General features: G+C 33.2%; 5 protein-coding genes across 8 annotated transcripts; 4 read left to right on the forward strand and 1 right to left on the reverse strand.

Moving 5' to 3' along the window:
* Positions 1-11,204: 11,204 nt before the first annotated feature.
* LOC100264560 (CBS domain-containing protein CBSCBSPB3) lies at positions 11,205-33,989 on the forward strand. Of its 2 annotated transcripts, none has more exons than XM_059738749.1 (15): positions 11,205-11,312; positions 11,976-12,249; positions 12,961-13,129; positions 13,226-13,358; positions 15,507-15,677; positions 18,811-18,889; positions 18,995-19,108; positions 19,266-19,332; positions 20,471-20,576; positions 20,646-20,704; positions 28,623-28,729; positions 28,813-28,943; positions 31,446-31,528; positions 31,598-31,687; positions 33,465-33,989. In XM_059738749.1, the coding sequence occupies exons 2-15, from the start codon at positions 12,116-12,118 to the stop codon at positions 33,639-33,641; spliced, it is 1,620 nt and encodes a 539-aa protein (XP_059594732.1). In that variant the 5' UTR covers positions 11,205-11,312; positions 11,976-12,115; the 3' UTR covers positions 33,642-33,989. The 2 variants fall into 2 exon arrangements, with proteins under 2 accessions (XP_059594732.1, XP_010652950.1); XM_010654648.3 differs by lacking the exon at positions 11,205-11,312 and adding an exon at positions 11,369-11,664.
* An 11,932-nt stretch (positions 33,990-45,921) lies between these two features.
* On the forward strand, positions 45,922-51,686 carry LOC104879937 (uncharacterized). The gene is made up of 4 exons (XM_019220924.1): positions 45,922-45,998; positions 47,722-47,840; positions 48,934-49,011; positions 49,201-51,686. Exons 2-4 carry the CDS (start codon positions 47,739-47,741, stop codon positions 51,649-51,651), a joined length of 2,631 nt encoding a protein of 876 aa, XP_019076469.1. The 5' UTR covers positions 45,922-45,998; positions 47,722-47,738; the 3' UTR covers positions 51,652-51,686.
* A 4,762-nt stretch (positions 51,687-56,448) lies between these two features.
* LOC109122903 (ethylene-responsive transcription factor ERF109) lies at positions 56,449-57,399 on the forward strand. Its single transcript, XM_019221033.2, has 2 exons — positions 56,449-56,601; positions 56,859-57,399. Exons 1-2 carry the CDS (start codon positions 56,487-56,489, stop codon positions 57,056-57,058), a joined length of 315 nt encoding a protein of 104 aa, XP_019076578.1. The 5' UTR covers positions 56,449-56,486; the 3' UTR covers positions 57,059-57,399.
* Positions 57,400-60,451: 3,052 nt separating this feature from the next.
* LOC100242275 (uncharacterized protein At4g08330, chloroplastic) lies at positions 60,452-80,498 on the forward strand. Its single transcript, XM_002272430.4, has 2 exons — positions 60,452-60,650; positions 79,960-80,498. Exons 1-2 carry the CDS (start codon positions 60,565-60,567, stop codon positions 80,336-80,338), a joined length of 465 nt encoding a protein of 154 aa, XP_002272466.1. The 5' UTR covers positions 60,452-60,564; the 3' UTR covers positions 80,339-80,498.
* Positions 80,499-81,467: 969 nt separating this feature from the next.
* On the reverse strand, positions 81,468-102,290 carry LOC100262883 (uncharacterized). Of its 3 annotated transcripts, XM_002273328.4 has the most exons (10): positions 101,625-102,284; positions 100,671-100,791; positions 99,405-99,490; positions 90,283-90,697; positions 90,083-90,183; positions 86,788-86,854; positions 85,876-86,103; positions 84,853-85,317; positions 83,716-83,788; positions 81,468-81,856 (listed from the first exon to the last, which is right to left on the reverse strand). In XM_002273328.4, the coding sequence occupies exons 1-10, from the start codon at positions 102,026-102,028 to the stop codon at positions 81,609-81,611; spliced, it is 2,208 nt and encodes a 735-aa protein (XP_002273364.1). In that variant the 5' UTR covers positions 102,029-102,284; the 3' UTR covers positions 81,468-81,608. The 3 variants fall into 3 exon arrangements, with proteins under 3 accessions (XP_002273364.1, XP_019076853.1, XP_019076854.1); XM_019221308.2 differs by lacking the exon at positions 83,716-83,788 and having other exon boundaries at positions 101,625-102,290; XM_019221309.2 differs by lacking the exons at positions 99,405-99,490; positions 100,671-100,791 and having other exon boundaries at positions 101,625-102,290.
* Between the last annotated feature and the right edge of the window lie 10,819 nt (positions 102,291-113,109).

The following is a 113,109-nucleotide window of genomic DNA, read 5'->3' on the forward strand; positions in this document are numbered from 1 at the left end:
ATTTTAAAACCTTTGAAAGATGCATACCGAATGAAATATGTTGTATTATCTTTTGGAAAATTGAATTTTCTTTACCTAATTGATCTAAGATAAATTTAAATACAGAATTTAAGGATTCATTTTATTTTAGGAACAAATAAAAACATTTTTAACATCATTAAAACACATGGAAATAAATTATTTATTTAAGGATTCAGCTGCGAACCAACCTTTACCGCACTAATCCATTTCATACCTTGCAACCGTTTGGATCCATTACACGACTACCACTTTCAGCTATTAAATTCCACACAATTCAACTATAGAAAGCACTATTAATTATTTATTTTCTACTAGCGGCAGCTGCAACTTTCTTCTAAGTACTAAACAATGACACAACTACAATTTCTCCACTTAAAAGCTTCCATTAACACACAAAAGGGGCTGTCATTTCCTCATTAAAAAAAGTCCCCATGAATTCATGTTTCTTCACGGATCAAAGTGGTTAAAAGTGTGTTTGAGAGTGATTCTAAAAAACGTTTCTACTATTTCTAACACTTGAATGATAAAAATTTTCAAGTATTAGAAAAATTAAAAGCGTTTTCTAAAATCATTGCCAAACATGTTATAAATATTCTTAACTTTAAAGTTCACTGAGGATGGTTAAAATTTTCATAAAAAATATGGCTGCATCTTTCATGAATTATTTTCCATTAACATGACACCAAAGTGGATGCAATTCTCCATTTGAATCTGCATAATATTCAACCACTACATTCAACAAACATAACCATTAAAATTTAGCATTTCTCCACTTGAATCTACATAATATTCAACCATTATATTCAGCAAACATAGCCATTAAAATTCAGCCATGAAAATCCATTAATAGGGCCACTTTTCTCCATGATTTCTCTACAAAATTCAGCCATAAAAAGGAAAAAAAAAAAAATCCATTACCAGGCTACTTTTCTTTATGATATCTCTTGCATTTTCGGCCATGAAAAACTCCATTCACGACTTTCTATTAAAGCTCATCCACAACCAGCCACCATCCATGAATTTCTCCTTTGTCATTGTAAAGAAAAATCAACCACCACAAAATCACAACACAACCATGGAAATTTCAATTAAAATATTCAAATCTTAACTCCACAAACCAGTTGCCATATTAGAACCATTCATGGATGCCACTAGAATTCATTTCTTACTCAAATATAGAATGCATTCTTACCAATGTTCACGGATCTCCACACTACTGAAACTTTTCTCCATTAAAACACACCTGCTGCCACTTTATAAAATTGAGCACCAATAGATCTCAAGTTGCCGAAATTCTCTCCATGAATCAAATACTATATGGCATTAAAGTGGCTGCGAATTCGTTCTTTTCTTCACTCATATTTATCTCTCTTGAGAACTTTCTCACTAGCCAAACAAGTCTTCCACTATCTAGTCTCTCTCAACTCTCTCCAAAAATTCTAGAGAATTCTTTTCTCACAAACTCCTTCAATGGCCAAGACAAGTTCTAGAGAAATCTTATAGTTTCCCATTTTAGCTTCTTAAATCTTCTAAAAAAAAAAAATTCTAGAGACTTTTAAACTATCTCATTTAACTTAAAATTTTCTCCAAAAATTATTCTATTACTTCCCTCAAAATACTCAAAATTCCTTCCAAAAAAGACCAAGATCTCTTAATTTTTTTAAAAAATGTCCCTTCTAGAATATTCTCTCAAGTTGCCTTCAAGCTCATATGATCTCACATTAAAAAAAAAACAAGCACTAATAATAAAAATATAAATTACACATTAAAAAAAATTTAAGCTAATCACATGCAAAAAATAAAATCAAGGTTGATTCTCATGCATTTCAAAACTAAAAATCAATCTCATGCAACTTTAAAAAAATCTAAAACTCAATCTCATGCACACACAAAATAAATAAATAAATAAAATAAAAATCAAAACTCATGAAATTATAAATTAAAATGTCAATCACATGCATATCTAAAAAATTAAATAAATAAAAAAAAACAATCACATGTATCAAAAAATCAAAATAACAATCACATACAATCAAATATCGAAATATGTCAATTCATGCAATCAAGATCAAAATATCAATCCAATACTCATCCAATCCAACAATCATGCAATGGGAAAACAAAGGTCAAACGTAAATGCACAAAAGTCAACAAAACTAACAAAATAAGGCCTCACCAAAACAAAACAAAATCCTAAACTTAAAAAAAAAATAAAAAAAAAATAGAGGTGACTAATTATCACACTAGGGATCCACATAATCCCTGCAAGATATATTTCCAAAAGAGATCCAAAAATAGTGATCGGGTGAGTTATAGTGGACCACCAATGGAGACTTAATAACAACTCGAAAAATGATACTAAGTGTACAATGAGATAACAAAGGACAAATAAGAGCACACTCTAAATAGCGTGTTCCAAGAAGACAAAATTGAGAGTTTATAAATATGCCAACCAAGACTTCAAACCTAAAAAGTAAACAGTTCAAGACATGATATGTCAACTATTAGAATAAAAATATCATCATAAATACATTGACAATCTAACAAGCTTTACTATCATGGAAGATGTTGAACCTAAAGTCTAAAAAGCATATGAAAACTTGACCAAAAAACCCGGGACTAGTCTACATCATCCTCTAATAAAAAAAAAGTAGGATAAGGTCAATGTGTAATAGTGAAATGGGATAGGCTTAATATTGATCAGGCTTTGACATGATGGACATAAGGGAAAAGAATTCAAGGTATGAATGTCTGTGTGTGTAACATTAGGTAAATGGGTATCCAAATCGAACTAGATATGTTGAAAAACCTAAACCTAAAGTATCATCATCTCTATAATCTATCGAAAGCAACAATCATAAACAAAAGGTCTAGTCTCAATGTAAAAAATCATCAAGGTGATTATGTCCCAGTATGAATACAACCTCTCAAAATGGGTGGGCTTCGAATAGAACAAACACCTCCAGAATTAATCACGGATGAGAGAATCATAACCCAACATAGGTGAAAATGTAGAATGACCATACCCCATCTAAGATAACCTCTGGAAAGTATATGTCTGGTATAACTTGTCATCTCAAAAATCCATCATTGATGAGTGAACTATATTTCAATATAAGTATCTCCAGATCAAGCACAAGTGAGAAGTGTATCACCCATCAAACGTCATGTGATCAAAATAAATCTCCACTCCTCAAAGTCACCATTGTAACATGAAAGTAGTATCTGATCTTGTCTAAAGAATGAGCATGCCTTAGTGTGAGGAATCAAACAAAATGGCATGTCTCAACAAAAAATGCTCTCTGGCATGGTCATGCCCCAATGTAAACTAGTACTTCCAAGGTCAACCATTTATGAGAGGGTTTTGCCTTAGTATAGGGCAATCTCTTAATTGACTAAAATCCACTATAAGCTTCCACAAGTGTCTATGCCATGATCCAATCATCTCAAAAAATCAATCAATACCGATGAGAGGGTTATACTCCTGTATAATCATATCAAAGGAAATCACCTAATCATATCTCATACTCCAATGTGAAATGCAAATCTGATCACCTTTAAGGAATAGTTATGCCCCAAAAATCCATTATTGACCAAGAGGAAAAGGAATATGCTCCTATGTAGAGTATATCAAATGAAATATGTCAATCATGTCTCATACTCCAATGTGAAAAAGATTGTCCAATCTCCTCTAAGGAATGGTTATGCCTAAAAAATCCATCATTGACTGAGAAGGGAATATGCCCATGTATAAGCACATCAAATGAAATCACCCATTCATGTCTCATACTCCAATATAAAAGGAAATATGATCACCTTCAAAAAATGATTATGACTCAATATCCATCATCGTCTAAGAGAGGTATGCCTTTGTGTAAACACATTGAATGAAATCTCTCATCCATGTCGCATACTTCAAAGTGAAAGGAATGTTTGATCACCTCCAAAGAATGGCTATGAATTAAAATCCATCATTGTCTGAGAGAAATATGCCCTTGTGTAAAGTTGACCAAATCAAACTATCCAACCACACCTCATACTCCAATGTGAAAGAAACATTTGATCACCTCTGGAGAATGGCTATGACTCAAAATCCATCATTCTCTAAGGAGGTTATATCCCAATATAAGTAATCAAGAATGAATCAACACCAATGAGGGGTATGTTCCAACATAGTCATATCAAATGAAATCACCCAAACATCTCACACTCCAATATGAAGGTAGTGTCTAATCTCTTCTAAAGAATGATCACGTCTCAATGCAAACTATCATCTCAAGAATCTATCAATGGTTGAAAAATGTATGCCCTAGTGTAATACATCAAATAGAGTCACTGCATATCCAACAAAACTCTCTAAGGTGGCTATGCCCTAGTATGGAGTCATACCACAACTTCCGATCCATCATAATCAAAATGTTCTTTGACCAATCTCAAGTATTGCCCACATGAGAGCTATTAAACACAATCTGTGATGTCGTGGCCTTAGGGTAGACTTAAGACACTGGACAAAATGTAGGCTAGGGTAATAAGGTGAAGAAACAAAGGGAAACTAAGCTCAAATACCCAATGATAAGATCTCACACCCTTGTGCATAAAATACCATATATATGTGCAGAAAATATCATGAGTCATGGACCTAAGGATATCTAATATGGATGTATTAGTGAGGAAAAAAAATATGAATATATTAGTGATGAAAGAAAAAAAAAAAAAAAAGAATAGTATCTAATTGACAATGGGGTGTAAGAATAATATGAGGGAATATCAAACATAGAACGTGAAAATATATGAACAAAGAATAATGTAGATAAGGCGACTTAAATATCATAAGAAAAACAATGAAATCAAAGGAAAGAAAATGAGCATTGATCCACTCAAATCATGATATGGAGAACAGTCAAATCAATAATGGATAAAATGATGGAGAAGATAATAATCCGGAGTCCCTAGGAAAAGGTCATCTATCTCTCACATACAAAAAATATACAAGATAGACCTAAGAAGGTGAGAGACTAGAAAGCTTACATATGAACTCTCATTAATAATTGAACTCAACGAAATAACCCTCAATGGAGTAATACACTACATAAACACACACATGTGCACTCTTTTTATTTTTATTTTTTTGTTTTTTTTCTTAACTGCGCATACTTTGAATATTGATTGTTTCTAAAGAGACTAAATCCAAATATACAATATTCCCAATTAAACTTATGGTATGTTGGTTTCGAAATGTAGATATTTTAGAATTTTAAACTAACTGTTTTTTGTAAGGTGTTACTTCCTTTACTATTCTTTTTAATTTTTCTTCTACAAATTGTTTTACATTATCTTTAGTGTTAATAGCTTCTACTATTTCCATGGTTTTATTGCTAAATTTTTTGGTTCAAAATGATTTATTTTTCGTTTTGTCTTAATTATTGGTTTTTCTCCTATACTAAAATTTTCAAATTGTTTTAAAAGGTTATTTAATTTTAGTTCTTTTGATGGTCCTGTCTTTCTTTGTTCTAGAAGTTTATCTACTTTTTGATTAACTTTTTCTAGTATTTCCTTTAAGTTTTGTTGTTCTGCCTTTATTTGTTGGGAAAATTGTGTTTTGGGCCCAATTAGGCTCAAAAATTAACATTTGGTCCATATATCATGCATATTTAAGCCCAAGACCCAAACAAAGTATGAAAATTAAGATGAAGGATATTGTCTTTCATTAATCCTTAAAATACCCTTAACCCTTACATAGGCACAAGTGAGTGTGAATTTCAATTTTTTTTGTGTTTTTTTTTCCATTTTCTATTCCCTATTAAGTATTACTCATTTCTAATTTTTTTTTTCTTTTTCTTCCAATCTATATTTCTATTTTATGTCAAATAAAAAGTAATAATGTTTTTTTGTTTTTCATTTTTAAAGATATTGAATCTTTTTGCTCTTATTATAAGCAATGATAAAATTTTTAGGATTTTTCATCCAAATATTTTTTATCTTTTTGTATTTATCTTTTAGTTTAATTTTCATTTTTTATTTTAAATTTATATTACCCTTTCATTTATATTTTTCTTTTATTTTTAATTATTTTTTATATTTTCTACATTAACCATATTTTAAAAAATTTAAAAATTGACTATCACTTCACTTTATTATATCTATATATATCCTTTTAGCTTTTTAATTTTTAATGTTTTTATTTTAAATTTTTTTAAAAGATAAATTTATTAAAAAAAATAACTAAGATATGAAGTTCTAATATTATATTAATAATTTTTCTTATTTAGATAGACTATTGCAAAGTATTTTGACTCACAATAAGAAAATTGTAAATACAATTTTTTAGTTAAACTTTAGAAATTAAATCTCAAATAAAATATATTATATAAAATTTTATCTAAAAATTATTAAAAGTGGTATTTAATTTTTTTTATTGACTTTCAAACTTATCTAATTTTTTACTTGAAAGGTAATAAAACATGTTTACAAAAAAATAATAATAATTAGTTTTTTATTTTTTAAATAAATGAGTATAAATATATTAAAAGAATTAAAGATAATCTTAGTAAAAAATTTGATAAATATGATTATAATTTTAAATATGATTCTTTATTTCAAACTTATATTATTTTTCATATATATTAAATAATTTTTAAACACATCTTAAATATTAGTATTATTTATTTGTTCTAACTTGTAAATTAGGTATCATCAAATATTATATTTTTTCAAATTTATAGAACATATAATAAATACTTTTTAAATACCTCATAATATTATTAATTTTTTTTGCTAACTTGCAAATTAGACACATGGTGTTTATTATTTCGAAAATAATGGAAACACTCACATGCATATATATATAATATTAATCAAGAAGACAATTTTTTTAATACTAATTTAACCTAATTGCTCTCCACACTAATCCTAAATATTTTTTAATAAAGATTTAAATATTTAAAATCATTAAAATAAATATTTTCTTATTAAAGCAATTTTTTCAAAGTAATAAGATAAAAATCATGAAATCTTCAAAACTATAATTACAACAAATATTTTTAATTTTAAAACTAATTTCATAATTTAAATTAATGATTTAAAAAAATAAAATGTTATAAAAATAATTTTTGTTTATTTTTAATTCCATTTAAATATGATTTTTTTTAATCTCTATTGATAACAATGAACAAAATAGTAAAAATATATATTTCATTTAGTTTACTTATAATGAACAATTCAAACATGATTGATTTTAATTTTATTTCCTATGTGTTAATATTTGTAGGAAATGTCTTAATGACATAGTTTGGTAAAAAAAGAAAAAAAAAATTATCAATAATCGTCTTAATGTCAAATTCAAGTTGTTTAAAAATTGTACAAAACCTATTAGGAGCTTTGTACACCCTTGTACACTTAGCACATTTTCCTTGTACAGTTAGTGTAATACCATTATACAATGACACAAATTTAATATTTCTCATAAGTTATATGTTCATGTAGGTGTATTAATCATATTTTCAATGGTTTGGTTAAGAAAATGGTGGATGACTTAGGATCAATTTTTTTCTCCCAAATATCATTCTTGGGGAAAATATTAGAATTTCCATGTAAAAGTTAAATAAAATGCATGACATAGGCGTACAATCCTTGGGTGACAAGGAAAATAAAAAAAGTGGTTTAGAATTGATTAAAATAATTCACAAAGAGTAATCTTGTACACCTTTGTACAATTAGTACATTTCCCTTGTACAATTAGTGTAATACCTTTGTACAATGACACAAATTTCATATCCCTCCTAAATTATGTGTCCATGTCCACGTAGGAGTGTTTAACCATATTTCCAATGGTTTAGTTGAGAAGATGGTGGATGACTTAATGTCAAATTTTTTTTCCCCAAATATAATTATTGGAGAAAGTATTGGAATTTCCACGCGGGAATTAAATAAAGTGTATGACACATATGCACAATTTGTGAGTGATAAAAAAAAATAAAGGAATGACTCATAGTCTATTATAATCTTTCACAAATGGTAGTCTTGTACGCCTTTGTACACTTAGTACATTTTTCTTGTATAGTTAGTTTAATAAAATTGTACAGTAGCACAATAAATGAATAAATAATTTTTTTTTCATATAAAAAAAAATAGTACTAAACAAGGTTTTCAATTTTCATTTTTAAAAATAGTTTTTATTTTTTAATTAAACATATTTTCAAAAAGGGACAATATAGAAAATAAAAATTATTTAAAAAAAAAACTAGAAAAATATTTTAAAACCAAACTCAAATATAACCTATATAATCTTAGTTACTTGTTTTCATCTAAAATAAGTAAATATACCTTTCAACCCTTTTATATAAGAAAAATTCAATCTCTACTATATATTGATGTAATTCACTTTTAAAATTAGGTCATATGAAAACATTTTAATTGAGTACTTAAAATAAAAAATCTCCATCCATCATCTTTATTTCTTTTGCTTTTTCTTATTTTAATAAATTTTTAATTAATTCAAATCATTAAAAAAAATCCTTAATAAACAAATTTGTAACATTTTATATAACTTATTACTAAAAGCCATGTTCAAAAAGTTATTAAAATAAGGAATGAATAAGATTAAAAAAAAATTAAACTTTTTATTTTATAATAGTAAAAAAAACTTTAAAATACTTTTTAGTATAAAAAAAATTAAAATAGTGAATATATTTATTTTAAATGGTATTTTAATCATTAAATTATTTACTTCTAAAATGTAAAAGATAAAAATAAATGTAAAAGATAATTTTTATTTATTTAAATTAATATTTTTTTAGAAAGTATTTTCCAAAATAGTCTTTGAATCATTAACATAATTTTTGTTTATTTATAATTTAAAAATAAAAAATAATGTTAATTTTTGAATTATTTATAAAAGAGTTTAAAAAAAATAATGAAAAATCCAAAAATGGTTAAATAAGAAAAAATAATGGCAAGTAGTAGAATAAAGACAAAAATGAGTCAAGTGGATACGGGTTGAAAACACAATTTTCCCTTATTTGTTTGATTTCATTTCTAACAAATTTTGTTTTCTTTGACTAATTGTTTTTTAATGTAATCTAGGTTACTTCTGAATATATTATGGTTTTTAAAGTCTTCTAGCTTCTTTCCTAATTTCTAGGATTGTATTTAATTTTTCTAAGGATTTTCTTTGTCGTTTTTTGGATATTTTTCTAAACAATTTATACTATTTTGGTTTTCTACCTAAATTTGTTCTTTATGTCCTCGTAATACTACATTTGTTATTGTTAGTTGTGTTTCTACCGAATATTTTAATTGTTTTACCTCTTGGGTTTGTAGATGAGGGTTCATGAGTTTTCAATATTTATTATCAGAGGAGCTAGCATACAAATTATCAATATAATATTTTATAATTTCTTTTTTAATTAAGGTCTTTGTAGTAAAAAGTTCATCAAAGGTTTCTTTTATAGCTATTTCGTATTCACACAAATATTTAAAAGAGGTTTAGTTTTTAATATCTCTAGTTAAATCTTTAACAGTAGTCCTTAAAGTATGCAGTCTATCACAGTTTTCTCAAAATTATTTATGTTGAACATACAACCTATTATTAAGTTCTTTTACACGACCATAATCTAAATTATATATACTAGGAGGATAAGGAATAAAAGACATTAATTTATATCAAATTAGTAGGCTAAATAAACAGATCAAGTGAGTGTAATCAAACTTTTAACAGTGTAAGATAAAGTTCGATACTCGGAAAATTAAGTTTAATCAAAATTACTTTTCCTAATTAATACTCTAACAGTACATATAAAGCTCTGATACCAATTTTTTACATTCGAACAACATTACATTCCATTCATAGAATCCATAAGGACATGAAAATGTTGTCCATGGTTTGTTGTCTTCTTCTAATCTAATTTGCCAAAATCCAATTTTGCAATCTAACTAAAAAAAGTATTTACATCATTGAATAGAATTAATTAAAGAATATTTATTCGAAATCTTATAGGCATCATCATATGTATTATCATTTAATAATTTATAATTAATAACCATTCTAAATTTTTCTATTTTTTCTTCATTATGGTTTCTAACTAAAAAGGTTGAGGATCTATAGGGACTAAAGCTTGGTTTAATGAGGTTATTTTGTAATAATTCTTCTATTTGGATTTAGAGTAAAGGGAGTCTTTTAATAATTTTTCTTATGAATAATATTAACTTGATTATGATACATGTTAGAGTGAGTAAGTGACATAGGAGGAGATTCTTATTGTTGATAAATAGGAATAGGAATTTTTGGAGTAAAATCGACACTATTTAAATTTGTATTTGAACTAGAAGGTTTTGTAGAAAGAAAAGCTTGAGTAAATGAATATTTTGAAGCTGGACGAGATTCTATTTGGACAGTACCATCAGTATGTTGTATAATTTTTTAAGGAGTTGTTAGAGGTTTAATTGGTTTTGGATTTGTTAACTCTTATAATTCTCATTGACCTTCTTAAGTAATTTCATTCCATTCAAGTTTTTTAGGTACAAAGACTTAAGTATTATTAGGATTATATTGTAATAATAATGTTTCATCTTTGACAGATTAACATACAACTCTAGGATTTAATTGAGTAGTCGTGACTTTATAATAAATCCTATAAATTATTGTTATTGTATGAACTTCTTCTACAAAATTCATATTTTTTGTTTTAATTTTTAAGGTTGGACTTGACAAAATACTTGGATAATTTATATTCATGGAAAAGTTTGAAAACTATTTCAAATTGTAATAGCACTCGGTTCTTAAGCAAGTTCTTCATATAAGTTAAACATATTTGCAAATACTAAAGAATTATTAGCTACATTATATAATCAAATTTAATTATATTCATATAGGATTGGTTCAAGTAGCAATCAAATTATACCTTGATTACAAGAGAGAGTTGTTGATTAAATCATAATTAACAGCATAACCTTAGTATTACCTCAACTTATCTTATACCTACCATAACATTAGAAAACCTTGAAATACAATATAGTTTTTATTTTAAATATTGAAAAATAATATATATTCAATTTTATTTTTTTATTTATGTTACAAACTAAATATAAACATAATTTAATATATCTAATTAAATATGCTATTTTAAGATATGATATTTATTGAATTTAATATTATGTCCAATTGGAAATCATATCCAACTTGTTGGTGGATGATTGATACGTACGGGCGCCTCCATGTTGCACCGCGCATTAGCAACAAGGCTCATTGTTGATGCCCATTATACAGTCCTAGACATAGGCCTTTCTTTCGAGAGGTCAACTCTATTCTGGCTCTGAGATAGCTATTTCATTCTCTTTTTATTTTTGTCTCGAATGTTCGTTACGCTGTTGAATAGATTGTTTGATTGTCCGAGACCCAGTCAAACTCATGCACTTTACTCTAGCTATGACATGTCTCGAATGTTCGTTACGTTGCATCATCTATGTAAGATATGTGGTAACCGGAAGAGTTGTTACTATGCTAAAGTCAGAATTCTCTCTGTTCCTGACTAACGCCTCTAGAGTATATATCTTTTGAAAATCCTTTTGGATATGGAACATGGAAGTTTGTGGATATGGAGCATGGAAGTTTGTTTTGCTTGCATCATCCCAAACAATATTGATAAGGTTTTGAGTTTCATTCTTGCAAAACCTTAGGAATTTTTTATTTTACCTAAATGCTTTATTTTTAAAATAGTTGTAAACTAAAATAATATTTAGATTTAACAATCAATATTAACTTTCAATGAACGAATTAATTTTGATAAAAGAAAAATTGAAACATGAGGGCTCAAATTTGGGAAAATAAGATGAGTCCTTGAGAAACTTGGGTGAAAGCCATTGATTCCATTCTTAGGAAGGACGTGTAGCTAAATTTTAGCATTTTCGCCCTTTTCCTTTCTAATTTAAATTCAAAGGAGTTTCAAATCTCATCTCAGGTGGGAAACAGTTCGCCGCAGCGAGGAGAGAGAGAGAGAGGGGGAGAGGAGGGGGCCAAAACCCTAATCTCTCTTTGCCTCTATCGTCTACGGTTCCTCAGAACCCTATCCTCCCTGTTTCCAGTTGATTTTGATCCAAGATGAGTAGCCAAGTCGCTGCTCCGCATCCCAGGAGGACCAGCCTCTCCCAGAAACGAGGCCCTTCCACCGCCTCCAAGAAGGCGGTTCTTGCCGAAAATGGAAGCTCCAATGCCAAAGCCTCATCTCCTACCCAGTAAGTTTTTTCGTTTTTCTCTTTGTTTAGTCTTTGGGTAAAATTATAGGTGTGTCCCCGGAAAACAAACAGGGTTTTAATGAGATTATTTGGGTTAGGTTGGGTTTAATTCTTGTGGTTGGCGGGTGCGGGGAATGTTTTTCAGGGAGCTGACGGGGCGTTTATGAGATTGGTTTGGGTCGGGTTCAATTGTTGGGGTTGGTTGTGTACAAACTGTTTTCCCAGGATTTCTTCTGACATTTTCTGGGTTGGGTTGGATTATTTATCTTTTGATGGGTCTGGGTTGGGTTGGATTGTTGTGGTTGCCGATATGGAAATGTTCTCCCGGGAAACGAAAGTGGGTGTTTGTATGGTTTTCTGTGTTGGGGTGGTCATTGTGACTGGTGATGTTTTTTTTTCCTGGAAAATGTTTTACCGGGAAACAAATTGGGCAATTTTGAAATCATTTGGGTTTGATTATTGTGGTTGGTGGTGCGTTTTTGTTTTATGGAAAATGTTTTCCCGAGAAACAAAGGGATTGTTTGCGAGATGTTCTGGTTTGAGTTTGATAACCGCGGCTGGCGGTGAAGGGCTTATATATATAGTAATTTTTGTATTTATTTCTCTCTCTCCTCTATGGAAATGTTTTCCGGGGAGCAAAACGTATTATGATATTGTATGGGTTGGGTTTTGATTGTTGTGGTTATTGGCTTTGTGGTTTCGGATATGCAGTTTGGTTGATGGCGTGAGAACAGTGAAGAAGCTGAGATTGTCCAAAGCCCTCACGATTCCCGAAGGAACCACAGTGTCTGATGCATGCCGAAGGATGGCAGCTCGGAGAGTGGATGCTGTTTTGTTGACAGATTCAAATGCTCTGCTCTCTGGAATTGTTACAGACAAGGTTTGTAGAAAATGCTAGCCTTTTTTGGATGTTCTTGTAAATTCTTGATCATGTGACTTACTGGTTTTTTTTTTTTTTTTCTTTTGTTGTGGACAGGACATTGCCACTAGAGTTATAGCGGAAGAATTGAGGCCAGAACAGACGGTAGTTTCAAAGATTATGACAAGGCATCCAATTTTTGTTAACTCAGATTCGTTGGCTATTGAGGCTCTTGAGAAGATGGTGCAGGGTAAGCTGCATTTATTTCCTGTTGCATGTAACTGTGGAGCTTAGGTGAGCTTGGTAAGACCTTTTGGGTTACTGGTAGGATTTGCCTGACCAAATTCATTAATAGAATTGTGTGCAGATGAAATATCCTATTTTGATCTCGTCCTTTTTGTGCGTTATGTTTGATAATAAGAGAAACCTAAAAATGGAGAGCAATTCCATTTATATAACTTTTTCATAAAAGAGTTTTACAGATGGGTCGTGTATGAAATGAAGTGGAAAATTGTGACCTTCCTTTTTCATGTAGCGAAATAGGATAAAAATTAGCCTAAACTTGTTTATTTTTGCATGAATACTAGATATTTGAGTCTTATTTATTTCATACATGAAAACCAAGTGCAAGGAAAATTAAGCGAAAGTTGGTGCTGTATTATTGGCAAATGACTTGATTGCCATAGTGATGCTGCATTGCCTTTTTAATTGCTGCATGAAGAGAAGATGATGCTTAGGAACTGTGGGAGTTTTGACATGTAGGCTTATTGGTTTTATGACTAGCTCATCTTTTTCAAATAGCATGGTGTAATGTATTCTGATAAATACATCATTAGATGACATAAGCTGATCAGTTCTCTTTCGGCAGATTCTGTCATTAGAGGAATATATTGCTTTTTTATTGCATCTAATTGATGCATCCATTATTCAAATAGCATTTAGGCATCATATGATTAGCGGTCTCTCATCCCTTTAACAAACTAGTTGACTGAGGCCTGATGACAAGAACCAAGGTTCAAAATCTCGGCTGAGTCATATCCACCTTGGCTATGGTTGGTATTGTACCAATAGTTGTGTAAAAAACGGTGGAGAAAATCAAAATCCATGAAGTTAAAGAACTCTAGATGGAAAGTTCAGAGCCTATGTCTTGGGTTGCTTCTTCATCCTTCAAACCTAAGCTTTTGCATCCTTGCACGGCTGATTTATCTCTGGTTTAAAGCCATCAAACCTCTGAGATGATGTAAGAAGTTGTTGGTTGAGAGGTGAAATGGGTATTGTGTGGAGAAGATGAAATGGATATTTTGCATATAATTGTGTATCGTAGAGAGAAAGGTGCTTCTTGATTGGGCATATGGGTTTAAAAAAATGGTGATAGGTATTTGGCTTATTTCCCAACATTTGTATTTAAATAGATAGTTTGGATGATGTGAAATGATAATAAGTATTTAGGTTTATATGCAATAAATAGGATATAAGTATTAGTATAAAAATTTATTTAAAAATATATATTTATTTTTTAAAATTTATTTATTCAAATGAAAATAAAAATTAATAAAAAATCTTGTTTTTTTTATAATGGTTTTATTTAGAATATATTTGATAGGAAAAATGATATTTATATTTTTACTAGTGATTCATGGTTGTATTTTTTATAATTCTCAAAATATTTAATTTAAACAAAATTATTATAAAAATAAATTATTTTTATTTAGTAGGTTTATCTGATATTTAGTATGAGGTGATTAAATAAAGAAAGTTTTAAATCTATTTATGTGTGATTCTATCTTTATATGGATAATGTTCTCTCTCCATATTATTAATTTATTTAGTCTATGTGATTGTATTTATTTTTGTGATAATTTTAGCAATTCTCTTAAAAATTTTGGAGTTTTTAAATTATCATAATTTGCATATTGTTTGATACTGATCCAAGATATAGAGACCGGTGTGCCTCAGGGCCTACTGAGTCATAACCAATACTGTGACTTTGAACCATGACAAGAACTTGTTGCTTAAGAAATTGCAACTAACTTGACAAGTCCTATCCCTGCATTGGCTTCCTAGAATGTATGAAGTCCTGGAAAACCCTATTGCACTACACTTGCATTTAGCTTCATTTGAATCTGCTTTTCAATTTTGGTGGTATTCTGTTGAATACTTTTGGTAGGAAATTCTGTCAGGCTCAGTTACCAGCTGTTTAATATTTCCTTTAATACTTAAATCTGTTTGGAGTTGTACTGGGGCACCAAAATGTCCATATGTTGGTAATTTATCTGATTGAACTTTGTGGTTGCAATTTATTTATTTCATTTCATATATGCACTTCATTTGAATGAATTCTTTATTACTTATTAGCCTAATATTTGTTTTATGGCATCTTGCTTGTGTTGGTCAACAGGCAAGTTTAGGCACCTCCCTGTTGTAGAAAATGGTGAAGTTATTGCCATATTGGATATTACAAAGTGCCTCTATGATGCTATATCTCGAATGGAGAAGGCTGCAGAGCATGGTAGTGCAATTGCGGCTGCTGTTGAAGGGGTGGAACGCCAATGGGGAAGCAATTTCACTGGTCAGTTGATAATTTCCTTTGGACTTAATACCATATAGAATTGCATATTTTTGAATGGATATTTTGTCCCACAGCTGTGCATGCATATATGAAACAACTTACTGAAAACATATTCTATCTATAGATATCAATTAAAATTTCATATTCATAGTAATGCTGAGTATGCTATAAAATAATTATGTTTTAGGAGGTTATCTTGGGAAACTTGACATACATGAACTGGACATAAAATTGGCTATACACCTGTGTGCAGATACAAAATTTACAGGTTGTGAGTTTTCCAAATACAAGCGTTGGCATATGTTTACTGAAAAGGTTTTTAAACTGACCCAGACTGGTAGCTTGACTACGATGAATCAATTTGGTTGGGTTTTCCAGTTTATGAGCCCTTCTTCTTCTTCTTTTTTATTTTTATCCCCCTTTCTTTCCACAATGTAAAAATCTGATCAAAACAAGAGAAGGGACCCCTAAAAAAGAAGCCATACAAGCTGGACAACTGAGGAAGATAACAAAAATCTAACCACAATTTTTCCTTTTTCTTTTTTTACTTAAAAGATCCACTTTAAATGCTCTGATGATACTTCTTTGCTAATAGCATCTGAGTTAAATATGCATAAATATGAAACACTAGTTTATGTACTTTGGTGATACTTCTTAATTATATGATTTTGTTAACTAAGAATAAATATGGAACTTGCAAAAACTTCCTTTTTATGGGTAAATATGGATGGATATAAAAATGATGCATCATGAAGTGGATGAATCTAGTATTCAGGTTGTATACAGGGAAACATGAGAAAATAAATATGAACTAAGCCACTGCTGATAACTTAGGACAAGCACCCCATCCCCATTCACAACATACACCATACAAATAAGGACTCTAAGCAGAAATTTCTGAAATGAACTGCTGATTGTTCTGAACCTTCAAAGGTGGTCCTGTTATGCTTCTTCTAAACATGCTGAAACACCGCCTTCACACCAACCTCTGCTTCTTATAAGCCATGACACAATGCCAACAAACTAGAGCTCCCTTCATAGGAAGAAGCAACACCCATGATTTACCACATATAGAGAAAAGTGAAGCACCAAAGAACCAGCCAACTTCTTAGATGTGCACCTCTAACAATATCTAGAGTAGATAGTTTTTTGCTGCTTTTTGCCAGAGCTACGTAGTTGTGCTTGGGGGAAGGATTTTTCATCCTTCTTTGTACTTAAATCCATGATGATCAAATGTTTGTTTCTGACTAAAAAAAAAAGGAAGAAAAGAACCAGCAACCTTACAGTGTATAGGAGAGCATGAGATGCAAAAGAAGTTCTACTTATCATTCTATTATTATTACCATGGGAAACTCACTCTAATTACTAGAACCTGTTTTCTGGTTTATGTCTCACCCCCACATCCCTAGAGCATGAGACACAAAACACTTCTATTTGGCATCCTATTATTATCACTATTCTGGTGGGAAATATCTAATTACTAAAACTTGACCTCCAGTTAACCGGAGCTTACCATGTTGGGTTACTGACTTTTCTAGAAGGTTAACTTGGCAGGATTTGAACCCCTATAATATATATCATGCTCTAACAGTGTTATCATTTGATGCATACTCCTGTGAAGGAATGTGGGTTGCCTAATGTGTCGAACATGGATACACGATGCATTTGGGAATAATTAGGTTCAATTTTTATTTTTATTTTTTATTTTTATTTTTATTTTTATTTTTTCTGCTGTTAAGAAAAGGTTTGGAAGATTTGTTAGTTGGTGGGGAGAGTTTAGGGAGGTTTTCAATTAATGAATGCATTGGATGTTTAAATTCATATATGTGTGATTATTCATTGCTGACTGTCTACATTGTCTGTTAAGTATTTGGCATATATGCACCTTGTTGCATTAATGTCTGGTATCCTTATCTGTGCTATATAGTTATTCTCTTTTGGCCTAGGTCACATGGATAGTTTACCCAGTGGTATCTTAGACAGATTTAGAGGAAATTCCTACCATCCTAGCGATGTGCACTTTGAGATGATGTTCTAAAACATGGTACACTTATATTTTAGCAATCCTTTGAAAGACGAAGCATCAAAACTTGCAAATATAAGCCTCTGAGTCTCCAGTTGATAACTCAGCCTATATCCACTAAAGAATAGGTCATGTATTTGGATGTAAATTTTCTTTGTTTCTCAGGATCTCCAGCAACTTCTTACTTAAAAAAGGTCTAAATAATTGGGAAATCTAGTTATATGTCAGCTAACTGGTAAATAAACTTATCTGGGGAAGATTGCAACAAAAAATCGGATAGAAAATCTTTTGGCAGGTTGGCAATGAAATTTTGAAAAAGAAAGTTAAGTATTTTGTTTTACTCCCTTTCTATGAACTGTATATGAGGTTGCTTCCCCCACGCTTTATTTTTCATATTATTGCTTACAACTCAAAAGTTGCTGCAGTATTTTGTATTTATATGTGATGTTCTAATTGAAATTTGAAGTATAAGAGCTTTTTTATTTTGGCTGCTTGACGGTTACTAAAGTGGGCAGAACAGTATGTATGCTTCTTTCTATATAGTGTGAAGGTGAAGTAATGTGATGGTTTCTAATTTTCTTCATTTATATGTTATTTTGGAATTGAGCTGAACCTTTGCTCTCTCACCTAACACACTAATATTTAAATATGGTTAGACTATTTCAGAGTTTTGTTGGTTTCCAGAACTTGCCCTTGAACTAGAAAGGGTAATGATCTGCCTTGATAGGTTTATAAAAGTTCAGGACAAATAAACTAGATGATCCCTTGAGTTGCTACTTGTACCTGTATCACTGCCTTTGATTCTAGTTAGTTTTTGTTTATATATTGGCACTCATTATGTTTTGTTTGTTTTGTATGGTTGTGAAGTTGGAATTCTGACATAAGAGGTTCTGCGGATGTAAAATTAAGGCTTGTAAGGCATGGATAAGCCTATTCATCTGATGTTTTTCTGCAGTTCCCCCTTTTTTTTTTCTTTTTTTTTTTTTAATTTTTTATGGTTAATTGCAGCTTATTCTTTTAATCCATATTGTATTTCATCAATTTCACTTTAAGTGCAGTACATAACATAGAATTTCATTCTCTCTTTTCTTCTATGGTCTTGCTTGCCAGCTCCATATAGTTTTATTGAAACGCTTAGGGAGCGGATGTTCAAGCCTGCTTTGTCAACTATCATTGCGGAAAATACCAAGTACTTTTAACCTTGGCTATTGGTCTGCCTTTCCAATGATATGCATTTTACAGTTTTATCAGTTGGTTTTTTGTTACCAAGTTTTGTAGCTTCTTTTGTTTCCAGGGTTGCAATAGTATCACCCTCTGATCCTATCTCTGTTGCTGCTAAAAAGATGCGAGAATATCGGGTTAATTCAGTTATAATCATGACTGGAAGCAAGATTCAGGGGATATTAACGTATTATTCATTTCTCTACTGGCTCCTATCTTTTCTGACTGTAACTTTGTATCAACAAGGTTTTATTTTTGCATTAGCAGCATTTCAGGAGGTGTTTTGATGTCTGTTTATATCTACTGGTGGTTACTTATGTCTGTTTGTTTCAACTAACTTGCAGTTCAAAGGATATTCTTATGCGGGTTGTGGCACAAAACCTTTCTCCTGAGTTGACTCTGGTGGAAAAGGTTGTTGTTGTGAAACTACTGTTGTATAACTGATCATTGTTTATATGTATGTGTTTTGAATGCATATAGCCCATTATTGAGAATATTTCATAATGCCTGACCATAAATTCATTGCAAGTTGCAAAGTTGAATATTCTTGGAATGTTATATTGTTGTATACTGAGCTTTCCACCTTTTTATTTATGTTCTGTTTTGTTGTTAAGTCCACAATGTTTGGTTGGATATGCAATGTTCTTGTAATGGAATTTCATTTTGGCATGAATCAGTCTTCCTGTTTATCATTTTGTCAGGGAAAGTTGTGTTGATGTTTTTCTTGATTTTTAGTCCAGCATGCTGTCTACCTATGCCACCTTTTAATAAACTTTGAGATCCATTTCAACTGAATACAAGCAGATAGAGATTGCAGTGATTGAGATGTGTTATTCTTCTTTCTGCTATACCTTATATGCCTATTGATATGTAGTTAAGTTGTTCTTTGTGGAGGTAAATTGAAAACCCTTCAAGGTTGTCATGGGAGGGCTGTGAATTTTACATGTGGATATATTTTGTGCATAGATGTGAGTGGAATAAGTGATATTTAAAATCTTGTGATTCATGGACTGTTGCAATCGCCTCTTTGCATATGCAAATTTAGTTGGCCTTATAGAACAGTCTTGTAGGTTTGCATTCTGCAAATGACAAAATATGTCTGAATTGGGCTGTAGGGTCCACCACTGACTATGTACGTGGAAATGTTGTAGTGGCTTGGGTACTACATTTATACAAAGATTTTTTGTGCAAGATTTCTATTCTGTCTCATTTTGGTGATTTATTTCACTGATTCTAGTCCTCTTTAATAGCACTTACATAAACTATTTGTTTGTGGCTGGTACTGCTTGATTTCTTTATTTTTATTTATTTTTTCTTTTCTTCTTTTCCAAAGTAAATCTAATAACTAGCACCTTATACGACAGCAATGGTTCAGATGAATTTGATAACTGAACTGTTTTTTCCTTTTAGTTACATCATTTGTGTAATGTATAATTCTCCTTCTCATACCTTGAAACGAGAGACCTAATGGATCTTATAGCTCTCTCTTTGATCATGCAAGTTCTTGTTGTACTTAGCATGATTTCACTTGTGTTTTTTCCTTATCTAGGTGATGACTCCAAACCCTGAATGCGCAACCTTGGAGACAACAATCCTTGATGCGCTACACATAATGCATGACGGGAAGTTTTTACATCTTCCTGTTGTAGACAAAGGTGAGCATTATCTTCTTCATGCAATGCATTTTTTTCATGATGAAATATTTAACATCATCTGTTGGGCAGATGGAGGTATTGCTGCCTGTGTTGATGTTCTGCAGATAACTCATGCAGCAATTTCAATGGTAATACATTTGTTTCTGATGCTACAGTTATTTGGTAACGATATGCACTTCTTTGTTGCTTTTCATAGCTTTTTGTCTCTTTAAAAACTTTTGAAATCTAATATGGCCTCATTTGTATATAATCTAATATTAGGGATTACAATGGGGCGGGTTTTTTCGGGTACCCATCCGTCCTGCCTCTAATGAGATGGATTTGAAATTTAAATAAACGGGTTAGGGGTAGATTTGAGATTTTTTTATATTTTTTTTAAATAAAAAACTTGGGATGGGTTTGGGTATTGCCTTGTCCCACCTTGCCCTGCCTTGATTATATATAAAATTAAAATTTAAAATTAATTTTATTTTATTTTTATTTTCCTACTTTTAATATATCTATCATAATAATAATAAAAAAAATTATTTTCAATAAAATAAGTTATAAAAAATTATAATATTTTAATTATTTATAAAATATATTTATTTTAATGTAATTAAAAAAAATTTAAAATAATTTCTTTAAAAAAAATTTAAAAAATTTTCAAACATATTTTGTTATGAAACTATACTTGTATTTTTTTAAAAAGTAAGGTTGTGTACAAAATGAAGAAGGATGAGAAATCCTTCAAAAAGGGAAAACTAATTGATATAAAGTAAAAAAAAAACAGAAAAACTTTTCGGTGGAAAGCATTTGCTACCCAACTCTAAGAAGGTGGAGGACCAAAACTCAAGGGGGGCATTAGAGCCAATTGAAAATCAACTCGAGAAGAGGCTCCTCTTTTAGTTCTTGATTAGCTAATTTAGGCTTCCATGACAAGGCAAAACTGACACCCTTACCCAAGTCAACCAAACAAATTTTGTCTCTAAAGAAAAACCCAAAATGTTATGTGATAGAATGTCTAGTCCAAGAAGAAAATGTTTTGATTGTAAAATTACCATGACCAAGTTTTATCAAAATGAGGCAATAGTAATTGATTAAGCTTTGAATGTAGAATAAGAGATACCAAGTACTTTTTCATACATAAACTTAATATCCTCTTCTATTAATAATGTTGCTCTAGATATGTTCAATTTTACTTAATATAACCCTTAAAGAAAAATCTCTTTATTATTTTAGCTATACTTGATATTTTCATGTGTGTTTGTTATTTATATATATATATATTAACAACTATGAATTTATTAAGTAAAGCATAAGGAATAAGAAGGCTAGAACAATGGAAGGTCCCTCAAACAATACAAAACTATGAAAAGAACATTGCAAAGAAAGAAAACCCTAAAGCTCACCTTATCGCAAAAATATTTATATGATGCAAAATTCAATGTGACATACTATGTTTCAAAAAAATGGATGAAATGCTTTAGAGACAAGGAAAAGCATAGTAAGAGGAGGTAGGAGTTGGTTTGTCGTGGATTCGTAATCCTTCAAAATTTCTATTCAGGAAGTCAAGGGAATGCCTAAAGGAAAATTTTTGAAATGAGTAGAGACTTTTCTAGTTTGATTTATGTTCGGGAGTTTTAGTTTGTCCTTGTTCTTGGAAGAATGGAGGCTTGTTGTAGGGATGTTGTAGGGAAGAAGATGGGATGATGTGTTTCAAGGTTTGGGATGAAGGGGGAAGGACTGTCAAGCCAGTGCGTTGTTCCAATGTGGTTGGGAGGTTCATTCTTTGTTTGATTAGCTCTATAGAGGTTAAGAGGCATACTTTGATCTTCCTAGTAGGTAGGGGTATTCTTGGGGCCTGGCCCATTCTTGTTGAGAAGCTCCCATGGCTTGGAGTGGTATCCTCCTTTGGTCCAAAGAGTATCCTAACCCTAGTTGCAAAGAGACCTTCGGAGGGCACAACAACATAGTTATTGTCCTTCATAGAGATGGTAAAGAAGGCCTAGGGCATGGAAGTTGAAGCGGTCTACATTTAGCTAGGTGAGAAAGAGGTGTAACTTAGGATGGAACATTTGAAGTGTTGTTGAGTTGGGAGATGGGTGGGGTTCTTAGATTCGACTCCATTTATCTTTGTTAAGGACGTGGGTTGTTTAAATTGGTTTCTAAATGGTGGTGTGAAGATTTCCTTGTTAGAGGTTAGCCCTAAGGAGTGGGTGCTTTGGGCTAGAGGTTAGAGGTGAAGGTGGTTTGTTGTCACGTGCTGGTGAGAAAGTGGGGGATTTTTTCATTTTTATAGCATGGTATAGAACATCGTTGCCTAATGACTTAAGGAGAGAGGGGAAAGTAGTGGTGATCTTTTTAGCCCTGAAGAGGCTAGTTTAAGTGGGCTAGGTGAGTTAGAAGTAGGTGAATGGTGGTGGGCTTGCAACAAATTTTGGTTTTGAATGTTTGGGCAATGTATGTGTAAAAAGAGCCCAAGGTAGTGCAATTAGTGGGCCTAAGGGGTTAGCTAGTGGATTTGATTGAGGCCCATTACAAGAAAGGTGGGTATGTGAAGCGGGTCAAGTCTTTAGGGGCCATTGAAAGGATTAAGCAACCATCATAGAACCCACGTGAATTGTGTATTGGGTCGACGACACCTTAAAGGGGATAGACTTGGATTTGGGCTTGGGTTAGTGAACTGTGTGGATTAGGCCTCTTTGGATTTGAAGGGCTATTTAGCCCCTTTAATAGTAGGTTTAGATTTGTCAAGGGGTTGTATAGTAGGGGAAAAGTAAGCTAATGAAGGTGTCTTTGTCGTTGGTGAGGAGGCATCGTTACAAACCACATCGGTGCCTTCATCGTCTAGGTTCCGTTCCTTGTTCATCAATGAGGCTTGATTGGCCGAGGTGTTTAAATTTTCATGTTCTCCTCCCTTTCTCATCTTTGTGGGGTTAAGGCTTCTTTGTAGTCTTCCTTTTTTAGGAGTGGTCGTTGTATTGATGTCTAAGGGTAGGGTAGTGAACCAAAGGGCTATGGAGGTGTGGTGTGGGCAAGCATCTCAAAGCGTGGTTAGATGTCTATTAAGGATAATTTTGGAATAAAGCCCTTAAGGCCTGGCTCAAGTGGTAAAGGGATGGGGAGGGCTTGTGGGAGGTTCCACATTCAGGTCCTAATAGGGAAAAAAAATTACCTATAAAAAAAAGGATGATTTTGGAATAAAGTAGCTTCGTGGAGTTACTAGAGAAAGTGGAGAAAAAAAATTGTAGCCTCAAATGGGGAACATGCTTGCAGAAAAGTTGGTCTTCAAGCAGTTTGGCTACCTTCAGTAGGTTTTTGGTCATGCCCATGGAGGGTTTCAAGGTATGGATTTTGGCTCTCCTTAGAAGGATGAAGTTAAGGAAAGAGCTGAAGGGTCAAGCACATGAGAGGAGAAAATCTGGCTTCAAAATTTGAAAGTGAGCTAAAGAAATTGGAGTGCTTAGTGAACTACTTTGGAGCAAGAAGAAGGGGTGGAACTGGTAGGTAAGGATGGGATCTTATAACAATATGCAAATGAAGTTAAAAATTTTATCTTGGAATGTGAGGTTATCAAGTCTTTGATTAGATTATCAAAATTGGATTTGGTTAGTTTACAAGAAACAAAAGTCCGAAAGATGTTGTTGGAGTTAGTGAAAAGCTTAGGAGTGGGTGAATGCTATGGTTGTTGCTTGCTAGGTCCTGGTTTTTCGGGTTAATAGGGTGCTGCAAATTATTGGCATGGAAGTGAGCAAGTTCTCAATCTTGTGTCGTTTTAAAAACTATGAGGATGACTTTGGTTGGTTGGGTTTTCATGGGGGTGTACAACCTACTTTAGGGAGGGATAAAGATGGCCTATGGGATGAGTTGGGAGCCATCAGGGGTTTATGGGTTTTCCCTTGGTGCATTGGAGGGGATTGCAACATTGTCAAATTTTCAAGGGAGCGAAGTAGAAGTATTAGGTCATCTTCGACATGAGAAGATTCTTAGATATTATCAAGGAGCTTGATTTGGGAGATCTTCTCTTTCTTTGAGGTCCCTTTACTTGGTTGTGGTGACTTGAATAATTGGTCCCTATCAAGATTATATCACTTCCTAGTGTTTGAGGAATGGAAAAGTCATTTTAGTGGAGTGGTGCAGTGTAATATTTAGAGACCTATGTTAGATCATTCACCTATTCTATTGGATGGGAAGGGATGAGGAGACGCTCTACCCTTTTTAGGTTTGAAAATATGGGTTTAAAAGTGGAGGGCTTCAAAGATCTGCTTAAGAGGTGGTGGATGGGGTATGACTTTAGAGGTGCTTATAGCTTCATCTTGGTTGTGAAATTGAAAGCCTTGAAGTCAAACTGGAAAAAAAGGAACAAAGAGTTGTTTGACAATTTCATAATGAGGAAGTAGATGACCTTCAACAATGTGTTGTTTTGGGACACCAAGGAGAGGGTAGGTGTACTATCTCAAGAAGAGGTGGTAGCTAGAAGGGTGGCAAGGGAGGAGTATAAAAAATGGGCTCTTATGAATAAGTCTTCTAAAGATAGAAATCAAGGGCAGTTTTAGCTGAAGGAGAGTGATAAAAACACTAAATTCTTGCACAAATGACTAATGTGCATAAAAAAAGAAACTTTGTGACCCAGATTAAAGTTAATGGGGCTTACCTAATTGATGGGAATGAGATAAAGGAGTGACCTAGACTTAACTTACTATCTGATTCATGGGATTGGAGACCAAGAATCAATATAATGTCTTTTAACATGCTAGACAAGTAGGAAATAGTAAAATTGGATGTGTTGTTCTTGGAGGAAAAGGTGTTCAATGCTTTATTGGACTTCAATGGGGGACAAAGCCCCAGGCCTAGATGGGTTCTATATAGCCTTCAAGCAGATTAGTATGTATTTTGTAAAGGAAGAGATGATGAGCCTTTTTAAAGAGTTTCATGATTAGTGTAGGTAAGAAAAAAAATCTTAACACCACGTTTCTCAAAAAAAAAAAAAAAAGGGAGAAGAGGCAGGGGAAGTTGGTGATAGTAGAAGATCTAAAGGATTTTAGGCCTATAAGTTTTGGTGGATTCTCTATATAAGGTTCTAGTAATAGTTTTAGTCAATAAACTTAAAAAGGTCGTGGGAAAAGTGGTATCCAAATCCTTGAATGCTTTTGTTGAGGGAAGACAAATTCTAAACGCGACGCTTATAGCCAGTGATGTTATTGACTTCGTGTTGAAAAGTGACGTCTATGGAGTTATGTGTAAGCTAGATATTGAAAAGGCATATGATGATGTTATTTGAGGCTTTTTGCTAGCAATTCTTGGAAATATGGACTTTGGGTAGAGATGGATCAGATGAATTAAATGGTGCATGCCTACAATAAATTTCTTTGTTCGTGTTCATAGCACTTGGTTGTTTTCAAAGCTCTAGAGGCTTGAGACAAAGGGACCCGCTTTTATCATATTTATTTGTATTAGCCATGGAGGTCCTTAGTTGTCTTCTTAAGAGAGCTTGGGAGGGAGGCTACTTGACAAGGTTTAGGGTAAGGGGGTGGAAGTGTCCCATTTGTTGTTTATTGATGATACTATTGTTTTTACGAGGCATTGTGAGATTAGATGATTTATTAAGTTGATTGCTTATGTGGTTTGAAGCCATCTCAGTGAATCATAAACTTAAAGAAAAATGAGTTGATTCCAATAGGAATGATGGGCATAGGGGAATTGACCTCTAAAATTGGTTGCAAGGTGGGAGGGCTTTCCTTTACTTATGTTGGTGATATGGAAACGACAATACATTTTTTAAAGCAAGGAGCCTCACTTTGATGAGGAGCACTTTATTGAGCTTGTCATATACACTTTGTCCTTGTTTAGCATTCCAAGGAAAGTTAGATTTAGGTTAGAGGCTTTGCAAGATTAGATGATTCATTTAAGTTGGTTGCTTTTGTGGTTTGAAGCGATCTTGAGGTTGAAAATAAGCTTGAAGAAAAGTAAATTGATTCCAATAAGTAGGATGGACGTGGTTGGCCTTTGAAATTGGTTTCAAAGTGGGTGGGCTTTCATCTACTTATGTTGGTGATGTAGAAAAGGTAATACATTTTAAAGCGGGGAGCTTCACTTGTTAAGGGGCACTTTACCAAGCAAGCCCATCTACACTATGTCCTTGCTTAGTATTCCAAGAAAAGTTAGATTAGGGTTCAAAGAGATTTCCTTTAGAGAGATGGGGCTTTGGAGAAAAACCCACACTTAGTGAAGTGTTTGATTGTTTGCATAGATAAAAGGAAGGGAGATTTGGGTGTTAAATGTCTCCTTTCGTTTAACAATACCCTTCTTTGTAAGTGGAGTTAGTGATATACATCTAAAGGGAAGCTCTTTGGAAACAGGTCATAGGGCAAAATATAGGGAGGATGACGGGGGGAAGCTATCAAAAAGGATTAGGATCTCTTTAATGGTAGAGACTCTTTTTCTATGGGTAGCAGGAGGAGGATGAAGTTTTGAAAGGATAAATGGTGTGAAAATGAGCCTTTGTGTGTATTGTTTCCCTCTTGGCATGCATTAGCCATATTGAAAAAAGCATGGATAATAGATTTATGGGACCAAACAAGTGAAATAGATCACTAGAATTCTTGTTTTTCTAAGCACTTAACGATTGGGAACTAGACAACATAGAATTTTTCTTTTATAGACTACAAAGAAAGGCAATGATCAGGGAAGAAGAGGATAGGGTAGTTGGATGGATTCATTGAATGAAACTTTTTTGTTAATGATCTATATTTTGTATTAGAGTTGGGGAGATTAGTTCCTTTTCTAATGGGAGTAATGTATAATAAGGTTAGAAATTGATTGTGTGTGTGTGTGAGAGAGAGAGAGAGAGAGGTAAAACAATCCTATATGAAAACATTCTTGTTGTCAAATGTCATAGTGGAAGTTAATTAAATTTATTCTTACAATGAATATTAGAAAATTTTCGTTTGAATAATTTGAATTTTTGACATTAAAAATGATGATAGTTGATGAATAAATTTTTTTACTAAATATATTAGTTTTGAGAATATAAAAAGTTGAAACTTTTGAGACATGTAAAGTCATATATCAACAACACATAAATACAAATGTCTAGTAAAAATTTAGAATTAAAAATTATATCTATAAATTTTAAAAAATCCATTTTATTAATCATGTCATAAACATATACATTAAACTCATATTTTGTGAAATTGAACTTTTTAGAACTCTAGTATTCAATGTTTTTATATAAGCCCTTAAGGTCTAGCTCGAGTGGAAAAGGGATGGGGGGGTTTGTGGGATGTTCTAGGTTCAAGTCTCAATGGGGAAAAAATTTACCTATAAAAAAATGTTTTCATATGGTAGTTTAAAATTTTTGAATTCCACTATCTTTTATGAAATTGGTTATATATTATTGCATAGTTCATGCTTCCAATACATTCGTATATGTATGCATATTTTTTCTATTTAATTTTTTATTATATAAAAAGCTTACGATGCATGATACCAAAAAAAAAAAAAAAAAAGTGAAGAAAAAGAATTATGCATGATACGTTTTAGCAGTTAACAACTATGGCTAAATCAACAGTTATAATATTCCATTCCAACATTGAAGCTATTCTTTCCCAAAGGCCATCCTCTTTTGAGTAGTGAGTAAAGAGCTTAGGAAGATGTCTCCTGAAGACTCCACAAGACCATCAGTCCTTATATCCAGTAATAGAAGACAAATAACTTCTGCCTTGGGTAAAATGACTTTCAAAATCCATTCTGCATTCAATGGGATACAGCTGGAAACTCATAGAACCTAGGTAGCTAACTTTGAAGAGAAATTAAATTATGTGCATATTTGTTTAGTTTCTTTATGCATACTCCAATTCTTTGAAATTCATAAGGTATATATATATAGTTCATACCATTCACATGCTGTTCAGGCCACAGCCCCCTCTCCTATTGTGTTTTCCAAGTTTATACTAATCAGAAGACATGTCGGACACTGTCAACTTGCACACATTAACAAGTGCCAAATCATTTCTGTAGAGGAGTGTCCCACATATTCTAGTAACCAGATATATGGTTTTTCAGGTTGAAAATAGCTCTGGAGCTGTTAATGAGGTCACAAATACGATAATGCAAAAGTTTTGGGATTCAACACTTGCTCTAGAGCCACCAGATGATTATGACACCCAGAGGTATCTCTTTTGCTACCATAATTATTTGTTATATGTTGGTAAACTGGTAGTTCAATAACTAGTCCTGTTGATGTTATGTACAGTGAATTGTCTGCGGTGATGGCAGCAGATGGGGCTGAACCTGGGAGGAACATGTATCCATCTCTTGGTCTTGGGAATTCATTTGCCTTCAAGTTTGAAGATATTAAGGGTCGTGTACATCGATTCAATTGTGGTGAGTACTATCAAAGTCTATACAAAACCCTGGGAACTGAATGTGTCCTCATTTACATTTAATTCTTCTTTCTAACTATGAATTGGTTGAATATGCTTTCTGGGAGAATTAGAAACCTTGGGTGATATCATAAGGAGTTGTTATTTTATATTCATCCATTTTTTCCTTTTCCTTCTTCTATTGGTTTTTTCTTCTTTTTTTCTCTTGTTTTTTGTGGGATTGGGTGGATGGGGTTGGGTTGTCAGTTTGTCATGGTGGCAACAATGATTGTGGCCTGATGGCAATAATGATTGTGGCCATGCGGAGATGTTGTCATTGGAATTTGTATGATGGTTTTTGCGTGTACAAGTAGTAGGTGAAAGTGGACTCTCTAGGTGGTGGTAGTGTGTTTTATGGTGAAGATGTTGGAGGTGGTGCTGATATGGTGATGGGCGAATGTCTTGAGTGTGGAACGACATTTTTGGAGCAATGGAGGTTTTGGTTGCATAGTAATTTGGTGGTGCTGATGGTATTCAGGGTTGATAGCCACATTATAGGTGAATGATGGTGTTTTTAGGTGGTGGAGAATCAATGAAGGTTTCATATTGGTTCAGGGTTTAATGAAGTTACTGTTAAAAATCGCAATAGCCTATGGGCCAGAATTCTGGTAAGATCTAATGGAAGGACAGAGTCGGGCTGGCTGCAAGTTGTTGTAGGTTCTGTTTGCTTCGCTGTGAAGTTATGGTGGGAAGTTCCACCATGGATGTCTCAGGTAGTACCCGAAGGATATGTGCAGGAGGTTAGGGTTGAGGGTGATGTCAGTGCACATGGCATGAAACGAAGGGGAGATTCATCTGGGAAAAGTCAAATTAAAGAGAGTGAAGTGGCTTCCCATGAGTGGAGGCAGAAGGTTGATGTGAGAAAGGGGGCAATGGGTGCTGATGGTGTGCTTTGGGGAAAATCAGAAGTGAACAGACCATTTGGTGGCTGATGGGATGCCTCTAGACGACTCTACAGCAAAAGGAGTGGGCGGGGTGGCTGGTGGTGTAGCCCAAAGTAGGGAGGACAAGTCTTTAAATGGGATTTGGGCCTTTAGTGGCTCTAAAGAGGACCTTGGGCCTTCTTCTTCAACCCAGCCCACTAAGTCTGTGGACGTTTATAAAAGCCCTTGTGTTGGGCTGTCAGGGAATTTATTTAAGGTCTCAAAAGAGCCTCTGGAGCCTTGGGGCCGCTGTGCTTGTGGAGAACGTGTGCTGCGAGATGACGAGAGTAGATGTTGGGAAGTAGCAGAATGTCAAGTTCCTGCCTTGCTGCAGGATGGGGGGCCGCTGTGGCACGACGTTCGCTCAACTGAAGGGCTGTCACTCTCTGATGAAGCGCTATTGGAAGAAGCTGGCAGATTCCCAGGTTGGGAAGCTTTTATTGGGGCGATAGAGAGTCATGTGATGCAGGTGGGGTCCTTTCCAGCAATCTCTTGCCTTGCATTCATTAACGAGACCCTTTTGGCGAAAGTGTCAGGAAAGGAAGCCTCCGGTAAGTTTTCCTCTCCCGTCTGGTTCCTTAGAGGGAGGAGGATGTGGGTCTTCCAACAGAGGGCAGCAGTAACGTTAATAGGCCTCTGTGTGTGATTTCTGGTGAGGGCTTGGTAGTGAAATCCCCAGAGAAGCAACCTAAGGATACTGAGAAGGCGAACCAAGAAGTGTGTAGTGAGGAGGGGAATTCGGGTTGCAGGAGTCCTATTAGGGGCTCATTGGTAGCAGAGAGCCTCTCCAGTCCTTTTCAGAAATTTCTCTCTTTTAGTAAGTTTCTGGGATTGCTAGTGGATGAGAATGAGAAGGAAATTGCTTCCCTGTTGAGAAAGATGGAAAGCAGGAAGGGTCGCACGGTTTCAATTGTGAAGAAGAGGTCATCCTCCACGCCCCGATTTGCTAGGGAGCTGCGAAATTTAAAATGCTCGGTCAATTACTGCAACTCAAATAAAAAAGAGGAGCTGGAGTAGTGGGTGGGAGATGGTTTGTAAGTGATCGAGTCTTGTGATTATAATTCTTGAGGGGTTGAAGGTGGTGGGTTCAGGGAAGGCTAAGAAGAGGGGCTATGGCAGTTTTCACCCAAGGGTTAGCTATATCTGGTGTTTTTTGTTTTGTTAGGCTGTAGGGTGAAACCTTTAGTTAGGGGCGATGGTTTGTTGTTTCTCTTCTTTTTCACTTGCATTAGGCTGCTTCTTGTATATTCTGTGTGTACTCTATGCACCTTTTCCAAGCTCTTTTAATATATTTGCTTTGTTTACCTATCAAATATATATATATATATATATATATATATATATATATATATATTGGTTCAGGGGCTTAATTAGTTATGTGCTTTTCAAGAAACATTTCTTGCTTTTGGGGAGTTTTTTTCCTTTTACCTTTTTCTTCTGTGCATGACTCTCAAGTCAAGTAGTCCTCTGGAATTGCCATCCAAGTCAAGTGAAATAAAATATAATAAAATAAAACGTTCACTATTTTTTTATTTCTTCAGGCACTGAAAGTTTAGATGAGCTGGTATCCGCTGTCATGCAGAGGATAGGTGCCAGTACCGACCAAGATCGTCCACAGATTTTGGTGAGTTTTGAAGATTATTTGAAATTGAGTATTTTCTTTTGGCATAACCCTTTTTCATGTTTCTTGTAGTATGAAGACGATGAAGGGGATAAAGTTCTACTTTCAACTGACAGTGATCTTGTTAGTGCCGTCAGTCATGCTAGAGTAGTGGGACAGAAGGTAAATTTTTTTTCCTTGTGCTGACATTAGGGTTGGATATTCTCTTTCAAACAGTGAAATGCAACTAGAAAAATTCTCTCACAGAGTTTCATCTGCTATATGAATGTACTTTCTTAACTCCATACTGTTGGCTTTTCATGGAGTAGAAAATTTTTGTATAAGTTTGACATAGGTGTAACATTTTCCATTCATGTTTTTCCAATTGTGTGTCAACACTAGTTTAAATTCTCACAACATTTTCCATTCTTGTTTTTTGTCCAATTGTGTTGACACTAGTTTACATTTCCACTTTTGACATGATTAAGTAAGTATTCATGGATACTGAGAAATTGCTCACTATGTTTTGCTATCTTCTATTGTCAATTTAGATTTATTACAAATAGAAATTTGTATCAGAACATACTGACTATAGTGGTGATACAATTCAGGTTTCAGATCAGATATGACATCATATAAGTTAGGCTGCGCCTGGACTAGTTTAAAAAACCCAACCCTCTACCACAAGGAGTTAGATTTGGGATTTGATACAAGTAAGATGGATCAAGGATGAATAGGAACTTATTAGAAAAATGTGTTGAGGATGATTAGAAGTTGATTATTGTGGAAAGGTGTTGGGAATAATATTAGCCTTGTTGAGCTGTTTTAATGGTTTGGGATATCTTTTTGTTCCACATAGTAATCAAATTCTGGTAGCAAAAGTTTTTAAGGGGAAAGTATGAAGCCATAGATGAGAAAGAAGTAGGGAAAGTAGAAAATCTAAAATAACCTTGAGTTACATTTTCAATTGATCTCATTTACAAACTCAAAAAGAGAAATTTACAACCCTTACACAACCCTCTTTAGAATAAAAGGCTGTAAGATGTACCATTGGGATCAAAACTAATTCCAAACCATTAACTGATACAGTAGTGTAATCAATACTTACTCGCTAGGTCTCCTACTGTAAGGTTGTTCACTGCTGCTATGCCACTTGCTACAGCAACTTGGATGTTTTTTTTTGCTATTTTCTGACTTTAAATTCAACCTCAATGATAAACCTTAATTTCCAACATCTATTAAATTAAATACCATCATAACTTTTCTAGACACATCGACAAAATTCTTTTTACTCCTATTTGTTCGTCAAAACCCATGAACTTTGAATCAGAATACTTCTCATTGGCCCATCTCTGGTTCTCATTTCACATTTGCAAACAATCTCAAACAATTTTCATCCTATCCTCAATTTGGTGTACCTCCAGTCTTCCTTTTATGCATTTGTCCCTTGTATGCAGTCATCCATCTTGGAATCTTCATTTAGCTACACTTGTTTCATGAACAAGTTTCTTGAGTTCCCGATGTTGTGGGAATTTGTCCTCTAAAAAAGGAAATGTTGAATGAATTGATCATAAATTATGAGATTTTTCTAGTTCTGTACCTCCTAGGGAAGATCCTAATCATAGGGAAAATAGAATTTCCGCAAGGTCTACAAATCTCATAAGGCAAGATCAATTCTTTGGTTGTCTCCTGATTTTTCTCCCTTTGATTTGATTGAGTATACAATGATCACATAATAATGCATAATCACTTTCCCACACCATCTTTTAGTCAAATGTCCTCTTGAATCTCCTCTTTATAGTGAATGATTGATCTCAAATAACAAAAACAATCACTTTCAGCATCTTCTAGCGTCCTCTTCTGTCCATTCTTCTAATTTTACTTAAGAGTTAATGCCATATGCTCTGTTGGCGTGCCGCTTTCTAAAACTATTCCTTCTAACTTCTTCCATACTTTCCAGGTTTTAAGGTTGCAGTTGGACTATTCTGAGTCCATCCAGGAAACAAGAAGACCCCAGACGGGCACAGACACTGTCCGAGGTACTGGAGGGGTGTTTCTCCACTCTGGGATTTTGGCAAGTGCAGTGATCATAACAGCAGTTGGTTTGATGGTCTACTTAAAGCGTGCCAAGTTATGATGTTCTTTCATTTCTTCAAAGAAAATATTGACTTATGGAGTTGAATATAATCGAATGTTCTATCCACATCTGAAGTGAAAACCAGCTTCACACCTAATAATCAATAGAGGTAGAAAATTGTGGTGAAATGATGAGCACTTAAAGAACTGTGGGGGGGATTTCTGGAGAATATTGTTTACATGTTTTCTCTAATGTAATTTTAAAAAACCGAAACATTGACATAGATGTGGCATATAAACTTGAGTCCAGTGGTGTAATTGCAAAACACCATACTTATCCTCTCGTTACCACAGTTGACGGTGCAATATAATTATTTTGGGGGAGGCATGATCTCCTCATGGGTAAAAATTTTCTGGGAGCTGTGCAAATCATATTTATTTTGCTTCTCACAGAGCTAAGTATTTTTTTATTTTATTTTTCCTTCTAATGATATTAATATTAATCTTTGTTGTGATGACTCCAGTTTTAACCTTCGAAGAAGGATTCTGCTGGCATTTTGTGCACTTGGCTTAGCCCTTGGGCTAAATTGAACCTATATGTGAAGTTTGTTCTACTATACTTGTAGGGCACTTTTGTGATCGACGCATTTGCTTCACTTATTTAAGAGGGTGCTTTAATTTTTTTTTATAAAAAAATTTCTTGACTTATTACTTATTTAAAAGTTTTTTGATTGACTAGAAAAAATTAAAATATTTAACTTTTTTTTTTTTCTTTAAATGCTAAAAAGTAACATTCGAAAAACTCGATCTCACCCCTTACCTTTAATCCTTACCCTCACAATATGAAGATTTAAAGACCTTCACTCTCACGTCACAAGCCGCTGCTGCATTTGCAACATTCTCAGGTGGATTTCTTCATTTTCTTTCTTGATCTAGGTTTTCTCAAGGTAGATTTCTCATCCATTCTTGGTATTTCTCCATCAAATTTGTGGACTTTATTTTGTTTGTGTGTGGGTTTTTTATTTTATTTTTGGTTTACTTGGTTATTTGATTGTTGTGATTTTTGTTTGTTGCTTACATTGTCATTTAATGGCTCATTAGGATGGTTTAATTTTTTATTTTTTTTTATTTTTTTGGATTTGATATCCTAAAGTTTTTGGGTTCTGTTTGTTTTGAAGGAAAATAATTCTTGAAATTTTTTTCTTGCTAATTGCTTGCCTTGTGTCTGGTTAATTGCTTCAATGTCCATTAACAAAAAACTTGATTCTAACATTAGAAATCATGTGCCATTTTCGATTTTTTTTACTCATGTTCTGTTTTTTGGCTCACATTTCAGGATCGATCTTGATTTTCTTTACTTAGGCCATTTTGTGGAGGTGGGGATTTTAGGGTCTTGTAATTTTATTTTATTTTTATAACCAAGACTTCAATAAATAACTACCATAGAATTGACTATTGATAATCTAGCTCTAGAAAATTACCCAAATACTCTTGATGGATTAACTTAGGAGTTAAGATTTCTTTGATTAACTTCTCTTTCTATAATGAGTAAACCTTACAGGTCCAATCCCAATCAGTGTGTCTTAACATTGGAGAAATGGATGATCATACAATAATTATGAAAAGGAAAATATGGGTTTAGAGGACCTAATTTCACATGTTTTGAATTTACATTCATATGGGGACATTTTTATTAAGGACCTAATATTCTTGTATAGGGCATGCCTTTGTGGTTCCAATCCGAACCCTACAATTCAACTCATTCAAACCTTAATTTAACCATTTAGGATCAGATACTAGTATGCTTTTCCTTTGTCTTGCAAAATGACTCCCATCCATACAAATCTCAATGTGGCATGATCTTTGCTTGATGTTGAACAAGAAATTGCAAATATGATATTTTTATAGAAAATATAAATATAATATATGCCATGATGCTTCATTATCTTTGCAATGATAGACAATCATGTTTTCTTTTCCTTTCTTTTTTATGACATAAATACTTTGGTTCTACATTCTACTTTTGCATCCTTGCTTGCCATGGAAAGATGACTTCTTCAAGGATGTCTTTGCCCATGTTAGGACCAATGTAGTTGTTGCTAGTTGGAAAGATCGCTAAGATTGGACTTTTCTTCTCCTAGGATGCCACTAGTGTGTTTGTTAAAATTTCTAGTTGTTTCACACAAATTGTGCAATGGATTTGCCTATTCTAAATTCTTTCTATATTGCTTGTGTATGAAGAAGTTTCAAATTCTTTGTATATAAATTTTGCATGACTAACTTGAGTTTATCATGTAAAATAATTTTTTTTGTGCTTCTCGATTGGACAGTAGCATGTTGGGTTGGATATATATATATATAGTAATGAGTCAAAGTGTTGAAATTAATAGGGTAAATTGGATTAATCCCTCCCAAAGAAAGCACTTTATTGATCTTTATCTTTAAGAGGCAAATAAAGACTTTAGATTAGGTAGAGGTCTAAAGCCTAGTGCTTGACTTTGAATTGCTGAAGAGTTTGAGAAGTTACTTGGAAGACGTTATGCTTCGAAACAACTTAAGAACAAATGGGATTACCTGAAAAGACAATATCTCACTTGGAATAAAATGATGACTATGATAGGACATGGTTACAAATTCGTAACCAAAACTTTTGATTAACCAGCTAAAAGATGGGAGGAATATATCTGCAAGTAGTTTTCTTATCGATTTGAGTGAAACAACTCCAACCTTGATCAAGAGGTGTATGACCTACAGGACGAGGGTCTCATAGGAGGGACATTAGACATACTCCAATTGTTATAGTTGCACCATTGACTGACATTAGTCCATCACCTCATCAACAACCGATCATCCATTGCTCCACCTTTGTAGGATCAAACTCCATTTAGTGTTATTGCTACTTCACAACTCCAATCTTGATTGGGAGGTGTAAGAACTAGAAGAAGAAGGGCTCATAGGAGGGGGACTAAGCATACATTTATTCTTACAAATGCACCATCAACTAACATCAATCTACCACCTAAGGAGGAGACTCCTGTTACACCTATGGAAGTGCCATCCACCCCACCTATAATATCACTTGTTGCATCATCACAAAAATCATTAGAGACTACATTGGTTGATGAGGAGTTAGTTCCTACAACAAATGATGATCAATGAGGACAAGAGGATGATTATGATTGAGAATATGGTCGAGGACATGGTCATCAAGGACTTGGGGAGAGGGGGCACACATGTCAGCCCCATAAAGCCAATAGTGGAATATGCATATCATCAACGTCCACAATGGAAGAGGAAGGCTCCTTCATGCGGTACACATTGAGGATGTTACTATATATGACTTGTATTTTGGATATTGTTAGTATTTTGCATGCCATCATTTTGGACAAATAGTCATGATGTATATTTATATTTGTTATATTTTGGATTTACTAATTGTTAATATAAGTTCTATAGTATTGTACCTATTTCAAAATTATTTTAGACAATAGTATTACTACTATTTTGGAAGGAGTCTACTTAATTGATATTTGGTTTACTCATTTTGATTGATATTGGATTAAAATATTAAAATATTGATTATGATGTATATGCATGATAACATTTAAACATTTGGTTGTATTCAAGATAAAATTAACTAAGAGATAGATTTTAACTTTTTTTTTTTTTAAGTTGTCTTTTCAAGAGAAACCTTTAGTATAAATTCAATATTTTTTAACATGTATAACTGATAAAAAAAAATTGTGGAAAGGTGTATCTTGTGAAATTGTAGGAGACACCTTCGATATAAATTCAATTTTGTAGAATTGTGAAAGGTATTTCTTTAAGAGATACCTTTAGTATAAATTTGATTTTTTTAAATGTGTATGATTGATAAAAAAAAAAAAAAATTGTAGAAATGTGTTTCTTGTGAAATTGTATGAGACATCTTCAATATAAATTCAATTTTGAAGAGACATATTTAGTATAAATTCAAAAATTTTCATTATGTGGTTGATATGAAAAATCGTGGAAGGTGTCTCTTCCAGAGATACTTTTAATATAAATCCAATTTTATAAAATTGTAGGTCTCTTAAAGAAACACCTTTAGTATAAATTCAAAAATTTTCACTGTTTGGCTGATATGAAAATTATAAAAGGTGTCCCTACAACAAACACCTTTAGTATAAATTCGATTTTATGAAATTGTGTAAAGTGTCTTTTCAAGAGACATTTTTAGCATAAATTCATTTTTTTTTACTATGTGACAGATATGAATATTGTAGAAGGTGTCTCTTCAAGAGACATCGAAGAGATATGTTTAGTATAAATTCAATTTTTTGGAATTGTGGAAAGTGCCTCTTGAAAAGACACACAGTATAAATTCAATTTTTATTTTTTTGACCGTGTGATGGATATGAAAATGATGAAAAGTGTCTCTTGAAAATATATTTTTAGCATAAATTCAATTTTATGGAATTCTAGAAGATGTCTCTTAAAGAGACATTTTTAGTATAAACTCGATTTTGTGGAATTTTAGAAGGTGTTTATGGAAGAGACACCTTTAGTATAAATTCATTTTTTTGATGTGCATGATTGATAAAAAAAAAAATATATGAAAATGTGTCCTTTTTTTTTTTTTTTTAACGTGTATCATTGATATGAAAATTATGGAAGGTGTTTCTTTAAGAGACATCTTTCGACATGGCAAAAAGTGTTGTAAATTTGCTAATATTTTTGCAACTATTATTTTTTAAGATTTTTTTTTTAAGTTGCTATAGAAATTAAAAAACCCTAATAGTGAAGAGATAACAAGAGAGTGAGAGAGAAGAGTAAGTGAAAGATGGGAGATGGAGTGAGGCTATGAGATGGTATGAGGTTTTAGGGGTCTTCAATAGGTTGTTTTTATTAAATAACCTAATGCTCTATAAAAGATAGTATAGTGTTTCATCTTTATCAAACTTCTTCCAAAAACAATATTAAAATGTGAAAAATATAAAAAGTACTAAATTTAATATAATGAAAAAAAAAACTAAGGGTATGTTTGGAAAGTGTTCTTGAAAACATTTTTGAAAAAATATTTTTCTTTTTGTTTTTGTTTTTAAGAACAAAATTATGTTTGGAAACTAAATTCTAAAAAATTGTTTTTTATTCTTAAAAAAAATGGTTTTTTATTCTTAAAAAATTTAAAACATGTTTGGTTGAATTAGTAAAAAAAATTATAAATTTTGTTTTGAAAAATTATATATTTTTTTTATAAACTTGATATTTTAACTATAAATAATTTTAGATAAAAAAAATTATATCCATTTTTAAAATTTATATCCATTTTTATATAAAATTTGTTTTTTTTAATATATTTTTTAAAACTTTTTGCATTACCCACCTCACCTTCAAATGTTTTTTTTTCTAGACCTTTTTTCTTTCCTCAGAGATCTCTCTCACGATCTCTTTCCCTTTCTCTTCTCTCCCTACACATTACCACTATTTCCACACTCCTTTCTTCCTCTCTTTTCTTGTCACCTCCATTTCCCCACTCCTACATATTTTCTCATCTAAACATAGTCCATGATCATACCCATCTCTCATTGCCCCATCTATGTGAAGTTCAAATCTCAGCACTACCACCATCCTCCATGACCAATATTGTCGTTGGTCTATTCTCTCATTTGGAAAAGGAAATAGGAAAAAAAGTTTGAGAACATAAATTTGATGGTTTGTGGATTTGTTTTCTATGTATGTATTTAGGATTTGGTTCAATTTCTTTGATTTAAGGGTTTGAGGATTTGTATATCTTTGTGTGTTTTTCTTGTGTTGTCCATGTTTTTTTTGGTGTTTTTTTTTTAGTTAATAGTGTAGGGAAAACAAAGAAAACTTTTGCAAATTGCTCTCCAAAAACATCAATTTGAAGACACGGAGAACAACTTTGAGAACATAGAGAATAATTATCAAATGTTTTTTTTTTTAGTATTTTCTATTTTTAAGAATAGAAAACAATTTTTGAAAACACCTTCCAAACAAGCACTAGTTTTCTTTACAAATAGATTATGATATATTTTTTTATAATTAAATAAATAATTTTAATTTAAAAAAATTATAACATAGTATCCATTTATTTTTATATGCGTCTTGGTTTCTATTTTTGAAATTAAAAAATAGTATAAACTTTTATATAAAACACAACATCTCTTAAAGGTTTAGATTGAAAAAAAATAATTATTTTAAACATTGTTCAAAAAAATTTTATTATCTCAAATTTTTGAAAAATTTTTAACGTGATTTTAAAGATATAAGGAAATCTATACATTTTATACAAAATATTCTACTTCTAATATTAAAAAAAAACACTAATTTTCAAACAAAATATAAAAACTCTTAAACACTTATATTGAAAATGTAAAGAATTTTAAAAACGAGAATAAATGCAATGCAAATAAAATAGAGACAAATATATACATACATATATATATATATATATATATATATATATATATATATATATATAGGAATTAGAAAAGAGAATTAAAAGAGTTAAGAGAATGAAAAAAAAAAATGAGAGAAAGAGTGAGACATAATTCAAGAAGGTTTTCTTTCCTTAGGAATGCTCCTTACATAGGGGATGAGAGACCTTTTTATAAATTTTCTAAATGACTTCCATTAATGTTGAATTAATGGAAGTCATAAATAATGTTCAATTAACATTTATAATAATGTGGTGGCATTCACCACTTCATTTATAATGCTCCTCATTGGATATCCACCACATTAGAAGAATATGTCTCATTAAAACATTGCTAGTAAAAAGGCCTATAGGAAAAATCTAACGAATGAAAAATAGTACAATATTCTCATAATTATTTAAGTTGTTCTTGGTATTTTAGTACTGTCTTGTTAAAAACCTTGTCAGTAAAACCTAATATGACAAAACCCGAATGAAGGGAAAAAAGTACAGTACACTAACATTCTTTTACAAGCATACTCCCTCTCATGTCAATATCCTTGAGTTGACGTATTCCAATTTTGTGTATTAACTTATTGAATGTTGAGGTTGACAATGAATTTGTGAATAGATCTACTAGATTGTCACTTGAGCGTATTTATTGAACATCAATTTCACCACTCTTCTAGAGTTCATTGTATAAAAGAATTTTGGTGAAATGTGTTTAGTTCTATATCCTTTAATATAACCCATTTTTATTTGTACAATGCATGCAACATTATCTTCAAACAACATTGTCGGGTGACCTTTAATAAAGGAGAGTCCATATGATTCTTGAATATGTTGGATCATAGATCTTATCCATATACATTCATGACTTGCTTCATGAATTGCAAATATTTCTAAATGATTTGATGATGTGACCACCATTGTTTGTTTGACAAATCTCCATGAAATAACAATACCATTGCAATTAAATAAATACCCTGTTTGTGACTGAACTTTATGTGGATTTGAAAAGTATCATGTATATGCATATCCAAGCAATTGTTGCTTTGATTCCCTTGAGTAAAATAAACTCATATCAGTAGTTCCATGAAGATAGTGTAATATATGTTTGATACTATTCCAATGTCTTTAGGTTGGAGCGGAACTATATTTTGCTAATAAATTGATAGAAAAAGCAATGTTTGGATGTGTACAATTGACAAAATATATAAGGACCAAGTAATTTTTCACATTTTTTGCAAGGACTAAATGTGTCATTTTTCACATCAAGTGATCAGACAACAATTGGAGAACTTAAAGGATGTGCTTTATCCATATGAAAACGTTTCAATTTTTTCTTAATGTGTGTTGATTGATGTACTAAAACTCCATTTGGAAAATGTTCGATCTATAGGTCAAGACAAAATTTTGTTTTTTCTATATCTTTCATCTCAAATTCCTTTTTCAAATAATTTTTTCTTTTTGTGAGCTCTTTAAGAGTTCCAACAAGATTTAAGTCATCAACATACACTATAATAATTACAAATTTGGTTTCTGATTTCTTAATGAAGATGCATGGACATATAGGATTATTCATATATCATTCTTTTAATTCACTAAGGCAATTGTACCATATGCATCCAAATTGTTTTAATTCATACAAGGATCGTTGTAACTTGATTAAGTACATGCTACAAGGCTTTATATTATTTGTTTTAGGCAATTTAAATTCTTCAAGGATTTTCATGTATATATCATTATCCATGGATCCATATAAATATGTTGTAATAACATTCATGAGATGCATATCGAGTCCTTCTGAGACTGCTAAGCTAATTAAGAAACGAAATGTGATTGCATCCATGACGAGAGAATATGTTTTCTCTCGTAGTTAATACCAAGTCTCTATGAGAAATCTTGTACTACTAATCACACTTTATATCTTGTGATATTATTCTCATTGCACTTTTGTACAAATACCCATTTGCACCCAACGGTCTTTATATCTTCAAGTGTTTGGACTACAGGTCTAAAAACATCTCGTTTTGTTAACAAGTTTAAATCTGCCTACATAGTTTCTTTCCATTTTGGCTAATCATTTCTATGTTGACATTCTTCCATATTTCATAGTTCAAAATCTTCATCATTTCTTATGATATATATCAAAGGTCACTTGGAAAGCAAAAATATTGTTAATAATAATATTATTTCGATCTCATTTTTCTCTTGTGTGCACATAACTTACTGAAATCTCACAATTTTTCAGGTTCTTATACATCTTCAAAGGCTTTTTGTTCAATATGTGCCTTTTCAGAGACTTTTTTGTTTTATTTGTGTCTTTTCGAGGGTTATAGATTTATCAATTTTAGATCGATCAGTCATTTTCATGCCCTCTTCTAGAGTGTCAAGTTTTCCTTGTATTCTCTTGTTCTGGGAAGTTACATCCTTTGAGCCGATAAGTCTACCATGCTTCAAGTGTATCTTAGATATTCATTTGTTAACTGTCCTACATGGACATCAATCTGTGCTGGAGTATTTGCAATCGGGATATGTGACTTTGTCACTTTCTTTGTATCAATGAATGTGTTTTGTAATTGGTTTGCAAGTGAATGATCCTTTGAACTTCTAGTTCACATTGATTTATACAAGAATCAAGATAAGACATAATAGATGCATTCTAAGTAATTTTTTGTTGTTTTTCTATAATTGACTTTTCTTCCCCTAATAACAAGAAAACACTTTCTTAAAATGACAATTCGCAAAGCGGACTGTAAAAACATCACCTATCAAAGATTCAAGATATCTTATGACAGATGGAGAATAAAAAACTACATAAATCCCAAGTCTTCATTAGGAATCCATTTTAGTGCGTTGGTAGGTGCAATTTGTTCATATACTATACAACCAAAAATTTGTAAGAGATATTTGGTTGTTTTCCAAGTACAAGTCGTGAATTCGAGTATTCATGGTAAGTTGTAAGTCAAATACGAATTAAAGCTACAACATGCATAATAGCATGTTCCCAAGTAGAAATAGGTGATTTGGTTTTCATTAGTAATGTCGAGCTATTAATTGGAGACGTTTGATAAAAGGATTTTGCTAAAACATTTTGGATATGGGTATGAGCAACAAGATGCTCAATATTTATCCCTAATGACATGCAATATAGTCAATGAATGTTTGAGAAGTAAATTCATCAACATTATCAAGATATATTGTCTTAATCGGATAATTTGGAAATTATGCTCGTAATTTAATCACTTGTGCAAGGAGCCTAGCAAAGGCAACATTACATGTAGAAGGAGACAAAAATGTGACCACTTAGTAAAGGTTTCTATTAAGATCATAAAATAAAGAAATGGTCCACATGGTGGATGGATAGGCCTACATATGTCCCCATGTATTCTTTCTAAAAAGACTGGTGATTCGGATATGACTTTAGTAAAAGATGATCTAACTATCAATTTACCTTATAAGCAAGCAACACATGAGCATTCATTGAGCAAAAGAATCTCTTGGTTCTTTAGTGGATGCCCATGTGAGTGTTCTATTATTTGACGCATCATTCAAGACCCTAGATGACCTAACCTGTCATGCCAAAGGATAAAAACTTTTTAGTTATTGAACTTTTAGTTCATGACAACATATGATTCAATAGGCTTTATAGTTGTATGATATAACCCAAAGGAGAAAGTCGAGAATTTTTCCACTCTAAGTTTTTGGCCAAATATAAAAGAAGTAATGTAAAGATATTCTACATTACCTTCATTCATAATTTCAATATAATATCCATTTTTGCAAATATTTTTAAAATTGAGCAAATTTCTTCTAGATTTGCTAGAATATAAAGCATCATTTATATGGAATCTAGTTCCATTTGGTAGCAATATGTTTGCTCTTCTAGAACCTTCAACCAAGTTTGTAATAACAAATATGGTACTTACATTAGTTTTTATTAATGTCAATTCGAGGAAGTATCTTTTATCTCGAAGAATTGTATGCCTAGTTGCACAATCTGTGAGACATACACCATCGTCATTCATCTTGTGACTAAATAATACATGGATTTTGATTATAACTAATAAAATAATGCATAATGTAAATAACAAAAGAAAATCAAATGTAACTATACAACATAATAATATATTATTTGATATATAAAGTAACATCAATCAATGTTAGTATTCTTATCATTTATTAAGTGATCAGTTTTTTCACTAGGATCTCCAAAGAAATCGATGTCATAATAGGTTAGGTTCAATCCATCACCATCAGTAAAGTTCATTTCTATCTCTTTTCCCTTTGTTTTTATTGATGTTTGGTAAAGGTCAACCAAATGTTTGGGTGTATGACAGGTATGCGTCCAATGCCCCTTCATATCACATCTATAACAATTATTCTCATGGTTCTTGAAAGGTTTTCCTTGTATATACTTCCTATTTTCTTTGCCTTAGTATTACTCCACTTTTGGTGGTGCAGTGAGACTTTCTTTTTCTAAGAATTTGAGGAATTATTACCATAAGAACCATGGTATCAAGGATTCCTTTCATGACCATGTCCTTGTCCACGAGTTTGGGACAATATTGCATTCACTTCAGGGAATGGTTTAGATCCGGTTGGACAAGACCGGTGATTTCTCATCAAAAGTTTATTATTTTGTTTAGCAACAAGAAAACATGATATTAATTCAGAGTATTTTGTAAATCAATGCTTTGGATATTGTTGTTGTAAGAGCATATCCAAGGCATGAAATGTAGTAAAAGTTTTTTTTAACATGTCTCCTTCTATGATTTTTTTTCTCCACACAGCTTTAATTGAGAGCTAATTTTGAACAATGTGGAGTTATATTCACTAACAATTTTAAAATCTTGCAACTTCAAGTGCACTAGTCATATCAAGCTTTTGGAAGAATCACAGTTTTTTATTGGTTATATCTTTCCTTCAAATCACTCCATAGAGTAAAAAGGTCCTTTATCACAAGATACTCATTTTTTAAACCTTCATGAAGATGATGGCGAAGGAAAATCAACGCTTTTGTGAGATCCTGGAGGGATGCTTAATTTCCTTCTTTGATCGTAGCTTTAAGATTCATTGCATGAAGATGTGTTTCAGCATCAATGATCTAAGATAGATAGTTCTTTCTGAAATGTCGAGTGCCACAATTTCAAGTTTTATGAGATTTGACATTGTCGTAGAACTTCAAATAAATAATATTATTATAATTAGTTACAATAAATTTATAGTATTGGTATAACTTTTGATTATAATCAAAATCACATAATTTGCTTATAGCTTTTAACAATATATAACACATATTAAATGAATAAAATCAATAGTAATATAAATATGTAAAATTTGTTTTATGTAAACAACCTCAAATTTAAGATACAAGAATTACCTTCAAAACAATTCGTGTTGATAACGTGTTAACGTGTTGTAAAACGAGAATAAATGCAATGCAAATAAAATAAAGACAATATATATATTATTTTAAAAATATATAATGGGGAGGAAGGAATTAGATAAGAGAATTAAGAAAGTTAACAGAATAAATAAAATAAAATAAAAATGAGAGAAAGAGTGAGGAAGAATTCAAGAAGGTTTTCTTTTTTTGGAATGCTCCTTAGAGGATGGAAAGCCTTTTTTAAGGTTTTCTAAATGGCTTCCATTAATATTGAATTAATGGAAGTCATAAATAATGTTTAGTTAATATTTATAATAATGTGGTGGCATTCACCACTTCATTTATAACAAATTGAAGAATTTAAAATTTTTTATTATATCAAATTTAAGGAATTTTTTATGTCATTTTTTTTAAATTTGAGTTGAATTTTTAAAATTTTTAAAGGGTCTCACTACAAATAAAAACCAGTTTGGGTCATTTAAGAAATACGAAAACGTATTTCTACATCGGGAAAAACCGTTAAGACAGACTTACAAGTGGGGGAGAAGGGAGTAACCCGGAGAAAGAGAGGGAAAGGACGAAACGACGCCATTTAGCTGGAAGGAAAGGTGAGTTCCCTCTTGACCCCTGTTTGGTTGCTCCGAGAACGAAGGAAAATGCAGAAAAATTGTAATCTTTAATTTCAACAAGCAAAGAAATGAGGAACTTGCTTCAATGAAAGTAGAACAGTTACATCTAGGCAGTGTTCGGTGTGAGATTTTTGTTTCTCTGGTTCTGAATAATGAAAAACGAATTCCTCGCTTAAACCACTGTTTATTTACTTGGGAAATGGAGGAAATTGGAGAATTGTAGATGTGTTTGATTTAAAGAAAAATGACGAACTTACAATATATATATATATATACACTCACGTATGTATATGAGTGGAAGTACTGCAATTTCAAGGCTATGTATGTTGGATTGGGAATTGACATCAGAATAAAAGAAATAGAGGGGAGACAAGTGCATTATGTATAAAAATAGGAAGAACAACGCAAGTTTTTCACTTAGCCACTTGTTTGGTTACTAGGAAAATGGAACATTATAAATGTACTTAATTTAAGAAACTGATGAACTCACTTGAAGGAAAGCCTGAAAAGTTACATTTAGGCTCTTATTTGGTGGATAATTTTGTTTTTTGGGATGCACATGAACTCCCTTCAACGAAAACCCAAAGAGTAACATTTGGGCTCTGTTTGTTGGAGAATTTTGTTTTAGATATACCATTGCAAGGAAATGCATGGGGAAAATTGGAGGAAAGTTGCTAGATGACATGATCAAGTGTACCAAATTGCTTCTCAGAATAGGTACAGTGGTGTAGATGCGATTGTTTGAACAATTGGGGATGATTGGATTTATTCCGAGAAGCAATTGGGTGAACCTGTTTGTGGGATTTAGCATTACTCTAATTGGGATTGGCATGATAAGAAACAAAGGAGACACAAGTGAATTTTCTATCAGATTAGGCATTGCATCAAGATTTGAAATGCAGCCTTTTATCTTGCATCAGTATGGATTACAATCTTGTAAAATAATGTTAAATGATGCTAATAAACTACCTTGTTTGCTTCTTGGATTACACATGATGGCATGAATGTAATTTTTCTTCTAAAAACTTACAGGCAATTGTTATGTGTTTCTAATTGGAAACCCATTCAGAGAGGCCATTTGTGTCATTTTAGCATTACTCAGTCTAGAAGGGACAAAGTTCAGTTATCTAAGTAAGAAGTATTTGAAATCAATAAGCATTAGATAAAGAGAATCAATAGGGTATTGAGAATGTGATTTTAGCTAAAACAAAAATGAGAGAATAAAATCAAAGAGTGCGAAAATGAGTCAGTCGGGTTTAATGGTAAATATTGATGGTTAAAAGATGTGTGGGAACAACTTGCTTCACTGTATGTATTAAGACATTTGCTGGGTTTGCGATATTAGGGGACAGTGAAAATATCCTTAAAATAGAAAAGACTTTAAATAATGCTGCTAAGTACGATGATTAATAGAGAAGTGGGTGATAGCATTTGAAATGCATTCATTAATGGATATGATACAGCTGCAGTTCTGAGGACAGTTGGCTGGTGTGGCCTAGTCATGTTGAGAAAAGTGTAAGTGCTTGATATTGAAGGAAAGGCAAAGCAAATGGAGACATCATAATTCAATTGTGAGTTGAGGTTGGAATGAATGACTGATTTCTAATTCAACAAAAAATATAACTATAGAAATGATCATGACACAACAAATCGAATCTGTAAATTAAGTGGAGTTTGAACTTTATATAATCAGTTTTTTCAGATTGTCAATGCAAAGAAATGGAACTTGAAGATGAACAGTCAGATCTCCACTCACTGAGAAAATTATACGGGCTGCTCCAAACTAGTGGAGATGGGCTGCAGAATGCCAGTTCTGAAAATGTAAGTCTTCTTAGCAACATGACTTCTTTATTTTAGTGGTTTTACCTATGAAAGCTGCATGCATAATTTAATGATTCATATTTGAATATATAATTATAATAAATAACCAAGTGAGGAGTTTGGTGTGTCTGAACTGATGCCTATTAGGCAAAAGGAATGTTTGTCATCTCTCAAGACAAAAGGTATTGTGGAAATTCATCCGTTTTGTCTTTTGAATTGTAGAACTACATTGTGTAATCAATAGGAATTCTCTCTGATTATCCTTTCCCTTTTTGACTTTCCATGCCATGGGATCTGAACTAGTCAGTCCAATTTTCTCATCAGCATGGTTCAGTGGCTCTCAAGCAATTTGAATAATAAAAAAGTTCAATCAAATGTCAAGCTGAAACGAAACAGTTTCCAGAAATGATAAACAAACTACAAGTTGTATGCTTAACTCTTTTATTTGTTTTTCTAAAACTTTTTATAGGCATGACAAGTTTGCCCAAGTTTGTAAACGACCTGGAAATGTATCTGCTCTCTCCTCTTGACAAAAATGTAAATCCTTTTTAATATGTAACGAAAGGACAAAAATACAAATTCTTTTTGGTTTAACATATGCATGCTGGTTTTACCATATACATTTGGACACATTGTAAAATGGTTACAAATATACATTTTTTGAATATCATCATAATATTCATGATTCTGTCAAATTATTTTAAAAGTTTTTGGTTCAAATTCCCTGCGAAACATCATATTTTCCTAAATGATCACTTAATACAGGTAAAACCATTTTGAAGTATTAATAATACGGAATGAGAAATACCTGTATCAGGAATTTCTGTATCTATTTCAAACTATTTTTTTGAATGATGTTTTTAGCACTTATTTCCTCACTTCCTCGTAATATTTTCTTGTTTAATTTCTGCACTTTAAAATGTTCCAACAACAATTTTCCATACCTGACCCAGAAAGAAAAATTGAAAAAAAATATGTGCATTATATTTTGATACAAGGTTTTCCTTTCCACTGACTACTTGAGTTAATGTATATGTTACTATAGAAGCCTTTTTGTGTTGTTTTGTCATCTGACCTTTTCTTTTATAAACAGTTGGATGAGAAAGCACGAGTGCTGCTGAAGAATCTGCTGGATTGTGCTACAGAAAGGGTTTTTGAGACTTGTTCAAAGGTACATGAATTGTCATCAGCTTCAATGGGTTGCCTTTGGTTCTAGATTCAGTTATTTGAGGAGGTTAATTTCAATAACTGTGTTTGGGCATCTAAATTAAGATTCCTGGGTTCCAGCACAATACTAGAATATTCGAATATAACGCTGATTTTAAATTTCTGCATTCTAATATGATTCAATTCTGTTCAGATTATAGCAGCTCAATCAGGTGGATTAAACATGCCTCATTCTATTCAATCAGAACAACCCAGGGGCATCCCAAGGTCAAAACCTCCTGTCTCACCAAACACATTGAATATTTCACAGTGTGCAGTTCTAAACTCCAGCAAAGATTTGAATTGCCCTGAGTCTTCCCAAAAGAAGAAGCGGTCACTGACAAAGCCAATCCCTCATGAGATGGTTTTGGAGCAGTCAAAATTCACCATTTCTGCAGCTGAACCTGAAAACAGAAAGAAATTTTGTGGGTCTCACAATCAAAGCAGCATGAAGCAACAAAATTTAGCTAAGAAGATGCAAATCTCGAACAGGAAAGCTGTGCCTACAAAAGATGTTAATAATCGAGTTCAGTTTACCCACTTTCATGGATCTGATAGAGAGGCAAAAGGATTAGATTTTAAAGAGAAGTCTGCTGAGCCATTAAGAGGTCATGACAAGCCATGGCAGAAAAGAAATCGTGAAGTTCTTCGATGTGATCCAAGGAATATTGAATTGCTGGCAGCTTCATCAAGGACCCTAGCATCAGGAGTTGAATGTAGTCTTGGCACTGAGACTGAGAAAAAACCAGAGGATGTGGATTATATATCCAAGGAAGTTGCTGATACCATCAAACGAATTGACTCTTACATTCGAGTTGTGCAGCCGATTGATGATCCTGTGGACCTAGGTGGGGAAAAAAATACAGCTCAACTAGGACTGTATGAAAAGAAGGCCAATTCAATTCCTATTGCAGATTCAGATAGCCTAAAAGTAATAGAGAGAAAGAAGGGGTTGGTTTCAAGGGCTGAGCTGAGTCAGGCTAGCAAGTTAGGTCTAGCTCAAAATGATTTACCGAGTCAGCAGGGGATTCAAAGGCTTAGGAAGCCTAGTGACTCAAGTATGTTGCATCTAGTGATGAATCCAAGTCAGAAGTCCACTTCAGAAGGAATTGACTCACTCGATCTGAACAAAGACAAGCCTAAATTGCCAGATTGGGGTGGGATTCAGACTTTCAAGCCTCTTCAGAAGAGCAATAGCCAACTCAATCAGTTAGTGAGTCGAAAGGGTGGGCAAAGCAAGGGTTCTAATTTGCCAGCCAATATGCTGAGCCCATTTTGGAGTCCCAGCACAGGAATAACTAACCCACTGAGTCAGAAAATGAGCCTGGTCCCTGGACAGAATGCCAAGGCAGTTGTAGAGAAATTTGAGTTGGTGAATCAATTGGTAAGTCAAAATGATCCTGTGGCAAGTCCAGTTTCTGATACTATTCAGGGCTTCAGGATTTCTCCAAGTCATAAAGACAAGATTGTCAAGGAGGCCCCTTTACCTGTGAAGGTATTGAATCAGATTCAGAAAGAGAATCGAGACCAGAATCTAATGGCTACGAAAGGGACTATCAGAAAAGGGGTGACATCAAGATCATTAGTGACACCTCAGTCTGTTGGGTCTGCCAAAAAAATTCAAGCTGCTCGTACTGATCAGAATCTGAGTCAGACTGGAACCAGAGAAATGATCAGCAAGGAAAAGAATCTTCCACCTCAGATGATTGTGAGGCCAACTCTGCTGGATCATTACCCCAGCCAAAGAAGCCTCCTACCTTCAACCTCATATACAGATCAGGGAAGTGGGAAGCAGAAGCATACTTATGTTAGCCCACATGGAAGGATTATGCAGCCTCATCACCAACAATCTGAGGAAACAACTTCAAGCTCATGCTCTTCCTCAAGCTGGACAACACAGAAAACGAGCAGTACCTGCAGTGAGAGTAAAGGCAAAGAGCCACTGCCTGGTCAAGCACCATTGCAGTTGAGGAGGTTAGGACATGCCACACATAGGAATAGATTGGAGGACTATTCAGGTGGCATTTTGCCCCAGTATGAGCATCAGGATTCTTCACGTAGAATGGCAGGAATCAAAACCTACAGATCAGGGTATCAGGTTAACTCGAAGAAAGCAGTTGGGAGGCTGAGGAGACTCAAAAACAAGCTAGCAATCATCTTCCACCACCACCACCACCACCACCACCACCATCACCATGATGATGAGAGTGAAGATACTGAAGCAGGCCATTCCCGGTCCTTGTGGAAGTATGTACAGATGATGTTTCATCCTACAAGCAAACAAGAGGCATATGAAGAAGCAGTGGAGAAATTCAGAAGATCAGCTGTCATCAACGCCCCGCATAAGCAACAGGGTAGGCATCATCTTCATGCCATGGTGGAGGGTCTGTTGAGGCACATTCGGAACTCAAAGAAATCAAAGGCGGGCAGAGGTGGCATCAGCCTGGTAGGGAATGGGCAGCATGGGAATAAGAAGATGGGGAAGAAGTTGCACTGGTGGCAGAAGATTGGCGGCCATGGAGGGGTGAAGCTGCCTAATAGAGGTCGGATTAAGGTAGCATTTAGGAGTAAAAAACCACAGCTGAGAGCTGGTAAAACGAAGTAGGCTGGAATATGTGGTATCAACGTAACATGACTCCATATTTCTTTATGGCTTAAGCCTTAAACTTTCATTTGGTTGTTGCATATTGTATTACTAGTACAACTTATTTTAAACCAAAATTTTAAATTTCTTTTTCAAAATACAATTCCAATATGCAAACAAAAAAAAAAAAGGTGGTATTTTCTTATGTTTTGTTTGGAAATTTAGGATTTGTTTGACAATATTTTTTAAAACAATTCTTAGAAAATTAGAGTCTATTTAGCCATATGATTTAAAAACCGGTAAAAACAACTCATACTTGTTCTCTAAAAATTGTTCTCTATTTCACTTTGTTTTTTAAAATTGTTTCTAGAGAACAACAATATTAGAAATTTTTAAAAGCAAGTAACTAGGTTCATGAATTATGGTCAACAAATAGTACGAGCTACAAGGTATATTGGTCAAAGTTTCGTGATTACCTTGTCCCACGCAAATCATTTACTTGTAACTATTCAATATCCTTATGAAAATTTGATCACATTGGAGCGCTTCCATGGTTGAATCCACTTTGAATTTGATAAGTGCATTACTTTGTTTTTTAAATTTTCTAACACAATTCAGTCATTGTTCTTTGAAAAAAAAAATTAAAATAAAGTGGAATAGAGAACAACTGTTTTTCAAAATTTTCTAATACTATTTTATTGTTGTTTTTTGGGAATAATTTTTAAAGACAATGTGTAATAAAGAACAATTTTTAGAGAATAAGTAAAAGTTGTTTTCACCGGTTATTAAAAATAAAAGGAAAACACAATCCGTTTGGCCATGTTTTTTAAAACTTATTTTAAAAAACTATTTTTAAGTTAAAGAATAAAAATTAGTTTTTAAAAACAAGTTCAAGAAAATATGGTCAAATAGACCCTTAATTTTTTTAACATAGTCTTTAAGAACAACTTTCAATTATTTTTTAAAACAAAATTTTATTTGAAAACTCAAATATGGAAAATATTTTTTTCATCTTATGTTCGAGGAAAGTACAGTGTATTTATGTGTAATGCAAAAAAATTTAAAGTATTTTTCATATTTTAAAACATTTTATTAAAAAATATTTGAAATGAACATGTGTTTCAAATTCAACTTGTCTTTGGAACAAATTTTTAGAAAGGAAAAAGAAAAGAATTTGTTAAATTTACCTTTTTAAGTTAGACAACAATTTCATTTACCCAATAAACTTTATTCAAAGTTTCAAACAAATTACACCTAATAAAAGAATAATAAGGAAATTGAATTGAAAATTTAAAAGTATAAACATATCAACAATCCATTATAATTGCACACCATAGATTAAAATATATATATATATATATATATATTTAAATAATACTATTATAAACTGCAATAATAAGTTAAGTTGTTATAATCCATGTCAATCATATACTAAATGGTCCATGCCAGTTATAATCCGTGTATGCTATATTAGTTTTATTTTGAGATCCTATTTAATGTGAATAATGTACATTAAATTAATAATACAACCAACAAATATTATATATTATAGGTGTTTAATATAGATTTATTTAAAACTTTTAATTTGATTTAATTAATTATTAATTTGTTAAATTAAAAACACTATATTAAGTACATACTTAATAGATATTGTATATGATCAATGTTTGTAGATAACTTCCTATTTGATTCAATTTGTTATCAATTTTTCAAATGGAAAAACGTGAATGAAATTAGTCTAATTTCATTCTATATTTCAAAGTTATTTTTGTTGGGAATATATCTAGTTTCTCAATTTCCTATCCAACGATTGGTTAGGGTGCATGCAATGCTTTCTAAGGCTTTAGATCTTAGCAATAGAATAATAGATATAAAAAACAACATATGATTTAGAGATCAATGTCATACTTGAGATATGGATATTCGTAAATCAAATCCAATCTTTAAAGCAAATAATCGAAACCATGATAGTCATCATAGATCTTGTGAACCCACGGATCCTTCTGTCATGATGAGTCTCTCCTCAAATCTCAATGCTAGAGGAGTGGAATCCTCTATAGGATTGATAGCTAGATGTCATGGACTTAGTCTTTCCCTAAGCTCATGCGGCACTTAGGCAAGTTAAGACACTTGATCTTGCTAAGTTAGTCTTATTCTCGATGCTTAGCTTGCTAAGTTAACCTATGTACAAGTATTTACAAGATATGTTTAGAAGTCTCTAGAATATCTCATAGGCTTCCCTTGTCTTCCACCCTTGGTGTAGAGATGTATGGGTGTCTCTAGTCATCCCTAGAACCTTCCACACTCTTCCCACCAATGACTAAGTGTAGGTGGTTCTAGGAATCTCCATAAGCTTCCTGCCCCTATATAAGCCCATGGAGGAGGGTCATTTGGAGCATCTTGTGACATAGAGCTCTCTTTCTCTCTCTTTCCCCCTAAATGAATAAGAAGACTATCAAAAGATTAAGGCCCTAACCCTTAAAAAAATGGGTATTTATAGGTTTTCCATAGGCTTATGTGGCTTGAGCCCACCTTGGACTTGGGTCACTTAAATAATTGATCAATTGACCCAATTAGACTCTAATTAATCAATTAGCATAGTCTTAAGAGATCATTCACAAGCTCCTATGTAACTTTGCATATTTATCAAAATGTCCTTATGCACATAAGTGAACTAAAAACTCAATCAACTTTCATAAACAATGTCATCAAGGAATATAAGCTTGAGCAAGAATCATTAGGATCTATAGAAAAATACTAGCTCCCTTAGAACCCAATTTTGAGATTAACTCAACATCCCATTATAAAGATTAACTACATTATAGTATTCTATGTATATTATACAATGAGATATAAGTGTTTAGGTTTATGACTTACTATCCACTGTATGTAAACTCTCTATGAATTGGTATTCATAATCTAACAAGGTATATGTTATCAACCACTGAAGATTACCTCTTTAATCATTGAGTTATATATACTCTTATTATGTAATCAATTGACATATTCTAACATATGTAAATTTTACTCAAGAAATTACTATACCCTAAAATTTATCTAAAGCCTTTTTACATTAATTTTTTACCTACTCATACCATTTTAATCCTAACCCTTTATTTTCTTTTCTTTTCTTTTCTTTTTATTCCTCTTATATTTTTGCTCTTTTATTTCCTTTCTTTTTCGCCCTTCTAATCACAACACCATCCCTTCATATCCACACCTCCCTATACCCACAACATCACTGTCATCATCGACAACACAATCACTGCCAATCATCGTTAGACAACTTCCATTCATTACCCTTCTCCAGCCACCTCCTTCTATCTATGTTTCCCTTTCTTCCCTCTTCTCTTCTCCGTAGTCGCTCATCACACCCACAACTTTCACCTATGCCACTCCTCTTGCAATTGTCATCCTTATCACTACCACAATCTTCATCCATCATCCCTTGACCATGATCTTCATTCTTGGGTTGTTTTAGGGCTTAAAGGGATGTTACCCTCATGGTACATTCCCAATAATTAACTTGACCCTCAAATTTGGACTAGGTTTTTTGTAAACGTGTTTTTCCTTTAAAAAAAGTCATATTGAAGTTTTATTTTTTATTTTTTTTCCTTTTTAAGAATAAATAAAAATAAGTAGTGACTTCAACTTTTCAAAAAATCAATTTTTCATAATAAAAAAATGAATCTTGCCATTGAGTGGGAACACATATGAAAAATATGAGTCCACACCATGGTTACAGATTTTATAATCACATGTCCTTAAAATCACCAAAGGAGACACATTGTTTCAATTCTATGAAATATCATGGTATTAAGAATATCCCTTGTCATCGACTTCTATTAATAGTGACCTAATCCATATGGAATATATGATTATCTTAGGGTCTCATTGATACATTAAAACCACTGAAGACTTTAGTACAAGTTTAGTACCTTGTCAAGGTTGAAAGCTTATACAGTATAATAGCTTGGTGGGGTCATGATTACCTAATAGTCAATATCATAACTCACTATAAGTCTTATCCAATATGTAACTGTATACATTAGTGCACTTATTATGAGAACCTCATTCTAATGACCAATACCAATAATTCTTCTAATTATAAGGTAGTGTAACCTCAAATGAATTGTCTAAATTCATAAACCAATTGTGAACAAATTATTTACTTAAAAAGAACTTATAATTTAGATCTTTGGTATAACTCTTAAAGCACTCAAGTTATATACAATACCGGATATATCAAACTTAAATGCCCAACATGTATAATACATAAATGGGATAGAGAAATGAGAACTAGAACAATCCATTTCTTGTTACATTATGTCATTATTTTAGGTTATTTGGTTCTCGAAAAATAATAAGGAAATAAAAAAAATGTTAAAGAATATGGTTTTCTTATATTTGGTTTTATTATAGAAAATACAAAAGAAAATAAAATATAATTAAAATTAATTAAAAATTTATACATTTTAAAATGATTTTATCTTTATATAATGTAAAAAAATATGTTAAATGAATTTTTAAAAATATATAAAAATAATTTATTGACTTTAAATTTATTTTTTATTTTTCTTAATATTTTCTTTCTTTTCACTTTTCTTTTTTATTTTCCTCTCACATTTTTCTTTAAATTTTTTAGGAACCAAATATAGCCTTAAAAGACCCTATCCCCGACACTTTTCTATTTAAATAAGTGTGGACCCCCTTTACAGTGAAGGGGTTATTTTATCATTTTTTTCTTCTGACCACCCCAAAATTAAGTTGATGGGGCGACCAAATGGGACAATGGGGACAGAGAGTAGGTGAGAGCTGTGAAGGAATGGGCGGGAAAGAAAGACAGGAGAGGGGAGATGATTTTTGGGGTTTTTTTGGAGAAAGAGATCCTTCATCTTGGGGGGCGTTCCAGAGAGGGGGGATTGCGGGAGAAGAAGAGTGAAGTTCGGAGAAGAAAAGAAGCGCCTCTAGGTATGGTTTTTTTATGTTTTATATCTTTTATCTCCTCATTACCCTGTTCTTTGTTCATCCTTTGCCGCTTCTGGATAGATTTTTATTGGTTTTTGAGCATGAATGATAGACGATTGCATATATATTCTCGTTGGTTTCTCGGGTTGTCATGGGTCGGTCGACGTTGCCATTTCTCCCTTATTATTATTTTTTTTTTCCTCTCTCTATGTCCCTCTGTTTTCGTTTCCGTTCACTGCTTCCAAAAACACTCGTACCAGAACACAAAGCGAAGGGCGCCGAGAGGCAAACTTTTCGGTGTAGCCGCCGGGCTATCGGAAACGAGGAGATCCACTATAGAGGCGTGCGCAAGAGGCCGTTTGGCAGGTTTGCCGCCAAGATCCAGGACCCACGGAAGAAAACTCGGGTCTGGTTCAACACTTTCAACTTCGTGGAGGATGCATCTCAAGGCCAAGACTAATTTTCCGTCGACATCTCCGACGTTTCCGTTGAACATGCCGCTTCAGCAATCGAGTCAATATCAGATTCAAAATGAGAATCACAATCACCAGCACCAGCCTTAGAAGCCAACCACGAGCAGTAGCAGCACCATGGAGTCTTCTAGTTGAGAGGCGCCGTCTCCGGGTGTAATCGTCGGTCTTTCGGCCCCAGATCTCAATCTGCCTCACCCCGTCGCCGCCAACCAATTTGATTTTTCTACAGCTCATTACCCCGTTGTCGGTGTCCTTCCTATTACGCTGCCACTATTCTTCTCCAAGCCATTTTCCCGTCCAAAGAAGCCCAAATACCCACTGCCATATGTCTGACTTTTAAAAAATAATAATAATAATAATAATAATAATAATAATAAAATGAAATAAATGAATAAAATATAATAAAATAAACGAGATAAACATCATTTTCGAAACAATCTTCTAAAGTTTAATTTTAAAATTAGTTTGCATAATTCTAATTTTTGAAATTCTATTTTTCCGTAGCTCCAATTTATTTATTTATCTTTATCTTTATATAAAAAAAATTAAATTCTCATGATAATTTTCTAAAGTTTTAATTTTAAATTTAATTATCCGGGATTCAAATTCTTAAAATTAATTTTTCAAAATTTCCACAATTCCAAACTTAATTTTTTAAAAATATCACATTCGAATAAGTTTTCAAAACTCCCATTCCCTTCAAATCCAATTTTCAGAAATTTTATTCCCAAACAATTCTGTAAAATTCCATTTTCTTAAATTTAATTTTCAAGCTTCCTTTTCAAAATTCCGATTTTTAAATTTGATCCCAATTTTCGAAATTCCAATTTTTACATCAAGTTATTCATTATCCTTTTATTCATTTATTGTTTATTTTGAAACTCAATCTTTAAACAACTCTTCAAAATTCCGTTTTCTAAATTTAATCCCAATTTCAGAAATTCTAATTTTTCCATTAATTTATTTAATCATTAGTATTTTATTTATTAATTTCAAAACTCCATTTTAAATTAATTCTTAAAAATCTTTGATTTCCGAATTAAATTCCTAATCTTGAAAGTTTTTATATTCATATTAATTTATTTAATCATTAGTATTTTATTTATTTATTTATTTATTTTTAAAAAAACTCCATTTTAAATCAATTCTTTAAAACCTTTTATTTTCGAATTAAATTCTTAATCCCAAAAATTTCCATATTTACATTAATTTATTTAATCATTAGTATTTTATTTATTTATTTCAAAACTCTATTTTAAATCAATTCTTTAAAACTTCCGATTTTCGAAATAAGTCCCGAAAATTCCCATATTCATATTAATTTATTTAATTATTATTATTTTATTTATTTATTCTAAAATTCCATTTTAAACAATTCATCTAAATTTCCGGTTTTCGATTTTAATTTCTAATTCCAAAAATTCCAATATTCACATTAATCTATTTATTTATTATTATTTTATCTCATTTATTTATTCTAAAATTCCATTTTAAACAATTCATCTAAATTTCCGACTTTCGATTTTAATTTCTAATTCCAAAAATTACAATATTCACATTTATCTATTTAATTATTATTATTTTATTTATTCTAAAATTTCATCTTAAACAATTCATTAAAATTTCCGACTTTCGAATTTAATTTCTAATTCCAAAAATTCCAATATTCACATTAATCTATTTAATTATTATTATTTTATTCGTTTATTCTAGAATTCCATTTTAAACAATTCTTTAAAATTCCAATTTCTGAACTTAATTTTCAATTTTCGAAATTCTAATTTCTTTCTAATTTAATCTCCAAAATTCCAACTCTTAAATTTAATTTCCAAGACCCCCGATTTTCAAACAAATTCCAAGAATCCAGGATATATGATGAAATTTTAAATATATCCGGATTATATGTATTTAATCAAAATCTCAGGGAAATATGATAAAATTAATCCTAAATCATATCAAGTTAAGCTTTTTATAAAAATGACAATGAAATAAATCTTTTAGATATGGATATGAGAAAATCACAAACTAGTTAGAAGCAACTTTAAAAATTTTATTAAAACCCACATCGGGTTCAAAATTGCTTGCCCTCATTGCCAACTCATCTTGGTTATATATATATATATATATATATATATATATATATATATATAATTAAATAAAAATAACTTTATTTTATTTTTTTCATTATGCCTTTTTTTCACTCATATAATAAAAAAATATTTCTTATAAAATTATAATATTTATTTATTTATAACGTATATTTAATTTTAATAGAATTAAAAATTTTAATATTAAGAAAATTTTAAAATAATAAAAAATGATATGGATAAGGTGGGTTGAGAAATTCCTTCACCCCTCCTACTGCCTGCCTTATTTATTTATTTATTTATTGAAATAGGAACAAGGTTATGATGGGGTGACTCAACTCAAACCCCAACCACTGTCATCTATATTCCAATGACAACAAATCTTCACTAAATTCTTCATTTGAGATCAAGCTTCTTCGGCCCCTAAATTAACAACAAGGAAAGTTTTTTTTTTTTTTTTTTAAATCAATACCATTTTAATTTGACCATATAAATTTTTCTTTAAGAGAAATTTATGTATAGTAGAAATTACTCACTAATGTTGCAATTTAGTTCTCAAATACTTTGAAGTAATATTAATTTTAAACTTTAAGACCTAAACCTTAAATCTTAAAATCCAAAACAAATAAATAAATTGTGTTTATTAAAACCTTATTTTAAAAAAATGGTTTTACCTAAAATAAGAAAATAAAAAAAAAATTAAAGAAGTGTGTAAAATCATTTTTCAAGAAAACAATTTTAAAAGTTCCATTTTTTAAATATTTTATAAAATACTATTTTTAAAACTAATATTATTTAAATGAAAAATTTTCAAGCATGTGTTATTAGTCCGAAAAAGGTGTTGTATTTGGAGATACCAAAACGACATCATCAATTAAGTTGTGTCACATAGATACCCTATATCATACCTTCATGTCAATTACAATTTATTGATTTCTCAAATCATCGTATTAGAATGACTTGTTTGACATTTACATATAGTTTATTAAAATTAATTTTTTTTAAAAGAGTTAAATTGAGATATAAATGAAAATAAAAGAATGATTTTATAATTTACCCTTAATAATTAAGAGTAAAAAGCATTTACTCTTTGTTAATTGAAAAGCTCCAAACCTTACCCATTTAATTCCCCTGTTGGATACCTAAAGCCCACCAAAAGCACTATACTTAATGAAGCCCAATCACATGACAATTTTAAAATTTAAAATTTAAATTTAAATTAATTAATTAATTCACTATGGAATGCTTCTACACCCTTTTTAACAGCGAAGAGGTAAAGACAATAAGTACACAATCATTGCCCTTCCTTGTGACCGTTGGGCATTTTTTTCCCGTTAATTACAAAACCAAATCAAGGAGCGCGGACGCGGACTTCATCACTCACTCGCTTCTTGAGTTCATCATCCATGGAGATGTTGGCCGGCGAGGACGACCGGAGCTCCGGCTTTCACCATCTTCACTTATCTTGCTCTCTTAGAGACGTCCACTACAGGTTTTTACTCCGTCTTCACCTTTTCCTGTTATGGGTTTTGCCCTTTTCTTTGATTTTTTTTTGGGAATGAATTATAATATTATTTGTAGAATGATTGTGGGCTTAGCTTACACATGAACCCACGTCTCAAAGAAGCAGTCATTCAGATAAGAATTCAAACATTTCTCAAGTTTTTGGAATATACGTGTTGGGAATTGCAGTGGGAAACCCATGATCAATTTTCACTTTTTCTTTTTTCCTGTTGGGCTCTTTTCAACTTCTATCCCTCTGATGTGGTGGGTATTTGGTGTTATCTAAGCTCCCGCATCATACAAGAAAGGTAGTGGCTTTAGGTGTTCCAATGAAGAGAGGAAGTCTGAGGATTGGGAATTTGGGAGGAGATTCATCCAAGTTGGAGGACTTCTAATTGAAGTCTGTAAGCTGTTTGAGTTGGTTTATGAGCACTTTTGCCCTTGATTTTTCTCTTAAATTGAATTTTCTTTACAGTTTATTCTGCGGCATTTGGTGCGAGCAATACCAAATTGAAGCTTTGTTTGAATAGACAGTGCAGATGAACTTGTCCATGTCCTATAAAACCTATAATTTGATGCTTCGTCCAGTCCTTTTAGCCTTTTGTTAGGGCATAAACTTCCCCTATTCTTTGATTTATGATTGTGATTCTAGGTCATAACCTTGTTACCATATTCCTATTCCAAGTACTGGGCAGACATACTAAGTTGGTATAGGGCCTTCTTCCTAGCCATGTTCCAAAATTGGTGAGCTCACATATAGTTCATTGTCTGAAAGTTATTAGTAGAGATCAAGGTTTCAAAATATGTCGATATTTCGATATTTCGAATATCAGGAGAAATCGACATGAAATTCCACATCGAAAGTTTGACCGTGCGAAAAATCGCTAATATATCAGTGGTATATCAGGATTATCAATTTAATCAGCGATGTTTTCACCAAGTCGCCTCCCACCATAGAAAATTGGGGGAAAATCGGAGAAATATTACCAAATATCGACGATTTTTTGAAAAAATCAACTAAAAATCGATCAGTTTCCTCTTCTCATCCTCCAAATTTGTGATCCAATGGCCAGATTGAAAAGTAAGGTGTCTAATGGCCAAAATTCCACTTGTGTTTTTTAAAAACTATCCAACGGTCATATTTGTGATCCAATGGTGGAAAATGAATCTTGACCTGATCCAATGACTAGTAAATGTTCCCAATGGCTAGATCAAGCTCTAATTACCGGATTTCAACCAAACTTCGATCCAACAGCTATAATTGATTTACAACAGTTATTCGACCATCCAACGGCTAGTTTGACAAAAAAATTGTATAAATAGTCAAAATTCATTCCATTCCATACACAAGTGAATTGAAAACTTCTTGATCTTGTATTGCTCCATTTTTATTTTTTCTTTTTTTTGTGATTTCTATCAAAAATTTCTACCTATGGAATTTTGGTGTTGAAGTTGTGGATTAACTCCAAATCAAGGCTAATTAAGGTATATCATCATAAAATTTATTTTCATATATATGCATAATTCAATTTTATTGCTAATTAGTAATAGTATATTATGAAGCATAGATATGATATAGTTTAATTGATATCACCTAATTAATATATTTTCAATCATTTTAAAGAAATTAAATATTATTATTAGTATTAAAATTAAATAAATATTAGTTCTATATTGAAGTTAATTATAGTGATTTTTATATTAAGCCTTTATTTAAGCCATTTGAGTTCTCTAAAAAATTCCAAGAAAATCCTTTTGTTAACCAAGATTTAATAGAAATGATAAGTCAAAAGGTAAAAGACAGTTTAATTGTCCTTAAAACACCTCAGTCATTTCATAGGAGAATTAATGTTGTTAATGAGGAAATTAGTTTTGAAGCAGACGTTGATGAACTAATCAAGATTTTTAAGGAATCTCAAGATCGAGTTTTAAGGATTTTCCATAACCAAGAAACCCCTAAGACTAGGAATTTTTATCCTAGGCCAATCTTTCCTGATATACAGTATGAGGAAAGAAACCAATACACTCAAGCCTCTTACACTAGTGGTGCCATTTATGAATGGAATATAGATAGTATGACCAAGTATAATATACTCACTAAGCTTCAAGAGATAACCATGGTTAGCACAATTTATAAGTTAAACAATAGACTGTCAAATCATGTTGTAGCTCAGACACTTGTTGCTGGGTTTAACGGTCAGCTAAAAGGATGGTGGAATAACTATCTCACACATGATGATAGGAATGCTATCCTAAAAGCCTATAGGATAAATGCAGACAATGAAGTTGTTAATGATGAAGATGGACGAGGATGCAGTGGCTACTCTAATCTTTTCAATATCAAAACACTTCATTGGAGATCCATAACAAAATTAGGGATAAAACTGCAAATCTCTTAACCAACCTTAAATGTCCCAAGCTTCATGACTTCAGGTGGTATAAGGACACGTTCCTAACCAAAGTCATGCTAAGATCAGACGTAACCAGTCTTTTTGGAAAGAAAAATTTATCTTAGGTTTAACTAGACTTTTCTCAAAAAATATTAGGATTAAGATAAGGGAACAATTCAATAGACAAATCCCTTATGATAACTTATGATAAGTTAACGTATAGAAAAATCATTAGCATAGTAACTGCAAAAGGAATAAGTCTATGTAATGGCTTTAAGCTTAAGCAACAGATGAAATTTGAACAAAAGTAAAATTGAGTGAGGAAGAGTGGAACAATTTTAAGTTAAAAATGTACTTTCATAAGAGAGAACTCTTAAGAATGATGTCCGACTATTGATCCAAGAAAATACTAGAGCCATGGCAGAAGATAAACAAGTTTTTATATCTTCGTATCTTCAAGACCTTCATCTACATGTTTCAGGTTTAAAATTAGTCAAAGGCTTTAAGCTTAAGCAACAGATGAAATTTGAACAAAAGTAAAATTGAGTGAGGAAGAGTGGAACAATTTTAAGTTAAAAATGTACTTTCATAAGAGAGAACTCTTAAGAATGATGTCCGACTATTGATCCAAGAAAAGACTAGAGCCATGGCAGAAGATAAACAAGTTTTTATATCTTCGTATCTTCAAGACCTTCATCTACATGTTCCAGGTTTAAAATTAGTCAAGGATTTTAAATTCGGTGATTCTAAGTTTTGTAGAATTGTTGAGGATCCTCTCCTTTACCAACAAAGTCTTAAGCAAATGTTCTACAAATGCAACATAAATTTCATGATCAGTCGTGTCTGTTTTAATTTTCAGATTTACAAACCAATCTGCCTTCCATACAACCATGAAGAATTGATCCTAACTCCAGAACTACTCTTAGATTATGGTTTAGTCCACCAAGTTGTTTGTTTAGACCCTAGTCAGGCTTTGTGCTTTGGTACCGTTGAGGATCCTCTCCTTTACCAACAAAGTCTTAAGCAAATGTTCTACAAATGCAACATAAATTTCATGATCAGTCGTGTCTGTTTTAATTTTCAGATTTACAAACCAATCTGCCTTCCATACAACCATGAAGAATTGACCCTAACTCCAGAACTACTCTTAGATTATGGTTTAGTCCATCAAGTTGTTTGTTTAGACTAGTCAGGCTTTGTGCTTTGGTATTCTAAAGTCATCATCAATAGCAAAGCTCCATAATGGATTTCTAATGGCAGTCTGTCACTCGCTCAACATATTATCTCTCTCCATTACCATAGCAGAAGCCCATTAAAAATCAAATTAAATTCTGGAGAGCCAGAATCATAAGCCGTGACTTTGAAGCTTTTCCCAAGGGTTCAGGTTATCTTATTGCAACAAATTTCTATCATTAGATTTACTATAGCAAGAGGATTGATCATCTCCTTATCAAGACCATCACCGAAGATGCAATATTGCTTGAAGAGCACCGAAAAGAATGTGAAGTTCACCCTTGATTTTCATCAAGTTAAGACTGTTTAAGCACACTATCAGCATTGGAATTCTCCACTGATAGCTTTAAGTCAATTCTGCACCGAAAGTATTTTGGTCTCCAAGCATGTGAAGTTACAATTAAGTCTCCAGTCAAAAGTAAGCAGAAAACACACAGTAATCCACCGAAAGCAAGATTATGTTGTCAAAGGTCAAAAGTGTTACAGTAAAAGTCATTTTTACTATTCACTATTCACAACAGAACTCAAAAAGTCAATAGTGACTCATCGATTGCTTGTACTGTTTAAGATTCTTATTTTACCTATTTAAAGAGGCTCGGTCCTTAGTTATAAGCATCTTATCTTATCTTATTTTATCCTTTAGTTCTCATTCTCTTATCTTCCATATTAAGCTCTCTATTTTCTCATATTTCTCTCTTAAGATGTAAGTTCTTCAAGCCAAAGCTTTCCTATCTCTTCCATTGTAAGATATCATCTCTCCATATATATGTATGTTTTTCAAGTTATGTAATTTTCAAGTTATGCAATATATAAGTTTTATGTTCCTTTTATTTAAATTTTTTTATTTTATATCTTTGTGTTTATTTTCGATTTCTATTTATTTGTTTTGAGTTTTTGTATAATTTATCATTTCATTACATATTACCTCGTCCTGGGTTTCTATGGTACTGAAATGATAAATTATGCAAAAACTCAAAACCAATAAAGAGAAATCGAAAATAAACACAAAGATATAAAATAAAGAAATTTAAATAAAAGGAACATAAAACTTATATGTTACATAAGCTTGAAAACATACATTATCTTACAAAATAAATAACTTACAATGGAAAGGTAAGGAAATGGAAGAAGTTAGGAAAGAGCTTTCAAGAAATCTTTGGCTTGAAGATCTTATATCTTGAGCGAGAAAAAAAAGAGAATGAAGAGTTTAATATGGAAGATAAGAGAATGAGAACTAAAGGATAAGATAAGATAAGATAAGATGCTTACAACTAAGGACCGAGTCTCCTTAAATAGGCAAAATAAGAATCTTAAACAATACGAGCAATCAATGAGTCACTGTTGACTTTTTGACTCCTGTCATGAATAGTAACCATCCATGATGTGAATAGTGAACAATAAAAATGACTTTTACTGTAGCACTTTTGACTTTTGGCGGCCAAATCTTGCTTTCAGTGGATTACTATGTGTTTTCTGCTTGCTTTTGACTAGAGACTTAACTGTAACTTCACATGCTTGAAGACCAAAATACTTTCGATGCAAAACTGACTTAAAGCTGTCGGTGAGAATTCTAAAGTTGATAGCATGCTCAAACGACTTTGTCTTAAATGAAAATCAAGGAAGAAAATAATCCCTTCGATATTCATCAAGCAACTTAGTATCCTCTGTGATGGACTTAATCAAGAGAGGATCAATCATCTTGTTGCAGAAAATCTAATGAAAAGAGTCTGTTGCAATAAGATGACCCATACCCTTAGGAAAAGCCTCAACGCCTTAGCTGATAATTCTAGCTCTCCAAAACTTGATTTGTTTCTTAATGGGTTCGGCACAAAGATCATTATATTCAAGATTACAAGATAGAAGGGTCAGCCTTCTATTATGGAAATGTAAAGAAATAATATGTTGAGTAGGTAATAAACTATCATTAGAAATCCATTTTGGAGCTTTGCTTATGATAATGGCTTCGGCAAACTTTTTATTCATCTTAAATCATTGTAACAAACCCAAAGCCAGCTTTCTTCCTATACTCAACGTCTGATTGGGATCTTAACAAACAATCTGATGGACCAATCCATAATCCAAGAGTAACTCTGGAGTTAAGATCAAGTTTTCCTGGTTGTATGGAAAGCAAATTGGTTTATAAAATTGCAAATTCAAACAGACGCAATTGATCGTGAAATTTTTGTTGCATATGCAGAACGGTTTCTTAAGACCATGTTGGTAAAGGAAAGAATCCTCAACAATTCTACAAAACTTAGAATCATCGAATTCAATATCCTTGACTAATTTTAAACCTAGAACATGTAGACTAGGGATAGCTGAGACATGCAAATGAAGGTCTTGAAGATATGAAAAGATAAAATTGTCGAACATCATTTTAAAGAGAATATAACATTTCTCTCTTATGAAAGTACATTCTTAACTTAAAACTGTTCCACTCTTCCTCATTCAATTTTACTTCACCTACCAATGGGGCGAACTGCCTATTCTCACATTTTTCCAATGGGAGAAAAGAGATTTGATGCTTAAGAACAACGAGTTGGACCTTGAGAAAGTCAACCATTTCTAGTTTACTTTCCAAAGTCTTACAACTTTCCTACAAATCACAAAGACTCTTGAGATACCAAGGTTCTTTGTAAAAAGGGTTAGTGTCATTAATCAACTTGAGCTTGCTCCACAGAAGGTAAAGAACTTGAGCTTGCTCCTTTATCCCTACTAAGGGATGAGGGACACCTAAGGACTTCTAAAGGTGGTAAATTTGGGGACATGCTGCAAGAACTTGCAACATCAAAGGGTTCATGGTATAACGACATGAATTTTTGTGAAATGACTGAAAGGGTTTTCTCAGATTCTTGGAATTTCTTAATGGGCTTAAAAGATTGTTTCCTTTTGGGGGGTCATGATCCCGTGAATCTTGAAAAAATTCACGAGTTAGGAAATCAAAGATTGAGTTATTTTTTCTTTTAATATACTTAATTTGAAAATCAAAATTACTTAAAATAGATTGCCATCTTGCAAAAATATGCTTAGAAGCTATATTTTTAACATTTTTTTGCAATACTGATTTTGTTGATTTGCTATCAAACTATTAATAAAAACTCTTGATTGAAAAGATCATCTTGAAATTTTGAAATATATAAAACAATGCTTAAAATCTCTTTTTGGATGGTATTGTAGTTGAGTTGGACATTATTCCATGTTCTTGAGGTAAAACTAACCAACCTTTCATGGTTACCATCCATCTGCTTAAAGATCCCACCATAACCTATATTTGAAACATTAGTCTCAACAATCTTAAAAACTTCAAGGTCAGCTAAGGCTAGACATGGTAGAGTCTTGATAGAGACTTAACAATCTATATATATATATGTATATATGGTACTTTGGTCAGTTTTACTATTCACATGTGCTACAGTAAAACTGTCTTAAGACCAAGTCAGTTTATAATATACATAATTGGCTCTTCTAAACGTAATGCCCTTTGGTCTTAAGAATGCACCTTCAGAATTCCAGAATATAATGAATGAAATCTTTAATCAGTTTTCTGATTTCATCATTATCTACATTGATGATGTTTTGGTGTACTCTATTTTTTGTAGAGTGGAAGCATCTCAATAAGTTTGTTAAGACTATTAAGAATAATGGTCTAAGCTTGTCAGCCACCAAGATTAACCTGTTTTAGACTAAGATAATATTCCTAGGTCTTTATATTTACCAATGAACTATTAACCCAATTAAGAGATCAATCCAGTTTGTTGATAAGTTTCCTGATGAGATTAAGGATAAGAGACAATTGCAACGTTTCTTAAGAAGCCTTAATTACGTGTCAGATTTTATTAAGTATCTAAGCCAACTTTGTGCCCCTTTAAGACAAAGACTTAAGAAGAATCTAGTACCTTAAAATGAGGAACACACCAAGATTGTTAAGACTGTTAAGTCTAGAGTCAAGACCCTACCATGTTTAGCCTTAGCTAATCCAGAAGCCTTTAAGATTGTTGAGATTGACGCCTCAGACATAGGCTATGGTGGGATTCTTAAGCAAATATATGGTGACTAAGAAATGTTGGTTAGGTTAGGTATACTTCAGGAACTTGGAATAGTGCCCAACTCAACTACAACACCATTAAAAAAGATATTTTAAGCATTGTTTTATGCATTTCAAAATTTCAAGATGATCTTTTGAACCAAGAGTTTTTATTAAGAGTTGATTGCAAATCTACAAAATCGGTTTTACAAAATGATGTTAAGAATATAACTTCTAAGACTATTTTTGCTAGATGGCAAGCCCTACCATGTTTAGCCTTAGCTAATCCAGAAGCCTTTAAGATTGTTGAGATTGACGCCTCAGACATAGGCTATGGTGGGATTCTTAAGCAAATATATGGTGACTAAGAAATGTTGGTTAGGTTAGGTATACTTCAGGAACTTGGAATAGTGCCCAACTCAACTACAACACCATTAAAAAAGATATTTTAAGCATTGTTTTATGCATTTCAAAATTTCAAGATGATCTTTTGAACCAAGAGTTTTTATTAAGAGTTGATTGCAAATCTACAAAATCGGTTTTACAAAATGATGTTAAGAATATAACTTCTAAGACTATTTTTGCTAGATGGCAAGCCCTACCATGTTTAGCCTTAGCTAATCCAGAAGCCTTTAAGATTGTTGAGATTGACGCCTCAGACATAGGCTATGGTGGGATTCTTAAGCAAATATATGGTGACTAAGAAATGTTGGTTAGGTTAGGTATACTTCAGGAACTTGGAATAGTGCCCAACTCAACTACAACACCATTAAAAAAGATATTTTAAGCATTGTTTTATGCATTTCAAAATTTCAAGATGATCTTTTGAACCAAGAGTTTTTATTAAGAGTTGATTGCAAATCTACAAAATCGGTTTTACAAAATGATGTTAAGAATATAACTTCTAAGACTATTTTTGCTAGATGGCAAGCTATTTTAAGTAATTTTGATTTTCAAATTGAGAATATTAAAGGAGAAAATAACCCAATCCCTGATTTCTTAACTCGTGAATTTTTGCAAGATTCACAAGATCATGGCCCCCAAAAAAGAAAAACAACCTCTTAAGCTCATTAAGAAATCTCCAAACTCTAAGAAATCCCATTCAACTCTTTCTAAAAAATTCATGCCGCTATACTATTAACATTTTGAAGTTATGGGTTCCTGGAGCTTCTTCAAAGATCTTATTCCTTCATAAACCCCTAAGCATTCCTCGCCCCCTATCAGGGATAAAGCAAGTTTGAGTTCTCTACCTTCTGTGGAGGATTCTTTTCCTACACATTCATCCTCTAATGATACTAACCCCTTATCTGTTTATCTCAAAAGTCTTTGTGATTTACAGGAAAGGTGCAAAACTTTGTAAAGGAAACTAGAAATGGTTGACTTTCTCAAAGGTCAACAGGATATGCTTAAGGTTCAAGCCCCATTTTTCCCACTGGAAAATGGTGAGAATAAGCAATCCATCTCACTGGTGGATGAAGTAAAATGGAGTGAGGATGAGTGGAACAACTTTAAATTAAGAATGTACTTTTATAAGAAAGAAATGTTGTATTCTCTTAAGCAAGATATTCGTTTCTTAATCTTTGAAAAGGCCAAGGCCTTCGCAGAAGAAAAACAAGTTTTTTTTTTTATAGGAAAAAACAAGTTTTTATTTCTGCATATCTCCAAGATTTTCACATTTATCTCTTAGCTATTCTTGGTCTTCGGGTCCCAAGTTTAAAATTGGTTAAGGATATGGAATGCCATGATCCTAAGTTTTGTAGAATTGTTGAAGATCCTCTTCTTTACCAGCAAATCAATAAGCAACTATTCTGCAAGTGCAATAGGAATTTTACAATCAGTCGGGTTTGCCTTGACTTGTAGTATTATAAGCCAATCAGCCTCTCATTTAAGAATGAGGAATTAATCATATCTCCATAATTACTTCTGGATTATGGTTTAGTTCATCAAATTGTTTGCTCAGATCCGAATCAAGCAAATAATTTTGGAAAAAAGGTAGTTTTGGGGCTAATACAAGGTTTTAAGATGAGCAAGAAGTTTGTTAATACCATCATCAACAGCAAAGCTCCAGAATGGGTCTCTGATGGTTGTCTTTTGCTTACACAATACAATATTTCTCTTCATTACCAAAATAGAAGGCCAACTTTATTTTCCTGCCCTCTTAAACACTCTGATATTTTTGCTGAGCCATTTATTAATCAGATCAGACACTGGAAATCTAGGATTATCGGCAAAGACTTTGAAGCCTATCTGAAGAACATGAGTTATCTCATTGATGCAGATCTCTTTCGTTAAATTTTCTGCAGCAAGAGAATTGATCACTTACCAAATAAGTCTGCAACTGAAGATGTTAAGTTAGTTGAAGAGCATCGTAGAAATTATATTCTTCCTTAAGCACACTCCACTCAAGCCTTCTCATGACTCCACCGATAAAAAGATTCTCTACCGATAAAGATTAAGCCGTTTCAGCACCGAAAGTATTTTTGTCTCCAGCATGTGATTCCACAATTCAAAAGCAGACTGTCAACCATCGATATTCCGCCAAAAGCAAGATTCGTTTGTTGAAAAGTCAAGAGTGCTATAGTAAAAGTCAGTTTTACTGTTCACTCCCTATATACTATACTCGTGAGTGAATAGTGAATAGTAAAACCGACTTTTATTGTAGCACTTTTGATTTTTCAACGAACGAATCTTGCTTTCGGCGGAATATCGATGGTTGACAGTCTGCTTTTGAATTGTGGAATCACATGCTGGAGACAAAAATACTTCCAGTGTTGAAACAACTTAAACTTTTTTTATGGAGAATCTTCTTGTCGGTGGAATCATGAGAAGGCTTGAGTGGAGTGTGCTTAAGGAAGAATATAATCTCTACAATACTCTTCAAGTAACTTAACATCTTCAGTTTCAGACTTGGTTTGTAAAGGATCAATTCTCTAGCTACAGAAAATTTGATGAAAGAGGTCTGCAACAATGAGATAACCCATGTTCTTTAGATAGGCTTCAAAGTTTCTGTTGATAATCCTAGCTTTCTAGTGTCTAATCTGACTAATAAGTGGCTCAACACAAATATCAGGGTGTTCAAGAGGGCATGATAATAAAGTTGACCTTCTGTTTTGGTAGTGAAGAGAAATATTGTGTTGTGCAAACAGAAGACAACCATCAGAGACCCATTTTGGAGCTTTGCTGATGATGATGGTATCAACAAACTTCTTGTTCATCTTAAAACCTTGTATTAGCCCCAAAACTACCTTTCTTCCAAAATTATTTGCTTGATTCGGATCTGAGCAAACAATTTGATGAACTAAACCATAATCCAAAAGTAATTCTGGAGATAAGATTAATTCCTCATTCTTAAAAGAGATGTTGATTGGCTTATAATACTGCAAGTCAAGGCAAACCCGACTGATTGTAAAATTCATATTGTACTTGCAAAATAGTTGCTTATTGCCTTGCTGGTAAAAAAGATGATCTTCAACAATTCTACAAAACTTAGAATCATGGAATTCCATATCCTTAACCAATTTTAAACATGGGACCCGAAGACTAGGAATAGCTAAGAAATAAATGTGAAGATATGATTAAAATCTAACACATAATTAAGGCTTCCTAAGAAACGTTGCAATTGTATTTTATCCTTAATCTCACCAGGAAACTTATCAGCAAACTGAATTTATCTCTGAATTGGGGCAATAGTTCTTTGGTAAATATGATGACCTAAAATCTTATCTTAGTCTGAAACAGGTTAATCTTGGTGGCTAACAAGCTTAGACCATTACTCTTAACAGTCTGAACAAACTTATTGAGATGCTTCCAATGTACCTTTACAGAAATAGAGTACACCAAAACATCATCAATGTAGACAATGATGAAATCAGAAAACTGGTTAAATATTTCCTTCATTATGTTATGGAATTCTGAAGGTGCATTCTTAAGACCAAAGGGCGTTATGTTTCATTCATAATGTCCAAAGGGAACCACAAAGGTAGTCTTATACCTATTTTTTTCTATAATCTGGATCTACCAAAATCCTGATTTCAAATCGAACTTAGAAAAAACTTTAGACTTAACTAACATTTGAAGGAGGTCTTTCTTATTTGGAATAGGATACCTGGTCCATCTTAATGCATCATTAAGAGGCTTGTAGTTGATGACTAGTCTAGGTGTTCATTTTTCTAATTCAGTTTGTTTCTGAACATAAAAAGTTGAGCAACTCCAAGGGGACTTAGACTTCCTTATCAACTTATTGTCAAGAAGATCTTGGATCTTCTTTTCACAATAGCTTAGTAATTTCTTATTCTTAAATTTTTTTATCGCATCTTGAGTTTTCTTAACTTTTAATTGTTCTTCAATTCTTACAAGATTAATCTCCTGTTTTAAGATATTAACTTGGTTTTCCTTAGCTTGAATCACGTGATCCCTTAAAGTGTTTATACTCCTCTCATCAGGTGGGTTGGAAAATTCAAATAAGATTTCCTTATCTAAGAGCGTTGTCCTTAGACCTTGATCATCAACCTTAACAGGATAGATAGAGTTTAAAAAGGGGATTCTAAGGAGAGCTTTTTCTTTTAAATCTCTAACTAGAATGAAGGTTTACTTAATGCAAATGCCCTAGTTACAGACGTAAGCATTTGACAACTTGTACTTAATGGCAAGTCTTTTACTATTGGCTCCTATAAGAGTTTGTCTAGTTTTCTCATAAAACTGGGTTGGTACTAAACCTTCTTGTAAACAATTCAAAGTTGCTCCTGAATCAATCAAAGTAACGATATTAAGAACAAATTTATCCTTGATTACTATAGTAAGGGAGACTTCCCACCTCTAGAAAATAACCCTACTGACAGTATTCAAGTATGCATCTACCACTTCATCATTTGCTTGTGAAGATTTTGGAACCTCTTCAAGGTTTTCCTGGTTATCTTCAAGATTTCCCTGATTAACAACAATCCTATTGATTTGTTCTTGGAGGTCAATAAAACCTAAGCTTGTGAATTGTCTTAAATCCTTAATTTCCTTCTTATACTGTCTTACTTCTTCTTGAAGATCCTTAATGGTTAAGTCTTTGGGAGACTTCTAATTAAATCTTGTTAAGATTTCATTTAGATTATAAGGATTTACCGTCTTCTTAACTTCTTGCTTACCAACAGATTTCTTAAAGACTTCATAAAGCTCTTGCTTAACCTTTTCATCTTCAACTTTTCTTAAAACATCTAGAACAAGTTCTTGATCCTGGCTTATGACATTTATAGTCTTAGGTTGGCAATCATAATTACCCTTAATGCATTCATCTTGATCACTAGAAGTTTGGCTTGAAATCTCATCACCACTATCTAGTTTATTAATATCATCTTCATTATTTGAATTAGTCCTTAATTCAGATTCTGAGGAGTTTAACATTACTTCATAAAACATCTCTTTTAAGTCTTCTAAGACATTTAAGTTATTAATTTTCTGTCTAACTTTACAATCCTTCTTATAGTGGCCTACCTTACCACACTTAAAACAAACTAGCTTAGATTGTGAAGGGGTTTCTAACTTTTTCTGGGCTTCCTTGTTCATCCGTCTTTGGACGTGCCTTGATCTCTTGGTTTTATTCATCCTATACTTCCCATGAGTACCTTTCTTACTGTGATAAAACTTTTCCTTACTAGGCTTTCTTCCTATTTGTTTTTGCTTACGTTACTTAGAAGGAGGCTTAGTTTCCTTCTGGCTAAATCCAGATTGGCTACAGAATGAACCAAACTCATTCTTGTAGATTTTTTGTTCATTTTTCGTCTGTTGCGTAAGCTTAAAGTCATTACACAATTTAATTCCTTCTACTATGACAATGCTTATGATTTCTCCATAAGTTAGCTTGTCATAAGGGATTTGACCATTATATTGTTCCCTTATCTTAATCCTAATTCTCTTAGAGAAAAGTCAAGGTAGTCTTGAGATGAATTTTTCTTTCCAGAAAGACTGATTACAGTCTGATCTTAGCATGACTTTGGTTAAGAAAACCTCCTTATACCATCTAAAATCTGGGACACTTAAGGTTGGTTAAGAGATCTGCAGTCTTGTCCTTAATCTTTGCAAGATCTCTAATGAAGTGCTTTGATATTGAAAATCCTTTTTTGTCCTTAACCACTTCATTTTCTTCATTAATCCTATAGGCTTTTAGGATACCATTTCTATCCTTCAATGTGAGATAGTTATCCCACCATCCTTTTAGCTGACCTGTAAACCCAACAACAATTGTCTGAGCTACAACATGATCTGATAGTCTATTGTTTAACTTATAGGCTATACAAACCATGGTCATTTCTTGAAGCTTAGTGAGTATATTATACTCAGTCATGCCATCTATGTTCCATTCATAGATAGTACCACTAGTGTAGGAAGCTTGAGTATACTGGTTTCTTTCCTCATACTGCATATCAGGAAAGGTTGGTCTAAGGTAGAAATTCCTAGTCCTAGGGGCTTCTTGGTTATGGATAATTCTTAAAAGTCTCTAGTCTGGGGGTTCTTCAAAGATTTTGATTAGTTCATCAGCCTTTGCTTCAAAACTAATATCCTCCTTAATAACATTGATTCTTTTGTGAGATGGCTGAGGTGTCTCAGGGACAATTAGGCTAACCTTAACTTTTTGGCTAGTTCTATCTATCAATGCTTGATCAATATGAGGATTTTCCTAGAATTTTTTAGAGAATTCAAAGGGCTTAAATAAAGAAAGCTTGAAGGCTTGAGAGCTTACATGATGAGAGAGAAAGAAGAGAGAAGGAGGAGCATATGGAATGGAAAATTACATTCTGCTTACAAATGAGGACCGAGACCCCTTAAATAGGCAAAAAGGAATCTTAAATAGTAATAATGAATAGTAGACCCGTGCTTGAATAGTAAAGAGAATAGTAAAAGGAGTTGTAGCACTTTTGACAATTTGACCCGGAATCTTGCTTTCGGCTGAAAAGAAGGCTTACTGGTCACCCGGAATCTTGCTTTCGGTTGAAAGGACGGCTTACTGGGCTGAAAATTAGTGGTTGATCAATTTATCAGGGAGGAATATATTCTGAGCGATGATCCATTAGGAGCTGAGTATCTTGAATAGTGGATTTGAACGATAAAGGGTCAATCTTTTTACTGCAAAATATCTGATGTAGGGAATCCGCAGCAATGATCTCCCCATGTTTTTAGGGTAGGCTTCAAAGTCTCTGCTGATAACTCTGGCTCTCCAATGCTTGATTTGCTTAATAATTGGCTCTGCGCAAATATCGGTTTGTACTAAGGGACTGGACAGAAGTGTAGGTCTTCTATTCTGATAATCATAATGTTGGGCTGGAAGAATGTTGCCTTTAGAAATCCATTCAGGAGCTTTGCTAATAAAAATAGCGTCAACAAACTTCTTGTTTAACTTAAAACCTTGGGTTAAGCTTAGGTTAACCTTTCTGCCAAAATTGCTAGCTTGACTTGGATCAGAACAGATAAGTTGGTAGACCAACCCATAATCAAGAAGCATTTCAGGAGTTAAGATTAAAACGTCTCCTTTGAAAGCAAGGTTAATTGGCTGGTAATACTACAGATCAATGCAATGCAAAATTGCTTGTTGTCATGTTGATGAAGAAGCGGTTCACTACAATTTCTGCAAATTTTTTAACCATCAAATTCCATTTCCTTAGTTAAATTTAATCCTGGAACACTGAGACCAGGAATGGCTAAGAGATAAATGTGCAGATCCTGAAGATAGGCCGAAATAAAAACTTGCTTTTCTTCTGCACTGGTCTTGGCTTTTTCACAAATTAGCTGATAAATATCATCTTGCTTAAGAGTGTACAAGATCTGATTCCTATGGTGAAACATTCTAAAGAGAATGCACTCCCTCTCATCCTTACTTAATTTCTCATTCACCAGTGGGGTGAATGGTTTTTTCTCACCATTTTCCAGTGGGGAAAAAGGGGCTTGGCTTATATCTTCTTTAGGAAAATTAGCTATTTCTAGCCTTTTTTCAAGGGTCTTGCACCTAGCCTGCAAATCACAAATACTCTTATGAACAGATAAGGGGTTAGTATCAAAAGTAGAGGAGTTTATGGGGATGGACTCTTCTACAAAAGGTAGAGAACCCGAAATATTTCCTTCTTCCACAACAGGGGAGGAAGGATGCTTAAGAACTGGAGGAATAGGATCAGAAGAAGATCCTTGAGATCCCGATGCATAATCATAATACAAAGGTTTGAATTTTTCTGATAAGACTGAATGAGGTTTCATGTAAGATGATGATTTCTTAAAGGATTGCTTTTCTTTTTTGGGAGCCATGATCTTGTGAATCCTGCAAAAATTCACGAGTCAGGAAATCAGGGATTGAGTTATTTTCTCCTTTAATGTATTCAATTTGAAAATCAAAATTGCTTAAAATAGCTTGCCATCTAGCAAAAATATGCTTAAAAGCTATATTTTTAACATCTTTTTGCAAAACTGATTTTGCTGATAAACAATCAACCCTTAATAAGAATTCTTGATTTAAAAGATCATCTTGAAATTTTGAAATGCATAAAACAATGCTTAAAATTTCCTTTTTAATGGTACTATAGTTGAGTTGGGCATTATTCCAAGTTCCTGAAGTATACCTAACCAACTTCTCTTGAGTGTCAATTTTCTGTTTAAGAATACCACCATAACCGTTATCTGAGGCATCAGTCTCTACAATTTTAAAGGTTGTAGGGTCTGATAGGGCAAGACACGGTAAGGTCTTAACTCTAGATTTGACAATCTTGACAATCTTGGTATGATCCTCATTCCAAGGAACTGGATTTTTCTTAAGTCTTTGTCTTAAAGGGGCACACAACTGGCTTAAATCTTGTATGAAATTTGTCACATAATTAAGGCTTCCTAGGAAACGTTGCAACTGTTTCTTATCTTTGATTTCATCAGGAAACTTATCAGCAAATTCTAAAGATCTTTGAATGGGGGTAATAGATCCTTGGTGAATATGATGACCAAGGAATCTTATCCTAGTTTGGAAAAGGTTAATCTTAGTAGCTGATAGGCTTAATCCGTTGCTTTTAACAGTTTCAATAAACTTATTGAGATGCTTCCAATGCTGTTCAACAGAACTAGAATATACTAAAACATCATCAATATAGACTATGATGAAATCAGAAAATTGGTTAAAGATTTCATTCATCATATTCTGGAATTCTGAAAGAGCATTCTTAAGGCCAAAAGGCATAACATTCCATTCATAGTGTCCAAATGGGACAACAAAGGCAGTTTTATACCTATCTTTTTTTGCCACTTGGATTTGCCAAAAACCTGACTTCATGTCAAACTTAGAAAAAATCCTGGAATTAACTAGCCTATATATATATATATATATATATATATATATATATGATATTGAATAGAAAAACACTAAAATTTAATTTCAATATGAAACTAATTTACAATTATTAAAATTAAACATCTAAGTTATTTACTAATTAATTATAATCAAATTATACGTATATATGATATTGAATAGACAAACACTTAACTTTAATTTCAATATGAAACTAATTTACAATTATTAAAGTTAAACATCTAAGTTAATTTATTATTATTCTTAAACTTTACAAGTAACATTAGTAATTAAAATTTGAAATTGAAATTAAATTTGAATTATGCATATATATGATATATTATAGACAAATCCCTATAAGTAACTTCAATATGAAAATAATATTTATTTAATTTTAATATTAATGTCATATTAAAATTAATAAAATTTAATTTTTTTTTAAATTATTGAAAACATATTAATTAGGGAATATCAATTATAATATCTATGCATTTATAAAAATAAATTTTATGATAGCATACCTTAACTTGCCTTGATTTGGAGTTAATCCTCAACTTCAATACCAAATTCCCAAATTAAATTTTTTTTAGAGAAATCACAAAAAAAGGTCAATACAAGATCAAAAAGCTTTCAATTCACTTGTGTATGAAATGGAATGAATTTTGGCTATTTATAGAAATTTTTTTTGCCAAACTAGCCGTTAGATAGTCAAATAACCATTGTAAATTAATGTTAGTTGTTAGATCGAAATGTGGTTAAAATCTAGCCATTAGATCTTAATTTAGTCGTTGGAAACTTTCAGAAGTGTTGGATCAAGTCAAGATTCACTTTCCACTCTTGGATCACAAATCTGATTGTTGGATAGCTTTCCGAAAACACAAGTGGAATTCTAGCCATTGGATCACCTTACTTTTTTATCTAGCTGTTAGTTCACAAATCTAGAGGATGAGTTCTGCCAATCGATTTTTCGCTGATATTTACAAAAAAAATCACCAATATTTCATAAATATTTCTATGATTTTTTTCTCAATTTTCTATGGTAGGAGGCGACATGAAGGAAACATCGCCAATTAAATTGGCAATCCCGATATATCGGCGATTTTCCCCGATTTTTCATACAATCAAGCTTTCAATGTGGAATTTCATGTCAACCTCTCCCGATATTAGAAATATTGCCGATATGTCGATGATATTTTCCAAAATTTTATACCTTGAGAAAGACAAAGGAAGCATCCTTTATTGTGTCAGTGAGCTCCCTTTGCTTGGACCTTATAGGAAATGTTCCAATCCATTATCCTCTTAATCTTGGAGGAGTGAAGGGATTGGATCCTTTCATTAGTGTCTGACTTGTTGCACATCCATACTTTGTGGACGATCAAGAACTCTTGCATTTAGAAAAGGAAGACATCTAAGGCTTTGGGGCCACTCTTCCTTACCATACATGGTGATTGATGCATTTTAAAATCATGAGGACCAATAGGCTCAAAGTAGAATGCTAACATCAACGCATGGTTATCAAGTCTTTACGGTATGCGTGGAAATTGCTAATTGATTTACATGTCAAAATAGAACACTAACAAACACATTGTTTTAACCATGCTTGAATTATTCAATCTATCATGTCATATGGGCACACTTGTGGGGTTTTGTTGTGGTTGCAATTACCATATGCAAATGCATTGTCAAAAAAGTGAGGCAACTCATTCAAGGCAAAACTTTGAATATTGGATAAGAAATCTGGATTCTTTCATCCCAATATTGATATCTATCGAATTATATGTCTTAATATTGGTAGATACTTGAAACCGTGAATGGAGGCGGTCCTTCCTGCTAACGTTTATATAAATTTTTATAACTTTTCTTTTAATATTTGAGTGTTGTCCTTGGAGTTCTGATTTTAGCATTGGCAATGCAGTTATGTGATAAATAGGCATTATGGAAGCTTTGTTGTGTTTGAATTGTGGGGCAATGCTGGACTTACTGTATCATTCATCTGAATATTTTTCTAATTTTTTGGGAGAATTAGTTGTTGGGATGCTTGTTTGCTTCACTACTTTGTAACTGATGGTGGACACATTTTATGGTTATATAAGACCTAATCATAATAGGACCGATCTTGGTTCTGCCTAAGTGCTTTTTTCATCCTGTTGTTACATGCATGAAGGCAATTGAATATGAGATGGTGGCTTTGATCTTGTGATTTTTGGGACATGGGCAAAAGCACTTTGACTCATAAATGGATGTATGCCAGTACTATACATTCTGCCATTGATTATAATGCATGCAATTGGTAGAGGGTGGTAGGTGTATTATTACTGATGAAAAATGAGATTGCCTGTTGATGTTGCAGCTGTGGCTCTTGTGGATACCAGTTAAACCTGAATTCTTGCAATCGCACCTCTGTTTTGGGTTCTAAGTATGAGAAATCCATAAAGAAAGGGATCATCTCATTCTTCTCCATTGATGAGACCAGATTTACTCAAACTAATGAGCTTCGATGCTTACCCTACTTCAACTCTAGGTGCTCATGGGGTTTGTTTAGAAGAAGAAGCAAGCTTCTCTGCAAAAAATGTGGAAACCACATTGGTAATGCTTACAAAACAAACAACAGATCGGGCAAATTGGATTCGTCTGCGTGGGATGGGATCTCTGACAGTAGTAGAATATATGACATCAAGATATGTGCCTTACAGCCTTCATCCTCCCTGGAATCTGATGCCTTCGTCTGATGCATGTGGCTTGGTTTACTTTTAATCACTGTGTCATGGTTGATTGGTTTCAAATAGTTTCTCCCACCCTCTTTTATGTTTTTTCCTCTTGGATTATGGACATATTATGAGTTTGATTTTTTTCATATGATGAATCCATATTCAAGCTTGGTTCTGCACATTCTGTAACTCTTTTTTCTTCATGGAAAACACTCGGTTATGTTTGGTTCTCAAAAATTTGATGGGAGAGAAAGAAAATGAAGAGGAAAAGTAGAAAGAAAAAAAAAATAAATAAAATAAATTATAGGAAAAGATAGAATAGCTAACTAGCTAAAGAAGACCTATTGAGGTTTTTCTCACTTTATAGGCGATTTGTTCTCTTCAATTTGAAGCATTGGATTGCTTTTAAAAGCTTCCTAGTAGAGGTTGAGAATAAAAAATAAGGGAGAAAGGAAAGAACTAGAAAATTCTTTCAATTGATTGTGGTTGTGGGCAACCAGTAGGCTACCATGATCAGCAGATGTTGAAAGGATGTTCTTCAAGTAGGTTCATACCAACTTAATTTGCATTTGGAGGGTATACCTAGAATGAGGTTTCTACCTTTTCATTTTGATGGTGTTAACTTGAATTCTATTGAAGTAAGGCTTTGTACGAACAAGGATTTCTATCAAATAGTTTTTCTATCTTGGATTTAGATTCTTCTTCTCATTTTTATTTGGCTAATGATAAATGTTGTTGTGATTCTAGAAAGTGACATGCCAAAGTTAAGGCCTATTGCTGATGTGAACTTTAACTTTGTGTGATTAATATTCAACAGGTAAAGCATGTAGGGAGAATTTTGGTAAGGGACGTAAGGCCTCTTTACCTTGCCAGGTTTGTTAAGAAGGGACCTCAAAAGATAAACAAGGGAATTTAAAATTCTTGCATGTTTTCTCTTTCCTTTTGTGTTGTATGATCTAAAATAGAGCAAATTCCCGGCATCTTCCAATATCCCAAGTCCCAGGAGAGCCAAAATGTAACAGAGCACAAGAAAATGGTAGCTCACTTTCAAGTATAGGCTCTAAGGCTCTACTAAATTCTCATTTGGGGCCAAGTGTTACTGTTGATGGTTTAGTTTCAACAGGTTCCATCAAATATATTTCACTGCTTCTTGACATTCTTCAAAGACTTCATTTAGGGCAACCAACTAGAGTGAAAATTAATCATCGATACCCAATGCCTAAAACAAAAAGGCAACAAAACTACCAAAATGATATCAAGATATTATAGACAAAGATATAATGGTATGTTACTATTCAACCCAATTAATGTCCAAATGTTGTAGGCTCATGAGCCATTTTTGTGCATCTTGAGGAACATAGGGTTTGGATGTTGTCCTGTCTTCGTCAACCACCATATCAGGAGACGCTACAAAGTCACTTCTCTTATGTTTGGTGAGGTTTGGCTGTCTGTTGGGGTGCCTAACCTTGAGGGAAAGAAGACGCGACACTTCATGAAGGCCCCCCCATTTCTCCAGTGCACGCGCAATGTCATAACGCCCTGCAGAAAAATTCCAAAACTCTATGAATCAGGAATCTTGAAGACCACATGCAATGACCCTTTTCAAGTCAACAATTACACTAGTTTCTTAAAATGCACCTGCAGTGTGAAAAGAACATGGTAAATATTTTCTTTATGTGAAATGGATAAATTTTCTTGAGAAATAAAAGCCTCTTAAGGAGAAGCATGAAATAACATTACACAAGTAAAACAAAAATCATTACCCAAGTACACCTCCACTAAAAGCAAAAATTATGGATCCATCCATAATATGTCTACTTCCTAGTGAGGTCAAGCAGGCAACTTCTCCTCCAACCAAACAAAGTAAAAGGCATGGCTTGATCATGGCAATAGAGAGGTCAAGAAATGTTTAATATTCACATCTGACAAGGCCAAAGAGGCATACCTTGGTCATGGAAACTCAGAGATGTCAAGCAAGGAATGCAATTCATTCAACTGCAAACAGGATCTTTATCTATATCCTAGTATTCCTCTCTGTCCAAATCACCCTAAGGGTGGTGAGTAATGCACAATGGCAAAGAACTCTGCCCCTAGCACATCTACCAAATTCCTAGAATGAGAACAAACATATCTGGAAAGCTTCTGTAAATATTTTAGAAATTAATGCTCCTTGAGTGCAAATCAAATATCAAGTTGAGCACATTCTTTGACAACTTTGTTTAAGTATACTTGTTATGGGGCAACTTCCGCTGCAGAGAAAAAAAGGACTTTAACCTAAGGTTGAAGTTCAAAACCTTTTACTTTGTTGAAGACAACAAAAGACTGAAGTGGTGTTTTTTTTTTCTTTTTTTTTTTTTACTTAAATTTAAATAGAACTTAATTTAACTTAACTCTAAATAGAACTTAATAGTATTAAGTATTAAGTTATTGGTTTTTTTATTATTTTATTTCTATTAAGTATTAAGTTGTTTGTTTTTTATATTCTGAAACTCAACATCTTAATGCGTCAAAAAATTAATTTTTATATTAATTCTTATTTGATCAAAAAGTAATTTAAAATATTTTTAAAAATCTCATAATAATATAAATTATTATAATAAAAAAATTATCATTATCACCCTTACAAAAAAATAATAATATTTGATTATTTTATATTTTAAAGCTAATAATTTGAAAAAAGACTAGATTGATAAAACTTAAATCAAATTAAAGAAAAAAGTGGTTGTTTCACAATGATAGTCCGGTGGGGGTTAGAATTGTGAATCAACTAACTTTTTAGATTCTTTTTTTTAAAAAAAAAAGACCATATATTTTACCTTTTTTCTATTCAATTAAAAATATTGGTAAATAAGTTAAAAGTTCAAAAATATATATATATTTTTAGACAAATAGCTGAAGTCTCAATGTAAATTACATTCAGCATAAGGTTAAAAAAACAAACACCACCTAAGACTTTTCATTAGTGGGAGCACAACTGGTGCTTGCAAGCACCTCTTGTCTGTGACCTTATTTGCCTCTTAGTGTGCTGAGGTTACAAGGATGTTTTCTTGTCATTGATTCTCTAGTTTTCCTTCAACTCTTCAATTCTTCAATAGTTTATTAGGAAATAAATGCAGAGTACTTGGACTTGAAAAGTAAGAAAATGAAGCTTCCTACAACTTGATATTTCCAACACTATTTCCTCTTTGGTGGCAGAAAACAAAAAATTTAGTTGTATTCTAAAGCTAGTTGGAGCTTACTCTAGTCAATGAGTCTTGTTTTCCTTTTGAAACTTAAATATTTGGAAGGAAATTAGAGTAGTCTATTTACTTTCGAAAAACAAGTAAAATGAAGGCGCCAACAGCTTGCAACAACAAGAGATGGTATCATAATAAGCGATGGAGATATATTTTCCAAACCTGCTCGTTCAAAAGTTTTTCTACTGGGCATGTATGAGGGATCCATACCCCAGCTCCTCTGGAAACGAGTAATCTGTAAAATTTGGAATGACCAATGTTAACACGATTGAGATAAGAAATCCATATTTAGATTCTTTGATCATTTTTCATTGTCCTCTCTTTCTTTACCTTACCTAATTCCCATGGTGGAAATAGATAAAAAAGGTAAAAATAAAAAAGAATTGGAGGCTTGAATGACCTACCACTAATCAAACTTAAGTTTAATTACCTTTTTTTTTTTCCTTTTTCTTTTTTCTTTAAACAAAAACAACCATCTTCATTTATCATAAAAAGATAAATACAAAAGGCACGAGCAATCCTTAAAGGATGTACAAAAAGGTTAAAGAATAACCAATTTTCAAGCCTCATACGAAAGAAGAAATACAAAGAAGAGAAATATAAGCACACTCAAAGGGAGAAGAAAGTCTTTGACCGAGAAGGCCAAAGGCTTAGCTCCTTGTTTAGCTGAACGAGGAACCCAAGAGAGGAAGCAATCTAACTCACTGATCACATCTAATATTTTGCACATCCAATTGTCAAACTTTCATGAACTTCTTTCCTTATTAATAACCCAAGATGTAACAATAGCAGAATCTCCCTCTTCAGTTAAGGTGGAGAGGCCTAAAGGTTTTGCCTACGGCAAGACAAAATATCTGCCTCAATAGTGAACCCCAAACCCACTTGCTTGGACAAAGCTCTTGATATTGTACCAAAGCAATCTCTAATCACACCGCAATACCCGTCTTACAATGGTTACCCAAGGAACATCCATCAGAGTTTAATTATTTTACCTCTTAGTAATGATAATACTAATAATCATAATAATCGTTGTTATCATCATCATTTTAATAATAGTAATAATATCACATCAAATAAATTACCAACTAGGATATTTTGTATTAAGAAATCCATATTTAGATTCTTTAATTGTTTTGGATTAATAAAACCATATTTAGATTCATTAATCATTTTTCATTGGCTTACCTCTTTTTACCTTCATAAATTCTCTGATTATAGAAATAGATAAAACAACAAAAATCATAGAGAAATGTAGGCTGGAGTGACCTACCACTAGTCAGAGTAAGTTTAACTATTTACCTCTTCTTTCAAATTCTCAAGGTTGTCCCAATAACCCTTTGGTTTACGGTGCTTGTAAGCAAGGGAGAGATTCATCAATGAGGCAATCCTTCTGAAGCCACCCATGCGTGTGATTGCCTTCTCAATATCCACCCTTCCATGCTTACGAAGTTGCTTTCTCATGGGCATAAACCCTTCCTGCCCGTGCTCTAAAATAAATTTCAGGAGCTCAGCTTTAAGAACTTCAATATTCCTTTGCAAGCCTGGAACCCTGGGTCTCTGTCGAAGTGGATTTGGACCACTGACATCAGAAACCTCGTCAGCTGGCTTAGGATGATAATCAACATCTCTGCCATTGCTAGATGAAATGAATTGTTCCTCTGAATATCTCACATAGTCAGATGTTTCCAAAGAATTAGATGCTTCCCTTTTTTCAATGTAATCTCGAATTGCACATAAGTTTGATGGAAGATCTTCATATATAACCTACAATAGTTGACAAAAGTTATTTGTAGAGCTTCTATCAAGGCTCCAGAAAAAGTTGATTGAAATTTACAACTTAAAGCATTATTTGCAACAATGCATGTTATTTTATGTTTCTTACCGGCTAACAATCATTAGAAATTCCATTCTTTCTAAGCCATAAGTGACAACTTTTCATATGGACATGGCCTCTAAATATTTAAAAGAACCTTTTTTATACAATTACCCAGATCAATTAAAAAAAAAATTATTATTGTTTTTTATTTTTTGATAAGTAAATTTTTTGTCCCCAATGGGACTTGAACCTGGAAACTCCCACAAACCTTCTCCATTCCTTTACAACTTGAGCCAAGCCTCAAGTTGACTACCATAAGTGCATTAACCCTCTTTTTTTTTTTTTTTAAGAAAATCATGAAAAGATCAAAACAAAATGCATAAAATACTGAAGGAAGCCTTTTCAAACATTTTTCTTTTCTTTTTTCCTTATTGGTTGAAAGAATTAAATGGAGCCTAAGCAAAATTGCAAGCCATGGTTGCCACAAAAATATAAGATTTGCACACCTCTTCCATGATAGCTTCAGAAAGAAAGGAATCCCTGTGCATTTTTGACTCCACAGTGTACTTCAATAGTGTGTGTTGATTACCAAGTTGTTCCAGAATCCATTTCCCCTGGAATGAGTCAAAGTCCCCCTCAACCTGCACAAAACTAATCTCCTGTTCAAGCTGTTCACATAAGTCTAGAACAGCACGTGCATGAAGTACCATATACAATAAGCCCTTGCAGCCTTCCTGCAAAATCAACACAAAATGAAAGCACTTATAAGTAAAAGTTCTTTTTCTCAAATAACAAATTTAAATTAGAGTACAGCCCACAACTTCTCTTGAATTCTATGTAACAATAGAGAAATCAGTAACCCCTGCAACATTTGTAATAATATTGACGTTTTTATAACAAGGAACAAAAACGATGGCACAAGAAAAGTTTCAACTGCATCACTGTTTGATAACATATGTGGTTTTTCAAAATGGTTAAAAGATTACAGAAGAATCAAATGAACACAAGGTCATATGTTCTCCAGAAACTTCATAATGCCCTTGGCAAAGAGATTGGGACTTACACTAGAAACTGGTGCAAGTTAAGAGGTCCTGGATTTTATCCCAAATGCATAATTTCTTAATTTATCCTCTTTATTGCATCATTCCAATTGAATTTAGCTTCTAATTTTTTTAATTTCTTTTTCCACTCTTTCTCTTCCCTGCTTGCTAGCATAATACTACTACCAGTTTCTTGCCTCATACTTAGTTGATGCTCTTACAACTAATAGCAATCCAAAGCCAGGAAAATTTCACAAGTATATACACCTTTAGGCATGAAAAGCATTTCCTTTTAATCCAGTTCTGCAGGGATAAATAAACATTCTTAGAAGGAAGCATTGTCTCTAACATGTATTATGATGAACATCTGGTATGTACCTGAAGAATTCGAACTTTGTTGTTTTCTCGTGATAAAATCTTACTAATAGCTAAATTTGGAACAATCCTGAAAATGGTAAATTCCATGAAGAAACAATATCAGGAAGATAAAAACAACGATTGGAAAAGCAAGAAAAGAACTATATTACAAGTAACTTTCTATAGTTTCCTCATATAAGGATCAGTTCAACAGATCGATGAATGCCATACAGAATGGAAAAATCCATGAGGAAACAATATCAGGAAGATAAATACACATGATTCAACAAGAAAGAAAAGGCCTATATATCATTTTCTATAATTTTCTGATATTTAACAGGATGAAAATTACACTATATAACTCATAGGTGTATCTTTTTTCTGTGTCACAATGTTACTGGATTCCTTTTGGTAATGAATAATATGGGCCAAAAACTAAGTTTTTAAAACCATCCTATCAAGCCTTGGTATTATTATAGTTATAGAAACTAGCATGGTAAGAATTACATATTTAATTATGTGAATATTAAAAAAATACAAGAATGAAAATGAACTAGGGCCTGTAAAATTTTGGGTTCTTAAAATCAGGCAAAACTGGCACATGGTCTGCAGCAGGTCTAGGAAGGATACCCTGGGAAGCATCCAAAAAGTTTTCTTCCTACAGCATGGAAATCACAAGCCAATTGATCTGGGGCATTGGCTGCACCTCTTGACTATTAGCCCATGTATGCCCATCCCCGTAGTGGATGGTCCATCATGTTATAATGGGTTACAAGATCAGAAAACTCATTATCTCTGGGTTAATCCTGTTAGAAATTCTTCTCGGTGGGGATCAGACCACATTGAAATCACCATCTATGTATTATAGGTCCTCTGCCTATAAATCCTAATTTCTCCAAGATTTTCCTGTAGCTCTCTATCCTTTCAAAAGCATCCACCAGTAACATAGAAACTATCCATTCATAGCCACCATCTATGTTCCAGACTCTACATGAGACTTAATATGCTCCCACCCATCCTCCAGCTTCAACACCATTCCTTAATCAAACAAACCCAGCCCCCAATGCACCATTTGGCCAAGCAGGCCAAATAAATGAATCTCTCAGCTCCAAGAATTTGTCAAAAAAATCCAAAGTACTCTGTTGATCTTGAATGAATAAGCATTACACAGATGCATCATCTACACCATTTATTTGATGTATTATCAACTTGGAGCCAAATCTTTAAGGTTCACAAAAATGGGTATGAGTAGGGAACTAAACATTGTTCAGTTATGTGATGCAAGACCAAAAACAGTTTTTGGTTTCAAGCAAGTGTAACAGGCACCACTGACATTTGGTCTCAACTGTTGCTCTGTGATTTGGAGCTTCAACAAACAGATGAATCATGATATTTCTCTAATTTATTTTTATGTTGCATTCAGGGTGATGTAGGACAACCCTAGGATGGTTGCCTACACTCAAGGGTAGGTGGGCTAGGGTTTTATTTTTAGGGTGTAAGGAGAGGAACAAGGAATAAATTTTATGGTAGAGAAAAATATAAGATAAGAAATTGAGAAAAAGAAAACAACAACGAAGAAAAGATCGAAAACCTTAGAGTCTCACTAAGGTCTTCTAGGAGTTTGACCTAGAAGAAAATCAATGGAGTCTCACCATTGAGGTTGCAACCTTGCAATGAAAGAAAACATAACATTATTAATATCAATTCATCCATTTGATTTACATTGATTAGTCTATTTATAGGCTTCTCTAAGAAATCCAAAGTCTACTAGAACTCTAATAATCTATTATGATTCTAATTCTAATTACAACATCCCAAGTCTACTAGGACTATAATAACCTATCATGACTCAAATTCTAATTATATTATAACTTAACTAGCTAATCCTAATTTGATTCCAACAAATATTAATCCTAATTTAATTCCAAGTAATATTAATCCTACTTTAATTACAACTAATATTAATTCCCTTTCTTGATATATATCTTGAAGATTCATCCTCATCACAGGGTTCACTAGTTTTCTTCTAGTTGTCTACTTCATTGGAATCTCCAACAATATTAATTGCCAAAAACAGAATTTGGAAAATAGCATGACAACAAAAAAATGAACAAGGAAAAAAAAAAAGGAAAAAACTTTAGGGAAATTATTATATACATAGTTTGCAATTCACACACTTTGCAGGAATTTTTGTACTTGTATCAATTTTTCCTCCTAAGATATTTACATACAAGAACTAATGTCAAATATAAAAGGAGAAGGCTTATCTATGATGAGTTTGGAATTAATCTGAATCTATTGCCCACCTAGGTGACTTGAATTATTGTAGAACTTAAATATTCTTAATGAGGTTTAAAAGGAAAACGAAGGTGAGTTATGGGTTATGAGAAAAAGACATGGTAAACAATAATTCAACACAATATACAGCAAGATAGAGGAAAATGACACAAAAAGGATTCAAGCTGTATTCAGTGTTGGACAAAACACTTTCAGTCATTTGTCATAATTCCTTGCTCAGATGCTAGTTATGCACATACAAAGAGGTAAACCGTGAACAATTTCATGAAAAAAATTATCCTAATGATTTTAGAATTGGTCCCTCACTGTTTCTCAAAGGCTATATATGGATGGACTTGAAGATTTATTAGACTAAGGCACATAATAAAAAAATAAAACAAATAAAAAAATAAAACAAAAACAAGAAAAAAAAATATATGACAAACTTCGTAATAGATCTGTAATGGTAAGGCATAATACAGAAATTCTTCTAAGTTTGAAATAAATAAAGGTGGACAGCTTTTCTCAGTATCCAAACTAATATTGGATCTGGTGGACCAGTGTATACACAAGTGCAGTATAGACAATAGCACAACATGCCAAGCATCAACCATCCTACATATTACAGCATAAAGGATGTCTCATGCCTTTCTAACTAAAGAAACTATACTTCAACTCCAATTCCTTTCCCTTCTATACCATTCCCCATAGAAAGTTTCAGATGATAAAAATATACATACAGAAAATGATATTTTCAAGCTTTTTTATGGAGTAGAATTTCCTTGCTGCATGAGGCTATCATGTTCCATTGGGTTTCAATTCAGCTTTAGTTATGAGTAATTTATCCAATGGTTGAATGGCTCTTTACAAGAACATAACACTTTGTGTTGGCTATTATTAGATTGATTTATGCAATGTAAAGATCAAAGAGGGAAGTTGTTGGAAGAGAATAATAACATTCAAAATTGAATTCCCTTCCCAACATTCAGGTTGGCAGTTCAATTACAAGTCCATGAAACAGAAGCATATATTTACGTACTCAGGAAGTGTCTCATAAGCAGTCAAAACATTCCATACTTCACGAACCGGAGCTTTCACCGTCATGCTAGCAACAACACAGCGATGGACACCTCCATTTTCCTTCAGCCCAAAACCATTTTATCAGTGACTGTCAAAACAAAAGTGCCTTTCTCTGGGAGAGGAAGGCCAGATGAGAAAAGTCTAGAGTCAATCAGTTACCAATAGGCCATCAAATCTACGAAGATGAACTTCATCCACCATGCAAGGCCTATCAAGTTTGCAAACTTTCCCAAATACACCCCAATTACTGCTCAGCTCACTAGAAGATTGGAACAAGGGATCAAAACTAGAGCTGGCATGACTCTTCTTGAAGACTCCTGGAGACAGTTTCTCCACAGATAAAGCACCATCCAGGTCTATGCCAGGGTTAGCAACGTCTGCAATTGATGCTGTACCCAAGGAACTCTCTATGAATGGTATCTTCTGATTCCCTTCAAAATTCTTTTCAGATCTACAAGCCAAGGCTTGAAGATTCACAGGAAGATCTGATCTAATTATCCTCTCCAAGAAGATGGCTGGGAAGTTGAATCTAGGAATCACATTGACTTCATATGATAGAGAAGTTGTTGAAGACCTATGAAATGCATAATAATCAAGCACAGAGAAGAAAAGTGAAAAAAATGCTTGACATTTTATAAATGTTGATCATGAAGAATGGGAAAGCAGAATAATTATCCAGGAAAAATACAGCCACCTTTACTTTGTTACAAAATGTTAAACTAACTATGATGGATGTGTTCAAATATGAAAAAGAATTCTTAGATTTATCACTAGTTTCTTTATTATGCATCATGGAATAGAACCAAATAAAAAAAATAAAATAAAAAATAAAAAATTCTGTTAATCAGTTTCTCCAATGGTTACTAGTGCCATAACTTTTCTTATTGGTTTTTCTACTACCATCTACTTTTGCTTGAATAATGTACTAGCCAAAAAATTGTGCAATCCTAAATTGAGTTTAGTAACTAGTAATTGTACATAATTTCAACAAAGTAGGACTGCCATATTACAAAATGTCTACATTGCTATTGACACATGGATTTGTGGTTCCGTCATTTGGAATATCATAACATCCAAAGGAGAATCCATCTCTACAACCTTCAATGTCCAGTACTAAGTAGGAGATAGAAAAATTTTCTGGGTATAATTCTCTATAACAACATCAAATGATGGACCTGCTCATTCAACCAGGAACACAAGGCATTGCAGTACAAATTGAAGAAGCCTGAATATATGATAAATGAGATGTTTGAAGAGATGCATGGGAAGTCTGATAGTGCGATCCATCTAAATCCCTCTGATGAGGTAATAAACAATATGAACTTAACCGATGAAGTCAAACAAGCCATATGTGAAGGAGTTGTATGGTCTACATATGGCACAAAATGCAAATCTACTGCATCACTTGAATACTTTCAACAGACTAACTTTGAAACTGTTGCAATGGGTAATGTTTGAATAAAAGGGCAAAGTGACCTTGTAGTTGGACAGAAAGTAAACTTTGAAATTGGATCATGTTATTGGTGCATTACTGTAATACGAAAAAAAGAACAAAACTTTTTGTGGAGAATAGTAAGGAGATTACTTGGTGAAAGAAAAAAGGGAAGAGGTTGTCAGAGAGGAAGATCATTAAATGGAAATAATTTCTGGTCACAATAACACTCGCATCAAGCCATAGAATTTCACTATTGCCAAAAGAGACATCATAAAATTTTGCAAAATTCTGAGAAGAGACTGAGAAGAAAGAATCAGAAGAATCTTACAGTTGCAACCAGTATTGTTGAAGTTAAAGATGAAGGAGGTAAAGAACAAATTCGTTGATGGTTTTAATAGGTAAAAATCTTCTTCAAAATACTGGGATTGTGAATTCAGCTTACTCCTACCATATATGCTTTCATAGGGACTAGTTTGACATTTATGAATCACATAATTGTGGGACTATTTTGATAGGCCATGATGCATTATATAAGGTTGTTGAAATAGGAACAATAAAATTTAGAATGTTCAATGGAGCGGTGAGACTTTTCATGGATGTTAGACACATTCCTAATTTGAATAAGAACTTGATTTCTCTTAGAGCATTTTTTGCTTTGGGATGCTGCTACATGCTAGAGGTGAAAAGTTGAAGGTAGTTAAAGGAGCATTAGTAATTACGAAAAGTTAGAAGATTGAAAATTTATATAATTTAGTGGGCATAACTACTGTAGGTAGAGTTACACTCTCCATAACAACAAAGTTAGATTTAATTGATGCAAAATTATATCACATATGTCTTGGACATTTAAGTGAACAAAGCATTGTGGAATTACATAAGAGAAATCTATTAAAAAGTTTGAAAATTGGACTTCCGTGAATTGTGTACACAAGAAGTAGCGCAACATCAGTTTTAAGTTAGCGTTTTATACGAGCTTAGTTAGTATTAATTATGTTTATTTTGATGTTTGGAATCTTGTCTTAGTTCCTTCTATTGGTTATTTTATTTGCGTCATTGATGACTATTCAAAAAAATAATGTGTTTATTTTATGAAGCATAAATAAGAGGTCTCTAACATATTTATGCAATAAAAGAAGATTTAAACCAAACTGGAAGAAAAATAAAATATTTTAAATTGGATAATGGACTTGAGTATAGCAACAAGAAGTTTACGAAGTATAGCAGAAAATCTGATATCACTTGATATTTCATATGTAAAGGATTTGATTTTGGGAAGAGAATCCAATTCTAGGAAAATTTATGGTGGGAAGGTCAACCTTTGTGTTCACGATTTTGAGATCTTTATAGAGTTGTTTCAGTGAGAGATCTTCTCATTTCAATTGTCCTTGGTAATTCCTATCCGTCTTCTTGGAATTTTAACCTTCGTTGCAAATTGATTTCAAAATTGTACTTCTTGAAAGACTCATGTCTTTGCTCACTTCAGTGCATTTGTCTCTTTTTATCATAGATTCAAGATCTTGGTATTTATCTCCCTTTGGTTTATTCTCAGTAAAATCTTTTTTCATGGTCTTGTGCAATTCCTCAAATCCAATCCCATTCCTTCTGGCTAATTTTGTTTGAAAATCAAAGCCCCTTCAAAGGTCAGGCCTTTACTTGGTTAGTGATGCACAAGAAAGTAAATAACAATAAAATGCTACAGCTAAGAAGATTATGCAAAGAAAGTGGAGAATCAATTGACCATCTTTTTCTACATTGGCCAATAACATTGGAGCTTTGGCATAAGCTCTTCAATGTAGCTAATATGGATCAAGTTCGGCCTAGGAGTACTGGAGATATGATGATTATCTCATTTAAAGGATTGGGAAATTCAATCAGAGGCAAGACTCTTTGACAAATCACTTACCTCATTGTATTGTGGATTGTGTAGTAAGAGAGAAATGCTAGGATTTTTGGGGAAGAATACAAATCGAAAAGGATATTGTGGGATCTTCACTTCTACTCCTCCTTTTGAGCCTCTTGTACTATCACTTTTATAGGAGTTCCACTTAATGTTATTCAACTTAGTTGGCTTTCCATTTGTGAGTCACAAGGGGTGGAAAACAATGAGAGAGTTTGATTTTGGTTTTTGAGATATTCTGCACATGTCTTTATATGTAGTTCTCCTTGTATAGTGGAAAAGCCTAATCTTACTTTGATTATGTTTTGTATTTTGTGGGAAAGACCCCTCATCCTTCCCTTAAACTTTACTATTATTAATATATATTTCGTTTTTGATAAAAAAAAAAAAAAAAAAAAAAACACTCTTAGAACAACACACTAGGTGTATGAGATTTGATGTTGTATTACCAAAAATTTCTAGGCAAAGATTGTCAATACAACCTATCATATAATTCATCTATTTTCATTTTTTTTATTGATTTTAAGATTCCAAAAGAAGAATTCTTATACAAACCAATTGAATTTTCAATTCTTAAAAATATTTTTTTTTGTCCTACTTATGTCATAAGTCTATATGTCGAGTGAAGAAAGATTAAAGTTTGACTTAAAGTTAAAAAAAAATGCATATTTCTTAGATTTGAAAAAGAAATTAAGAGCCATAAATTTTGAGATCTAGAGATTATTAAGTGGTGAGTAAAGATGTGTACGATAAAAGGCATGTACGGAAAGAAAGACTAAGGACAAATGAAACAGTTAACAAACACATTCAACTATAAAAAAAACTATTGAGATGAAATTTGAGAAAGAATGAGTAGCTAAAGAAGAAAATGAACATAAAAAAGGGCAGAAAAATGTCTCGATGAAATTCAATAATTCTTATAGCATTGTCATAAATAGAGAAAGGCAATCACATAAGACCCAATAAATTATGGTTTTGAAAACATGGTTTCTTTTGTATTATTTATGAGTATTAGAGGTCCATATTTTTTTTCTTTTTAGATAGACAATAAGAAAAAATAAATTAGAAATCCCTAAGCAAAGGTGCATCAAGAAGTAGAGATCCATATTGCTTTTAGGATAGAATAAAATTGGATGATGATGATTAGTGGCTAGATGTTATGTTAGAGGAGATGCAATCATCTCAAAATAATATGACCTGAGAATTAGTAAAATTACCTAAAGAAAATTAATCAATTGGATGTAAACAGGTCTGTAGGAAAAATGAAGTCATTTCAAAAAAAAAAAAAAAAAGAGAGAAAAAGAAAAATGAGAAAGGTATAAACTTGATTGGCAATGAAAAGATTATCGTAGAAAGAAAAAATTGACTACAATGAAATGTTTTCCCCTCTTATTGTGAAACATGATTCAATTTGAGTTATTGTTGCCATATTAGACATGGAATTAGAGCATGTAGATGTGAAAATGACCTAAATGTGAGTTAGAGGAGAAAACATACATGAAACAACGGAATATTTTCTGGACCTAAGAAATAAAGATCTAGTATGTAGATTGAAAAGGTCTCTATATGGTTTAAAGTAAGCTCCTAGCCAAAGGTATAAGCATTTTGACACTTAGGGTCCCACAGGTATGTGTGTTGTGAGTATAACTATTGTGTTTATTTTAGACTATTTAATGATGGATCCCCTATTCTGCTTATTTTATATGTTGATCATATGTTCATTGTTGTCAAAAGTAAGAAAGAAATTGAAATTTTGAAGTATATTTTGAGTAATGAGTTCGATATGAGAAATCATGGGGTTGCCAAGAAAATTCATCAGATTGAACTACATCAATAAAGAAGCTCTGAAAATTGTGGATATCTCTAAAGAAGTATGTTAGTATGTTACTGTAGAGATTTAATATAAGTGAAGCCAAACATTTGAATACCCCTATTGCTACATATTTTAGATTATCATCTCAATTATGTCCTAGTACAAAAACGAGGTGGAGTTTACGTCAAAATCCCCTTAAATGTTTTTGGTTATCTCATGTATTTAATGATATATGCTGTTGAATATAATGTATTTATAGTATATTATCTTTCCTTGTTAATATAGGTCACATGTATGGTAGTTAGGACTCCTAGCCTTGTATATATATATCTCTCAATTGTAAATAGAGATTACATGAATGAGAATTAAGGTTTTTCTTCTTTCTCTCTCTCTCTCTCTCAACATGGTATCAGAGCCAAGGAAGAAAACCTAATTCTTTCCTGTTTCCCGTGTCATCAACTCCGGGAAACCTTCCGGTGACCGTGTTTCTTTCCGGTCACCTTCCCCATCTCCCAATACTTTCCGGTCAGTCGGATCGTCGTTAGTAACCATTCACCGCCAGCGAACTTTTCCGGCGAACTTTCCGGCGACCTATTTTTCCAACACCGACCATACCAGAAGGAGTGCCTGGAGGAGATATCCAACTTTTGTGAAGGCACCGGCACCAAAAGAGCATCCACGCGCCGGCCACGCACCATTTTCCGGCCGGTGGCTGCATCTCACGCGCCGGCGCGTGAGGCATTTTCCGGCGACGCGCCTCCTCCTCCAGCTTCGCCTTACGCCGACCAGCCTCCCTACCTCCCTGGTTCTCCCATCCGAGCCCTGCACGTACCTCTTTTGGGGATTTTTGTCTCCGTCGGCCCTCCAAACAGTTTTTCCGGCGAAGCTCCGACTACTTTTTCTCCACTCCAATCCCTGCACGTGCCTTGGGAAGTGTTCTTCTACCTTTCTGGTGGTACCACGCCGCGATCTGAGGCCGTCTCCCTTTTTCGGTGGTGCCACGCCGCAATCTGAAGCCGTATTAGGGCTCTCTTCGATCCAAACATACTTCATTCTCCAGATAGGTGGATATGGCTACTAAAGCTTCCATTTTTTCCTCTGTCATATCTGGATCTCCTATGATTACTTCGGAGAAATTAGTTGGCAATGAAAATTATCTTTCCTGGTCTGCCTCTGTTGAACTTTGGTTTATGGGTCAAGGATATGAGGATCACTTGATTACACAGGAGGCAGATATCCCTGAGGTTGACCGCGTACAGTGAAGGAAGATAGATGCACAGTTATGTAGTGTATTATGGCAATCGGTTGATCCCAAGATTCTTCTTCATCTTCGGGCCTACAAAACTTGTTTTAAATTTTGGACTCAGGCCAAAGGATTATACACGAATGATATCCAACGTCTTTATAAGGTGGCTTCTGCTATTGTCCATATCAGCCAACAGGACTTGGATCTATCTACTTATATTGGCCAAATTGCCTCTCTTAAGGAGGAGTTCTTGACTGTGATGCCTCTTACTCCTGATGTTGGGGTTCAACAAACATAGCTTGACAAGTTCTTCATGGTTCTTACTCTTATTGGCCTCCGTCCGGATCTTGAGCCTGTCCACGATCAGATTCTTGGTAGTTCATCAGTTCCGTCCTTGGATGATGTGTTTGCTCGCCTCCTCCGTATCTCCTCCACTCAGACTTTGCCATTTGATAGCACTTCAGATTCTTCTGTATTAGTTTCTCAAACTAGCTCTCGAGGAGGTCGCGGTGGTACCTGAGGTAGAGGTCAACGTCCTCATTGCACCTATTGCAATAAACTTGGCCACACTCGCGATCGTTGCTATTAGTTACATGGACGGCCTCCTCGCACTGCCCATGTGGCCCAGTCCTCTGATTCTCCGCTGCCTCAGCCTCCGAGCTCTTCCGCATCTCAGGCTTCTGTTGCCTCTGTTGCCCAGCCTGGTAATGCCTCTGCTTGCCTTACCCACACATCTTCTCTTGGACCCTGGATTCTAGATTCTGGAGCTTCTGATCACCTATCTGGTAATAAGGATCTTTTCTCCTCTATTACTACTACCTCTGCTTTACCTACTGTTACCTTAGCTAATGGTTCTCAAACTGTGGCTAAAGGTATTGGTTTAGCCCTTCCTCTGCCTTCTCTACCTCTCACTTCTGTCCTTTATACTCCTGAATGTCCTTTTAATCTTATTTCCATCAGCAAAATCACTCGTACTCTTAATTGCTCTATTACCTTTTCTGATAAATTTGTGACCTTGCAGGACCGGAGTACGGGGAAGACGATTGGCATAGGACGTGAGTCTCAAGGCCTCTATCACCTCACCTCGGATTCATCTCCTGCAGTTTGCATTTCCACTGATGCTCCTCTCCTCATTCACAATCGTCTGGGCCACCCTAGTCTCTCCAAGTTCCAGAAGATGGTCCCTCGTTTTTCCACTTTGTCGTCGCTTCCGTGTGAGTCATGTCAGCTTGGGAAACATACTCGTGTCTCGTTCCCAAAGCGTTTGAATAATCGGGCAAAGTCTCCTTTTGAGCTTGTCCACACTGATGTTTGGGGTCCTTGTCGGATTGCGTCTACTTTAGGATTTCAGTATTTTGTCACTTTCATTGATGACTATTCTCGATGTACTTGGTTATTTTTAATGAAAAATCGAGCTAAGTTATTCTCTATTTTCCAGAAATTTTATGCTGAAATCCAAACCCAGTTCAATATTTTTATTCGTGTGTTACGCAGTGACAATGCCAGGGAATATTTTTCAGCCCCATTTACTTCGTTTATGTCTCATCATGGGATTCTTCATGAAAGGACCAAGCATATTGAAGTTAACTGTCATTTCATTAGAGAGAAGATCGCATCAGAATGTGTTGCTACAAGTTTTGTTAATTCAAATGATCAACTAGCAGACATCTTCACTAAATCTCTCAGAGGTCCTAGGATTAAATATATTTGTAACAAGCTTGGTGCATATGACGTATATGCTCCAACTTGAGGGGGAGTGTTGAATATAATGTATTTATAGTATATTATCTTTCCTTGTTAATATAGGTCACATGTATGGTAGTTAGGACTCCTAGCCTTGTATATATATATCTCTCAATTGTAAGTAGAGATTACATGAATGAGAATTAAGGTTTTTCTTCTTTCTCTCTCTCTCTCTCTCTCAACATATGCTATGCCTAATATCAGACATGGAGTAAGTGTAGTTAGTGGGTATATGGTGAATCCTAAAAAAGGGCACTAGAATGCAGTAAAATGGATTCTTACATACCTTGTAGGTGCCTGTGATCCAGAAATTTTATTTGATAAAGGACAACTAAAAAGGTTGTTGGATACGTTGATTTAGAATATGCAAAAACCTTGATTCCAAGATGTCTATGGCTGGTTATTTATTTACTTTTGCTGGTGGACACATTCGTTGGAGGTTTTTATTGCAAGATACATTACATTATCGACAACAAAAGGGGATCTAATGAAGAGTTGTTGACCCTCAAGACCCATTGCCACTAAGTATTTAGTGCTTTCAGGGTCCATACATAATCCTATTCAAAGTAGGGGCAGCACATTCCAGAAACCCGATAACAAAATGGATACAAGACACCTCTTACCAAAGAAACATAATGGAATAATGAACACAGGAGGTTTAACTGCTTCCTTAGTGATACACATGTTGCTAGCATGTGGTGTGGCAGGAAAGAATCCAATGATAAATACAGAGGCTTTTATTTTATGATTGACAGGAGTGAGCTTTTTATCCAACTTGTCTTTTGCGATTTACTTTTAAGAGCAATGATAACTGGCATATGTTTTGGATAAACAAAGAACATGAAGCAAATGCTATTACTGTGAAAAAAAGAAGCTTGATTCTCTCTGCCACTTTGGTTCAGAAACTTACATTTATCATATAAGCCATTCATTTAGTTAGAAAAATAATCATGTTTAGTGGTCAAATAAATGGTGTCCAGAAGAAATTCTGAAGGAAAGTGCATGCCTAACATGTGTGAATTTAACATAGTAAAGAAAGAAATGACATCTGAATAAACCAAAATTTGAGAACAGAAAGAAGAATGATAGAGAATGGTATCCTCGACATTCATATAATCGTTATTCCAACCATGTAAATGAATTATACCTTTTTCCATATTTTAAGGACCATTTGCCTTCAAACTTCTTAAAGTCCCCATCAACCATAGAAAAGCGGAGCTCACGATCATTAGCCTGAGCCATGAGTATTTTTTAAAGATGCTTAAATAAGAAGTAAAAATTGTTAAAAGCAATGAAAGAGAAAAGAGAACTAGAGAAGTGAAAGATCCAAACCCAAAGACTGGGCTGTTTCCACATTAATCAAATAGTGTTATTCCTTTCATAACTGATGTACAGGATACACTGTATATACCTATTTACAAGCAAGTATTTGGTCTATAAAACTCACTTCTTTACAAAAATTGGAGTTCTTGGTGTTCTAGTTGTTAATTTTATATCTATTGGCCTATTGATCTTGTCCAAATTGTGCAAAGTCTCTCTTTCCGTACAGTCTTATTATCATTATTTTTTTTACCATAATCATAGATTATCAAAGTTCAAATAATAGCACATCAATCTTTTCTCTCACTGAGCATTCACTCTCACAGTCAGTGTTTAATGTACTCCTCTGAATTTGATGCCTAAAGATTAGAAACAACAGGCTTATTTTTAAACAATATGGAAACAAGTTTTAATTTATGCACAGATTGGGTATGATTTTCTTCCCTTGCTCATCCATTAAAAAGACTGGATGTCTTTCACACTCTTACATGGACAATATGCTAATTTTACTCTAGTAATCACCCAGCTTATTGAAGTAACAGGAACAGGTATTAAACTCTCCTACCAAAATATCAAAAACTCAAAGTTAAGAATTAGATTTCAAGGACCATCAGCTCAAGGGAAAGGTTTGAAGTAAGGCGTTAATGAGAACAAGGGATACACACAAAGCCAAGTGGCTCAAACCATAGAGTTGTCCATGAAGTTACAGTTTGAAATGGCCGTCTAAGCTTTCCAGCATGAATTGACATGCAAAAACCCTTGATCAAAAAAACATTGCTAAATTGTCAGGTACACTTTACATATTAAGGGTTCTAAAAGACTGGTATAAAATCTGTTATCTGGTGGAAAGGAGAGTGATATAAAGTACTGGTAAGAATAAGAGCAACTCATACCATACCAATCAGCCCAAACCATGGGCTGCAAATTAAGTTCACAGTAGCTATTTCAGTTTTCCACATGGATTGAAGTGGGGAAATCCTCTGCCTAAGAATTCTGGCTTAGGTGTCTGGAAAGATTTCCTTTGTTACTAAGACTTCAATGACATTCTCCTTAATATGTGCACACAGACATTTCAGTTTTTTGAGATGCTTACTGCATTGGGGACTTCTTGCAAATCCAAGACAACACGAGCTTCAATGTGCCAATATAGTGCACGTTGAAAGCCCCTCTGCTCTAACCATATCCTTCCAGGATGTGGACAAGGTATTCTCCCACTGACAATCAAGTGATGTGAAATTCAGTCAAATTATGATAATAATCACATGCTAAGTTTTTCAAAACAGAGTAGAAGGGCCATAATAAAAGCCACTAATACGAGTAATACAATATTATGAGGGCAGCAAAGTGGATAACAAAATGCAAGACTACAACCAGGTTCTTTTATCCATTGACATAATTAAAAGCTATGATTCTTCCACAATTTAATATTCTTATAATAGAGCAATGCTAAACTTCATGCTGAGAGCAATAAAAAAGACAATAATTTACTATTAGAGAAAATTCCAGCAGCATTTTGAAAACAATTTTAACTAAAATACAGATCAGTAATCTATGCAAACTGGAATTCAGATGAAGCTGTATGCCGCCTCAGGTGGTGGCTCATTTTGTTGACTTAATCAGAATGTGATGACCTAATAACTGCTCCCACAAAATTAACAAAACATTATCTCAAATCCCACAAGGGATTGTAATGATAAACAAAGATCTTTCTATTCAAATCCCACAACCGATTTTCAAAATTTTCCTTCCCTTTCCCACGACCTAAACAGAGGAAAACCGAAACAACAACAACAAAAAATTGTCTTCATTCACATTTGAACGAGAATGGAAATGTGAATGTGAACGTCAATGCAGCAAACAGAGAATTTCAACATTTCCCCCCGCTTTCCACCACTCAAACAAGGCAAAACCAAACAACAGCGAAAAAAAAAAAATTCATCTTTAATTTAAATGAAAAACGCAGCATTTTGTCATTTACCTTTCCTTTCCTATGCTCCAGACAGAGAGCAAAAAGAAAAAAAAAAATGAATTGCCTTTTGGAGTATACCTGCAAACGAGATTAGGAATGAAATCAGCGAGCCTCTCATAATCAGTGAGAGCGTCCCAAACAGATTCAATATCGGCATTCACCAGTATTTCGGCCTTGATTCTGCGCTCTCTCCACGATATTACCTCCACCTCGCAATGGACCTTTCTCTCTCCCCCCTCCTCCTCTTCATCATCGTCATCATCATCATCTATAAACTTGTTCTTTTTCTTCCCACTACTTTCACTATGATTGTTATGATTATGCTTTGGAGAATGAGTTCTAGGGTTCCATTTGGGTCTATCAATTGAACAAAAGACCGCGCATTTTCTAGAATTCGCTTGAGAGAGCCATTGATGAAATCTACGGTTTCTGTTGAATGTGAATTGCAGTGTGGCGAAGCTTGAAGCTTTCAAGGCGATCATCGAGTGAGAGAGAGACGAAGATGAATCGATGCAGAGAGTATTGGATTGTTAGTTCGAGTTCAGTGAAGCGACGTCGTTCTGAAGACCGTTGTTCAGTTCATGCAGTGAGTGGAGAATCTGGAGAGATGGTTCTGAGCGTGTGGACAGAGTGGGTTCATTCAAACGACGTCGTTTTTGACCCGCTTCGAGTGTATGGACAGAATTTGTTCATCGAAACGACACCGTTTTCTAGACCGTTGTTCAGCTCGTGCTGGGTGTGGATAAAGACTTGGAGTGAATTGGAGTGAAACGCTCGGGCGGATGAGCGAGCCTGCAGGGGCTGTAGAGTGTGCAGTAAAACGACGTCGTTTTCAAATATTGAGAGAACTGAGTTGACAGTGACTGAACTGACATAATGTGTCGTTCTGGGACCGTTATTCAGCTGATGTGGTTGCTTAAGGAAGTTACTTATCGTATCTATACCGTCCACATCAGTGTATCTTGTGTCCTAGCTGGCGTGGACGGTTGCGATGTGAGTGGGAAGTGGAGGATTCTGAACCAAAGATAAATGAGTGGTAAATTTGCTATGCCGCTTTATATATATATATATATATAAATATTACATTTTCACCGTTTGCAAAACTTACCTTGAAATCAATGTTTTTATAATGGGTCCATCATTGAATCAGAAAAGTTACCGATTCATAATTTACTGATCGAATCGATAGTCGAATCGCGATCAAACTGATGATGTTATAAATGTATAATTTATATTTTATTAAAATTAAAATTAAATTAAATATATATAATTAAAAATTAATAATATTTATGATATTATTTATTTATTTTTATATAAATATATTAATATTTTAAATTTATTAAACAAAATATATATAATATTTAAATATGAAAATATATTGAAAATTGTAAAAGAAATTGTATTCAACTATTTAAGTATAAAGACATTGAAAATGAAAAAAAAAATTTATGTAATTTATATATATAAAAATTATTTTTTAAAATAAATCCTAACACATTAAGCATAGGGGGCCGGGGGGTTGGGGGTGGGGGTGGCTGTTGCAATTGCAATTGCAAGTTGTAGCTAACATAGGAGGAGGGAGGTTTTAGCATGCGGGGTGGGAGAGGAAAGGATTTACAATCAGTGCCATCGGGGGGAGAGGAAAGGATTTACAATCAGTGCCGTCGGGGGGAGGGGGGTGGGTCCACGGGGTTCTGCAGGGGGAGCGACATCCGACCAATGACAACTCCATGTCGGCGACAATGGACGGCTCCCAAAGAGGTTGTTGGCCATAGAGGGGAAGCGTTGAAAAGTTGTTTTGATACTGTAAAATAATAATAATAATAATTGAACCGCCTGGTTCGATGGGAACCGATCGGTTCATTGATCGGACCACTGGTTCAACAGATCTGATTTCGATTTAACCACTTTTCAAGTCAATTGACTAGATCGGACCGAAACCGTGACCGATTGGCGGTCAGACCGGCCGATCCGGTCCGATTTTTAAAACCATAGTTGAATCTAACTGAAATCATTTTATAAAAAATATTTAAAAAAAAAAACTTTAAATTGAAGCCTCAATTTTCAACTGATTTCATTTTTAATAAAATTGAAACCATAATTACTAATTAAGGCTTTATTTTTTAACTAAAATCTTAATTATTGATTAAGACTGTATTTTTTAAATGAAATCTCCATTACAATTGAAACTTTATTTTTGAATTGAAAAGGGGAATAAGACGGATAGAAAAGGAGAAAGGCGGAGAAGTAAAGTAAATAAAAAAAAATAACTCTTAACTTACATGGATCTAATGGGGCTAGTTTGCATATAGGTTTTAAAAACAATCCAATCTCCACATTATGCAGACACGAAAAGTTATTTTGGCCTAAAATTCTCTCCACTTACCTCTTATACTTTTTTTTTTTATATATAAAATACTTAATAAACCTTTTGTTAATATTTTTTAAATAAATAAATAAAGGAACATAGGCATGGAATATATAAATTCAAATATATCATATAAAAATTTATACAAATATTTATGTGATTATAATATAAGTCTTTTCATCAAATTCTTATAAAAAAAATTAATAAAAGAGATTATTTGATATTTGAGTAGAGATTATTTGATATTTGAGTATGATTTAGAGATGACACTACTTCAAATCAAAATTTAAAAGTTAAATTAAGCTACATGTTGAAAACATGAAGATAATTTTAGAAATTTATTTACATTGGTTCAAGGATTAAATCAAATAAAATAAATATAATATAAGGAATATTCATTCATGGATTTAATTAAAATTACTATAAACAATTTTTTGTTACTAGAAAAATATAATATTTGGCATATTTGTTATTAATCTCTAGAAATAAATTTATTAAATCAAATTGAAATTTAATTTAAAGGAAGGAAACAATATGTTGTATGTTTAAATAATGGAAAAAGAATATGAAAGAAGTTCAAGAAGAGAATAAAATATTATTTTAATTAAAATAAGAAAGATATGAAAAAATAAATAAATATGGGAAATAAATTTAAAAGTGAAATTATTGAAAAAAAAATTGTAAGAGAAATAAATTTAAAAGTAAAATTATTGGAATTTATTGATCGAAGTAAAGGGTAATGTTTTTAAAATTGAAAAAGTTACCAGTTCATTATTCAGTTGTCGAATCCTAGTTAAATTGGAGACATCATAAATATATCATTTATATATTATTAAAATAAAAATAAAAAAATTAAATATATACAAATAAATTAAAAATTAATAATATTTATTTTTTATCTTTCATATTATCAAATATAAGTATAAATATATTATTATTTTAAATTTTGTTAAATGAAATATGTAATATTTAGATGTGAATATATTCAAAATGAAAGAAAATTTAATTATTTAATTTGAACTAATTTTATAATTTTTTAAAATGTTATATTCTTTTTAGAAATATATACATTCTTTTATTTGCTACATCAAGCAACAAAATGCATGTAATCAAGTCGTCTACTATGTCCTTTTCTTAGTTGGTTCTAGAGTTTAAATCCTTCTAGCTTTTTTAGTTGGGCCATGAATGAAAATGCTATACCATGGTATGATATCTTTAGTTTATTTATGTTTTTCATTTTTATCTTATACTAAGTATGTGTTAGTTAGCTGTGAGAATGGAAGTAGAATCTGTCTTTTTATATATCGGTTACTTATTGGAATTGATAAGGCTCCGTTGGTGTGGAAAAGAAAAGGTTATTGAATTTCAGCTTTCATTGTTTAAATGGATGCTAATCTCATCTCAAGGATCCCCTTTGAACTAATTTGAGAACAGTTGAACACGATAGGGATGTAGCACATTAAAGCTAGCTAAACAAGATAGGGATGACAATGGGGGTTTTGGGCCAAAACGGCCCATTTATAAAAAAATAATAAAAATATATATAAAATATAACCATTTTATGAAACTTATATTTAAATTGGTCTCTTTACTGTCACATGAGAGCCATGTCATAAGTTTTTTTTTTTTTCAAAATTTTAGTCAAAGCCTTAATTGGCAACTGTGGCTTCAGTTTTTGAACTGAAGTCGCAAAACTTCATTTTTGAACTGAAACTGCAAAGCTTCATTTTTTAATCGAAACTTTAATTGACAATTAAGACTTTATTTTTTAACTGAAGCCGCAGTTACCAATTGAGGTTTCAGTTTTTGAACTACAATCACAATTGTCAAATGAAACTTCATTTTTTAACTAAAACCTCAATTGGCAACTGAGACTTTATTTTTAAACTAAAGTTTTAATTGTCGACTAAGGCTTCAGTTATTATTATTTTTATTTTTACTTTAAAATTTAATTAAAAATTATTAAATTATAATTTCTTATTAAAATTAAAAATATATACTTTAATAATAAATTATTTATATTTAAACTTAAGAATCTAGTATTACTTAAACAAACATAAATTGATAAATTGAAGAGATTATAAATGAACATTTTATTTATTAATAAATTAATAATCTTAAATATAATAAATTTATATAATATATAAATAAGATATAAAATTGTATAATTTATTAATTTAATATATTTAATTTATTATTTTTTAATATATTAATTTATTTGTATTATAACAAATTTATCTTTATTGAATAGTATACTCATAAATCGTAGTTGCCAACTAAGACTTCAATTTTTGAACTGAAGTCTCAATTAACAATTAAGGTTTCAATTAATATTTTTTATTTGGTTTTAAATATAATTAAAAACTATTAATTACAACTTATTATTGAAATTAAAAACATATACTTTAATAATAAATTATTTACATTTAAAATATAATACAATAAATAAATATTTTATTTATCAATAAATTAATAATCTTAAAATAATAAAATTATATGACATATAAATAAAATATAAAATTATATAGTTTATTAATTTAAGATATTTAATTTGTTGTTTTTTAAGATATTAATTTATTTGTATTATGACAAATTTATTTTTATCGAAATAATAGTATACTCTTAAGTTTCCATATATAAATTTTTTGACAAAATTAGTTAATGAAATTAGTTAGAAAAAGTCTACTACAAAATGTAATTTTTAGTAGTTTCATCAAAGTCATAAAAAATACCCACTAAACATATATATATATATAATCTCACATGCCTCCACAAGAAAAGAACCTATGTGTAACTAGTACTCTCTTTCTTTGTAGTCGCTCTTCTCTAACTATAACAAGTATTGCATGTGACACGTGAAGAACATTTATTTGTGATGGAACTGGAGCAAGAGCTAGAAATAAAGGTGGTGGAGGTAGCAATCTAGGTCGATGTAGGTCACGCCTACCCCTCAAAATGGTTGGGAATAAATCTAACTGAGTAGATGTCAATCTACATAGGTATAGAGACAAATATAGATGGCTCTGATGATGGTAGAACTGATGTCCTAAACTCAGGTCCAAATGGAGTAGCTAAGGAAACATCTAGGTGCAATGAAAGAGGATCGACATATGAGGTAGCAAGCACTGAAAGTAGGTCTGAAGAGGTAGGTGGTTGTACTGATAGTGGGTTTGAATAGGTAGGGGGTTGCACTGATGTGGACCCCGTATTTCGGCTCATGCGTTTTCCACTCGATGGCGAGCTCAATTTATATTTGAAAAATGACTTGGAGTCGCCACTTATTTTTGTTTTATTTTTAAAGGGTAAACAAAATAAGAAAGAAAAACCCTAAGTGTGACTCCTTATTTTGAAAAAGGTGGTTTGTGAAAAACCGGATCGGGTTCGGGGGTCAAGTTACTTATCGGGAAGGTACGGTAAAGACCGTAGCACTCCTCTAAATCCCTAAAGTCGAGTCTCTACTAATAAAATGAAGCTGACATGGCAATTGATTAATCAAGCATGTATACCAAATGAATGTCACTCAAGACAAAATAAATAAACAAGAGAGGCAAAGAATGTACCTGAGTGACAAACCGATTTACTTCAAGGGAAATAAGGGTTAGTGAACCAATATAGGATGAATATATGCGTATCACAAAGCAGAATAAATCAATCTCGCGTGACAATCGGATCAATCAATCAATTAATCAATCGATTATAAAATCACTTATGTGGGGCCCCCACCAAAGCTCGTTTATTTTGAGTGAATTAATTTTGTAGATTCCATTATTTGGAATTATAGAATTTAAATCACGCTTATTTTAAAACATTTTTTAAAAATCATGGGAGTTGTGAAAAATTGCATGCCAAAGAAAATGGCTGCAAATTTTTATTGGAGGATGCATTTTTAGAACCTAAAAAAAAAGACTAAGGATGAAAAATTTGGAGATTTGAAATCATTTTAAAAAAAACCAAAATCGGAGGAATTATTAACAAAATAGGGTTTAGGAAAATTATTTTGAAAATCTTGGGATGAGGAAATAGGGAGGACACGTGACCCAAAATGTAGTAATGCATGGTTGTTGTGTTCTCCTCAAATGAGCGGGCCAGCTAGCCATCTGGAAGAAGATGCAGTAACCATTTGTTTCATTTCTGTTACTCCCGGTGCATGCTCAAAGGTTCTAGACAAGGATATTCATAGGGGATTCCTTCCTTTGGATCTTTCCAGACAAGTATACCGATATCACGTTGTGAATTTCTAAATGCAGAAATAAGAGAGATGCTCGCACCCATTGCTATTTCACTGTTGATTTGAATAAAGCCTGAACAAAGAAGATTGTAGCATCCTGTGGCTAGCCTCGTCGTATCCGTTATGGCGTACCTCTCCTTCATCTTTCTTAACCAACGACCACCCCTCTTCTCTTCAGGCTCAGGATAAAAAAACTGGAAGAGGTTTAAGTGGCTTTGCAAGAGGTGGCTCTTGCAATTTCTCAATCTTCTTAAGGATCTCTTCTCAATGGAGTTCAAAAGCTGTGATCCCTTGAGACCCTCAGATGAATAACAGCGCGCAGACTTCAACAATATGGTCTGAGGGCATGACATGGACGATTTCAGATTAAAGTCCCAATGATTCAAGCCGAAGATGTTTTCATGGAGAAGAATAATGGAGCTTGAAACTGCCTTCATGGAGCTTTTATAAACAGCCAAAAAATAAATAACTGACGCATGACCGGGTGTCCTTGATCAAACTGAAATTCCTTAGCTGCTATCTCCATTTGAAAACGCCTTTACACAATGCTAACACTCAAGAACTCCATAAACATACTCATGCAAGTCCTCGTGCCTACAAGTCTCTCCCCCCCCCCCCCCCCCCCCCCCTTTTTTGTGAAGCTCTGAACAGGGCACGCGATTATGATGAAACTCCTGTGAGTCCCTTCTCCAAGTATTCTCACCTGGATGTATAGAAGGACATTCAGTCCAATCATGGGAACATGCTCAGTTGCAAGCCTGGATATAGATGTTTCTATTGAGTGTGAAGTTGTAGGATACTCTCTCCAACTACGGTAGCGCCGATGAGGACAAGCGTGTTTTTTTCTTCAACGTGGAAGACGCCATGAGAGAGACTTAAATGCTGGGGTGGTGCGCGGGTTTGGTGGGTATGAGGCGATGGATTTGATGGCCATAGGCGCATGCATGATGACTACGTGCACATGGGATTTGAGAAATTGGAAGGAGTGGGGTGATGAGAGAAAAGGGTGGGGTGGTGTGTTCAAGACTAATGAAAATGAGTGCAACGTGGGCATAGTGGTTGTGAGGATGTGGTGAGATGGGTATCGAGTTGTGAGCAGTGGGTTTGGGAAGAATGAAGGTTGAATAATGGGAGAGATGGGTATAAGGAATTGTTTGGTGGAATGGGTAGTGGATATATAATAAGAAAATGAGCTCTGTGAATGTTGAGAGACGAAGACTTCAAGAGAAGAGAAAAAAAGGTTCAATGGATATATATGATAGTGTAGAGAGAGAAGTGGGCATGAAGATAGGTATGGAGGATAAACAAAGGTGCTCTGCCATGTGAATCGGATAAGCCAACTGGCAGTGGGTCCAGTGGAGGCCTTCAAATAATGCATCGGACACTTGGACTAAACACTGCCCCATTCAGACCAAGAAAGCCCTCCATGATACCGATGATGGAGTCGTCATAATATGGAGGGTTCTGAACGGCAGGGACATCGTCGGCAGTGTTGAAGTATGCATGAGTGTGAGCGGCGGCGAATACGAATGAGAGTACCAGCGGCAGGTTTAGCAATATAGGAGAGTCCTTCTTGAGACTCATAGAATCTGATTTCATCCTTCATAACAACGGGATCTTGGCCATCAACAACCCAACCCTACATTCATCCAGGAGGCTTGCCTACAACAACACATAAGCGTTGGAAAACCATAGCATCACAAGACCGCTGACAATATGAAATGAGGATGAGATTATCTACATAAGGTTGTGCCCAAGCCAATCAAATATTGCTATAGAGAAAATAGTGATAAGCATGGTTTTGATGAGGGACACGGCCACAATTAGGTCCCCCATAGTGGGTTCACCTTACATGCTGAATTCCTTTTTGATATATAGGACAGTCTCAGCGATGGTAGCACTATCTCGTCCTTGCAATAAGTTTCCTTACAGAAGCAGCCATTTCCGACAACAACCACAAGACTCCATAAATACATGCGCCTGCCTATAACCAATGCGAAGGACTGCACCAGTCCGACATCGCAACCAAATGGCCTATCATGAAGACCATGGGTCTGAATTTCTCATCTCTAAAAGCCAACAATGAATCGGATTGCCATACTGCACTCCAGAATCTTGAGTCCACATTCAATACAGCCATATCCATTCGACTCAGGAAGGACTCTGAGAACAGTCATCATCCACATTTAATTTTGCAGAAGAGCTCTTTTATCATGTTCAGATAACCCACTCTTTCGTGGCATAAAACTGAGACTTTCTTTGACAACTGGAAATAATCCCTCAAAATCCTTGATGCTAGATAAAACAAAGGGGATTTCTTCAAAAGACCACGCAACACCAGGATGAAGCTAATTTCTTTAATAGAGCTCGAATCCCTGACTTCTTTCCACAGCTAATGCTATTAGACCAAATTAAACTTTCCCAGAAACATCCTGACCCAGATGGCCAGCCCAGTTGTAATACCCAACATTCCAAAAAATACTAGAAACAGAGAAGAAAGTGATGAAAAACATAGCATGCTCGAGAGAGGAAAAAAATGTTGTAAATATAGCTTCATGATGATCAATGAGCAGGAAGTGGGTGGGGAAATCTCAAGATCCAAAGCAGAAATGAAAACAATAACTCTAAACACCTCATAGTGAATGAGATAATCAAGAAGTTCACTAATTTTTCGAGTCAAATCAAAGAAATAGAGGGAGAATCAGCAACACAGGTGGAAAACCGACAAATAAATCATCTCAGACATCCAATGAAAATGATACCCAGAATAAAAAAATGTATGGTTCATAGTGAGTTTACCTGAAAATGCACTAGATGTCTGCCCCCAATTTCCTCTCTCTGCTCCATCGTCTCCAACTTTTCTTTTCCAAGCTTCTCTCTCACAGCCTCTCTCTAGCTGCTAGCCAATAACCAAAAAGCACCCTGCCCCCCTGCAAAATGCCAGAGACGCTCCTCCATAAAGGCCTGAAGATTCCCATGCAACGTGTCCCATTTTCATTTGCACCTCCAGCCCACTCCTGAGAGTCATTGGTAGCCAATCATGGGTCGACACATGGTCTCCCAAGGTTCCTCCATGTGGCAAGCACTGAAAGTAGGTCTGAAGAGGTAGGTGGTTGTACTTATAATGGGTTTGAATAAGTAGGGGGTTGCACTGATGGTGGGTTTGAAGAGGTAGGGACTGCATTGATGGTGGGTTTGAAGAGGTAGGGAGCTACATTGATGGTTGATCTAAAGAGGTAGGGGGTTGTAATGAAGGTAAGTATAAAGAGATAGGGGATTTTACTGATGGTGAGTCTAAAGAGGTAGGTGGCTGTGCTCATTATGGGTTTAAAGAAGTAAAGGGCCGAACTGAAGGTAGGTCTAATGAGATAGAGGGTTGTATTGATGGTAGGTTTGAAGAGGTAGGAGTTGTATTGAAAGTAAGTCTAAAGAGATAGGGGGTTGTATAGTAGGTTTGAAAAAATGGGTGACTATACTGATCATGGGGATAAAGAGGTAGAGAGTTGCAATGATGCGGACACTAACGATGTGATGGGTTGACGACTCAACCTTAGGATCATTAGACCTATCACCAACTTCAAGGTTCACATATTTTGTGCTTTCACATTCCACAACTTGTTGGACCATCACCAAATCAATATTTTCTCTTTGAGCACAATTTTCATCATCATTAGGTAAATGAATCTCATATGTATCGATTGCATCATCTTCCTCATCTTTTCTCATTTTCCTCTTCAATATTAGTATCACTTATCGACAACCATGTTAAATGACCCATTTCATTACTCAAATGATAGTGATTAGGAGCTTGCTTTATGAATAATTGAACTGAAGACATTTCATACTTTGATGGCACTACTAGCATATATGCAACTGTCCGATCATCTCTGACCACTAATGGTTGAAATTTGTTCATTTCAATTGGATATCAACATTTCAAGACTAACTAATAGTGTTTGTCAACACCAATGATATCATATATCATGTTCAACAATTCCACAAAGGTCGTATGAATGGGCACTATTGGGTTTAAGCCCCTACAAGCAAGATATGATATAAAAAAGTCAGACTTAATTATCCCCTTAATATCTCTTTGATGTATTGACATTGATTTGAGCATTCAACTCATACATCTTACATTCTACATGACTTAGGTGCATTAGGAGTTGTATAGAAAATACAAGTCATGGGTTTCTTGTAAGTAAATAAGTTGTTCATAGTTGGTTCATGGATTTGGGCAATCCAATAGAGACTATAATGTACCAACTCCTAATTGTAAGGATGACTTGTCTTGGTCGTCAAGATGGGTTTCCCTTGGTGAGTGTACTAGTGTAATCATTGTCCCTATTTTTATACAAAATATGACATTAATCAATAAAAGGTTAACAACTAGATATTGCACCTTTGTGTGGGGCAATTTCACCTAAAGATGTAATCATTGCCCCTATTTTTATACAAAATATGACATTAATCAATAAAAGGTTAACAACTAGATATTGCACATTTGTGTGCGGCAATTTCACCTAAAGATGGAATCATTGCCCCTATTTTTATGCAAAATATGACATTAATCAATAAAATGTTAACAACTAGATATTGCACATTTGTGTGGGGCAATTTCACCTAAAGATGGAATCATTGCCCCTATTTTTTTTTTACAGAATATGACATTAATCAATAAAAGGTTAACTAGATATTGTACAGTTGTGTGGGGCAATTTCATTTAAAGATGTAATCATTGCACTTATTTTTATACAAAATATGACATTAATCAATAAAAGGTTAACAACTAGATATTGCACATTTGTGTGGGGCCATTTAGTGACGTAGATGAGCAAGAAATAGACAATGGTGACTATAAGTAGTGTTTTGAGGCAAAATTTAAAGTTTTATTACATGGGATTGATGAGTTACTTTAGTTGAAGATATGGTTGGATAAACTGAAATTTATAAGAAATGAGCCTATG

The sequence above is a fragment of the Vitis vinifera genome, chromosome 7 (genome assembly GCF_030704535.1).
Source record: "Vitis vinifera cultivar Pinot Noir 40024 chromosome 7, ASM3070453v1".
In the NCBI taxonomy this organism is placed as follows: Eukaryota; Viridiplantae; Streptophyta; class Magnoliopsida; order Vitales; family Vitaceae; genus Vitis; species Vitis vinifera.

What these genes read in the sequence shown, in the direction of transcription:
- LOC100264560 (XM_059738749.1), top strand. Translation starts at nt 12,116, where the DNA reads ATGAGTAGCCAAGTCGCTGCTCCGCATCCCAGGAGGACCAGCCTCTCC. An exon ending in CTCATGCAGCAATTTCAATG is followed by an intron (nt 20,705 to 28,622) that starts GTAATACATTTG and finishes ATGGTTTTTCAG; the next exon opens with GTTGAAAATAGCTCTGGAGC. An exon ending in AAGATCGTCCACAGATTTTG is followed by an intron (nt 31,529 to 31,597) that starts GTGAGTTTTGAA and finishes TGTTTCTTGTAG; the next exon opens with TATGAAGACGATGAAGGGGA.
- LOC104879937 (XM_019220924.1), top strand. Translation starts at nt 47,739, where the DNA reads ATGGAACTTGAAGATGAACAGTCAGATCTCCACTCACTGAGAAAATTA. An exon ending in AGAATGCCAGTTCTGAAAAT is followed by an intron (nt 47,841 to 48,933) that starts GTAAGTCTTCTT and finishes TTTTATAAACAG; the next exon opens with TTGGATGAGAAAGCACGAGT. An exon ending in TTTTTGAGACTTGTTCAAAG is followed by an intron (nt 49,012 to 49,200) that starts GTACATGAATTG and finishes AATTCTGTTCAG; the next exon opens with ATTATAGCAGCTCAATCAGG.
- LOC100262883 (XM_002273328.4), bottom strand. Translation starts at nt 102,028, where the DNA reads ATGATCGCCTTGAAAGCTTCAAGCTTCGCCACACTGCAATTCACATTC. An exon ending in ACAAAGTTCGAATTCTTCAG is followed by an intron (nt 86,104 to 86,787) that starts GTACATACCAGA and finishes TTGATTTTGCAG; the next exon opens with GAAGGCTGCAAGGGCTTATT. An exon ending in TTGAGAATTTGAAAGAAGAG is followed by an intron (nt 83,789 to 84,852) that starts GTAAATAGTTAA and finishes CAAATTTTACAG; the next exon opens with ATTACTCGTTTCCAGAGGAG.
- LOC100242275 (XM_002272430.4), top strand. Translation starts at nt 60,565, where the DNA reads ATGGAGATGTTGGCCGGCGAGGACGACCGGAGCTCCGGCTTTCACCAT. An exon ending in CTTAGAGACGTCCACTACAG is followed by an intron (nt 60,651 to 79,959) that starts GTTTTTACTCCG and finishes TTGATGTTGCAG; the next exon opens with CTGTGGCTCTTGTGGATACC.
- LOC109122903 (XM_019221033.2), top strand. Translation starts at nt 56,487, where the DNA reads ATGATTTTTGGGGTTTTTTTGGAGAAAGAGATCCTTCATCTTGGGGGG. An exon ending in AAGAAAAGAAGCGCCTCTAG is followed by an intron (nt 56,602 to 56,858) that starts GTATGGTTTTTT and finishes CACTCGTACCAG; the next exon opens with AACACAAAGCGAAGGGCGCC.